General features: G+C 40.2%; 1 protein-coding gene across 1 annotated transcript; it reads left to right on the forward strand.

The window, feature by feature from the left end:
* The first annotated feature begins 6,656 nt into the window (after window positions 1-6,656).
* On the forward strand, window positions 6,657-93,030 carry ephb3a (eph receptor B3a). Its single transcript, XM_088334968.1, has 15 exons — window positions 6,657-7,260; window positions 27,588-27,652; window positions 32,168-32,840; window positions 42,850-43,005; window positions 47,861-48,196; window positions 55,610-55,734; window positions 56,673-56,829; window positions 56,981-57,089; window positions 60,448-60,500; window positions 63,141-63,263; window positions 65,317-65,564; window positions 70,795-71,010; window positions 72,554-72,703; window positions 80,760-80,953; window positions 89,906-93,030. Exons 1-15 carry the CDS (start codon window positions 7,203-7,205, stop codon window positions 90,015-90,017), a joined length of 2,775 nt encoding a protein of 924 aa, XP_088191094.1. The 5' UTR covers window positions 6,657-7,202; the 3' UTR covers window positions 90,018-93,030.
* The last annotated feature ends 51,149 nt before the right edge of the window (window positions 93,031-144,179 follow it).

Genomic DNA, 144,179 nt, shown 5'->3' on the forward strand with positions numbered 1-144,179 from the left:
TAGACCTGTGTCAAACCTACCTTTCCTCTCCAAAGTACTTGAAAAAGTAGTGGCACAGCAGCTGAATGTTTTCATATCCGAGAATAACCTTTTTGAATCCATGCAATCAGGATTCAGGGCTAACCACTCTACTGAGACAGCTCTGATCAAGGTAACAAATGATCTCCTACTGGCAATGGATTCTGACGCTTCATCACTTCTGCTGCTGCTGGATCTTAGTGCTGCTTTTGACACAGTGCACCACAATTTCCTACTAGAACGGTTGGAAAAATGGATTGGTCTCTCAGGAACCGTCCTCTCGTGGTTCAGATCCTACCTCTCAGATAGGACGCACTGTGTTAAATATGGTGAAATGACATCTGAGCCCTTTAATGTTACCTGCGGTGTTCCGCAGGGTTCAGTGCTTGGCCCCCTTCTTTTCAGCATTTAAATGCTTCCATTAGGTGATATTATTCGCAAGTACAATATCAGCTTCCACTGCTACGCAGACGACACTCAACTATGTCTTCCGTTGGAGGAATCTACCACACTAAACTGTGGAAATTTGGAGGCCTGCCTCATTGAGATAAAAGAGTGGATGTCACTCAATTTCTTGCGTCTTAACTCTGAAAAGACCGAAATGTTAGTCATTGGTCCATCTAAATGCCGTGACTTATTCACAAAAACTGCTGTGAACATTGACAAATGTCACATCACACAGAGTGACTCAGTTAAAAATTTAGGTGTCATATTTGACCCTGATCTATCCTTTGAAATGCATGTAAAGAAAATGACTAGAACCGCTTCCTTCCATCTTCGTAAAATTGCTAAAATCCGTTCAATACTGTCTCAGTCTGATGCGGAAATTATAATAAATGCATTTGTTACCTCCCGTCTCGATTACTGTAATGCACTACTCTCTGGTCTCCCGAAGTCTAGAATCAAGTCTCTTCAGCTGGTACAAAATGCCGCAGCGAGGCTTTTAATTAAAAAAAGTACGATCACATAACACCGATTTTGGCTAACCTGCATTGGCTCCCACTTAGCCATAGATGTGACTTCAAGGTTCTCTTAGTATTGTACAAAATCATACATGGACTTGCTCCCTCTTATCTTTCAGATCTGATTTGCCCCTATGTCCCGGTCTGAAGCCTACGATCTGAGAGTGCCGGTCTTCTGGTGATCCCAAGAGCAAAGAGTTCTGCTGGTTCGAGAGCGTTCTCCATCCGGGCACCGGTGCTGTGGAATGCTCTTCCCCCTGAGATCCGATCTGCAACCTCAGTGGAAATGTTTAAATCTAAACTTAAAACTCACTTCTACTCCATAGCATATGAATAACCTACTCTTCTCGTCGGCTGAAAAATAGTCTGTGTAACATAGTGTAATAATCTATGAAGCCCTTTGAGACTCTTCGTGATTTAGGGCTATACAAATAAAGATGACTTGACTTGACTTGACTTGACTTTGTAAGACCATGAAGCCTTGGAGGTCGACAGGAGGGCTACATAATAGTAGCACAGGACAACTTGTGCCTGGGCAGAGCTCCTCAATTTACTTGAATATTGTTTCTTTGTACAACTTTACATCTTATAGTGGCAAAGTACTAATTTAATGGAAACGTAGCTTCTCAAGTCAACCTTTTTTTCTTCCTTTGGCCTTATTCCTTAAGCAGCCCCCAACAACAGTAACACTCGCTGTAAAGGTCAAACACGACCAAATGATAATCTTGTTAACAAGAATCGGTCAGTTTCAACTCTGTGAAGCTAGACTTATTTTTCTAAACGAAATCGATTTTTTTATCATTTGCATTTGCAGCCAAATAATGTAGGCGGAAACACATGGGGTTTGTATCGCTGTGGTATCAGTCTCAAAGGCCACTCAATAATCCCCAGCAGGTGCCGTCTGTCCATTGTTATTCGGCTTACGTTGACACTCTGCAAAGTCCGTTTAATACCACAATTGATCGAGGGCTGCTGCCCACTGTTCCAATGGGCGAATGCTGCAAGGGATGTTAGAGGATCTCTGCCGTGAAACCTGCTCAACCTCATCTTCAGCACCAGCCCGTACTGCTGTCAAGACCCGTTCACACTCGTAGGGAACATATCCTCTTTGATTCCAAAGTAAAAGATGTGATATTCTAATACAGGGAGAAAAACAATACAACACAGTGTAAGCCCCACTCGACTACCAGAGTCCATCTCTAATGAGATGACGTGAGATATCTGTAAGAATGACATCACTGCCTGAAGTCATTTTTAACCAGCTGCTTCTTTCTATGCGACAGAGATTTTCTGATTGACCTTCCATTTCCCAGTCCAGAAACCGAATCTGATTAGATGTGTTTTACAACTACAAGTGAACTCAGGAATGTCAAACTCAGTTTGGCCCTGGGGCCTGATTAATACTTTTGTTCTGTCGGGCCAGAACACTAATAAAATGTCAACTTAATTTTTTTAGCTTACTATAGGTTTTGAGTATTATGCTTTATCATTCAGACTACTTTAGTAACTTACACTATTCATATAATAATCGGGGACATCAAGGGATCTTTTCTAAGCACTACACATTTGTTCACAAAGAATGAGAACGAAATAAAAGATTTTCCTGTTTCACATAAAATGCGTTAACTATTATTTTTAACCGTTGAGTGAATGCAGTTTTAGACTTGCACCAATACAAACTCAGGTGGAATCTATGAAAATATATTTTGCCTTAATTGTCGTACTGGTTCAAAATTAATAAAATGAAATACAAAATGAAACTTTTAGCAGTGCATGAGTAACACGATTAGACTACATCGGATCAAACTACTAGGCTGGGCTAGAGTATATCATTTACTGTCCTCTAGCGGACAGAGGGAGCATTTGGTTTGGATTTGTTTTAGAAATCATACATTTGGATAGAAATGACCCAGAGCAGGGGTCAGGAACCCTTTTGACCCAAAGAGCCATAAAAACGAAAACATTTTGATATTTTTTTTGGAGAGTGCCGCAGCATACTGTATATTTAGAGACAAAAAATAACAAAACTGCCATACCCACTCTCCAGACAAAAGCTCATTCTTCAGTGCATTTTATTTCACTGTGTGACGTTTGATGGTTTTGTAAAATATCTGAAATAATATTTGGCAGAGCCTGTGTCCCATATCAATATAGATTTACCACTTACATTTTGACTCCCTCCCGCAGTAACATAAAAGTGTTCAGACTCATTTTGTACATCATTTTTGTTCTAAATATTGGTTTCAAAACAAGGTGCAAGCAAAGTTCTTTTGCAAAAACTTTCATAAGATACTGCAAACAAGGATACCAACGTATGTACCTTCAGTGCAGACAGCGCCGGACAAAGGAGAAAGACCTGTGTGTAGCTCCGGCCATTCCTACCTCTCACATAATCAAATTGCTCTAGGTGCTTTGCTAGAGCTTTAGGGGGCGGTCACAGAGCCGTTTGCGGCTGAATCACGGCTAAAATTTCGCGTTTTTTTTTTGCCCGTGGTTGCCCGCCATGGAAAATGCGCAAAATTGGCCAACCCGCTGTTCATCGGTGGTATGCCCGCAAAACAGACGCCGGCGACTGTTCCGCTTCCTCATCGCGTCATTTCTGCGTCATTTTCTCGTGTGGACCACGGGTATAAAAGCTCCCGAGCCGGTGTTGTGCCCAAATCCGACTCCTACGCAACACCCCCACCCCCTCGCGTGAACGCGCATTCTGCTGCGATCGCTTTTGACTTTTTCATCCGCGTTAACAAACGCATTTTGTAGAATACGATAGCACTTTATTGTTTAAATAAACGCGTTATATAGACTAGGATCTCCCAATTGTTATAATTAGCTCGCTTTATTGTTTTAAAAAGCGTTTTATATAGAATACAATCGCTTTTGTTGGAAGCGCAGCAGAATGCGCGTTCACGCGAGGGGGGGAGGATTTACCGTTCGATTACGTTCACAACAAAAACAAAGACGGAATGGTTTAAGCTGTATTACATTCCCAACAAATGCAAGACGAAGTGGTTTTGGTTATATGTTCGCCATTACATTCCCTAAAAGTGAGATAAAACGAAGTAAAAGTGGTTGTAGTAGCGAGGGGATGCAAATCTCGGCAGGGATGCATTTCTCGGATAACACCGGGCTGTAGAAATCATAACCGCTCAAGACACAGTCCCGTGAAGATCAAGATTTCAAGCTATGGCATCATTTTTATTTTATTATCTTGAAAAGAAATGTCAAGAAATAAAAATGGATTAAGACGAGGTCACTACGCTGACGGGGATCCATGTTCACCCCCTTGACGTCTCGAGCACAACTGACGTGTGCTCGGCAAATCGCGCTGTATATACGCGGAGAAAGGCGTTTGACCGTCACACGCGTAACACACTAATTTCACGTAATAACACCGCGATACAGGCGCAGAACATGCTATTACCATGCTCCACCCACGATTACCCGCTGAAATTTCCCGTCCTACCCATGTGTAACCACGCCCTGGCCGCGGCCAGAGCACGTCGTACGCGTCATTTACGCGTCATTACCTCGTGTTGACCACGTGTGCGGCACGGGGTTTAACACGTGCTCAAACTTTTGAGCAGCTCAAAAGTTTTGCGCGCGGCCAACCGCGTGTGAATTTCCGACCGCGAGTAAAGCACTGCTGTATCTCGTCTATATGGCGGTCTCAAAACGTCCAACAGCGCCTAACAGCGTCTGCTTCACGGCCAGAAATTTCTGGCCGTGATTCAGCCTCGATACGCTCGTGAAAGGCTGTGTACCCGCGCTCTAAAGAATTGAGCAGCGCAAAACTTTTCCGCTGCCACCCGCGCGAATTTCCGACCGCGTGTTAATCACTGCTGTATCTCGTCTGTATGGCGATCTCAAAGCGTCCAATAGCGTCCGCCTCACAGGCAGAAATTTCTGGCCGTGATTCAGCCGCAAATGTCTGTGTGACCGGCCCCTTAGGGTAAAATGTTTATTTGTGTCAATTTTTTTCTGTGAGGTTTTTTTATCTTTAAGTGTCTCATCAGTGAACATAATTGTTTAGTGGGCTTCCGTGTCAAGGATTATTTAGCGATTTTACAGGGCCTGCTGGTGTGACATCCTGACTGCAAACTGTGTCCTACATATACTGGACCACTAGTGTTGTCTTGACTCCGCATGTTTGACAAGCAATATACCAAAAATTGCAATACTTCGGTTTTATCTCCAAGCCATATGTACTCATGAAGAGAATCATATATATCTCACGAGCCATAGGTTCACGACCCCACATTTGAGATGATGAAAAACACATCTGCAATAGTCCATCCCGTTTTTTGGTAGCACGCATTATAAAAACGTAACATAAGAGTACGAACAACTGTTGTTAAAAAATTGTTAGATTTGATATGATCACAAGTTTTGAAGTAGTTTATCTAGTAAGTCTTTCCTTTTTACATGTTTATCCGGGAGTGTCACATCTAATCTCATTGTGAACAATATATATACTACGTTGTTAGCAATGACAACAAAGACTATTCTATTCTATTCTATTACTGATAGAAAAAGCGTACAGAGTTTTTTTAAGATGATAAGCCTTGGCTAAAACTCATTATCCGTTTTAGGTGATTAGATCATTTTGTGATTAGACTTAATTGCAGCATGCCTGGAATGAAATAAAATAAATGAATGCAATCGAGTTTAGTTTAAAATTAACATTTCCAAATCAGATGAAAGTCACTGTTCTCACTTTTATGGAAAAAGGTTAGAAAAAAATGATTGGAAAAATGTCTCATCTCATCTCATAAGCTACACCGCTTATCCTCAGTAGGGTCGCGGGGGTGCTGGAGCCCATCCCAGCAATCATCGGACACCCTGAACTGGTTGCCAGCCAATCGCAGGGCACACGGGGACAGACAACTCACTCGCTCATTCACAACTAGGGACAATTTGGACCGGCCAATTCACCTGAAATGCATGTTCTTTTTGGAATGTGGGAGGAAACCCACGCAAGCACAGGGAGAACATACAAACTCCGCACAGGAAGTCTGGAAGTCTGGAGCTGGATTTGAACCCACCCGCACATGCGCTGACCACTGCGCCGTCGTGCTGCGATTGGAAAATGTGTCATGTTATATTTGAGATTTCTTACTTTAAAAAGAAAATTTCTCACTTTCATCTCAGAATTCTAAGTAAAGTCAAGTCATCTTTATTTGAATAGCCCTTAATTACAAGGAGTCTCAATGGGCTGCACAGACCATAGATTATTGCAAACCACAGACAATTATTACACCATCCCCTGATCTAAAACCTAGTTTAATGGCATATTAAAGTCAGGATTCTCAATCTAAAGTTCGGAATCTGACTTGAAATTTAGAATTCTTACAATGTAAGTCATACGTCTCACTTAATATTTTTAGTTTAAAAGTTATAATAGTGAGTTCTTTCTAAGATAGTCACTTCTGGCTTTTCCCCTAAAATGTCACACTTTAAAGCCAAAATACTGGGGTTGTTTTTCTTTATTTCTTTCCTTTCTTTCCTCGCTTTCCTTTCTTCCTCTCTTCATTCATTCCTTTCTTCAGTTCTTTCTTTTCTTTCATTTCTTTCCTTTCTCCCTCTCTTCCTTTTGTTCTCCTCAAGGGAAGACACAATTATTTTGAAGTATTCACCGGAAGTGGCTTATGCACGATCTGCGCATTTGATCCAGTGCAACCCCCGTGACGCTTTGCTCGCCTTCCTCGGAGCCCCCTCGGTCTGTCTGTCCCAGTCGTGTCATTCCGACGCACATTCCGCGACGAATGCGCAACAGCTAAGCGGAGTTGCCCAAAGTGGATTTCCAGCGTCTCTCAGGTCCGGTATGGACTTCGGACCCGGGATCCTCCCACCTCCCAATCCAATTTTGCCCGCGTGAGGTGGGAGGACAGCAAACTCGGGCAAGGACAGAGACTGGAAGAGAGCAACGCGCTGATGATTAAAAGCTACTAGAGTCAAAATAGGTGTCTGGGATGGTGCACACAATAACGGGACGTGATTGAGGAACCAGGGGGAAAAACAGCAACAAAAGGCAATCGGAGGATGCCGGAATGGGGCGGTAGGGACCCTCCGTGTTGTGAGTGAGCAACACAAAGCTCCACAGCGGTGGTCACTGTTGGAGCCCCAACATCCATCCTTGCATTCATCCGTCCAGCCAGGCAAGAAGCTCTGCCAGGAGCCATCCTGACGGTCTCTCTTCATTTTACAAAAGCCTGGCTCCTCACAATGGATTACTTGCTGTGGGTCTGCAGCCTCCTCGTGCCACTGGTATTGGCAGTTGAAGGTAGGCTACCTTTCCCCCCCGCCTCTCTTATTGCCAGTTTTTTTCTTCCACGCGAGAACAATGGATACGTCGGAATTTGTTAGCCCAAAAAGTAGATTGCGTGAAATGTACCCATTGATAATTATGATAATAAAAAAACAGAGGCTGCCAATGCTCAGTGTGGCCAATGCCATGCATTGCGGCTGCCCTGTTGCTATTGTCCCTGTTGTTGTCACACCCACTAGCACAACGGTTTACAAACTTGGGTGCGAGGATCCACAATGGCGGCAGCGAGTTGTGATTTGGAAATTCCAATCTTAGAATAGGTGTTGAACAGAAAGTCTAAATCTAAATCCATGATTTAGAGATGTGATTTTAGGACAATGCATACATAGCAATGGTTTTCAGCTGTCAGATATTTGCACACACTGACAAATATATGTAGAAATAAATAAATCATTAAAAAGGAATCCCAGAATTGTGTCGATTAATTATTTGGAGCAGTGATATACAGTGGTTATTTTCACAAAGCAACAGAAGGAGTTGGATGGTAAAGTGAGTTGGAGTAAAACTTTTCTTCTACTAAATAAAAGCTAGTGTTAGCTCATTATCGTTTATGTTTTATTAAGATTATCTTTTCAAGATCAAATTGGCGTCTCTTTAAAGCCTTTCCTCGATTAGGACTGCTAAAGCTTAGTAAGCTAACTGCTGTATTATTGTTTGTATTATTAATTTTATTACTATTGTATTTTTGGAATTGCATAAATGCAATTTGATTCATCAATTTTTTATTTCGATGTAAACCTTTCAATTATTTTCATGATTTGGTAGATGTTATCACTACATCTGGAGAATATTCTTGTTCATGGACCAAAGACATGACACAAACCTAATAATGGCTATTAATAGACTTTAAGCAATAGAAATGTTTAATATTATTATTATTTTAATTTTGGGTAAAAGGAATATGGTAGCTTTTTCTGAAACAAAACTTGAGTAAAGGCTCTTGTAAGAACTAAAACATTTTATTCTTGAAGCCCCAATGGGTAATATCTGACTGCTAGATGGCACTGTGTTGCCTGTAATGTGTGAAGGCCGACTTAAGTTGCAATTCCGCGGTGATAAAGAAACACACATTTCTCGACCGATGATTTATTTAATAAAAATTAACATTGGTATGATAGTTTAGGTATTTTAGATTAGTATTTAGATCAATTTTCTTGTGACAATGTTTTATGAACATGTATGTAAAATTACCTCATTGCAGTATTGAATATTGATAATGGCCATCTGGTAAGTTTATAGTTTAGTAGAAACTCAATATAAGGAGACAACACATCAATTGATTTTTCAACTTCCAAGAAACCCGGGGAACAGAGCCTAAACGTTGGATAAGAAAATTCCAACCTGTTGTAAAAGCCCTCCTCTAAGCTCTTTTGTTTGATTCAAGCTCCTATGCTACAAAAGCAGATCCGCTCCAAAGGGTGTGGAAATCAGAGAAAAGCAACGTGATTGGCCAATAGTCACAATGATCTTAACTTTTTCTAATATTCAAAACAACAAACTGGCATCCTATGCAACCTCCTTTTCAGGTGTTTAATATTAATAAGTGAATGAACTTATCACCATGCTGATTGTAACCCACCAGCCAATGGGTATGACCACCAGTCCTAAAACGTGATGGATTGAGAAATACATTTATTGTCTATAGTTGACCAAAAATGACATCGCAAAGTAATGGTTGCTATCCTCCCTATAGCATTGCTGGTATTAGCCAACATCTCAATTTGTGCACCAAGAGATTGAAAAGACAAGGGTTCCTGATACTCTATGACTTCCCTCCCTCCCCACCGGAGTGAGATTTCTAAGCATGCTGCGAAGCTTTTAACCCAGACCAAACTAGATCAACACCCCCACAACACCACCACACCATTCCTACCTCAAAGGCCGAGGGACATACATGTGAAACATGATAGGTTACAATAGTGAATTAAAGGTCAGTGGTTTAACAAGTGTACCGCAGCCCCTTGAGTCTTCTGCAGCAGACGGGCAGTGTTGTCCTGCTCCAGGGAAAGTTGGTTCCGCCCTCACTTTGGTCGCCAAACCCGCCCGAGCTCCTCTTTTGGGCTTTGCCTGGTGGCAGCTCTGCCTTGGCTGGAGCACAGCCAGCGTAATTCCTCATCAATCCTGGTGTCACCCAGGAAATCAATGAAGCAGGCTCGCCCGCCTTCCCTAGTCGGGAATAGCAAAATGATCGCCATTTTCTCCCAAACTAGGTGGGGATTTTTAGCTTAGGCTCAAGGGGTATCCGGCTTGTTTCCTATGGGATTAAACACAAAGGGCAGCTCATCAGAGGGGTTTGAAAAGTGAGAGAGGCCTTGTTTTGCTTTGTCATTATTTTGTGGTACCCTGCTAGATTTACCCGTTGGTTTGAAGACTTTAAGCTTAATTAGTTTATAAAATGCATCAAAATTCTTGTTTTCTTCAAGGTGCTTGTTTTCTTTATGTTTACCACGAGCCTACTTGGGTGGAAAATGAAGGTCTCGCGTCTAAAAGCTATCAATAGCAGTTAATGTGTTAAACATGAAGATTGATCTTTGAAGTCTGTAGTGATTATGATAGAGTATTTAATTAACAAAACATTGTGGAAACATTGCTTTTACTTAGCTGGTAGGTGTAGGAGGTTGTTGAAACGTTTGGTTGGGCGACAGGCTAATGGTTAGCTGAATTCATGTGTACAATCTTTAATTTATTACACTGAAAATTAACATTTATTTCCTTCCTTCCTACATAATTAACAACAAAATAAATAATCTGAATGTCTTTATTGTAATTTATATCAACGTTGTGAAACATCAGTAAACATGTAATAAAGACTTAGAGAGAAAACTAAGATAAAAGAATGCCAGAATATATAGGCAAAATATCAATGTTCATTCATTAATTTCATGCATAATACATAATTATTGGTAGTATATCTGAACAGCAATAACAATGTTTCTAAAGTTTGAATGTTTCTTTTTTTTAATAATACACAATGTCCCATTAAGATCACGGGTCACTTACCTTTTTAAAGCTGTTGTCCTCATTTTAAGGAACATGTACTTTTTCATACAGCTTACATTTAAATGTGAATAGGGGGTTTGATTGGGCGATGTGGGGGGCACGCCCCCAGACACGCCCAGGGCAAGCCACCAGAAACGCCCCCAGAAACGCCCCCAGGTACTCCTCCAGGTACGCCCCGGACCCCATACACTGTCCACACACCGGGGTCTCACAAAATTCTATGGGAAACATCGATATCCATTTAAGTCTTGCCCACCTTTTCTCCAACCCTTTTCAAGCTGAGAGCTATTTTTTGCTCCTAATTAGCGCAGAGGGCACCCAGTTGGTCATTTTCTAAAATGACCACTTTTCATGTTATTACTATGTTGTAACTACGTTATTACAATGTTAATTACTGTATTTTCCGCACTATAAGTCGCACCGGGTCATAGGGCGCACCCCCAAAAAATAGTTTTTGGTCCTATATTTTCCATACATAAGGCGCACCGGATTATAAGGCGCTGCAATGGGAACGTCGACAAAACAGTCAGATAGTTCAGTCCAACTTATTACCCCCTTAACATTCCGAAAGCTTGCAAAGAAGCAAATGCGTGTCTCAGACATGTACGGAAACAGTGTCTGTACGATGTCACCAATCACTCAAATGCTTCGTTCCAATTATCATTCGGAAGGTTAAAGTCTTGGGATTCAAGAAATGCCAAACATTTCTTAGTTTCCATTTTATTTTTTGCTGGCAACTATGTGGACAGCAAAGTAAGAATTTTTCTTGTGCAGGGAAACGGGGTTCTTTACTGTGCATATGACAATAAACACTTTGAATTGAATTTAGTTTAAAAATAGACTCATCACAGAAACATCAAGATCGTTCTAAACCAAGATACCGGGAAAATATAAAGCCGCATAGCTCACCTAAGTTCTCTTGCAGCCATCACATTCAATAATAATACGTAACCATGGTCTTCTTACAACCGTGAGTGTAGTAAATCCAGGAGAGTAAAATATTTACAAATACAGAATAGTAAAAAATGTTTTCTCTATGCCGCAGTGCAACCCATTCACATTCATCTTTTTCGGCCAATTGCAGGCTTTGCTTTGCCCCTTCAGCCTATGCGAGCCTGTAAATGATAAAAAAGGATCCGCCCCCTTTACCTCCGAATAACTTTAGCCAATAGTGACTGATTCAAATGATGATTGACACATTGGTTAGGAAATGAAACGCCGGTATATCAATCCCAGCATACACCGCGCATGGTCAGCTTTTGAAAAAAATAAAGGCTTTTAGGTGCGCCTTATAGTGCGTAAAATACGGTATTTAAGTATGGTTAAATAGACTCAATCAACCACTAAAAATCATTTTACTAGAAAATCAAAATGACCCAGCACTGGTGAGCTCCTCATTCGTCCTTAGGGGCCACCCATGTGCCTCCGGGCACCTTGTTGCAGACCTCTGGTGTAACAGATATTTAAGTTTGTCACAAATAAAGCACCTGGATGGATATATATATATATATATATATATATATATATATATATATATATATATATACATACATATGGTCTACACATATTTTGAAGTCATAAATGCAAGAAAAAAAAACGAAATGCCATCAATTGTATATATCTGTACATTTGCACACATTCTTTTTTTTTGCCAAGCTTTAAGTTGATGATCCTCATGTGTTCGTCTCTCTGCATTTCAAGGCAGCAACCCACGATAAAATTTGCCATTTTTATGTTGCATTACTCTCATTTTGCAATAAGCGTTTACTGCATAGATATTTTAAAAGCTCATAACGCGGAAGGATGAGCACTCCTGAGCTTTTCCACCAAATAATCATCACCCATTAAAGATGCAATTTAGGAGTGATAACCTTCGTAATTCGCTGACCTACAAATCAGATGAGTCGGCAAAAAAAATCAGGTCGTCTTCAATTGTGGGATCGCCTCCCATTGACTGTCAAACTGTCCCCGATGGAGAAATAAAGCAAAAACCGAGACATCAGATCCCCGCAGTACGTTGATTAAAAAAACAAAGAACGAATAAAAAATAAAAAAAATAAGCAGGCGTAGACCTTTTTTGACGGCCGATCATTCTCTTATCATGGATGCTAATATCTATCTGCTGGTTAATATTTCATTTGTTTGCTTGTTGGCGTTATAAGACGAAGCCTCCCTTTCATGATGCTCTCGCTTTTTCTCTAAGTGAATAAAACATGCGCTAGCTCCCAAAGTGCGCTTGGAACTCGTGGATGTGTGGCATTTTGGCTCCACTAATCGTAGCTTAGTAAAAAAAAGGACCGTAAATGCCACTAGTGGAGATGCTCCCAGGCTCTCACTGCAGCATTGTGTTTTCTTTTTTCCCCCTTTTCCCCTCGGCAACTCCTGGCTGCTCCTGTAATTTTATGGGCCCGGGCTGGTTTGAGGAAGTCAGGGGGTGGTATCAGAGATCGGCCTATGAGTAATAGAGGCGGTTGTCTCGAAGGTGTAGTAAATTTAACAAGTCGGGTTTGAGGCTTTTTGGGCCAAACGGGATCTTTTACGATCAAAACCAGTTATGGCAAAAAATGAAGGGAATATCTGAAAGCAGGGGTCTCCAACATGTCACTAGGTAGCCCCCTGAGACCACATGAGTAGCCCGCAACTGTTTCTGGAAATATATCATGGGCCATTGTGATTTTCTTGGTAATTTGATTTCTATGATGTTCAGTGTCAAGTCAAGTCATGTATAGCCCTTAATCACAGGAAGTCTCAAAGGGATGCACAGATCACAGACCACCGCAAACTACAGACTATTCTGATACCATCCCCTGATTTAAAACCTACATGAGGGTAAGAAAAAACTCAAAAAGTTAAGCACGAGGAAAATGAAGAAACCTTGAGAAGGGGCCACACATTCCCACGCCTTCTAGAATTTTCCACTTCTTTTTGTATATTTTTGTACCTTTCACTACTTTTCAATGCATCTTAACACTTTTTTGTGATTTTTTTTTTACATTGCAGTTCCTTTCTGTATTTTTTCACACTATTCAGTGTTCTTTCATACTTTTCCATACTTTTAATGTTGTAATACTTATAGAACTTTTTCATTACTTTCAAGTTCCATTTGCAATTTTTTTACATCCTACATGTTTTTGTACTTTATTCTACTTTTAATAGGTTTTACTACTTTTACATACTTTTCAGTAAATGTTCAGATTTCTATACTTCTGTTTTTAATATTTATTTCATTACTTTTTTTCATTTTTTTATCACCCCTTGATACTTTTCAGTACTTTTAATACTTCTAAATGCTTTTCAGTACACTTGAAACTGTATGACATTTCTGTTTTAGTAGTTTTTCATAATACATTTGACTTATTTGACATAATTTTCACCTTTCACCCTTCTCATGGTTTCTTTGAGTTTTTCCTTGCCCTCATGTAGGTTTTAGATCAGGGGATGGTGTAATAATATTCATTTTTTTGAAATAATCTGTGGTCTGACCAGGCCTTTGAGACTCCTTGTGATTAAGGGCTATATAAATAAACATGACTTGACAACACGAGGCTCATCTAGAGGGAACTGCCATGATTGTCCGCCATCTTGCTGCTACAGATACCACAAAAAAAAACCCACGAAAGTTAAGGAGAAAAATAGTGCGATCTAGTCAAGTCAAGTCAAGTCATGTTTATTTGTATGGCCCTTAATCACAAAGAGTCTCAAAGGGCTGCACAGACCACAGATTATTGCAAACCACAGACTATTATTACACCATCCCCTGATCTAAAACCTGCATGAGGGCAAGGAAAAACTTAAAAACGTCAACATGAGGAAAATGAAGAAACCTTGAGAAGGGACCACACATGAGGTAATCCCCCATCTCAGTAATCTGTATTTTTCCTTGTGCGCCAAATGACCGGTTTACAGCACCCTGTACTCCCAGGCAGTCTCCCATCTGAGCACTAAATTGGGCGTTCTCAGGGTGGTATGGTTGTAAACCGGAAAGGCTCCTGTTTTCTGTAGCACTACTAAGTACAGTGATAGCTAGTGGTAAAATATGATATTCTCCATTTAAGGTAGGATATTGGACTGGGTTATCAAACATTTTGTTGTATTTGACAACCGAAAGAAATTGCAATGCTTTTACATAGTGTTGGGCTGCATGTTTGATAGATCTTAACACGTGACTTTCAATCCGGTGTTTCTTGAATGTTTTAGAGCCAGAGTCCTATCTCAGGGAAACTTTTTTTATACAAAGGAACATCTCTTAATAATGCCAGCAGTTTAAACAATGGCACACAAAGGGAAAAAATGGCTCTTTATGAGGGAAAACATCTGGAATTCTGAGAAAAAGTATCATTGAATAGACCTACAAGAGAGTGGTGTAATTTAATTTGTTTTTTTTGGTGCCCGTATCTCCTAATGGAAGCACTTTTCCAAATCATGCATCGTATATACTTTCTTGCTCATTATTTTACGGACCCCAACTTTGGGCTCATGTGACATTGCTTCTGCTCGAGCTTTTTCTGAGCAGCCGGGCCAGGAGGGGGCGAATAGGATCAGACTCCCGAGAGGCTGAGCATGATCCAAAGCTCAGCCAGCTGTGTGTGCTGCCATAGGCCTGGGAGTAGTCAAACAAACACAGCTGTGGTAGGTCACTCTCCACAACCCCTATCCCCTTTTTTCTCTCAACATTAATGATAAAAACGAAGGTGTGCATATACCACGAGGACACATTTTTATCCTGGAATGCCATGTCTAATCTCATTGCATACAATGTTTCTCAACAATGATATAAATGACAATGAAGACTATTCTATTCTATTCTATTCTATTCTATTTAAGTGTAAAGCACATTGTAAAGCGCTTTGGGAAGTCTTCATTGACTTGAAAAGCGCTTTATAAATGCAGACCATTTACCTTCTATTCTATTCTATTCTGTTCTATTCTTTTCTATTCTATTCTATTCTATTCTATTCTATTCTATTCTATTCTATTCTATTCTATTCCTTTCCACTCCATTCCATTCCACTCTATTCTATTCTCTATTAAGTAATTTAGCTGAGGGAGAAGTAAACGTATCAGTTATTTGTTTTGTTTCTTCTTGACACACTCCTCTGAAGGGACATTTTGTAAGATTTGACCACTAGATGTCGCTGTATTGTAGGGTGCAACTGAAAACACCTGTTACAAAGCACAAGGAAGAATACAGACTACAGAGACACAAAGTGACAAAAGTGCACCTTTTTTCTTTTCATTTTTTGCCCAGCAAGGTTTCAGATTTTGGGGTACCCGTAGCAGTAAAATCGTGGACAATTATGTCAGCTGCTTCTATGTCATCCATATGATATGTAAAGTAAACACAAATGTCTCTACCTGTGAGTATTTAATCAATGCATGTTTGTATAATCGTATATTATTCAAGTCCATTTTTTAACAGAATTTTTTACCACTATAGATGCTCAATAATACACAATATCCCTTTAACTGTCTGTTCCAACTATACAATGATTCCTAATATCTAATCATTCATGTGCTGCACCATGAAAAAATAATGGCATTTACAGAAAATATTCACGGCAACATAAATCATCTATTAAGGTTTTCTGAAAAATGTATGTGGGAAATCCAAATCAAAGGGAATGTAATCATTAAAGAAGAAATCTTTTGAGACATCACTGTGCAGCTCATCATTGCTTTGTCTTCCCCTGAGATTTTACTTTACAACAGCCTTTACAATAGCGCAAGCACTACCTAACGTTCAAAGTCAGCATTATTAAAATCATTAAATGGATTTTCTTTCAGATGTTTCTTTTCTTTGAAAAATGTGTACCTTGTTCTTTACTGAACACTCCATGGTCTGTTTTTATTTAAGACAATGGAATGCATAATAGTCCCTAGCTTTTGCACACCATTTAGTGTCATATCGGTACTAGCAAGTGGAAATGAGTTCAAGAGGTTTATTTAAAAACAAATCTTTCTGTCTGTAATATTAGTTTGACTGGCTTTTCATGACCACCGAATATTTTCTCACCAAGATTACAGCAACATTTTGAGACTGTAATTTAAGTCAAGTAAGCTCATGTTTATTTGTACAGAGGTTTTATTCACCATTGAATTCAATTGTCCTTATTGTCATTGATAGTAACACTGTAAAACAATGTTTGCAACGAGAAAAGATAAGGTGCTTCAGGATAAACATGTAATGAAGACTTTAAGTTAAAAAAACAGGTAACTGTAAGGATTAATTAGCAACGTCGTGCTTAATTTCCTTCAGCTTAATAGCAAAAGGAAATTATTTCTGCCTTTGTGAACTCAAATTGAAAATAAAAACTGCAAAAATAATGCAACAATACAGCCTATGATATGTAAAAATTTACTTACTAAGATAAAAACTGGAAATACACTTCTATTAATGTCTACTTTTTTCACTATAATCTCTACATAGTGTTCTTCATTCATTTTATTGTCATTTTTTCAAAAGTATATCTATCATGAGCCACGTGGCCAGTAACACACTTTCTTCGTTGCTCAAGGCACACTTTAACATTTAACTTAACTCATAGGTTAAGCTGATTTTTAAACAAGAGATATCCTACGTCACCCACATTTTGTATTTAACTTGATTAGTGCCATAACGTATGAATGCGTTTTTAGAGGCATTGCCCCTGAGTGTCAAAACGCAAAAATACGGCTTTGGCCCTACTTCTCGGTTAGAATCAAGCCCCTGGGAAAAATTTCTGTATGATAAATCACCACCAGATGGCAGAGATGGCTTTGATCAGATGTTTGTACGTCAAGGAGCCCTCACTTCTTTGTCTTGCTTTACTTTCTCTATCCAGCTATTGAGATTTTGTGCGATCATATCACTGGAAACATCGAGCGCGCAAAAGTTCTTGCAAAGTTCATGCATACGTTCAGTGTTCTTGCAATGAAAGGTTGATTTGCAAGCAAAGTGCCCTTGTATTTATGGAATGCATTGTTAGGATATTGGAGATATCACAAATGCAAAAAAAAAGCACTGTGGTGAAAGTTCTGCTTGGAATGCCTCCTTGCACAAAAAGCCGTTTTCTTAGCTTTGTGGAACTTTTCAAGAAACTTAGCAATATTTAACTGTTGTTTGCTGAAAAATGGTAAGCGCTAGAAACATACTTTCCTTTGTAATGAAAGATGAGGGTTGAAGCTTTCTTTTGATATGTGCAATGCTTATATAGCTACAGAAATTAATTTTCTGTAGGCCTTCAAAAATGAGTCAAAATGTGAAAAATTGGCTGACACCTACCCTTCTCATTTGATAAAAACGTCTGGCACTGAATGAGTTATTGAAACAGTATAAATTAGTCAATTAGTCAAAAAAGAATCCAGCAAATCCTTGCTTTACCCTGAAACGCTAAAAAAGTGGATGTTTGCATCAGTTATCAAAAAACTTGTGGGGTGTTACACTTTCGAGGATATATAAAGCAATGCCCAAAACGCCTTATTACAGTGAATTTCTTATGAGTACAGGTTTTATGGATTCTGTGAATTACCTCGTTAGATCAAAATGAACTTGCGCGTTCCTGGTGTCTCTCGGGTAATGGATTTTAGACGAGTGAAGCAAGAGCGGCAATAATTCGTGCTGGATCCGCACTTATTCCAAATTGTGAAGGATTTAGTCGCTTCTCTGGGTTTTTACACACACAAAACGCAAAAACTCATTTGCATTGCAAATGTGATATTTTTTCCTGCTCTTTCTTCCTCTCCCAGTATGTAACTGTAGTATAAGCTAAAATGAGAAGACAAGCACGTTACCCATTGCTTTCTCTTTTCGTGGAAAGAGTCTGCTGTGAATCAGCAAGTCGTGAATTTGAAATTAAATGAGTTGAGTTGGCAAATTTACACTTTGGACCGGAAAGGGGGAACATTTTTTAATATAGCGTCTCTCTAGCAAGCCGAGATGATTTAAAGCTGGAGCACTTTATTTTAAACTAAAAAGGAAAACCATTCTTTACGTTGACTCATCAATCAGGAAACATTGAATCATGGTACATGCTTATATTTTTATTTAAAAAAATAAATAAATAGAGGCACTGTAAAGTGCTCTAAAACTTTGAAATTGATACCATGTTGTGTAAGTGCAGTCCTTACGCCAAAAATGAATTAAAACGTTTTGGGACAATCACAGTTTTTTTCATATTTGGGATTTGTTACAAAAATTCTGAATATGGATTTTAGTGCAGTCCTTTGATTTGATAAATTACAGTAGTTTACAGGACCATTGCAAATCGTAAAAAAAAGTTTTTTTTTAAATAACAAACAAAATGACTGTTTTCATAGGTCTAATCTTGTTTAGTAGCATCAAGGTTAACTGAGAAAAAAATAAAAAGTTGGTTTAGTCCAGCCATTTTTTAATGAACAATGGTAAACAACACCCCATTACCTTGGTGGGGATAAACTGTGCACATAATGGATGGATGTTAAACGACATTCAGTTTTACAATCATGGAGGTCCTGGTAGGTGAAACCTAAAGAAAAACATATTCACTTGAACCTTGATCCTGATATGCACAAAAAGAAAACCAACTAAACCAAGTTTGTATTCATCTTAAAGTTAAAGTCAACCCAAAGGACTCCTGAACAATGTTCAGTTGTATGGTCCCCACTACCAGTCTAAACATGCAGTTGTGTGTTTATAGAATATGAGGTAAGAAGCAATATCTAACTTTTTCGATCCGTCTCTGGGGACGGCCATTTTGTCAATGCTTTCTAGTCAGAATTACCTCACAGATGCTCAGGTTTCAGTTAATGTGAAATCATGGCTGTGCTTCAGAAAACAGGTGAACCATGAATGGTAGTTTGACAGGATCCATTTTATGATCCAAGTCTCGAAATGTCTGCCCTCGTATTTTACAAACACAATATGAATGAAAAAAGCCGTGGTGGACCATAAAGTACTGTTGTCAATCAATCCTTTGAAAACCCCTTTTAATATGAGAACAAAATGCAGCAGTCAAAATCGGCTCTTCAATACAGGGGTCGGGAATGTATGGCTCATGAGCCAGGTCTGGCTATTTTCAAGAGTATCTCTGGCTCGGCGCTACATCAAAAGCATGGCCATCGTCCCTGTAAATTTCCAACTATACTGTATGCAGAGCCGAAGCAACACAGCAGCTTTTTGGTTCGGTCCAGTATATATATACACACACATATATATATATATATATATATATATATATATATATATATATATATATATATATATATATATCGCGAAGTTTCAGCTACAATTTACTGTTGCAGTGTTACACCAACAGACCCCGTTTAGGTTGTACATCTCTTTATAATCCTGTAAATGGAAGTTCATTAAACAATGTATGTTGATTGATGAAACAATTTATGATGACAACCCACAGAACATAGTGTTAACACCTGAAAACACCAGGCAAGCACCCAGAGCAATCTGATTGGGTGAGTGGTAAGGGTGGGTGGATCCCTGCACACATAACTCAATCCCCTATAAATATATTTGTATCCCTCTCGTTTGCAGTATCTTGTGATTTTTGTTGTTAAAAAAACAAACAAAATGAACCTCAACTATAGGCCCGGTCACACAGCCGTTTGCGTCTGTATCGCGGGTAAAATTTTGCGGGTTTCTTTTGCCCGTGGTTGCCCGCGATGGAAAATGCGCAAAATTGGCCAACCCGCTGTTCATCGGTGGTATGCCCGCAAAACAGACGCCGGCGACTGTTCCGCTTCCTCATCGCGTCATTTCCGCGTAATTTTCTCGTGTGGACCACGGGTATAAAAGCTGCCGAGCCGGCGTTATGCCGATAAATGCATCCTTGCCGAGATTTGCATCCCCTCGCTACTACAACCACTTTTACCTCGTTTTATCTCGCTTTTATATCACTTTTAGGGAATTTAATGGCGAACATATAACCAAAACCACTTCGTCTTGCATTTGTTGGGAATGTAATACAACTTAAACCATTCCGTCTTTGTATTTGTTGTGAATGTAATCGAACGGTAATGCATGCCGTATACAAATCACTTTTGAGCAGGTAACATGTTTATTTTGCCTTTTTCTATTCAAATCGCTCGTATTGAAACTGTTATGCACTCTACCATAAAGCTTATTTCTGCATAATAAGCTTTACGGTAGAGTGCATAACAGTTCTCAAAAGTGATTTATATACGGTGTGCATTACCGTTCGATTACGTTCACAACAAAAACGGAATGGTTTATGTTGTATTACATTCCCAACAGGGGCAGCACGGCGGCGCAGTGGTTAGCGCTTGTGCGGCACAGTTCATGTCATGGGAACCTGTCGTGGGTTCAAATCCAGCTCCTGACTTCCTGTGCGGAGTTTGTATGTTCTCCCCGTCCTTGCGTGGGTTTCCTCCGGGCACTCCGGTTTCCTCCCACGTTCCAAAAACATGCATTTCAGGTGAATTGGCCGGTCCAAATTGTCCCTACGTGTGAATGAGCGAGCCAGTTGTCTGTCCCTGTGTGCCCTGCGATTGGCTGGCAACCGGTTCAGGGTGTCCCCTGCCCACTGCCCGGAGATGGCTGGGATGGGCTCCAGCCCCCCCGCGACCCTAACGAGGATAAACGGTACAGCTAATGAGATGAGATGAGACATTCCCAACAAATGCAAGACGAAGTGGATTTGGTTATATGTTCGCCATTACATTCCCTAAAAGTGAGATAAAAGTAAGATAAAACGAGGTAAAAGTTGTTGTAGTAGCGAGGGGATGCAAATTTCGGCAGGGATGCATTTCTCGGCATAACACCGGGCTGTAGAAATCATAACCGCTCAAGACACAGTCCCGTGAAGATCAAGATTTCAAGCTATGGCACGGAAGAAGCCAATATGTTATTATTGTAATAGTTTTTCATTTTTATTTTATTATCTTGTTATGATATGAAAAGAAATGTCAAGAAATAAAAATGGATTAAGACGAGGTCACTACGGTGACGGTGATCCATGTCCACCCCTTGACGTCTCGAGCACAACTGACGTGTGCTCGGCAAATCGCGCTGTATATACGCGGAGAAAGGTGTTTGACCGTCACACGCGTAACACGCTAATTTCACGTAATAACACCGCGATACAGGCGTAGAACATGCTATGACCGTGCTCCACCCCTGATTACCCGCTGAAATTTCGCGTCCTACCCATGTGTAACCACGCCCTGGCCGCGGCCAGAGCACGTCGTTCCGCGTCATATCCGCGTCATTACCTCGTGTGCCGCCCGCGGTTAACACGTGGTCTAAAGTTTTGAGCAGCGCAAAACTTTTTCGCGCGGCCAACCGCGTGTGAATTTCCGACCGCGTGTAAAGCACTGCTGTATCTCGTCTATATGGCGATCTCAAAGCGTCCAACATCGTCTGCTTCACGGGCAGAAATTTCTGGCCGTGATTCAGCCTCGATACGCCCGTGAAAGGCTTGATGACTGGGCCCTAAAGTTTTGAGCAGCGCAAAACTTTTTCGCGCTGCCAACCGCGTGTGAATTTCCGACAGCATGTAAAGCACTGCTGTATCTCGTCTGTATGGCGATCTCAAAGCGTCCAATAGCGTCTGCTTCACGGGAGAAATTTCTGGCCGTGATTCAGACGCAAACGGCTGTGTGACCGGGCCCTAAGATAAGTTACTGAGGGAAACAGACACATTTTAAGAGGTATATTTATTGATCAGGGATACTGGCATTAATTATCATTTCATTTATTTTATCAGATCATCAAACATCACACAGTGAAATCAAATGTGCTGAAGAATTTGCTTTTATCTGGAGAGCTGGTTTGGCGGTTTTGTTGACTTTTGCCTTAAAATATATTGTGTGGCTCTCCCCCAAATTGAAAAAAATAAATTATTTCATGGTTCTTTGAATCAAAAAGGTTCTCAGTGACTGCTCTAATGTGTTGATTTTTATCAATTGCTTGAGAATATTCAACATTCCTCCATGAGTTGGCAAAAAGAAGTCACAGACCGCAAATCGCAAATGTGTATTCTGGCCGCCATTGTGGGTTTATTAATGAAGGCGTTGCCCGGACTGTAAACGTTGCAGTCTTTAACTCTGCAGTTACAGATGGAGGGCAGATTTCTTATCATTCAAGTCAGAGACTCACATTGTGTTTCCACGACATTGCCTTCGTTCTTTGAAGCATGACCAGATCAGGAAAGTGTGTTTCCTGTTGTTTGTGTCCTACCCGAGCCGTTTTAGTATGCGTCAGTGTGTGTGTTAGCTTGCAGCATCTCACTCTCCTTGGGAAGCGCTATCAACAACTTGTGAGCAAATGGTGCACAGCAGGTGCCGTACCATTAAGTCACCCAGAAGAAAGTGTAATTGTTTCAGTAATTATGCGCTAACAACATCTTTTTGGGATGACTTTCCTCCAAAGCTGGAATTGGGAGAGGTAGCTGAGGGCTGATTGATAGCCAGACAATAGTGCCTATTGATTGGCTGTTTATTCTCACTAAATCGCTTCCGTTCTCACCTTTTTGCTAAATTGTGAATTGAGTGGGCGAATGATCAGCTGATAACTGTGTTTGACAAGTCTCAGTTGAGAAGAAAGACAGTGTTATTGACGAATGTAAAGCGGGAAAGGCAACGTTTATTGTTGAACAAATATCTTGTCGTCTTTGACCATTTTGGAGGTACAATGTTATATAATGGTGGTCTCCAGTAATCTCGTGGTTATCGCAGTTATTGGGGACCAAAACCTCCCACGAAGAGTGAAGTAGCGTCGCGTCCTTATAAAAACCCCTAAGGGTCAAACATACCTTGAGATGATGTCCTTACAGTATACTGTACAACTGTAAAAACACAGAACACAGGATTGCAGCTTAATAAATGGTCTTTATTATACAGTTACTAGCATTTTTGCATAGTGCCAAACCAGTCCCTATATATTATAATCATGTGATGAATTTCACCAAAAGCCATTTCAGTTTTTTATCTTATGTTTTAGAATACAAAACCAAATAATTGATTTTATCTGATCAACTCACAACCAGTTCGGGTGTTTCCTGCCCATTGTCTGAAGATGGCTGGGATAGGCTTCAGCACCCCCGCGACCCTACTGAGGATAAGCGGTGCAGATAATGGATGATCAAATCAATAATCGTATTAAGATTAAACAAACAATACTTATAATATATGTAAAAGGTGTCCCCAAAAATGAATTCACACTTTGACTTTACATAGCTAGTAGCCCATTTTTTCAGTTTATTTGTAAGAATGCTGGATAATGAGCTCACTTACTTACTTACTTATTGCTCCAGCGAAGGTCGGGGGGTCCCGTCCCTGTGCGTTGAGCCGACCAGATGAACCAGGTTTTTCCAATGCTGGCGGTCTTGTGCCAGCTGTTCTGCATCCTCTACGGCAACTCCGTGTTGTTGGAGGTCGCCCGCAACGACGTCGAGCCATCGAGTGCGGGGTTTCCCTCGTGGTCGTCTCCAGCCTGCGGCCTTTGGGTCAAACTGGAGAATGGCTCGTGTCGGATGGTCTGGTGGTAGACGAAGGACATGGCCAAACCAGCGGGTGCGGCGTTGTGCGACCAAGGAAGATGCTTGGGGCTGGCACGTGCGGGCTCTGAGCTCTTTATTGGAGACTCGCTGGGGCCACCTGATGTTCTCGATGGTTCTGAGAGCCCTGCTATCAAAACCATCGATTCTTGTGGCCAGGGTGTCGTTCAGGGGCCATGTTTCTGAGCCATAAAGCAGGATAGGGAGTACGGCGAGGTTGTAAATGCGGAGCTTCGTCTTGCGTGCGATGGTCTGGTGCCGCCAGAGTGGTTTCCAGAGAGACTGCAGAGCAGATGCTGCCAGGGCTCTTCTGCGGAGAATCTCTGGTTTTAGGTCCCCATTGTCTGTCACCATGGACCCCAGATATACAAAGCTCTTGACAGGCTCTACGATGTCGCTACCAATTTGGATGGGAGGTGGATCTGGTCCATCACCGACATACATGAACTTGGTTTTCGTCCAACTCACTTGCAGGCCAAGCCGCGCTGCCTCTTCGCTGTAAATGCCCAGAGCGTCTCTCAGCTGGCTGTAGGAAGTGCTGAGAATGATGGTGTCGTCAGCATACTCCAGGTCAGTCAGGTGGTAGTTGCCGAAAGACACTCCGGGGATGCGCTCACTAACCCTGAACATCAGATGGTCGATGATGCAATTAAAAAGGTCGGGAGCAGCCACACAGCCTTGGCGAACGCCGCTGGAGATAGCAAACCAGTCGGAGTCAATGCCGTTGATACGGACACAGCTCTCTGTGTTGCTGTAGAGCAGCTTGAACAGGGCTATGATCTTGGGTGGTGCTCTGAGAGCTTGGAGGATGTTCCACAGTGAAGAGTGGCAGACGGTGTCAAAGGCGGCCTTCAGATCAATGAATCCGATATATAGATGGCGATCTTTACGGAATTCACGGGTCTTTTCTATCAGCAAACGGACGGCAGAGATGTGGTCCGTTGTGGAGCGGTTGGGCATAAAGCCAGCCTGCTGGGGACGGCGGCAGCTTCTGATTGCTGGAAGGGCACGGCTGAGCAAGATCCTGGTAAAGACCTTGCCCGGGATGGAGAGTAAGGTTATGCCTCTGTGGTTTCCACAGACAAGCCTGTCGCCCTTGCATTTCCAGAAGGGCAAGATGACTCCTCTGGTCCAGTCGGTGGGCAGCTGCTCCGATTCCCACACCTGGTTGAATAGGCGGGTTAGCCACTCCACCATGCCATCACCGCCGGCCTTGAGCATCTCGCCGGTAATGGCACAGATGCCGGGGGCTTTCTTGGTGTTCAACTTCTTCAGAGCAGCTCTCACTTCCTCGGGTGTTACGGGGTCTGTGCAGCAGGTGTCGTTAGGAGGTGCTGTGCTCGCAGCCCGTAGGAGGGTGGGATCAGCCGGGATGGTGCTGTGCTGCAAGAGGAGGCTAAAGTGCTCCTTCCAGCGCTCGAGGCAGTTGGCTTCTGTCATGATGAGGTTGCCGTCTGAGTCCTTTACCAGGGCTGTCTTTATGTGTGGGCCGCTACGGGCTTGGCGTAGTAGACTGAATACGCGGCTCATGTTGTTGTTGTTGGCCGCGGACTCAAGCTGTTGGGCTTCTGCCTGCCAAAACCTCTCCCTATCTTCAGCAATGGCCACATTGCGCAGGCGATTCAGTCTCCGATACTCTGTGAGGTCGCCTCGGAGTCGGGCCTCACGCCGCTGGTCTATGATGTTTAGTGTCCTCTCTGATATCCAGGGCTTTCTCGGGGAGGATCGCGGGCGTCCGAGGACATTGTGAGCAGACTGGAGGACACTTTCCTTGAAGGCCGCCCAGTCTGTCAGCTTGTCAGGAGCCAGGGTATCAAGAGAGCGGCGGATGGAGCAACTGAAGTCTCTGGCGATGTTGGGGTCGCTGAGTCGGGAGGAGTCGGGGCGAGGCAGAGTCTTGTGCTGGTTGGCTCGGAGCTTTAGCTTGAGCTGGGCCACCAGCAGACGATGGTCTGTGTTGCCAAGCTGTGCTCCTCTGAACACCCGGCAGTTGGTTACAAACGACTTCCAGCGTCGTGATATCAGGATGTGGTCCAATCCCTTCCTGGTTCTGCCATCTGGGCTGTACCACGTCCAGTGATGGATGCATTTCCGGGGAAACCAGGTGTCAGCAACACAAAGGTTGTTTTGGTGGCAGAGGAGGAGGAGGCGGTTGCCATTGTCGTTTGTTGTGCTGTCAACGAAGGTGGTGCCGACAGGTGAGCCGGGGGACCGATCAATGCTGGATAGAGTGGCGTTGGCATCAGTGAGGATGATGGTGACGTCGTGTGGTGGGGCTTGGTTGACAGCCTGGTGGAGTTGGTCAAAGAACGCGTCCTTCGCATCCTCATCAGCGACATCGGTGGGGGCGTAGGCGACGATCACTGTCATCTTGCCGTGATGGTGGAGGAATCGAGCAGACAGTAGTCTGTCACTTATTGGTGTCCAGCTGATGAGGGACCTCCGGAGGGCTTTTGGAATGGCAAGAGCCACACCGTAAAGGCCGGTCCGACTCTCGGGGCCACTCCAGATGTAGCAATGGTTGCCAGCTGTTGTTTCACCATTGCCTTGCCATCGTACTTCACAGAGCCCTGCCATGGTGATGTTATAGCGACAGAGCTCTCGGGACAGCAGGGTGGCAGCTCCGGGGCGAAGGAGTGTCTGGACATTCCAGGTGGCGACACGGGTCTTATGACGAAGATCGATCCGTACTCGTTGGTCGGGGGCAGGCTGGGGTCCGTTACCGTGTTGGTCAGTCCGGCTTCTTTCTCTGGTCAGTTTCGTAACAAAGTGTGTTTCTCCTGGGTGAGTTGTTAGCCCTCCGCAGGATAGTCGGTTGGTGGGGCTGCCACCTCACAGCGTACCGACACGCTGGGGTCTTTGTTTGTCTGGAACCTACCCCGGAGACCGGCCCGCCATGGGTGACCCTACCAGGAGCAAGCTCCCGACGGTATCGCTCTCCAGGGTCACTGGAACACGCAAGCCCCCTCGCCGCATCAAGGCCAGACCCATCCGAGGGGGAATGAGCTCACGCTTAAGCAAAAAAATATATATATAAAAAGTTCTGAAAACATTCTGGAGATGTGAAATTAAGCAACGATGCGTTGGAACATCCTCGTATTATTTTTATGTTTCCATAACGTTTTCTGAACAAATTAAAGCCCAGTATCTGCCATTGTTACTTCAAAATCAAACCTGAAATTTGGAAAAACACGTTTGGCCGTCTTATGTCAATATGTGAATACATTTCTTTGGGATACCTAGTATTCTTTACTCAACACACAATAAACAAGATGTAAGTTTTCATTAATTAAAACATTATATTTGTGAGGCGATGCATTTATTTTGTATCAGTGATTATTTTGAAAAGATATGTCTTGAAAGGAGAATTACCTTTTTCCTAATAAATATCCCAAACTAATGCAAACTTAATTTTTAAGTTTCTGATTAAATATATCAATGTTTTGTTTTTCAGGCAAAACTATTTTATAGTGTTGTATCTTGCTCATGAATAATTAACTGGAAAAGCTGGAAAGAATTAAGAGCATTTCCTCTCACTGTTTACTAGTTTGAAAATCTAATTTCAGATGTGACCGTTTTGACAATAAATCAGACAATAAAAATTGCATCCTTAATTTTATTAGAAAATCTTTTTGTGCACAACACACAAATTCAACCAGCAAAAATGCTGTTTCAGATTCAACTTTTTTTTTTTTTTAGGATGAGGTAATTATTTTTTCCATCTGACCATTCCTTTTTGCAAACTGATAAGTGACATTAAAAAAAAAGTCACTTTTTTCTTTGCTGTCTTTGCAGAAACGCTCATGGACAGTCGGTGGGCGACAACAGAGCTGGCCTGGACAACATTCCCAGAAAGCGGGGTGAGCATATGTTCCCAATGTTTTGTGGCCCCTCCCGCTCTGTTTATCCCTCCTTTAACGGTATTTGTTCCATTTGCTTGTTAATAGAGCCCCGAGTGTCTTGCGCAGCACACCTCCTACTGTTTCATTGCTTTGTTTTTGCAGTGTGTGTTTGCTTTTTTGAGATGCTAAACACGCAAATCAAAAACACGCTGCGCGACACTGAGAGAAGTAACTGCGGATTGTTAGTGTTACAAAAAGAACACAACAAAAAAAACAGTAAAAGCTTGATGAGCCTCATGCAATCTTTGCATTCTGCTGTCTAAACCAAATTGCAAACACGAAACTGAAAGGAATCCTGGCAGCAGGACAGAACTAACAAAACTGGGTGAGAAGAGTTGTTTCCAAACAGCTTTCATCATCAAACAAAAGTATAATCATTACTCACAAATACCATGGGAATTCTCGCAGTTTTAAAGGTTAAAGGAATGCTCTTTAATTCTTAACCGCTAGATGTCGCTGTATTGCAACAGTGACTAAAATTTTCAGAAAGCGGGCCAGATTTCGTAAGATGAAACAGTGTGAGGGCCGACTATTTAGCTGGACATTCTTTGAACAGTTTTTAGTTAAGTCACCCTACTTGAAAGGTATGCATTTCTGATCGGCGTCGAGACCACATAGCTCGCCTTTGTAGCATTTTCATCAGACTCTCAGGATCTTGTGAAAAAGCCCTGAAATGCCGTAAAACAGCTTCCAGTTGCTGCACCTTTTCACAGCGTTCGTTTCCAGTTAGCTTTTTCTAGTCAGCATGTTTTGTTTGGCAGTGCCTCTTGATATTTTATTCTTGGCAAATTAGGCGGACACGATTGTTTTGGATTTCGGTTTCTGGGAGCAGCTCATGTTGTGTAAAATAAATGCAAATTTCTCGACATACGACTATTCAAAAAATAGCATGTTTATATGATAGTCCAGGTACTTTTGCTTATTAATCAAATCAATATTGTTTTTTTTAAATAAATGTGGTTGTTTTTTTTTACCACTAAGCGGCACTAAATAAAAAACACAATGTCACTTTAAAAAAATCGGCAAAATATTCCCACTTTCTCAACGATGACAATGTTATTTTCTTCTCAGAAAAAAACACATCAATTGTTCCATAGTGTTCATAATTTTACACCAAGACAAGCTTGGTTTTGAAACATACTTTTCATAAACATCAACAAAAAATAAAAAAGTAATTCAATGACATGGAGAAGTTTTAAAAGGCAACCCGTGGCAACATACAGTACACTGTCCAAAAGCTTTGTATACACAAGGGTGAAATCTTATAGGTGTGGTGTGTTTCTTAAAAAGTGAAAAGTTATTCGTCTTTTTATATTAAGCAAGCGTGATTAATGCAAAACTAACCTCAAAGATCCCTATGTTTCATTTTCCAAAGCGCCTGTGTGCTTTATCTTGCTTTTTTGCAAAGCATTTTGGGTGGAACACATTTGGTAGGAGATGTCGGGGAGTGGCGGGAGTGCTGTAGAGTGACGTCATGCCTGTCCTCGTGGTTATTTTTTTCCTTTTTTTCATTTGTTAGCGTACAATTAAAATGGTGTAGGTAGGAAACGTCTTGCTTAAAGGGGTCTAAACGCCATCCCAAAGCCAAGAAAGATAAAAAAGAAGACAATTCGAGAGGGTCTAAGAAATGCACTTACTTGCACACGCATCATGAACGGGCTTACTGAGGCTGCAATGATGACACAAGCAAGGAGTTGGCAGCAGCAAGTAAAAAAGTTACAAATTCCCTACAGCTCTTTTAAGGAAAGGCAAAGTCCTCTTATGGCAAACTTGGCTAGAAAACAAGATAGGTAAAACAAAAGTCTTTGGGATTCAAGGCCGAGACAAGCAGACTGCATATTTTTTAGATTACCGAGGTTCAGTCTACTTGTCATCTTGATTAGTCAGAAAAGCTTCCCTATTTCTTCCTTGCAGATTGCCAGTACACTTCCAAACATGAGCAAGCCTTGAGTGTTTTAGATGACACGCCACTGTCACTCTGTTCACCATGCATACCACTACCCACAGTCCTCAATCATGCAGTTTTTTTAAACGTTTTTGTTCACTAAACACACACTCCTTTTGATTGCCCTTTCAGCTATGTATTTCCTTCTCCAAACGACTGCAAGTGTGAATTATTGTTTTTCTGTACCCAACCCTCTCCAGGAAACATTTCCCCTGTAAGGCACACAATAGGGGTATGCATTAAACAACAATACAAGGGAATAATTTTCATATCAATTATTTTTGGGTCCCACAAGCTACAGCCAGGGTTCAAGTTCGAATTCATCTCACTGCTCGAAAACAAACCGAAGTGCAAGCATATAGATAAAGGCAAAGCAAATCTTCACAGTCCTCAAGAGCTAGTTAGACGCATGGAGTGCCTCATAATTGAAATCCAAGCGTGCGTTGAAGTCCGAAACGAAGTTGGCTTGTATGAGTGCTGGGAAAATGAAGCAACATGAATTTGACCCAAGGGCTAACAGCCCGACAGAGCTTCCTCCTCTCCCTCTGCCGACTCCTGGCCAATGTCATTTGTCTTTGCTATGTGAGCGCAAAGTCAGTCAATGGAAATGCTGGGTTTCCATGGAAACCATCCTGTGCAGCACAAGCTCCATCCTTTTTTGGGTGAAAAAGGGCAGAGTCTGCGCATACTGGTATCCATAAAGTTGAGTGTCAGTAACACCCAAGACATTCAATGCACCCCACCCTTGGCCTAAATGTTCAGGGACCTGAAATTATAATATTTGTCACATAGTTTATCAGTGTGTTGCTTTTGATTTATGACAGCAAATGACGATTCCCGGGCTCATCGCGTGGGAATGAATTGCACAGCGTCTTAAAGACGTGAGATGACTTATGCAGTATTTTCTTGCTGTGAAAATAATCAACTTCTGCAAGCTCATTTGTTATGGAAACGAACTATTTATTCCAACAGGGAATTGGGGGGCTGGGTAAAAAAATTGATAGACTGCCACAAGCTGGTTGCTTAATAGACTATGCATTTATTGACTAACCGGGCCATTAATCAGCCTGTGATGTTAGTTACCATACATTAATATGCAGAACACCAACATATGTATTAAGCTATTCATCAACTTTAGATGGTATTGACAGTCTGAATCATAGTAGTATTATACACCTTCAAATAGTTCACCTTGCAACACATGTATTCATAAATAATAGGCGATTGATTGATGGAAATATGTGTAACATGAGAAGGATGCAGTGCAGAAAATATATTCCAGAGAGGTCATACAGCATGAGAAGGATGTCTCACGGCCATCCAGGTGCCGTGTTGCATTTAAATGACCAGCTTAGCAAACGTAGATCACTTGACAGCTATTCAGCCCAGTCATCTTTGCAGGGGAACACTGCTACCTCGCTTCCTATGTGTGGTCTCTTCTCACATGTTTCCCTATAAAGGGCTTTCAAATATTTCCTTGCTCTCTGTTACCAGTCTATGTCTGTAATTTCTCTAGTATAAAACTCTTCAATTGAATTACTTGCTGGTCGAAATTTTCGAATACGACTATTTTTTTTTTTAATTTGGAAACATGAAAAAGGCAAATCAAAAGTGGATAATAAAAGCTAAAGTTACTGATATTTTTTTTTGAAATCAATTTGTTTTAAATCCAAACATAAGACCATCAGTTGCAATTTCGTTCTCTTTCTAGACCATTGCATCAGTGTTTCTCAACCATAGCGACAGAGACCGGTTCTTCCCTATCACCACCCTAAAAAAGCACTCAAAACTGTGAACAATGTGCACTATATCTTGCGACATATATGGACATTTTTGGTACTGTTAAATGTTATTGTCCCACCTTTTTATCGCATTTTTGTCGTAATGCACTGTTTTTCGTTGCACTATTATTACAACTTGGGCCAGTCGCCAAGCACTACATTGTAAATATTTTTGACTATTTATCCTGACATTCTTTTATCTTATTTTTATCTTTTATGTCCTCACTAAGTGTTTATTCTGGAGTGCCACGTCCAGTCTCGTTGCAAACAATGTTCACTACGTTGTTGTCAATGACAATCAAGAGAATTCAATTTAATATATAAGACTACAAATGTGTATCCCAGTCTTCATTTTTACAATCAATGAGGCATGCTCAGAAATCTATTTTAATGAGAAGATGTGTTTTCGATGAATAGTCTGGAAGTAATGAGTCTAATTTTCAGACTGATTCTTCCAATTCAGATTTTTTTTTCCGCTGCAAATTATTCCTCAGTTAGTCCCTGACACAATGTGGGATTCGTCTTTTATATCGGATGTCATTTCTCGCTCATGCTTGGCTGCTTTGTGTTCGGCAGTTCTTTGTTTAACACAACTCGGTATTAATTAAAACGTAACAGATAAGCGCCTTTCTGCTGTGGATGAGTTGTCGTTGTTGTTGTTCAAAAACTCTATTTAAAGCGCGTGTCATTATCAAAGGTCTAATGCTTTCCCTTGTCACACTTTTTGTTTTGTTTTTCATCCCACAGTGGGAGGAAGTAAGCGGCTATGATGACTCCATGAGTCCCATCAGGACCTACCAGGTGTGTAATGTCCGACAGCCCAACCAGAACAATTGGCTCAGGACGGACTATATCCCCCGCAGGGGTGTTCTTCGTGTCTATGTGGAACTCAAATTCTCAGTACGCGACTGTGCCAGTATCCCCAATATTCCCGGCTCCTGCAAAGAGACCTTTAATCTGTTTTACTACGAATCTGAAGGGGACACAGCTACGGACAGCAGCCCCCTGTGGCGGGAAAACCCTTATGTCAAAGTGGACACCATTGCCCCCGACGAGAGTTTTTCCCTCTTGGAAGCTGGAAGGATCAACACGAAAGTGCGCAGCTTTGGCCCGCTGTCCAAGTCGGGCTTCTTTTTGGCCTTCCAGGACCTTGGAGCCTGCATGTCGCTGATCTCAGTCCGAGTGTTCTTTAAAAAGTGCTCCACCACCATTGCCAATTTTGCCGTCTTCCCTGAGACAGCCACTGGCGCGGAAGCTACTTCCTTAGTCATTGCGCCGGGAGCTTGCGTGACAAACGCTATGGAGATGTCTGTCCCGCTGAAGCTTTACTGCAACGGAGACGGAGAGTGGATGGTTCCGGTGGGTGCGTGCACTTGCGTCGCTGGTTATGAGCCCTCCTCAGACCGCACCCAATGCCAAGGTATGTGCACCCAAATCTTACCCACGTTTGACTTGCTTTGACATTTGACAGCAATACAAATGCAGTAAATTAAATTTTTTGACATGCCAACAACTTTGATGACGAATGTTGTCCTAATTCGAACACTGTTTGACAAACAATCAATTGTCTGGAATTAAACTACATTTGCACAGGTTCCTGATAAAATATCTCTAATTTAATAGGGGGAAAAATAGTACAAACATTTGGGCAGGTAAAGTGGACGCGGCAACTAGCAATGTCTCAATCTAATACACAGTGTGATGAAGGCCCAAATAACTTGTGTTATAGAGTTAGAGTTGTTGAATAGAATAGAACAGAACAGAACAGCACAGACCAGAAAATAATTAGCTACTCTCTGCCTAGTCTAGAGGTTATTGCCAGCTTGTCATATTGCAGCAGAGCTTTCAATATTATAAAGGATTTTTCTCACCCTTGCTTCTTCCTCTTTGACCTGTTGCCCTCTGGTAGGCACTACAGGTACCTTAAAAAAGAAAAACATCCTCAGATACAGCTTCTTCCCTCTTGGTCATCACCAGCCTAAACAAGTGCACAAAACTGTGAAAGCATTTTTATTGGTGTGAAAGTGTCCCAGTTGTGTTTCCTAATAAAAATGATGTAGTTAATTATCATTAAAAATGTAGTGCTCTACTCACTTTTTGTGATCAATTGTAAGTAATGCAAGTTTTTAATGTTGAATCATACTTTCCTGTAAGAGGACAGTCATGGGGAATACGACTAAACCAGTTGGGAGTTTCAAGATACAATTACACACATTTAACTTAATTGCACAAAATCCATGGAGTCTTTAATGATGTACCTCCCTCGTATTTTATTTGACATTTCAACCATTATTGAACTGCAGCTGCTTAATATTTCACCCCGTGAGTCAACCCCAGTTTTTGCCCTCTCGGCATGTATCGCGTGGCTCCTGAATAGAGGTGAAGGAGGGTGGAGGCAAGCATGAATTAATGAGCTGCTGGCGAAAGGAGTTGCATACAAATACAGGAAGAGCAGGTCAGGATAGAGGCGACACAAAGATAGCTAGGCAGAAACCTGAGCCAATAGAGCTAATAGTAGAGAAATACAGATAGCAGCGGAAAAATGGCTTTTGAAGTCCACGGTCGAGAGGAAGGCACGTTAGCCTATGTGTAAAACCTGTGAATGATTAAAGGTGGGAAATAAGATGGTGTATGAGGGTGTTGTATGGACAAGCGTTACTGTTCGTCACATCTGAACTGAGAAGTGACGTAAAATGCACGGCAGCCATGTTTGTCGTTACCATTTGGCGGCTCAAGGTTAAAAGCTTGTCACCTGATAAAAAGCTCTTCAGGGACTCAGCCGGGGGATGCGGGTGAGGAAGTGTAATTTTCTTCTCGGCCTCCCATTAGTTAATCTGCATGCGGCCGCACTCATTAACATCGTTCACAGTGCGTGAGCCAAAATGGCTACGCTAAAATTAATCACTCAGACGCAGGTTGTTGTCTCAATGCAGATGAGACTCTCGAGACAAAGCGCTCTCAAAGGTCTTCACAAAACTTGCTCAGCCCGGAGAATCTATTAAGTGATGATGCTCATAACTCAAAATACTTTTACCAGCGACTATCTGTCCCTTTCAATTAATGAAAAAGCTATTGATTTCTGCATGGCCAAGGAAATAATGTCTTAAATCTCTAATAAACCTTTATGTAAAGTATGACAATATTTGCCGATTTTAGTCAATGGTTCTTTTTATGGTGTACATAACTTGGCCACTGAAGGGTTTGTAATCTATTCATGCAGACAATGACAGAGAAGTTTAACTAAACAGTTGTGTTTACAAAAACAGCGAGTGTTTTTGATAGAAGATAAAGAATACTTAAAGGGACATTGTGTATTATTCTTAAGCAAAAATACATGATCCATTATATGAATAAATAATTGTAGGTCGGAAATTCTTTATTTATTTTATATAACAATATTCGTCCTTTTGCTTTGTAGCACTCGTTTTTGGTTGCACTACAGACTACTTTGACATCCACTGTTTAGTGTTACACCGTGTTCCTTAAAACATTTTTTATTTCTGTCAACTTCTTTTCTAGGATTGGTTTCTAAAAGCACTTTTACACTTCCACAAGCAATATGTCCTTTAACACTCAACATATTGTACCTTCATACTTGTTTTAAATGTGCAATCTAATCTTGTATATAAATCCTGTTTTGTGTGAGTGTCTGTGTTTGCATGTGTCTTATTGGCTCTGAAAATGCTTTACTGATTTTTGTGAAAATTAACACAGTTGTACTTTAGGCCTCTGGGAGTGTTTTTGGGAGTCACGGCATCCCCAATAAGTTCAACAAAATCAATAAACATCTGCTTAGGTGCCCATGCGGCTTTTTGGCATTCCCTAGTGGGTTATTGACGCTTTTTCAACAAACTACAGCCCCAACAACCTCGCCTAAGTATAATGCCTGGCTGGGCTATTATGCTTGTGTGAAATAAATTTTCTTTGTTTTTGTTTTGTCTTGTTTAACTTTAAATAGTAGTGGCAATATTTGCTCATTTTGTCTGTTAGATTCTAGACGTTAGATTAGTTGCATTTTATTGCCTCTAGGATGCCATATTTTATGTTGAAGCAAAAAAACATTGTATCTTGAAAACTTGTGACTTCACTGAGTATTATCACACAGGGCCCTAATTCTTTAGACCACTGCGTGTGCCCCTGGCCTAAAAACCGTTTGGGAGATCGTGCTATGCTTCTACAAGCAATCTGGCATATTTTATTACAGGTGCCTGGTACATTTCTAACTTTTGGTTAACTAAAAGTTGACGAGAATTCTGACTTGTTAAAACCTGGTAATACGCAGACATTTGAAATGAAGTGGTCTAAAATAGGGCTGCAACTATCGATTATTTTCACAATCGATGAATAGGTCGATTATTTTTTTCGATTGATCAATAAATCTGATTTCTTAACGACATTTTAAATTTATTTCTTTATTCAAATATTGATGTTTTGGACAGCTAGAAAAGCAGTGCGCAAAACAACAGAATATTCTATGATATAAACAAAAATATATTCTAAACACCTGCAAATATGTGAGATACTTTTTTCCTACCAACGTATTCAAATAACATATTAAATTTGGACTTATCATACAAAACAACAAATAAAGAACAAAACATTTCATCTTATGTGTAGAAAATTCTAATAGAGAGAGAGAAAGAGAGAAAATCTGAGAGTTAAACATGTCACTATTATTATTTTTCTTTGTACTTTATTTATTTTATTTACTTTTTTCTGTTTTTTTGTACTTCTGTAGCACTTTCTGTTTCCTTGAAATAACATTAGCATTGTCTCATGATAAAACAGTCAAAGTTTAAACTTTTATGCCAATTTTGTTTGTAATGATGCAATGTTCGATTTAAAAAAAGGAAAAAAAATCCAAGATATTTTTTTATAAAAACGGTCTTGGCGCTTTCTGCTGGACCAAAGTTGCACTACAACTCACAGCATCACAACTGAATTGTGTGCACTCTTTGTATTGATTTAACGTACTTAGTGGCTCATAAACCACCGGATACGACAAATCAATGATCTAATTAGTTGGCAACACTTTTAATAATCAATTTTTTTGATTGGTTGTTGCACCTCCTGTCCAGACAGATTTGGGCAGATTTGAGTGGTATGCAGGAAGAGGTTCTGTCTCTCCTAGGTTGTCTAGATTTGTATGAAGTTGTAGTCTAATTCCACAGAGGAAATCTTGATTAATCTTGAATTGATCTACAACATGCAAAGAGAAACACTTGAGTAGGGGAAACAGTAGTGCATCATAATATGCTGAATCATTGTAACGCTGGTGAGGTTAATGGATCGAAACAGGACAGTGGGATGATTCAACAGAGGATGCAAAAAATGAAAACAAATAACCAAACATCATAAATCAGATAGCCTGGAACCTGAAAGCCTGTTGGAAGGCAAACATTCTGCACCGTCATGACATTGATTTATATATATATATTTATTGTGTCGTTTCTCAACCAAGACTTTAGGCTGTTGGAATTATTCTAAAAGCACCATTGTTAAGAATTAGCCTTCAACTTAAAAAGACTGAAAAAGCACTCAAGCCGACCAGTTAATCATTCGCTTGCTCACTGGTTGGGGTTTATGAGCCCTCATGCTGACAGGACAGATGTTTGCCAGAGACCCCACTTTTACACCACAGCTTTGGAATGTGGCAAATGGCTGCTGGGTCTCATTTGTCTTTTGCAGTTAATCTTTTTTGATCAGAATACTTCTTTAGTCTTGGCTTAGGATGGTTTACATTTAAATATTAGCAAGATTTAAGATCAAATTTACCCTTAGAGGCATTCTACCATTATGCCACATGTACTTCCAAATTGCAAAATTCGGAGCTTTTTTAGAAAAATAGAATAAAAGAAATTGAACACATTATTCCTTCTCATTTGTGGGCAGGAAAAGCAGGCTTAATACTTCTTCTGGTGTTTAGTCTAACAAATTGTGGGCATTAAATGTTGGTGAATCTTGATTTCATTTAATTCAGAGAAAAGAAAACAAGTAGAATTGTGCATGGCAAAATATCATCCTTACATTTCCAACTAAATGCAGGAGATTAATTATTGACGTAACAGAAGCATGTAGAAAATAACACGGTAAACTACCTTTGCTACAACTTGGATTTGTCACAAGCAGGTCTAAGCTTGATCGATTGACTGTAAATTGTTAGATATACCTTGGGCGGGTCAAGCAAAACTCACTTGTTCAGGTTGAATGACTCGCATAAAAAATTAAGATACAACGGTTTTCTTACCAGAGAAGTCATGTTCAGGCAACACCATTGAAACCCTAAATATCATTGTTAAGTTTTATGTTTTGGGAATGTAGAACCTTCAATAGGGTGCATTGTTTGAGATGACCTTAAAAACCTAAAAGTATAATATTTTCTCTCCTAAGTACCGTGTTTTCCGCACTATAAGGCGCACCGGGTTATAGGGCGCACCCCCGAAAAACAGTTTTTGGTCCTATATTTTCCATACATAAAGCGCACCAGATTATAAGGCTACAATTGGAACGTCGACAAAACAGTCAGATAATTCAGTCAAACTTATAACCCCTTAACATTCAGAAAGCATGCAAAGAAGCAAATACGTGTCTCAGACATGTACGGAAACAGTGTCTGTACGATGTCACCGATCACTCAAATGCATCGTTCCAAATATCATTCGGAAGGTTAAGGTCTTGGGATTCAAGAAATGCCAAACATTTCTTAGTTTCCATTTTATTTTTTGCTGGCAACTGTGTGGATAGCAAAGTAAGAATTTTATTGTGCAGGGAAACAGGGTTCTTTACTGTGCATATGACAATAAACACTTTGAATTGAATTTAGTTTAAAAATAGACTCATCACAGAAACATCAAGATTGTTCTAAAACAAGATACCGGGAAAATATAAAGCCGCATAGCTCACCAAAGTTCTCTTGCAGCCATCACGTTCAATAATGATACGTAACCATGGTCTTCTTACAATCGTGAGTGTAGTAAATCCAGGAGAGTAAAATATTTACTAATACAGAATAGTATAAAATGTTTTCTCTATGCCGTAGTGCAACCCAACGTGTGATTTACAGTCACATCTTTTTCGTCCAATTGCAGGCTTTGTTTCACCCCTTTAGCCTATGCGAGCCTGTAAATGATAAAAAGGATCCGCCCTCTTTACATCCGAATAACTTTAGCCAAAAGTGACTGATTCAAATGATGATTGAGACATTGGTTAGGAAATGAAACGCCGGTATATAAATCCCAGCATACACCGCGGACTACTTCGCCTTCGGGGGGAAATCTAGTCGGCGGCTGCTTGCCTCAGTTGCATGACTTTGCGACTTAATATTGATCCATATATAAGGCGCACTGTATTATAAGGCGCATGGTCAGCTTTTGAAAAAAGTAAAGGCTTTTAGGTGCGCCTTATGGTGCGGAAAATACGGTATGTGTTCACAATGCCCAACTGAGTTCAAAGCATTTTTATGATTTTTTTTTTCCACTGCGCCTATCTGTTTTTATCTTACTTCTTGTACAGCTGTTCCAGGACTCATAACACGTTAGGATTTAGGAAAGAGGGAAGGAGAGGTGGAGAGTGATTTCATTCTCATCCCCGGGGCGGTTTTGTTTGTGTAGCCTGCAAATGGTAAAAGCCAAAATCAGCCTGTTTCAAATACAGTCCAAACACTAACCAAAGTCTGCCAAATGATGAAAAAAAAAAGAGAGTTTATTAGTATTTGACCTCAACCCAGAAGATGGCGGCAGAGAGTTGCAAGTTTCCAAGTTGAGGACAACCACCTTTAAACAGTAAACCCTCCTGTCATAATATAGGGCTCATCGTCTGTCAATTTAGCTCAACTGCTTTTGGTTACTGTTTGCAAGTCCTACGTCCGTCCCAGTGTTGGCAAATGAGGAAGGTTTTTTTCTGCAGTATGCTCTGTAAAAGTCCTGAAACTCAACAAAACAACAACTTAGTAGAGTGCCCACAGTAAATATGTAACAATCAATCATGCCTTCTGTTTCTTATTGGTTGTTTTTCCTCGGGTGTTGCTTGTGGTTACTTTAAAGTCTAATTAGAACAATTAAATAAATGAGGACAAGATGTGGTCAGAGATGGGCAGGCATTGTTGCCTCCCACAGATCTTTTTGTCACGCCATCAATATTGTAAATTTGGACAAAACGTGTTTTCTTTTTTACTACAAACCCACCATTTATTTGTCATTTTTAAATTTATATGAACTTTTCCCTTGTAATTTAAATCCTGTTGACGTTCCTGAAAAACGGAAGTTGATTAATAGGCTAATTATGAGGGAGCTTTGTATGCATTTGGAGAATTAATGGTATCCTAAGTGCTGCAGGCTGATGGATGGTTCTAGGTAGTAGCCTTCTCCATTTCTGTTTTTCTGAAAATCTGTCAGCGGTCCGTCATCATTTGCTGTCATTCAAGCTTCGAGAGAATAATGTCACCTGAACTATGGGAAGGAAGAGGAGGGCAGATCGGATGCAAATATGATGATAATGTTCTGTCACATGCAGTCCATTTCTCACTCGTGTATTGATGTGTCCGTTAATACCGAACTTCATTAGTGCACCTTTTATTGTACTGTGACAGATCTCCTTTTTCTTTGTTATTCCCTTTTTTATTTCCTCTAGAGTTGGCAGAAGTACCTTAACATAAGTAGAAGTACAGATAATGTTTGGTATAAATGGAAATAAAGGTCTAACTAAGCATTAAAAAGTCACGTTCACTGCTGGTTACAGTGTATACCAGTGGTGGCCGTGCATTTCACAACTAGGCGTTCAGTGATGGCCTCTAACAATTTGTTGTTTTCAAACAAACTGACTTTACGAGCCGGCTCTTGGAAATGGAAAAAGGAGTCGCCTCCCCACCAATCAAGAGCCAGTTCTGTTCAAAGCGCTTTTTTTCTCTTGTGCTTGGTCAATAAGCATGTTATTTTTGGAGGGATTTTGTGTTGTTGACTTTTAATTTCTTGAGCATAATAAAAGGTCAAAATTGTTTTGTATTTGAGCTTTTTTGTACATCTGTGAATATTTTGATTTGTTTCCTGTGTTTTTTGGGATAATGCATTTTACATAAAAAAATGTATGTCTATCCATTCTTGTATTTCATAGTTTATCTGTTTTTGCACTAAAATGTTCATATTTGAATTAACATTTTGTTTTTTGTTTTTCTGAGATTCTCGGTTCCTTGACATTAAAATGATAAGTATGAAATGTTCAGTCTTTAAATGATGTACAAGTTCTCTGTAGTGTGGACAAAAATAAATGCTATTATAATTTAGTAAAATAATAGATTTTAGACTTTGGTGCATTACAGTCCCCTAGCGGACATTTCACTCACTTTGCCAACTTCAAATCTAAACTGACATCTTTATTGACACATATGTTATGGTACCGGGCTTTTAGAAATGTTTGTGATGACCTCCTGGCAAATTTCTGAGCATGGCAGCAAGTAATTGCTGACATGTGATTGGCTAATGAGGAATCGGGTACCTTTTTGACTCAAAGAGCCATGAAAGCAAAAATACTTTGGAAAAAAAAATTGAGAGAGCCACACCATATATTTTAAGACCAAATTCAACAAAACCGCAAAACCCGCTCTCCAGAAAAAAGCCAACTCTACAGCATGATTTATTTCACTGTGTGTCATTTAATGATTTGATCAAATCAATGAAATAATAATAATGCCAGAGGCTGTGTCCCATATCAATATAAATACATCACTTAATTTATGTCTCCCGCCCTCAGTTAATTAAGAGTGTTGGGCAGGGTTGGGTAGGGTTACTTTAAACTGATTACTTTCAATTACTTTTGGATTACCCCAATACCAAATATGCTAATAAAAGACAAAATAAACTAAATATGAATAAAATTACTAAATTTTGTGCAGGCTTGGGGTGTAACGGAATACATGGAATGGCACAAATGATGTTGGCAAGCTGTTTGGTTTTATTTTCATTTTGTTAGTTTTGCCGGAGATCAAAAAGATCAAAGCCAGGAGAGAAAGCTTACCACGTGTTGTGAGTCATAATTTTATTCATATTTAGTTTCTTTTGTCTTTTATTAGCATATTTGGCATTGGAGCAAAGTAATTGAAAGTAATCAAGTTAAAGTAACCCTACCTAACCCTGGTGTTTGGGCTCATTTTGGTCCTAAATAATGGTTTCAAAACAAGGTCAAAGCAACGTTATGTTTTAAAACTGTCAGAAATGACTGCAAATGATGATGTTACCTTTCGCCAGACTGTGCTGAGCAAGAGAGAGAAGGGGGAGCCTTTAACTGTGTTAAGAGATTCACCCACTTCTATCGATCACCAAATCAAATTGCTCCGAGTAGTTTGCTGGCGTTTTTTGTTGTTGTTGTGATTGCTTCAGCAAGGCACGACTACATTGCCAAGTGCTGTAAGCACAGGGCAATGTAGTCGTGTCCAGGGTGGCTTGAGGGGGCCCGACCCACATTACCTTTAACCATGGGTAAATGTTGAATTCCAAAGAGTGGATGCTAGCGAGAGGATGCTAACAGCTATGTGCGCCGCTAGCAAAGTGTTGGGCTGGCATAGCCAGCCCAAGTATTAGCGATGAGAGGTTGAAGCTATGCTTACTCATGCTAGCTGTAAAAACTGTTGGTGACGAGTTGGGCTGGTGAAGCCAGCCCAAGTATTAGCGCAAGCTAGCTGTAAACACTGTCGGCAATGCTAACTTCTTCATGGTAAAAATTTTTGGTAATGCCAATATTTTAACGACTTCATATTTATAAATTATGCTAATGGATACATGTTGATGAGTTATGCTAACAGATAAATGCTATAGAGTAATGCTAACGGCTAAATGCTAACTTCTTCATGCTAAAAAATGTTGGTAATGGCAACATTTTAACGACTTCATATTTACAAATTATGCTAATGGCCTCATGTTGATGAGTTATGGTAATGGGTACATGCTAAAAAGTGATACTAACAGCTAAATGCTAATTTCTTCATGCTAAAAAATGTTGGTAATGGCAATATTTTAACAACTTCATATTTACAAAGTATGCTAATGGGTACTTGTTGATGAGTCAACTATTTCTAAGTCTTATCTCTCCAACGTTCTCTCTAAATCACATGGTTCACAATCCAGGCCCCTGGGTCAGATGTGGCCCATTAGAAGGTTTTCTGTGGCCCCTGAGATAATCTTGATTCTATCGAACACCAGGAATCGTTGTGTATTTTTTTCTGTCACTGTGTTTTTCCTCCTTAAAAAAAGTGTTGTTTATGGTTAATAGATTTTTTCCTCTTTTATTTCATTCCAATCCAAGAATATTTCGAAAAATATTTAAGAATAATAGAAGATTGCAATTGTATTTTTTTCTTTAATTGAATTCAGCTTACTCTTGCTAAAATAGAAACTTTAGCATTCTGATTGTGCCTATAATTTTTCTCTCGTCTCCCCCAGCTTGCGTCCCTGGGACTTTCAAATCCAAATTTGGTGACGGTTCATGCGTTGCGTGCCCGACCAACAGTCGCACCGGTGCCGGAGGTGCCAGCGTTTGTCCCTGCCAAAGTGGCTTCTACCGGGCTGATATTGACTCACCTGACACTTCCTGCACTAGTAAGTCATTCTGTGTTGTCCTCGAAAAAATGTCTGACTTTGTTTCTTTCGAAACAAAAAACAGAAGAATGTTTGGGTGGTCGTTTATTAGAGTTGTCTTTGCGCTAGTCATCGTTTTAAATGTTAGAATAAAACAAAAATACAGTTTAACATTGTTTTTGCTTTCGGACAGGGATTACATAAACAATATTTAAAAGACCTATTTAATAACATTTATAAAAAAACGCAATACAATTTTGCTTTGAAGTTGGTAATTATGAGGAGTTTAGCATTTTCTGTTAGGGAAGATGGCCATCTTGTTTTTCAAAGCATTGCATGTTGTGAAACAGGTCTTTACTGCACACAATTTAAAGATTTTTTTTTTCTCAAGTAAATGCGATCTTTGTGTGATTTTTGTTAAAATTCGGTTTGAATTTTGTGGCAATAGCTTACAGTTTTTGTCAGCCAAAACATTATTGAAGAAAATAGAACTTCACCCTGTGAAACTACTGTCCTTCCTCAAGGCCTCACTAATAATTAATTATCCAAGACCAGCAGAAAAAAACAGCAAATTTAGAAGTTATTTTCATCCGCAATTAGCAAACCATCAAACTCTGAGACTTGAACCGTATTATTTTTCAGCATTAGACGGACAGACAGACAGACAGACAGACAGACAGGCAGGCAGACAGACAGACAGACAGACAGACAGACAGACAGACAGGTGATTAGATAGATGGATAGAAATAAGGCTCTGCCAATGCTGTATGAAATTGATTTGCAGTGTAGAAAACAAGAAGCAGCAACAATGTTTTTAATCCATTGAACCCTGTGTATGCAGGTAATTGTTTTTCTAAGCTGTTCATCATATGGTTATTGTTGAAAGTGTGTGCTTGCAGTAATTGTCAATTTTTTTTCCCTGAAAATAAGTTTTTTGTTGCCATATATAAACAAGACCCTATATTCAAAGTTGTGTATCCGACACTATGTAAACCATTGTGTGCTTCGACAGTAAACAACTGTAGGCTTGCTGACATTAATATGATGTGATATGCAGTCCATCTGAGTTGTGGACGGACAAAGCTCTCAGCGATGGTGCTGATAGACAGTGACATGAGCTGCCTCGAATATGTCAAATCACTCCCAGAGGGCTTTTCCACACGTTAAGTGACACACCCGGCCTTGCAACTGTCCTCCGCAGATCGCTGTCGCGGGAACACTGCGCTCTGACGCTGACCGGCACACAAACGCATACACATACTTAGGCGGCAGCACCTCAACTAAACATACAAACACACGGAACTGACACTTTTGTCCGTGTGGCCTGGCAGACCTCGTGCGCCAGCCTGTACTTTGTGTGGCGTTGCAACAAGCGAGAGCAGCTTGGGCTCCGCGTGTGTTTTCGTCAGGCTTCCAATTACGGTTGATAAGGCTTCACTCTGAACTGTCTCTTTCTAATTAGAAAAGACAAGGTGAAAGCAACGTGGCTCAGGGCAAATTTACTGGACAGGCAGTTCGATTTGCTCCCTTCACCTTGCAACTTGTTTTGGCCCTAACAGTGAATCTCACTTTATCCATATAATAGCAGATAACACAATGTTTTGGTACACCTTTTGTTTGTGGTCTTAAAACGTTAATTTACAAAAAAGTCATGCAAAGTTATTGCCACATTAATCACAAGTATGACATTATAGAAAATATTGCTTATTGCAAGTATATTTTTTCTAAAGTTATTTTGTTTTCTTGTAAAGAAAGCAAAGTTAACTTGTCTTGAGGAAGGTAAATTATTTTACCTGGCATGATAAAATAATTTTGTTTATTTTAAAAGGACATTAAGTATTTTTTAGCGTTTTCTAGTGGTAAACAAAATCATTAAATAAATAAAAACATATTAATTGAACTAATAAGCAAAAGTACATGAAGTGTCATCTAAGCATGCATTTTTTAAAATTGTCATGAGTCAAGAACATTTTAAAAATTCGATGAGAGGGAGCTGAAATGATTGTCCGCCATCTTGATGTTAAGGGTCACCTCAACCAGCTCAGTAGCCTAGATGGTAGTGTGCCCGCTTTGAGACTGGGAGGTCGCTGGTTCGCGCCTCGGCCGAGACATACCTAATTGGTATAATGGCGGCGCCCTCTGTCTGCTGCGGCTGCATCGACTCGCTACAACGGGTCAGGTGTATCGACATTTCGTTCTGTGTACATTGTTACAAAGAATGACAATACAAAGGAAATTATTATTATTATTATTAAAAAACATAAACCTTGTGAAAGGTAAGAAAAATTAAAAAAAAAAGATAAATAGTGCAGGTCACCTCATATTTATCACTTTATATTTTGTTTTTCGCTTTGTTGCACTCATTCTCTGTCCCTTTAAGTTTAAAACAAGTTAAAATATATCAAAATTGGGGAAAAGTACACATAAAATGAAAAAGATTTGTGGCAATGTGGAAATAAGGACTCTCCTCTTTGTTAGAATGTTGTTTAAATCTTTCAGTGCGTCGCTTCACAATATCAGCATATTGGCAGAAAATATGGCTCTTATTAAGCGTATGTTTTTATTTTACTATAGCTCTTACACTTCTTTTGTGATGAAAATGAAAAAAATAATCCTTGAAAAACATTATTATGTACACTAATGGATGGGGGATTATTTTGCTCATTCTAATTTATTTTAATAATTACTTTAAAATACTTATCAGATGAGAGCATTTTTGCACAATCTGCTGTATCAGGTTTTTTAAATTAGTTTTAAATCAAATGCAGTCATAATTACTTTATTTGTATATGCCTTAGTCATGAAAAGTCTCAAGGGGCTGCACAGGACCACAATTACAACATTGCCTTATCTGAAATCTTAACTTCAAATTTCTGAACATTTTAGTTTTAGATTAAGACAGAAACAGTTTAAACATATATTTAAAGATGAGTTGCGTAATTTGAGTTCTCCTTAAAACGTTATTATTTAAAATAATGCCCAACTGGGTTCAAAGAGCCTTTATATATTTTTTTTTCACCATCTACTGTGTGTTTTGCATATTTTTCAGATCCTCAAGCCAATTTTAATATCACAAAGACAACCCAAGGAAATACAAAATGCAGTTTTGAAATGTTTATTCCATTTATTAAAGGGACAGTGTTTAATATTAGGTGAGGCTAGTAGTACAAAAATACTTTCATTCATTAAAAACATTTGATTGACATTGATTTGAATACAAGGAAAAAAATACATGAACTATCTTACCAATGTTGATTTTTATAAAAAGTCATAAATCAAGAAGTATGTATTTCTTTTACACAGTTGAATCTAGGCTTAGGTTGCTGCTATGTTTTCGAGCATCCAGCCGCCAGACTGTTCTCTGTGGTATTGGCCCTCGCTCACACCAGACAACACAGTGCCATCTAATGATCAAATCTTACACATTGGCTCTTTGAGGGGGGTCTATTGTGAAAAGGTAATTGCCACTTAACCTAAAAGCAAGTTGTGCCACCTTTGGCAGCGATAATCAAAATATAAATCAAACGTTTACTATAGTTTGTAATGAGTCTTTCCCAATTCTGTGGAGGAAGTTTGGCCCACTCTTCTTTGCAAAATTGTTTCAAATATGCCATATCGAAGGGTTTTTCTATCATGAACTGCCCATTTAAGGTCACACCACAGTCTCTCAAATGCATTCAAATCCGGACTTTGACTTAGCCACTTTAGAACCTCTTTTTTTTCTTTGAGCCATTCAGGATAGGACTCATGTGTTTCTGATCGTTGTCCTGCTGCATCATCCAAGAGTGCTTGAGTTTGAACACGTTCTCCTTCAGGATCTCCTCGTAAACCCCAGAATTCATTACTCGGTCAAACACAGCAAGTTGTCCTGGTCCTGAGGAAGCAAAGCAGCTCCAGACCATAACACAGCCGACACAACTTTACTGTTGGCTTCATTTTCTTTTTGTCAAGTTATGTGCCATTTTTACGCCAGATGTTACAGGATGCCCACCTTCGAAAAAGTTAAATTTTTTGACTTATTTGTCCACTGAATATCTCTCTGGAGGTCTTGAAGATAATCAAGATGTTTTTTGGCAGATGTGAGACGACCTTTTGTGTTCTTTTGTGACAGCAGTCGTTGTCGCCTGGGCACTCTCCCACGAATGCCGTTTTCGACCAGTGTCATTATTATAGTGGAGTCATGAACACTGACCTTAACTTGGGCTGCTTTGATGCCTCAGGACCAGGACAACTTGCTGTGGATGAGGGAATAATGAATTCTGGTGTTTAGCAGAAAATCCAGAAGAAAAATATCTGGCCATTGATTGTGTCCTCAAACTTAAGTATTAGTGGATCATGCAGCAGGACAATGATTGAAAACACACTGGCAAGTCCACCACTGAACGGCTCAAAAAAACAAAAAACACCAAGATGAAGGTTCTAGAGTCGCTAAGGTTTAAATCCAATTGGGATGCTTTGGTTTGACCTTAAACAGGTAGTTCATGGTAGAAAAACCCTCTAATGCGGCGATTTGAAACAATTTACAAAGAAGAGTGGGCTGAAATTCCTCCACAGGATTGTGAAAGACTCATTACCAACTATTGTAAACATTGGATTTCTGTTATAGGTGCCAAAGGTGGCCCAACTCGCTAGGTTCAGGAGGCAATTACTTTTTCACATAAGGCCCAATAGGTTTTTATTTTTCCTGTGGTTTATAAAATGAAATAACATTTCAATCCTGTATTTTGTATTTTTCAGGTCGTCTCTATGTGATATTATAATTAGTTTAATGATCTGAAACCTTTGTGAGTGATAAATATGCAATAAAACAGAAATCGGGAAGGGGGCAAATACTTTTTCACGGACATGTATGAAATGATTGACATCTGGCTTGCAGCGATCCCATCTGCCCCCCGCAACGTAATCTCTAGTGTGAACGAGACGTCGCTCTCCCTGGAATGGGAGGAACCTCAAGACACCGGTGGCAGAAGCGACCTGGTGTACAACGTTGTGTGCAAGAAATGCCTTCGCGACCGCAGCCCATGCACACGCTGCGACGACAACGTGGACATCTCCCCTCGCCGACTGGGGCTCAGGCAGAGGAAGGTCGTGGTGAGGAATCTTCAGGCTCACACCCGCTACAGCTTCGAGGTGCAGGCAGTCAACGGCGTCTCCGGGAAAAATCCCAACACTCCGCGATACTCCACAGTCAACATCACCACCAACCAGGCCGGTTAGTAGATTCATAGGGCTTCCCTGGTCCATATATCACAACAGAAGAGGCAGTTTATTGCATCTTAAACTCAAATCAATGTCAATGAGTGACATAATGGTCTGTTAGCGAGTTATGGGACTTGTGTCGGGTCAGTTTCCAACCAAAAGACCTTGGGACTTGTTGAAAAATCAAAATTTAGAATTTGAGAGCTATGGCGAACAAACCTTTTCCCATCATCTCTATTTTGAGAACGACAGACCGAAGTTGCCAAACCATCAGGCCAGTAAATTAACTCTCCAGGAATGATCTAAATTCTCTCTATAGTGAAGTAATTAAAGTAAAAAATAGGGCTTTGTGATATTTCATATTATTAGTCACTCTGGATGAATATAATAATTAGAGAATAATTAGTCCCAGTTGATAAGCTTGTAATTAAGAAGACACTTAAAATAAAGAGAAATTCCACCAACAATTATTTTTAAACCTGCAGAGACAAAAAGGAGAGGACAGTGCAAAACACCCTAAAAATGCCAAAATCCATATCTGCCTTTCTTTATTATGAAATCTATTATGTTATTAAAAAGTACATCCTAAATAAAATGTGTGGTTATCAAAGAATAGCAACATAATTGGCCAATACTGTATTGACATAAACATTGCTTAATAGTCAAAATTTCAAATAACAGTGGAATATAACAGCCAAAATAACAAACTGACATCCTATGCAATTTTCCAACCACACACAATTGTTTGAAGATTTTTTTATTCATTAAGCTAAACAGAATAATGCAAAAAGACACTCGCACCTTGTGCAAAAAGATAGCTACTTACAGCTTAGGAATAACTTTCTTAAATATCAGAAATAGCTAGTTAGTAACAATTGTTTATTAATCAATAGCAGCTTCAAAGAGTATGGGTCAATTTCCACCATCGATTTTAGTCAAGTCAAGTCAAGTCATTTTTATTTGTATAGCCCTGTATCACGAAGAGTCTCAAAGGGCTTCACAGATTGTTACACTATATTACACAAACTATTTTCAACCGACAAGAGGAGTAGGTTATTCATATGCAATGGAGTAGAAGTGAGTTTTAAGTTTAGATTTAAACATTTCCACTGAGGTTGCAGATCGAATCTCAGGGGGAAGAGCATTCCACAGCACCGGTGCCCGGATGGAGAACGCTCTCGAACCAGCAGAAGACTTTTTTGCTCTCGGGATCATCAGAAGACCAGCACTCTCAGATCGTAGGCTTCGGACCGGGACATAGTGGCAGATCAGATCTGAAAGATAAGAGGGAGCAAGTCCATGTATGATTTTGTACAATACTAAGAGAACTTTGAAGTCACATCTTTGGCTAACTGGGAGCCAATGCAGGTTAGCCAAAATCGGTGTTATGTGATCGTACTTTTTTGTCCTGGTTAAGAGCCTCGCTGCGGCATTTTGTACTAGCTGAAGAGACTTGATTCTGGACTTCGGGAGACCGGAGAGTAGTGCATTGCAGTAATCGAGACGGGAGGTAACAAATGCATGAATTATTGTTTCCGCATCAGACTGAGACAGTATTGAACGGATTTTAGCAATGTTGCGAAGATGGAAGAAGGCAGTTCTAGTAATTTGCTTTACATGCATCTCAAAGGATAGATCAGGGTCAAATATGACACCTAAATTTTTAACTGAGTCACTCTGTGTGATGTGACATTTGTCAATGTTCACAGCAGTTTTTGAGAATAAGTCCCGGCATTTAGAAGGACCAATGACTAACATTTCAGTCTTTTCAGAGTTAAGACGCAAGAAATTGAGTGACATCCACTCTTTTATCTCAGTGAGACAGGCCTCCAAATTTCCACAGTTTAGTGTGGAAGATTCCTCCAACGGAAGATATAGTTGAGTGTCGTCTGCATAGCAATGGAAGCTGATATTGTACTTGCGAATAATATCACCTAATGGAAGCATGTAAATGTTGAAAAGTATGGGGCCGAGCACTGAACCCTGCGGAACACCGCAGGTAACATTAAAGGGCTCAGATGTCGTTTCACCATATTTAACACAGTGCGTCCTATCTGAGAGGTAGGATTTGAACCACGAGAGGACAGCTCCTGAGAGACCAATCCATTTTTCCAACCGTTCTAGTAGGATATTGTGGCGCACTGTGTCAAAAGCAGCACTAAGATCCAGCAGCAGCAAAAGTGATGAAGCGCCAGAATCCATTGACATTAGGAGATCATTTGTTACCTTGATCAGAGCTGTCTCAGTAGAGTGGTTAGCCCTGAATCCTGATTGCATGGATTCAAAAAGGTTATTCTCGGATATGAAAGCATTCAGCTGCTGTGCCACTACTCTTTCGAGTACTTTAGAGAGGAAAGGTAGGTTTGACACAGGTCTGTAATTACTTAATATTTCTGGATCAAGGTTGGGTCGTTTCAGTGTGGGTTTAATAACGGCGGACTTAAAAGCTGCTGGAACTACACCAGAGGAGAGTGATGTATTTATAATATTTAGAACTGAAGGCCCAAGGACGCTAAAAAGACTTTTAATAAGTGAACCTGGGAGCGGGTCGAACTGGCAAGTTGTCGGTTTGGCCGCATTCACCACTTGTTTGAGATCATCAAGTGACAGTTCACTAAAACCGGCCATTTTCCCAGGGCAGCCACCCTGTCGTGCATCTGTAAATTTCAGTCCTTTAATACGTGTGGTACTAACAATATCTTTTGCAATTTCTTCCTGTATGCATTGAATCTTCTTAGTGAAGAAGACCATTAACTCCTGAGCAGAGTGTGTCGAACTGTCTGCGATAGGCTGTTGCCTTGTAAGCGATGCTACAGTGTCAAAAAGGGCTTTGGGGTTGTTCTTTTGAGACGCAATCACCTTCGAAAGGTAGGCCGATTTTGCAGAGGCAAGGGCCGCTTTATACTTTAACAACCTGTCACACCAGGTTTGATGGAAAACCTCAAGCTTGGTAGCGCGCCATTTTCTCTCCCATTTCCTGCATTCTTTTTTAAGGGTTCTAGTTTCATCAGTAAACCAAGGTGTGCGTCTTTTAGGACGTGATTTTAGTTTTATGGGCGCTATTGAATCCAGCACACTAGTCAGGGTGGTATTGAACTCATTCATGAGTGAGTCAATCGAGCCATTGTATTTAGGAAAGGACGCAACTGCTCCAGGAAGGAGTTCAAAGAGCTCAGAAACTGTGCCAGTGCTTATATTGCGTCCGCTAAATCCCTCATCTTTATTAACTCTACATTTAGTTAGCACCTCAAATGTCACTAAATAATGATCAGAGATAACAGTAGTACACGGTAGCACCATAATGTTTGAGGTTAAAACTCCTCGAGTCAGAATCAAGTCTAGCGTGTTCCCATTTTTATGGGTTGGCAAGTCAACCAGTTGAGTAAAACCAAATGCATCAATTAGAGAACTAAACGCAATAGTAAGTGAACTGTGTGGGGAGTTCATATGAATGTTAAAGTCTCCCATAATTATAATTTTGTCTGCATAGGTTACTAGTTCAGACAAAAGTTCAGCAAATTCGTCTAAGAAAGTTGTGTATGGCCCAGGTGCACGATAGATAGTTATTACATCAATTGACAATTGAGGGGACCGCATCACAAGAGCCTCAAACGTTTTGTAATTATTAGAGGTACGTGTATTAAATTTGAGCGATTTTTCAGAGATTAGCGCAACACCACCACCTCTTTTCAGCGTGCGTGCTATATGACTACTCTCGTAGTCTGGGGGAGAGGCATAATTTAGCGCTAAGTGCTCATCCGGGCGTAACCACGTTTCACAAAGACCCATACAGTTAAGTTTATAATCACGAATAATGTTATCAACAAGTAAAGCTTTTGGAGCAAGCGATCTAATATTTAACAGACCAAATTTCAGTTTTGCTGAATCATTTGACTTAGCTGAACTCTTTGTAGTCTTTGTCGAGATCTTCAAAAGCTCCCGGCGTTGTGGCCGTTCGTGAGCGCTGAGTTTAAAGCGTCGGTTGTCCGGCGAGGAATGAATGGTGGAATTAGTTACATCCTCGCGTCCATCCTCGCGTCCATCTTGCTGCTTGGACTTCACACGCTTCACACATCTACCTGCACGGCAACCACGTTTCTGTTTTCTTTCTTTACGGGGCCGCCGCCGTCGTTTATTAAGAGGAATAGCTGTCCACAAGGATGCCGGGTCTCTTTGAAGTTCGCTCGGTATATAATAATAATAATAATAATAATAATTTCCTTGTATTGTCATTCTGTGTAACAATGTACACAGAACGAAATGTCGATTGCATCTGACCCGATGCAGCCGCAGCCAAGAGAGGGCGCCGCCGACCACTTTTTAAGTCTTAGGAATGACTCGGCCGGGGCGCGAACCCGAACCTCCCAGTCTCAAAGCGGGCGCCTTACCATCTAGGCTACTGAGCTGGTATATCATAGGCGTTATAAAAAGTGCCCGAAAAGTCGAAATTTAGACGCCCACCCAACCGAATAAGTTCGTCCCTAGTGTAAGTGTTTTTGGCCACACATGTGTCCAAAAGTGAAAGCAAAAAAGACAAGAGAACGGCAATAAATAGAAGATTAGCTGGACGAGCCGCAAGCATGTATCCATGCGCCGCCATGTTGGATTCTCTCATTTATAATAAGACAATTTTATAAACAATTTTCAAATGAAAACTCAAATGAATGAATTTTATATTTTTCCCAACCTTAATGTTTTCATTTTTCTTTATGCCGTCAGCTCATTAACAGGGCCCCAATCAGTATGGAACAGTGCACCGGTCCCAAATCCTCCTAGCCTTTCATATATGACTGAACTACGTTCTTTGTGTGGTCATTGCAATGGCCCACCACTTTTGTCCTTTCTGCTGTTAAGGTTTGGTTTTTGTTTATGGTTTGGACACTTTTCTAGTTTTAAGACCTGGTTTGAGTTTGTTTTTCTCATTTTTGTTAATAAATATCATCCCTTGTTGGGCACACCAGCCTCCGGCTTCCCTGCATTTGGGTCCACCTCCGACATCATTACAGAATGACCTGATGAAGAATGGAGTCCAAACAGTCATATATGAAGGGCGAGGAGGATTAGGGCCATGTGCATAAGGATCTGACACAACTGTGCCCAGTTCTAAACCTGATCGGGGCCCTCTAGCAGAAGATGGAGCACCAGTGCGTGACAGCCCAAAAATTGGGTCATTTGTCTAAAATTTCCATGAAAAAAGTTGAATTTGTTGAAAATTTACTATTCATACAAAGTATCCACAAAGCATTCCTCCCAGAAGTGATTTTATTTTAAAGTCAAGTCAAGTCATTTTTATTTGTATAGCCCTTAATCACAATTAGTCTCTAAGGGCTTCACAAGTTATTACATATAAGATTAGGTTACTCGTATGCTATAGAGTAGAAGTGAGTTTTAAGCCTAGATTTAAACATTTCCACCGAGGTTGCAGATCGGATCTCAGGGGGAAGAGCATTCCACAACACCGGTGCCCGGATGGAGAACGCTCTCGAACCAGCGGAACACTTCTTGGCTCTTGGGATCACCAGGAGACCGGCGCTCTCGGAACGAAGGCTTCGGGCCGGGACATAGGGGGAGATCAGATCTGAAAGATATGAGGGGGAAAGTCCATGTATGATTTTGTATAGTAGTAGGAGAACCTTAAAATCGCATCTTAGGCTAACAGGGAGCCAATGCAGGTTAGCCAAAATTGGGGTGATGTGATCGTACTTTTTTGTCCTTGTTAAAAGCCTCGCTGCAGCATTTTGTACCAGCTGAAGACTCTTGAGTCTGGTCATCGGAAGACCGGAAAGTAGTGCATTACAGTAGTCGAGACGGGAGGTAACAAACGCATGAATTATGATTTCCGCATCCGACTGAGAAAGTATAGGACGAAACAGCAAAAGATATGCAGTTGTTAAAAAAACAAATACATTTTATGGCTTTGTGAGTTTTAACCCACAAGGTATTTGAACAAAACAATCCAGGTAGTGGATCAGTCCCTTTCTGACTCAATTCGACCAATTTTTTACCAAGATGTTTCAAGAGCGTACTTGACCATATAAGATGAAAGTAGAAAAGTTTGTTGTATTTCGATGTCTCCTGGTTTTCTGGGGAATGCCTTTATAGTAAGCTCAGAGGAGTCTGATAAATTGGCAGGGGGGAAGGAAGTTCTGATAGATGGATGAAACACTATTCAGTCCTACTCTCGTTGACAGTAATAAAAGTAAACAACTATCTAGATATTCTAAAAATCATTTTACAGTGCATGGATTAAATGTAAAAAAGAAAAGAAATATCCCTTCAACCAATGCCACCATCGTAAGTCTTAGGTAAGCATACTTTTCAGCACCTTTTACATATTGCAATCACTTAAGTCAACCACACTTGATCCACTTTATTGCAGTTAATGGAACGCAGACAATGGCTTTGGGAAGAGTCACTTTTAGGATTCGCCCACCCGTGCAGCCAATGTCGAACATGCACCATTTCTCCGACCATTACGAGTGGGTGCTTGCGCCTGTTAAATCTAAACTTTGATTTAATTTGTCCGACATTCCTGCAACCCTCGTAAGGACAGGCCGTTAGTAGGATGAATGAATACAATGCAATTTGCAGGGTTTGTACCAGTGCTTGAAATCCTTGAAAATGCATATTTTTTATCGGGGGGTTTTTCAAGGATTGTTAAGTGCTTGAATTTTGGGCAAGTGCTTGTGAATGCTTGAAATTGTTTTCATTTTTCTCAACAAGCCTGCTTAAAAATGATGCCGACACTGTTCTAAGGTGGCTTTGCTTTGACATTGCTTTTCTTCTTTCCTCGTCAGCAACTGCCGTTAGTTTGTATGGCATTGCCCTATCAAGCGTCATCCCCCCTGTGGGTCTCTTTAAAAAGGACAGGTGCATGCTACATCTAAACAGGGCCCTATGAAATATATATTAGTGCAATGATTACGTATCAACGATGGATTTTTGTTATGGGTCATGAACAAAATTAAGGTAGTGTTTCCCAGTGGTTAATTGTAATGGGATTAACTTCTTGTAACTGAAAATGTCAAGTACATATTAATGTCCCTTTTACCCAACATTTGCATGGGGAGAGATTTGTCTCAAAAACAAATATACTTGCGGTTCACTCAAGATCTAAGAATCATGTATGTAAACGCAAGATTAAAAATCGCCTATGTAAATCACAAATATATTTGTTGCTCAGCAAAATACATGATTCACAACCGATTTCTTCTCAATTGTACTGGAGAAATTGGATATTTGGCTTTGAAAGTCCTTAAAAATGCTTGAATTTGGCTATGAAAAGGTGTACAAACCCTGAATTTGTTTCTGTAAAGTTAGCTGAAGCTGAACTACAGCAGGGATCAAACAGGTTTTTTGCCCTTCAACAAGATAATGAGGCAATTCTCCCCCTCTGAATGAAATATTTTGCTTGTTTTCCTTGCAGCTCCATCCGCGGTACCAACTGTCCATCTGATGCGTTCTACTGCAGACACCCTGAGTCTATCATGGCTACCCCCAGAGAAACCTAACGGGGTCATTTTGGACTACGAGATTAAATACCACGAAAGGGTAAATTGGAGTCTATCTTTCCATATGTTGGGAAATACAATATTAAAGTGTTGCGTGTGAGGGAGTCATATCTATTGATGGAGAGCCTCAGCAGCTCCCGCAATGCTGAATCGTTGGTATTGATCAAATTCCCGGCAAGGGTCTGTGAGATTTAATGTGTTTCTTTTATGACCCCCAAAAGTCAGACAACCTTCCTATCCCAGAAATATTTTCTGCATCCCTGTGCTATTTATAATATTTTGAAAATTTGAATTGAAAGAGCTGATTTGTCTTCAAGGGACATTGTGTATTATTTAGCACCTCACAGTGGTAAAAACTGAATTATAAGCAAACATACATCAACTATCGTATACACATGCATTTTTTAGCTACTCCAAGGTTGATATTTTACCCCTAAAGACCAAAAACATCGCTGGGCAAAACAAAGAAAAAGATGGTGTAGTTTGGTCCCTTGAGTCTCTGTAGTTTGTATTCTTCTTTGTGCTTTGTAGCACTTGTTTTTGGTTGCACTACACAATACAGCAATCTTTTGAGATCTTTTGGTCAAATATTGTCCCTTTAATATTTCAAGAAAAAAAATATTTCCCTTTCAAATTTTATCTTTTATTAAATTAGTTGAAAAAATAATACAAATAATGTAATAATTGTTCTACAAATAAAAGTCGATCAATGAATCAATATTTATGACTGAACACAAATGATTTGTTCTCACCTTGCGGTTGTGCTCCTATCTTTACTCACCCCAAAGCTATGTGAACTTACATGCACAACTTCATTTAAGCAGGCCTTAGCGTTGCTCTTCAGCCATTCAAAATATGACCTTTATCAAGTCAGTTGTATAGTACTGCTTGTAAAACACTGCTGAACAGAAAAAAACCCAAATCCTGATTTGCAAGGATGCAAAGCGAGCATTAAACGCAAACGGTCGTATTTTTCAGGGCCAGGCTATGTCCCACACTGTAACATCTCAGCACAGCTCAGCCAAGGTGGAGGGGCTAAGGGCCGCCACGCCCTACGTGGTGCAGGTTAGAGCCCGCACTGTAGCAGGATATGGTCGCTACAGCAACCCTATGGACATCAGCACCAGCCTGCACAGTAAGACCTTGGTTTATCTGCTATGCTTTACAGTTTTATAGCCTACCAGTTTTAACGACTTCTGCTATCCAGGTGCTCCATGACATTGCCAAATCCCTCCAGCCATGCTTTACTTGATACTCATTTGTGCCTTTTTTGTGTTTCGGTCTAGGTGATCCTCAGAAGTCTGTGCAGGACCATCTGCCTCTCATCATAGGTTCCGCCTCTGCAGGCTTGGTGGTCATTGTTGCCATGGTAGTAATTGCCGTTGTCTGCCTCAAGTAAGTGCAAAGCACTGAAAATGTGAGCTAGGTGTTTGATTCTGCTCATTAGAGTCTGAACAAAATGGTTAATTAAATATTTACATGGCCTCTGAAGTGGAAATATTAGCACACTGCATTGTTGTAAAATCAGCAGTGTCAAGGAAAAGCCTCGGTCAAAACAAGGACTTGTTCCACTCTTGAGATTTTAAGATGAGGCGGTTCTATTTTAATGCTAGCTATATCTCTAAGGGCCCGGTCACACAGCCGTTTGCGTCTGTATCGTGGCTGAATCACAACCAGAAATTTCTGCCCGTGAAGCAGACGCTGTTGGACGCTTTGAGATCGCGATACAGACGAGATACAGCCGTGCTTTACACGCGGCAAGAAATTCACACGCGGTTGGCCGCGCGAAAAAGTTTTGCGCTGCTCAAAACTTTAGACCACGGGTAACCGCGGGTGGCACACACGCGGATATGACGCGGTACAGACGGCCAGGGCGTGGTTACACGCGGGTAGGAGGCGGAATTTTTGCGGGTAATCGCGAGTGGAGCACGGTCATAGCACGTTTGTTCTGCGCCTGTATCGCGGTGTTATCACGTGAATTAGCGTGTGTAACGCGTGTGACGGTCAAACGCCTTTCTCCGCGTATATTCAGCGCAATTTGCCGAGCACACGTCAGTTGTGCTCGAGACGTCAAGGGGTGAACATGGATCCCCGTCACCGTAGTGACCTCGTCTTAATCCATTTTTATTTCTTGACATTTCTTTTCATTTCATAACAAGATAATAAAATAAAAATGAAAAACTATTACAATAATAACATATTGGCTTCTTCTTCGGTGCCATAGTTTGAAATCTTGATCTTCACGGGACTGTGTCTTGAGCGGTTATGATTTCTACAGCCCGGCTCGGCAGCTTTTATACCCGTGGTCCACACGCGGAAAGGACGTGGAACTGACGCGATGAGGAAGCAGAACATCCGCCGGCGTCTGTTACGCGGGCATACCACGGATGAACAGCGGGTTGGCCAATTTTGCGCACTTTCCACCACGGGCAAAAAAAACATCGCAAAATTTTACCCGCGATACAGACGCAAACGGCTGTGTGACCGAGCCCTAACTGCAGCTCATGGGATAATTCTGTGAAATCCGGTTTGAATCAATTCAGTTAGTTTCACAGACAAGAGTATCCATCCATTCATCCATCCATCCATTATCTGCCCCGCTTATCCTCAGTAGGGTCGCAGGGGCACTTGTGCCTATCCCAGCTATTTTCAGGCAGTGGGCACCCTGAATTGGTTGCCAGCCAGTCGTAGGGCACACAGAGACACACAACTCATTTGCTCATTCACACCTAGGAACAATTTGGACCGGCCAATTAACCAGACATGCATGTTTTTGGAGACTAGAGCATATTAATTGGTTTTCATCCGGGAGGGTTGCGCTGTTGCGAAGTTAAAGTATAATCAATCAAAGTCAATTAAGCCCTAGCCTTCTTATGGTCATTCACCAGATGCCCGCTGTAAAGTTCTGCATAATTTTCTCACTGTTCTCATGATGGTTTCGACTCCATCGGATCATTGCCTCTGTTTAATCGTTGATTACCACAATTGATCCCCCCTCCAAAAAAACACTATAATACAGCAATCCTCATTTTTTCACGGGAGTTAGGTTCCTAAACGAAATAATGACATGTGATAACCATGAATAAGTAACTTTTATGTTTTACAATTATTGTAAAATTAATTCCTCTATTATACACTATAGGCCCAATCATTCCTTTTAAAAATAAAATTACTGTATACTGTACCTGTAAGCATGTATTTATTTTCCCCACTATCTAAGCGACTGTTTAGCCCAGGGGTGTCAAACTCATTTTACCTCGGGGGCCACACGATAGAACAAACATTCTGTCGGGGGCCGGACTAGTAGATTAAAGAGAAAGAAAAAGAGAGGTAAAGAAATAAGAGAAAGAGGGAGGGAAAAGGAGAGAGGGCGGGACAAAGAAAGAAAAAGAGAGAGAGGGAGAGAGCGTGAGAAACAAAAGATGAAAAGTCGTGAGAGAGAGGGAAAAGAAAGAGCGAGGAAGAAAGAAATCCAAAGAGAAATAGAAAGACAGAAGTAGGGAAAAGAGAAAAGAAAGTACGAAGGGTATGAAGAGGGAAAGAGAAAAGAGAGAAAAGGAAAAAAGGAAGTGAGAACAAAAGAGGTTAAAAGACACAGAGAGCGAAAGAGACAAAGAGCAACAAAAAAAGAGAAAAAGAGGGACACAGAGAGTGAAAGAGACAGAGAGTGGGAGAAAAGGGGTGAGAGAGAGAGAGAGAGAGAAAGAGAGAGAGAGAGAGAGAGAGAGAGAGAGAGAGAGAGAGAGAGAGAGAGAGAGAGAGAGAGAGAGAGAGAGAGAGAGAGAGAGAGAGAGAGAGAAATACAAGTAGTGTCCTTGTTCAAGGCACCTGGCTTTGGCAACATCAAGTTGACATATTTCAACCTGCAGCTTGTTTTTCTCTTGCGCTTCTCTGAGTGTTGTCTCGCGGGCCGGATTCAATTCTTTAGCGGGCCTGATCTGGCCCGCGGGCCGCCTGTTTGACACCTGTGGTTTAGCCAATCAGAATGCAGACCACAATGCATGTTCGAAATCTGTGAAGCAGCAAGAATATGAAAAGTGAAACACATTTTAGCGAGGAATTACTGTATTTACAAATAATAAATAATAAAAATACAAGTAAGGAAAACAATACTTAAAACAGCTCCTTTTTAGTATTACTCTACTAGTCCCCGTATAAAAGATACTTTAAGATAAGAAAATATCAACAAAATCTTCTAGGTCAAATCATTATGCTAATTTGAAGGAATTCTTTCCAACGTAATGTGATTTTTTTTGCACAGGAAAAAAAATTACTTAAAATATCCAGAACATTTTGCAGATGAGTATAAATGATGATATTTTTTGTCTTTTTTGTTTCCTTGTGTGCTTTTATGTTCCGTCTCTCACAGTTAGCTGCCACATAAGTCTGTTTTTTGTAACACTGTTAATTTTATTTTTGAAATCTAAGAATTGGTATTGTTGGGATGGTATCAGCCCACAACATTGTTTTTATAAATATTCCAAAATAGTCCTCTATTTGTCCTCTTAACTGAGGCCAGATAGGGTAAAAAGTCCTCGTTGTTCAATGGATAACATGTGCAAGAACCACCCCAAAAGAAATCATCAAATCCAGTGCATGCCTTAATTCAACCATTTTCCACCTCACTTTCCAATTGGAGCCAAACTTTAAGCAGACAAACAAGTTGTCCATTGGACTTATCTGATGGCCATCAAAGGCATTCCTGGAAAACCAAAATCAAGGTCGGTCAATGTTGCTGTGACTTTGTTAACAGGAAGCAGCGCAGTGGCTCTGAGCTGGAGTACACAGAAAAGCTACAGCAATACAGTAAGTTGATGTACTTTGCGGCTAATTCTTCCTGGGTCATGCCGACAACATTACCATTTGATTTAATAAAGCCTTCAAACAAAAACAGCAAACAAGTTTGCCTTTGCACAATCACCCTTATTCAGGCTGGTCAAGGTTTTGCTGTGTATCAATTCTATCCCTCCGTTCACTGAACTAAATTTGCGGTTAGGTTTCCCTTTAATCATTTATCCAGAGGACAGCAAATTAATTGTGACAACAGCACAAGTCTCCTTTAACCACGGGATTAGGTTATTAGTCGGTGACATTTTGGAGGTGTTTTAAATTTTGAATTTATTTTTAATTATGTCATGTTTTCTGTGAAGTGAATCAATTAAATGTTTAGTCTGGACTTTTAAATACGAGACCAATTTTATTGCGCTAAATGTTATTGAACTTCTTCCAGTGTTCTATTGTTACAATGCACTATTCTTCTTCCTTGCGCTATTATTATGACTTGAGCCAGACTTTAAGCTCAACGTTGTAAATACTTTTGTGGATTCATCTTGACAACCGTTTATTCTATTTTTCTCTTTCGAATCCATTACATGTTTTGTAATGCCATGTCTAATATAATTGCAGATAATCTTTCACAACGTTGATATCAATGGCAATAAAGACAATTTAATTCAATTTTTTAAATGTTTTAAATTAGTATAATATGTAGAAGAAGGGTGCTATGTAACATTTCTGCATTAATTCAAGGACAATGTGTCAGAATTGGTGATTTTTTGAGAAATATGGTAAAAAGGTTTTTAAAATGACTCCATTCAAATGAGTGTATTATCATGAAAAATATGAAAATATGAAACTTATTGAGTGGCGGGCCGCATTGGGTAAAAATAATTGGCTGGCGGGCCAGACTATAAGGAAAATAATATTGATTTGTCTTAGCTGCCAATAAAATCTAGAATACATCGGCAGGAAAACAGATACTGTAGGCCTATTCAAATTTTCTTACACCGTATCTCACATTTTCTTATTCATGCAAAAAATAGAAATGACAGAAAATTGAGATACATCTTTTCAGAATAGCAGCAACAATATATATTTATGATTGGATAAACATGCAGACATGTACATGCACACGTTATACTTCGTTATTTATTTCTCAATTAATACACAATTCGATTGAAACACTCTGAATCCAATCAATACATTTGATAATATGTATTGGAAATCCAAATTTTTCTTTTACATTGAATTTGATTTGCATCTTAATACAATAAATATGTGATAAGAAGGAGAAAAAAAAGTAGAGAAAGATGTAGCGCTTCATGAAAATATATATTTTATTGGGAAAGGCACACGAAGGGACACTGGGGACAAGACTGTCCCCAATTTTTCACATTTTAATCAGAATTACTTATTTTTCAAACCATTTTCTATATGTTATTATTATACATTTAACCTTCTCGTTTGGTAAACCAAATAAAAAAAGCCTGATGGGGTGTATGTGGCTCGCGGGCTGTAGTTTGCTGACCCCTGCTGCAAGTGCTCATAAAGAATTTCTGCATCCATTTCGGAGTACAGTACTGTATTGTAAAGAGACAAACAGAGATATAAATGGTTTTACAAATAGTTATTCATATAGTTGAAAATCGAAAACAAATTCATAATATGTCAGAAGTTGATAAATCATTAATTGAAATATGTATTTCTAATATTCATTGTGTAAAATGTGGAGAAGTCTTGTGAATTGAAAATGTAACTGCTATAAAAGGATTGAGAAATGTAAATATAGTATTTTAAAAATATTAAAAGATAATGTTGGTTTTGTTTGTGCTGCTATTTTGGCCAACATTACCTCTAATGATACAGCTTAAATACCGTCAGTGGTTTGATTGTTACCAGTTATCCAGTCAGAAAGACTGTTTACAGTGTTGTTGTTTTGGCTAGCAACAGGGCTAGCCGTGACTTCCACTTTCACCTCTTTAACATCCTTTTAATGCGAGCGGCAAACCAAACAAAATTTTAGGTTTAGTGTTTAAAACAGGTGAAGATTTTGGAAGCATTAAAATAAAACAGTGGCAATACTGATACATTTGAAACTGTCCCTGACAGACACCTAAGCAGTTCTATAACGATTATATGAAATTAAATGAAATTAAATGTTTATTGAAGGTATTATTGGATACATTAATCAAAACATTACACAAAAAAACTAATGCTGAGAGTGAGCATGGCCAAATATGGTCACCTTACGCCCCCTCCCCTAAGAAAATTTGACAGATCTATTTCTGCCAATTTTTGCTTAAAGTTTGCACCGTATTTGCACTAATAACTACTAACTATACGCTCTAAGAATGGGCTCGTCATTCATTGTAATCACCTGCTGTGACTAGATAAGGAAAATATGGAACGTTAGACACAACTAAAGCGATGATAATGAACATTTCTTCATATTCTTGCCATTCTCCCCAGTCATTTGATTTATTTGATTGACAGATGAGCACCACGTTTTTCCTGTGGATTTATCGGATTCAGTCAGTCATATTTGGAAGGAAGTTCGACATTAATCTCCACGACTTTCAATTCTAGAAAACTCAAACCTGTGTTTTACAAGAGCGTAGGCATTTACATTACAGGTTGTCATTTGTTGTTTTCTGTTCCCAATTTCAGTTTCTCCAGGTGTAAAAGTGTACATCGACCCTTTCACCTATGAGGACCCCAATGACGCCATCCACGAGTTTGCCAAGGAAATTGACATCTCCTGCATAAAGATCGAAGAAGTCATCGGCGCAGGTGAAAATCCCCCGCTGACATTTTCCGGCCGAATGAGTTGCGTTCATTAATGATTCATCCGAACAGCAGTGTGCCTCAAAGGCCTTCGGTTTGTTCAGTGCGGAGGCCTTAAAGGCGCTTTTAAGAAAGACCTTTAAACTCTATGCATGCATGCCTGGAAAGGGACTGATGTGCAAATGTTTTCCTCCATCTCAATCTGTTTTGGTTGCTCTTCAGAAGCATGTCTTCTGTGTGTTATTCCTTCCCATAATTGACTTGTTTCTCCTTGTCTGTGCTTTTCCTAAATGTTTGGTCTCAGGCACCAATTGCACAACACCCAAGTTCCTTACCTGTCCACATCGTCCTTACACTACTCCCAGATGGCACACTCAATCACAGCCAGTTTCCCATTTGCTCCCCAACACTTTTACCCTTTGACCACCTGCCAAAAGCCTCTCCCGTTTGGCAGTGGTTGTCCGTATATCCTTAGCCGTGCCTTAAGTTGAAGTTTACTTCTATGATGACCTGTTTATTGATACCTGTCATGTAATCTACATCCGGGCAACCTGATGAAGGAAGCCATAGTGGATGGGTGTAAGTGTACTTTAACAATATGGTGATCAAAAGATCTAGTTTTGCTGTCGCTAAATGTTCCAGGTTATGTAACGACAACAAATGTTCACTAATGTATAAAACAAGACCCATACGCGCTAGTGAAAAGCGTTTGGTGTAGGGGTTAGGGTTTAAATAAGGCGATTTCTGAGTTTTAGGGAGCCGGGGCCATCCCCGGGGGTTGCACTGCATTAATTCTCTGCCCTCCATTCACGGTATAAGAGTGCACTCTTTCCGGTCAAGCTTTCAGGGACACTCGGGGCTTTCTTTGGAGCTCATTTAGGCAAGGAAACAGTGCTATATTTTCATCTAGGGTTTATGTTGCGCGCCTACTATCTCTGAAGGGCGCATTGCAAATGAGGTTCTTGGTTTGGCCTCCACTCACCAGTTGACAGTACTTAGAAATAAACAATAAAGTTACATAAACAACACCTTAAACATTCTTCTTCCTTTTGAACAGCCAATAAAATTAGTGTAAACCTGTGACAACAATAAACTGCGTCTGATGGACCCATCCAATATGGCCGTCTGTTTACATTTAGGGATGCCCGTGATGTCACTTGAAAACTATCAATACCACTACTATTGTGTCTTTATAATTAAACTGCTCATTACTACACAAAACAACAATTTAGCAGCTATGTAAATCTCCAGTGGAGGATCTGCATAGATCTAATAACATGACACAGACATGAAAATCTCTTACCTTTAGGAAAAGTTCACCGTTTAAAGGCACAAAGTGTGACCCATGATATTGTACATAGAGCCAAGGAGAAAATGCTTTGAGCCGGGGGGAGGGGAATTGTGAGATTTCTCAGAGTGAATCAGGCGTTTGAGGTGGTGCATTCAAATTGAAATCTGTGTAATTCAAGCGGGCAGGTGAATTGCATGTATTTGTGTGTAATGCGCATTACATTTGATCTCATTATCACACTTGAATTTCTATTCAAGGTACCAAAGACAAATAGAGAAAACAGAAAGTCGACCTGAAATATATAAATGAAGGGAATCAACTCTTTGGTGTATCTGATAAGGAAATGATGACAAAATTTATAGTGATTTTGACCAAAAATTAGGGGTGCGCGTTATACACAATTAAATATAGTGTTTCCTCCTCGCCTTACTCCTCACCTTTTTAAGCCCTGAGCCATTTTATGCCTAGTGACAAAATAAATGTAAACAGTAAATAAAGTTCACCACCAGTTTTATTTTCCCATCGCCCTTTTGACCTTCTTCCATGGCAGAAAACGTTAGATTCCAATTGACGGACCACTACCACAATTTTTCAACCCCCACCCCAAAAGTACACCTCACTCGGATAGCCAAAAGTTCTCTCTCTCCACCCACACACTTTCCAGCTCGCCCTCCTCTTTGTTCCTCAACTCAAGTGACCCCTCATCACCCTCACCTCCTCTTCCCATCCCCCACTCCCCTTTTTGGGCACCCCTTTGTATCACGTCAGGTGAGTTTGGCGAGGTGTGCCGCGGGCGCCTGAAGCAGGCAGGCCGCAGGGAAATGGTGGTGGCCATAAAGACCCTGAAAGCGGGATACACGGAGCGCCAGAGGCGGGACTTCCTGGCTGAGGCCTCCATCATGGGCCAGTTCGACCACCCCAACGTCATCCGGCTGGAAGGCGTGCTGACACGGAGCTGCCCTGTCCTTATCATCACAGAATTCATGGAGAACGGAGCGCTTGATTCCTTTCTGCGGGTAAGCTTAGTCGCAAATGCTTCCGACGCCACATTCATGCACAAAGAATGTTTTATTTTTATGTGAATGGAATTGGAGAGAAAACTATTAGTTGCTTGATAGGTGAAAAAAAATGTCCTCCTACACTACATGTTTCAAACTCATGGTCCGGAGGCCAAATGTGGCCCGCCACATCATTTTAGAGTTTACAATTTCTGAGCGTTTGAAAATTAGCCGGGGTAAAGAGTGCTTTGACCAAAAACTACGTTTCCCACGATGCCTGTCGATTACAATATTGGCAAAGTGATGGCTTAACTTTAATAGATGTCAGTATTTCATATTGATGCCAATGAGTGAAAATGAGTAACAAATAATCCTAAAAATATCCAAAATATATATTTTTTAATTTTGTTGTATAGTGATACCTCTACATATGAGATTAATTTCTTCGTGGATCAAGTTCATATCTAAAAAAGCTTGTTTCTTCCCTAAAAAACCTTCCTGATCACTAAAAACACATTCAAATAGCAATTGAACGTAAAAACAGACTATTAAGCTTTAAACGACACTATTGAAGTGACCTTCAAGCCCCGGTCTCTAGTGGTAATGTTTGCTCATAAGATATCTTGTATCTTGAATTCCTCATAGCTCGAGTAGCTTGTATGTAGAGGGATCACTGTATTTAATTTATAACATATTATGTGTATTGTCGTTTATTTCAATGCAACTGGGCTTAAATAATAAATAATTTCAGAGTTACCTTACACAAAGGAGTAGTTACATTTATTTTACATACCAACTACAGGTACATTCATAAGTTACAGCGGACCTTTTGATGACTGTCATTACGCTATTGTGGCCTTCAGCCAAAGTGTGACAACCCTGTCCTACCCAAAGAAAAGAATACTGCCCTTAAAAATTATAAAACATATTAGAGAAGCATATTTGTGTGTGCTTGGGCATTGGGGGTGTTTTGGCGTGTGCACAAATGGTGGATAAGGTTTATACAGTGTTACAGATTATGTGTGGTTAATGTATCTTTTGGTGCCCAATGTTTATGTGACTAAGAGTTTTGGGGGTAACACGTAACTTGTTATGAGTTTGTTACATTTTTTAGTGATCTAATAAGAGTACATGAGTTTTTTTGTGACCATAAAGCTTTCTGTAAAATGTGAGAGTGTACTATGAGAGGTTTTATGGTGTGTGAGTTTTTGTGTAAGAAGGTTTTGGAGTGAATGTCAGAGGTTTTTTGATTGTAATTATGGAAAGGGTTATGTGGTGCGACAGTTTTCCTTTGTGTTTTTCTTTTGTAAAAGAAATAATAGAATTGTTTTGTTTTCAATAAAACACAATTTTAGCTTTTTAAAAAGGATGTATCTAAGGTGTAAATGTTCACCTAAAAGCATGACAATTTTTTCTTGGTAGTGATTTTTTTATTAAGAAGTTTCTAGTTAAATGTAGAATCCGATGTGATATTAATATGGGTTATAGTTTAGGTTTTCTGTGAAGGTATTTGGTGTATGTTTTCAGGGGCAAGCGTTGGAGGGTTTTTTGTGGGGGGGGGTGTATTTTTTGTTGTAAGAAAATGTATCTGGTAAAATTAAGGAACTCTGTGTATCTGATACAAGACCATTTTTCATTGCATCATTTCTCCTTTTTGTGCGTGTATTTGTGCTTTTCTGTGTAAAATGTCTTAAGACTTTGCCCAATCTCACATATTTTTGATTCCTAGCTGACTCAAATAGTCAGTGAACCAGGTGAAGGGAAAAGTAGATGTAGCCGGGTGATTCCATCCTCATCAGTATAAACTCAGTATTTTTTTATTTTTGAAGCTTGGATTGTTTTCATTCATATATGATTTATAAGACGATGTAACTATTGATTATTGTTCAAAGTCTGTTAACTTTTCCAGTTAACAAGGATTGTTTTTTGGTAATACTGAGTTTTCATCTTGGATGTATAGTAACCTGCCGATAGATAGCAGTAAACAGAATTTGGTACAAAAAGGGATCCTGTAATTGGGATTTTTTTATGGTTACTCTATCAGTAATTTGGTGGTCATAGCAATATCTCCTACTTTACAATTAACAATATCTCATGGTTTACAATATCGGGTTATTTATACGAAAATGATTGATTGATTGATTGATTAATTCTTTAATCAATTGATTTATTGTTTTTGTGTCAGAGGATTAATAAACATTCGCTTATCAGAGTTTTGCTGTTTTAGTGTGTGTAGTTCTTAGAGTTTGTGTAAATGACAACTATATATGACTTCACTTTTCAAGGAACGCTCACTCACGAACTGGCAAATTCGCATAGTCAGGTGCTGACGACACCCTCGGGTTATGGCAATGTTTTACAGTCCATAAAACAGCCCGAGGCGTTGACTGGCTGAGTGATGGAGATTAAATGTGCAATCTAACGTTTGTCGGCAGGCGCCTTGTCTCCGCTTGACGCCTTTAACTGATGCTGACACTCTTTTCCAACGCACAAACTCCAGGTGGAAAACTGTTGCCTTTGAATGCGTCATAGAGCGTATTCCCGGAGTCTTTGTGCTGATACGGAATACATTAACGATCAGAGTTTTTTTTTTTTTTTTGCTTTACACCGCCCAACCCATGCAGAGCGCCAAACAAAGACAAGAGGAGAAACAAGGTGGCGTATCATACATTTCTAATTGCGTAGGTGTGCGTTCCCATCTCGTTTACATCTTCAAATAAAACTCAATATCGAGTGAAGAAATGATTTTTATCACTAAAGGGGTTTCTCTGCTTTTTGGCAAATTAGAATAAACCCAAACCCTTACAAAACCCTTTCACACCATGTTTTTTTACATCTTTCCTTCTCTTTTCCTAAAATTCATCTTTTTCACTGTCAGAGTTCCTGATTTAAATTATCAATCAGCTGTATTACGTAATATTTTTAGGTCCCGATACCTCAAACCCATTATGTCTGATGTTGACACTGCTAATGAATATTATTTTTCTAAGTCATGATCCTTTGACACAGATTTAAAAAAAATATTCAAGAATACATAATGAGTTGCTCTATCTCTGCAGAAGCAGACTCTCACTTACAATGGTTTATGACTTTTAAATTCCTGTTTTGGTCTCTCTGATCGAGCCACCCGGCATTTATTACAGCCACATGAACCTCCATCAATTGGCTAGCTGTATAATTAATCAGCCGCAGCACACTAAACGGCATGTAAACATAGCTGCAAATGTGTTTTTAAATGTGGCTGTGGTCATTACTCAATAAAATTCCTGATAGAATGACTCTGATTAATGTTTTTTTGGAGGGGTATCTGCACAAAATGGCATTTATTTTTCACTTTTGTTGTAAGCTAAAGAAATAGCCCGGAGACGTAACACTATTGTTAAAACAGGCCATTATTCTATAGAAATTGTTCTTTATGTATAAGAATAAATGTCCACGCCTTCCTTTGGCAATCGTTCTATTTAAATTACTGTAACATAGAATAAAGGAAAACATGTAAAGCATTTTTTGGTTACACCATCAAACTAACTAAAGTTGCATTTAAACTGGAAACAAAGAACAATGAAACGATTGTGATGTTTTATGATAAGCATTCCAAACCAGCAGTGTCGCAAGGACCCATCGATAAAATCTTAGACTGTAGCCGGCGCTAATTGAAATCTTCTATTTCAACCCTGAAGGATACTATCGTAATTATTTATTGACGTTTCTCTGTGATAAATTTCATTTACAAGACTCAAGCTCCACTGGATGGCACAGCTATTGCAAATTTGGAGATTTCCCACAACTCGTTTTAAATACGTAAATGAATAGACAGACAGACAGACAGACAGATGGACGGATGTGTTTTGTTCGGCTTATCCAAAGTAAAGACAAAAAAATGTTACAAATGGCAAGATGACCCCACAACATATCACATCCCTAAGAAGCATTAAAGAACTTCACATGTTGGGATGTTTTGGTCTATGATAGAAATGACAAACTGTCTTGTGGATGTACAATCCACCAAGGAAGGGCCAGATTCAAACCAAAAAGCTCATCATTATCATCTAAATATACATTTCTTCCTGCATTAACATTATCCCAAGTAGTTTTCAAGTAAGAAGCAAGCAGTTTATACTTCTAGCGCGTTCAAAAAAGATTAAAAATATATATTATACATTATAATATAATTTGCAAAAAAAAGTATGCTCGTTTAATGCTAACATAACATACCAAAGCAAAATGGTGCAGGGAAGCTAACAAGGATTAGAGTTATTTTCAGTGTAATTTTGATCTAAAAACTTGTGCTTTCACCCAAAATAGAGCATACATTCACTGTGTAATCACAAGTAATGTAGATGACATAGGAAAAGGTATACTTTTTTAGTCACACTACTGTCCTGGAAGATATAAATAAACGCATATGAATCTAACTTTGAAGGACATCAAAAAATACTTTGTAAATGTCATTTCGGTATCCTGTTCATGGTTTGTATTGTCAATAAATTATTTCAATCATAGCCCCACATATTCAACAAAATTGTATCGTGAGTAAAACATAGTGTATTGTTGAGATAAAATCTAAAGCCTTTTGCTATGTCAATCACATTCCTAGTGGTTTAATTGTTTTAATGTCCAAATGTTTGCGCTCTTGCCGTGTTCAATCCCTGATGCATTTAATGCTGTGCATATGTTGTCAGTGATATTTTTTGACTGATAAAGCTTTGCTCAAATATGGTCATGTACTGCCCTTTGTGTATAACTTGGTGTTGTCTTTTGGATAAAATGCATGTTGTACATGAATCAATAAGGTACTTTATAAGGAACAAATAAGGCAACTTTCTGTGAACTGGACCACCGCTCTATAGTGTTGTTAGGAAATGACTGTTATGGCTGTTTTTTAGTTGGGGAGCTTATCTGCCTCACTCTCTGCTTTTCTTTATTACACCTCAGTGCAAACATGTCATTACACGACGTGGCATGGGTGCAACTCTTAATTGGATTTGCCTGTAAATAGTTATATCCCTTTTCAAAAAATGAAGACCTACATTGAATTGATGAAATAGCAGGAGAATGTATTTTTTAGAGTTGGTTGTCCTGAAGCACTCTGACGGCTGTTTTGTTTATGCAGCCTCAGTGACAGGCGCCTTGCCTCGGATCCATTCCTCAACTATTTTTTTGTACTATCGGATCATATCTTGCACTTCTTTTTTCCCCTTTTAATTTCACCCCCCACTAATCACGCCCTATACTCTTGCACCCTCAGCTGAACGACGGGCGTTTCACGGTGACCCAACTGGTGGGGATGTTGCGCGGGATCGCCGCAGGAATGAAGTACTTGTCGGACATGAACTACGTCCACAGGGACCTCGCAGCCCGCAATATCCTGGTCAACAGCAACTTGGTGTGCAAAGTCTCTGACTTCGGTCTCTCACGCTTCCTGGACGACACTTCTGCTGACCCAACATATACGAGCTCACTGGTGAGTATTTGCGGTTTTACATGGAGAAATTTTACAGAAATGTAACCACAAATACTGTATTTTCTGCACTAAAAAGTTCCCCGGTGTATAAGGCTGTAGGGAAATTGCTTTAAATAATATTTAGTCGGTTTTTGATTTAATTAGATGGGCCACCTTCAGAAATAATCAAAAATTAGCCTCATTTTGCCTCTGTAGTATCAAGAACGGAACAATTCTCACAACATATTGTATTTTAACTTTGAATTATCAATTTTGTTCATTGATATTGGTTGATCAAGCCAAAAGGAAAATGATAGGCACACAAATAAATAATCTAAGCATGGTTTGATTCTAAAAAAAAACTACGATTTATTTACCTGACATGAAAATCATACCAAAAGCAAGAACAAAGGATATTGTTAACACAAAAAACTCACATTTCTAATTAACAAAAGAAAAAGGGACCGTGTGGGGAAAGAAGGGACAAGAAATTCTGTAACAGTTGAAAGTACTGATCAATAAGTTCGATTTTAAGGTTATCAATTCATGGAAAGGATCGGAAATTATTTCATAGCGTGTCAGAAAAAAATATTCATGCCTAGAAGGGTTTATTTGTTATCTTTTGTTGCGTTATCTTTTGGTCAGTCAAAACATTACGTGGGGGCAGGGAAGGACAGATATGGTCCCTGAAGAAAGCAGGATCTATCTCCCCTTTTGGAGACTTATCTTGCGGACTTATCACCTGATGGACTAAAGGGGACCGATCCACGGGCCGTCCCGTGGGGCCAAAGTCCTAATTCTCTGCCTTCTTTGTCCCCATGGTCAAAGGGGGCAAGGGCCAAACAGGCTTCCTTCCTTCAAGCTTCTGTCCTGGGAGCCACCGTGAAGAAGATAGGAAGCTCAGCTGTTGCAAATCATTAATCTTTTAAATACAAATGACCACTTTGCGGTTTCAAATTGTTATTCCACTGCGGGCGAGCCCGGTCACTTCCTATCGAGGAGGGAGCCCTGGTGTGGCCTGCGCTTATGTGCACTTTGGAAAAAAAGAAAGGTCTTTTGAACTAATTGTAGGTCTTTTGTTGTGTTGTCAGAGTTGGTGGTTGGAAAAGGTTAAGTAGGGAGTTCTTAATTAAGATGAAAAATGTTTTGGCTCAAGAGCACAGCGTAGTAGCAAATATGCCAACCACGGGGAGGCACTAAATATTACACGCCGTCCCTTTAAATATATTAAAATCAAAATGCTACAAACAGAAAAATACCCTTTTTTAAAGAAACAAATACTTATAGAGGTTTTTAAATTTGACTTTCATTAAGGTAATTTATTGTCATTGCATCCTTCATTTAAATAAACTCAAAAATCAACAAGTAAAAATAAACTCGGGTCTTACATTATCCATAAAGAAAGGTTCTCTATCTGTACATTCATACAGCACACTATATGACAATCTTTCCATTATTATTCCTGAACATTGTACGTTTACTGCATGTTGCTACGCTACTTCAGTATATTTCAGACTGTGACTCCTCACCCTCTATTTGTTTGTGTACGCTTGTGTGTGAGCAGGGAGGCAAAATTCCTATCCGGTGGACGGCGCCAGAGGCCATCGCCTTCAGGAAGTTCACCTCTGCGAGTGACGTGTGGAGTTACGGCATCGTCATGTGGGAGGTGGTGTCTTATGGCGAGAGGCCATATTGGGACATGAGCAACCAGGATGTGAGTCAGCACCACACATGTGACAACAAACGCGTTGCAAACAATGCAACTACCGTATTTTCTGTACCTCAAAAAGATAATTTGGCCTGAATTTTAAAGGTGTGCCTTATATATTGCGGTATACAAGTGGGTACGAAGGAAATGTATACATAGATTTCTAGGTGTGCGTTACTACTGTTTTTGAAACAATGATAAATAAATCGATAATCATGGTAAAGAATATATTGTTTGCAAAGAGATTTGAACCTGAGTCCTTGCAGTGAACGTGCTGACCCTTTACCACGAAGCCAAAGGTGTCGCATGAAAAAGCATTAGAGCTTATTTCATTATTTACACTATATTTTACGGTGCCATAAACTGATGTTAGAGAACGGAAAAAGCAGAAAGTCTTTCAACAACATACTATACTAGGTCTTATATGTATTATTATTGATGCACAGATGACGAAATGAAGAGACTTTTTAACCTAATAGAATGCAGAAAAAAAAGCACTATGCAAATTTAGTGTTTCTGGCACCGTAAAAATAGATTTATGATTCAAGATTGTCTTTATCGGAATTAACTTGAAATGCTGTGATAGTGTAGGAATAAGATGGAATATAATCCCTTTTCATATGTCATCTGTTTTAGTGATGGTCTAGTGCTTAGGTGTACGCAATGAGCACCGCAACCCAGATTTGATTCCTGGTGCATGCAATTTTTTGTGATTTTGGTTAGCGACCCTTATTAACTGATCAATCATTGCACTGATACAGGGACCGGTAATCTATGGCTCGTAAGCCATATACCTGTATGTCTCTTTTCATGAGTACATATAGCTCGGTGATAAAATGCTAAAAAGGCAACTCCAATCATGTGTAAAGTACATTTCAGACTGGCACATTTTTACCTACAGATTACAGTAAAGATGTCACATCAACAGACCCCGTTTTGGCTGTACATTGCTAAAGAATCCTTTATACGGAAGCTCATTTAATAATGAATGTCACTGTAGAGACACCATGATAAAATCCCACTCAACAAATTGTAATTACCAACATACACTAGCCAAGAACACAGAACAATTCGTTTGGGTAAGCGGTGGGGGTGGGTGGAACTATGCAACGCAACACGCTCCTCATTACGCTAAAGAGATATACATCTATAAACTGAACGTTTGTTACATATTTACAAAAGAACTCTGCTTGCACCTTGTTTTAAATCCATCATTTATGAAAGTTCAAAATGAGCACCAACGTTCATAAATTACTGCGGGAGGGAGACAAACCTCAAGAGGTATATTTATATTGATATTATTATTTAAGTGATTTGATCAAATCATCAAATGACACACAGTGAAATTAGATGCACTAGAAAATTAGCTTTTGTCTGGAGAGCAGGTTTGGATACACAGACAGACAGACACACAGACAGACACACAGATACACAGACAGACACACAGAAGGACACACAGACAGACAGACACACAGACAGACACACAGACGGACACACAGACAGTCTGTCTGTCAATTATGGCTTTTTGGTCAAAAAGTTCCTGATCCCTTCACTAAAATATAGATCAAGTGTGTGAAGAGTGACCATACACAAATAAATACGGTAGCTCTTACGTTAGTCTGAATTTTGTGTGCCTTATTGTCTAGTACGACTTATGTATATATTAATAGAGAAATACTACAGAAATACTACAAAACGTGGCACAGAGATGCTATACAAATCCTACAACAGTAATACTGAAGAAATGCTACAAAATACTACTACAGAAAGATTCCAATAACACTTCAAAACTATTACCACCGAAACTCTAAAAATATGATATAGGTTCTACTTCAAAAATACAACTACATAAATGCTACAAAAGCACTTAAACATACAAATACAAAACTATTAATAAAATATCACAGAGATACTACTACAGAACTAAAAAAAATATGACTGCAAAAATGTTAAAAAAATACAACTACAGAAGTGTTAAGAAAATACTACAAAGATACTACGAATATGTGACTATGTAAATGTTACTAAAGTACTACTACTGCAATACTACAGAAATATTACAAAACACTACAGAAATAGTACATAATTAAATATCAAAATAAGCGCCGAAAACAGGCACCTAATATATGATATTTTTCCAAGTTTCCACACACTACTTTATTATAGTGTCCATAAATCATCCAGGCAATTGGACACAAACTGCTAATCACCGTGGCAAACGACTTTGATTTGTTGTTGCTTATGGTTCTGGCAACGTGTGTCAGTGAGAGAGAAATGCAAACAATAAAGTGCCGAGATGGCTCGCTGATGCTACCGTTGATTTAAAGCCTCTTACATATTCACAGACGTGTGCATCACAGTCCCAGTTGTTGCACGTAGAACATGTCTGGCGGTAGAATCGCACACACAACAGGGACCAAAAGCATGTCTATTTATGTAAAACCTTGCAATCATTCTACAAAAAAATTACAAAATTGACTTACACTAATACTTGTTTTTCAAAAGCTAATAAATGCAAACAGAAAAAAAATTGTGGAATGACATAATTATTTAAGTGTGTTTGTGAAAGGGTAAGTGTGAAGCACATTGTAAAGCGCTTTGGGATGTCTTCAGTGACTTGAAAAAAACTATATAAATGCAGACATTTTACCATTTAATCTTATATTATGTGGAGTAATTTGGGATTTTGTTATTTTTCAATGATCTAAACAAAACTTGTATAGTGTAAAATGACTTTGGTAGAAATGCGTTCCCTTAAATACATTAAAATATACTTTTTAAGCAATCTTTGGTGCCTGTTCTTACCCTTACGCTTACCATTTCCAAAAAAGGTCAAGGATTATTCCTTCTAGCTTTTCCTGAATCTAGTCCCCTGGTAAAAAATTGTCTTTGTGTAAAAGGTACGCTATAATAATTTCATGCAAGAATGTCAAACACCATTTGGGTAGGGGGCCGGATCCAGATTTTCTGTTCTCAGTCAGGCTGGATCAGTAAGACAATGTCAACTCCAAAGGGGTATCTTTGTTTTTCGCTATTAGTCTTTATCGTTCAGCCTACATTAGTAAATCTCAGATGGCAAGGGATCTTTTCTCAACACACATTTAATTTACAAACAATGGGCAATTTTCATGTTTAGCATTGAATGTGTAAACTGGTTTATTTTAACTGTTAAGTGAATGCAATTTGACACCTGAACCAACTCAACTCACTGTACAATTTCAACACTGTCCTCTAGCGGCTGCAGAGAGCATTTATTGACATTTGTTTAAAAAATAATCATAACTTTTCATATAAATGACCTAGATACTCTCTTCTATTTTTTTTAAACAAAATAAGTCATTTTAGGCTGGGCGGATTGAATCATCCCAAGGGCCAGATCCAGCCTCCCGTTTTACATGCCTGATTTAATGCCAATAGTTTTTTTTTGCAAAAGAGCTTCAAAGGACGGGACACCGACACAAAAACAGAAGAGATACAACCATGGCATATTCAAAGGCATTTTGTGTATACGTATTATTTAGTGCCCCCCAGCTGTTATAAAATGTCAATCATTAAACAAACAATTTTGATTTAAATACTAAGCAAAAATACATTAATTTTCATATAATCTTGCATTTTTTTAAATTAATCGTAAAACAAGAAATCGGATTTTTTTTTCCAATAATATGAATAACACTTAAAGGGAGTTTACATAATTGTCCGCCATCTAACTGCTACAAAATAATCAAAATGGTGGGGCCCAAAAAAAATTGAAGAAAAATGTTGTGGTTTGTTCATTTCGAGGCTTCGTTGTGTGCCAGTGTTTTGTAGCAAACCTAACCCAACCAATACCTACGCACTAGACCATCAGTACAGATGATATATTAAAAGGTATATAGCTTATCTCATCAACACACAATTTTACTTATGGTGCCAGAAAACACTGATCTGTATAGTGCATGCTGATAGGTTAAAGAGTCTCTACACTTCTTCGCCTGCGTGTCAACAATGTTGGGAAAGACAAAAACAGATAACAGAAAGTCCTTCAACAAAAGACTAAACACTCCCTTTTACAAATGTATACATCTTAACCTCTTAAAATTCCTGTAAAATTCGCCCACAATCCAAGACGTACCCAAAGTAAAATGAATGCTGTTCTTGAACCATTTGGATAATATGGACGGTTTTTGTCTCTTTTGAAATGTAGGACTCTGAAGTTCTGATCCAAACGGAAAGAATCCCTGCAAGTGCTACTAACATTGAGTAATCTGAGTTGGAACACACATAAATAGATGTGTGTGTTTTTATTCAAAAATTTTTTGCAATCAAGTGCCTGGAGGTGAGTGTAGCAGGGGCATCTTAGCTGAAAACCAGGTGGGACAAATAGCTTGAAGCCTTACCTGCTACCCTGTCAAATGTGATCATAATATGCAATACTAAACATTTTACACATTTATCTAAGGGTAGGTTGAGGTGTTTCCAAAAGTGGCCATTTGGAAAAGAGCAGTTTGTCAAGAACCAGAAAAAAATCTGAACCCAATCGCGTGAAATTCTCACACAAGCTTTTTTTTTACGGGAAATGGGTAGTCATGCACGTTAGGCAGCCGGTCTGTCGTGGAAAGACGGAAAGCCAGAGACCGACGAGATCAATAACGAATCAGGATAACGAAAATAAACAGGAGAAACTAGACGAGAACAAAAACTAGAGAAACTAACAAACAGGACGAAAACATACAGAAACAAAACTGGAACCCGAAATTGAACAGGACAAAAATAAACGGGAACAATACCGAACTTGAAATACCAACAGCAAAAGAGGACCGAGTCAGAACCCACGTCTTGTGGGGAAAGTTCGTTTGACGGGCAGACAAAAAAGCAAGAGAGCGCTGAGCTTAATATAGAAAGAAAGCCAATCTCTCAACGAGCCGCAGCTGGCGCCACACGGGCGGGGCCAATTTGGCACCATGGCAACAGTGACACACACGGACGCGGCCAATTGGGCGCCATGGCAACCATGACACAGTTAACAACACTAAAACCTTTGCAAATGTATATTTTACTTTGGCCACTTTTTAGACATTGTTAGAGAGTTGTAAATGTTTGACTTTTCAGAAGTCAAATCAATAATTGTGAACACTTGCGTGTGATAATGGTGCGTAAAAAAGTAATCACGGAATGCCTTGCGCGCAGTATTTTCGGCTTTGTTTGAATACACCACCGGAAAATAGCATCAAATCATGTTTTGATTTTCATTAGATAACCAAATGTGTCAACAATCATTTCATTTGGTTACTGCTGATTTAAGATATTCGAAAATTACAGGAGGCGATCTTCCTTTCATCAAACAAGCCCGTAAATGCTATTGCGAGCTGTGGACCATGTAAAATGCCTGCTATTGGCCGAGAGTGGTTTCAATCAAAAGTTCGGAGGCTAACGGATGTAGGGGAAGTCATCTGACAAATCTGTTTATTTTTAAATGGGAGTCTTGGACCAAAATCAACAAATTACAAGAGAAAACATTGAACAAGGCAGGCATGCTTTTAGGCGGATTTTTCTAATCAATCTGCATTATCGTGTGTTTTGGAGTAAATATATTACACGGTTGGATTCACTAGACTCTCGCAGATGTATGGAGGCCATGTTTGCGTACCATCATCGAATATCTTGACAGCTGGGGGGTGTAATGTGAGTTACCCAGGCTTTATAGTTTTCAGGTATCTTGTTTCACACTGACAGTAAAATTTCTGTGAAGCGTATATTTTGAAATGATTGTCATATCTTGAATCCCAAGACTCCCCATTGATAGGTGATGTGATGTATTTCAGTGACTTGTGACATCATACTGACACGTCTTTGTTTACCAATCACCGGTGGGTCGTCAGAAAGTTAATGGGTTAAACCAAGAGCTTATTTGTACACAGATGAAGAAGTGGAATGTATGTTTATCAGAATGCACTATGCAAATCAGTGCTTCTGGCAAAAAACAGTAGTGTGATAATGAGATAAGCTCTAATGCCTTTTAATATGTCATCAGTAACACTAGTAATTTAGTGGTAAAGTCTTTGCTCTCACCACACCGATCCTGCTTCAATTCCCTTGGCAAAAGTCCGGTGTGCCTTTTGTATGAAAAAGTATACGGCAAAATATTATTTTTGGGTGGTGCGCCTAGTAGTCCAGAAACCCGGTCATTTGCAATTAAAATACTTTTACTTTTTACTTTTAATTTAGTGCATTTCTTCCAATACGGTTTCAAACTCAACGTGATACTACATTGCAAACACCCGATTCTAAATTCACATTTCTCGATAACGTAACACGATCAGTGGACACAAACAAAAAATGGAACCGAACTTTCGAAAATCGCTGAAGATTATATAGTACAAAAGCACATGTAAGTTGACGTTTTTTCACTGTCTGTCCGGGATTCACTCTTTATCTCCTCACTGCAGCTGTGTGTCCGCGTTCTGCTTTATTTCACCCTATTTACAACTTTGGTCTGCTTGCCCTCCAACCCTCCCAAATATGCAGACTGCAAAACTCCCCCATGACACAGACACACACACGAGCTGTTGTTGCCCCGAGGCTATCTGCAACACACAGACGTCGCAACTTCTTGCAGCCGGCTAAGAGAGAAGCGCGTCCCTCCATCGCATTACCCGGAGCCGCGCGACAATTCTCGGTGGAGCATCTTCCCGCCGCCGCGACTCAAAGCCAGACGTTACCACGTCGATAAGAAGAAAAGAGAAGAGAAACAGACGCGCTGAAAATTGCCATCGACAAAGGCGGCGTGAAGTAATGAAAGTATCAAAGTCAAGGGCCTCCATTGTTCCCGCACGCCTTCGTGTCGCACTCTTTGCTCAATAAGCAACAGTCAACAAGACCAAAATGAAAATGAAAATCCACGTGGTAGGAAAAGAGAGTCCCAGATGGGAAATTTTCATTGTTGTGGAGTTTTAGCAGCGTATGTAGAGAAAGACACGTCTTACCGTGCGAAATCCACCAAGTCGACGTTTGCAGTTGCCGGTTATTGTCTCAGCCATCCTTTGTTGGGCACTTCTAATTGTGTCATTTCCGAAGGATTCGAAGCTGGCAATATGCGATAGTGAAGTTTATTGGTGCACATACAAAATACGTACGTATAGATTTTTTCACACGACGCGGAAGAATCATCCCTAAGGCTTAGTGAGTGAGCAAGTAGAATTTCAATTTGGTAAAAAAAAAAAAAAAAGTTTAATTTGGCTCCTAAATTTCTCCTGAGTCCAAGGGAATGAAATGGGGAAAACATCCTTTCATAAACACACACATTGCAAACTTATCCAACCACATGAAGTTTCTGAACATCTCTGTTAGATTTGAATACTTCCCAAACATCTTGATAATAATTAGTTTGACATTATAGTTTCTGTCTTTCCTGGCATATACACTGGGGAAATTAAGGAAAACATCGGTAAAATAATTATAAGGGATGACCCGATTAGCAACACTGATATTCAACATTTTCAAAAATCCATCCATCCATATTCTGCGCCCCTTATTCTCACCCACCCCAACTATCTTTGGGCAGGGGGCAGGGGGCAGGGGACTGGTTGCCAGCCAATCACAGGGCACAGAGAGACATACAAACATTTTCACACTCCTTCATGCCTAAGTACAATTTGGATCTGCAAATTGACCTGCCTTGTATGTCTATGTAATGGTGGCAGAAATCAGAATGATCGGTGGAAACCCATGCAGGGGCACGGGGAGAACATGCAAATTCTGCCCAAGTAGGCCGGTAGCTGGATTTGACCCCTCGACCTCTGAACAGTGGGAATCATCCTTTGTGTTGTACTGATTTATGCTCTTTGCTCTTTGTTTCAAAGTGAAATTTTCAAGGCAAAATCGAACTACATTACATTTAGCCCCCCTCAATGTAAGTATTAAAGATAATCGTGAAGATTTTAAGATAAAAGTATAGTAAGATTAAAAAAAATACTAAAATTGAAGAAATGAACCTGCCAATGAGTAGTTTTTTTTATAAATTGACTTATGTAAACAACTTCTTGAAACCTCTGTTTATAATGTGTTCTGTCCCACCCTCAAGGTGATGACTGCAGTGGAGCAGGACTACCGACTTCCCCCGCCTATGGACTGCCCCATGGTGCTGCACCAGCTCATGCTGGAGTGCTGGATGAAAGAGCGCAACCTGAGGCCAAAGTTCTCACGTATTGTCAATACGTTGGACAAGCTGCTGCGCAACGCAGGCTGCCTCAAGGTGGTGACCAGCACCTACTCAGGGTAAGCAAAGAAGAACAGTTATTTTTTCTTTAATGCTGACAATGGCCTCGTGCCATTTGAAACATGACACCAAAACTTAACTCTCCTATTCTAAAATACAGACCAATCAGAGTGTTGAGAAAGATTGCTCTAAGTCAGGGTGGGCAAACTGTTTGAGTGGCAGAGCACTGTGGGTTGAAAATCATTCACAAAAGAAAAACTGCAGGTCATTGTTTGAAATGATGCAGCTCATTTTCCTCTCGTGGTTCTCCAAGCATGGTTTCGTGGGTAGGATTAAATACATTGGCTGGCCGTAGTTTGCCCTTCCTTGGTCTAAATACTTCAAATGGAATTGGATAGAGATTTGAAATGGTTCAAATAAAGGCTATAATTGACTATACCGTCTACAAATTAGCCAATCATTATCCAGCCTCATTTCAACCTCGGCAGCAGGCAGGTCTCAGGCACAGGTTATAGATTTATTGATCCCCATGTGTTGTAGGTTGATATTTTTAAATGTAAACATAAAGGTGTGTTTAGTCTTGTTGGATGAATATACTCATGGTTTTCCAAACTTAATTTAACCAAAGGACATATTAAATGATTTGTCATTATTGTTAGTGAGGTACTGTAAACAGATTTTCAACTTCTCCATTGGACATAATATCAATGTGTACTCAATGGTGCAGGAATACGGAGAACAAATCCTGCCATATGAAAAAATAAATGCATACATAAATAAATACATGAAAATATATTCCATATAAATAAACAAACTCAAATAAATCAAATAATAACTAAATATATGACATAAATGCATTTTTAATGATAAATGGCTTTATTGTCATTATACAATGACATAATGAAATTACAGGGTATAACAAATTGGAAAGACAAACATGTGTAAAAGGATAAAAATGTAAAAAACCCAAGAACTATAGATTCAAATATGTATGCATATTGTAGCCGCACAGCGGCGCAGTGGTTAGCGCGTGTGCGGCACAATTCTAAGGTCATATGATCGAACCTTCCTGTGTGGAGTTTGCATATTCTACCCGTGCTTGCGTGGGTTTGCTCCGGGCACTCCGGTTTCCAAAAACACATTCCAAAAACATGCATGTTAGGTTCATTGGCCGGTCCAAATTGTCCCTGGGTGTGAATGAGCGAGTGAGTTGTGTGTCTCTGTGTGCCCTGCGACTGGCTGGCAACCAGTTCAGAGTGTCTCCTTCCCACTGCCCGATGATCGCTGAGATGGGCCCTACCACCCCCGCGACCCTACTGATGATAAGCAGTGCAGACAATGGATGGATGGATGGTATGCATACTGTCATTTATTTTGTGTAATTTGGTATTTTGTTGTCATTTGTTTGGTCATGCATTTTGGCGTGTATTTTGTAACAACACAATGTTTTTCAAATGACTGTTTGAGATTTTCATCTATTGGCGATTCTCTCATCACTGATCAACCACTACATGAAAGTTTGACCTGCCCCCTCATTTGAATAACATTTTGTTGTGCCAAAATATACAAAAATACATGACAAAATAATTTACAAAAGACACAACAAATACCAAAGTAAAAGCCAAAATCAATGACAACACGCATAAATTAATAAATTGCATATATGTCATATATTTAGGTACTGCGTGATTTATATATATTTTTCTGTTTATATAGCATATATTTGTAGATATCTATCTATATATTATACATTCATTTCTATACATGGCAGGATTAGTCTTCCATACAGGGGTTGATTAGAGTTCCCCTAGGCAATGATCTTGAGGCAAAAGTTCAAAATTATTAAATCAGAGTTGAAATTAACTTGGTGAATTTGGGATTTGGCATGACAACTTCTCGTAAAAGACTCCAAGCCAGCCGGCAGATCATTCCGAAGTGCCAAAAGGATTTTTAATTTTGGCATTTTATAAACCGCGCTGGAAATGCGAAAAAGCCACTTTTTTTTTTTTGCAACTGGTTCTCAAAACAAGTCAAACGAACTCCAAACTTGACATGTTGGCAAGGCGGGATGGCGGATGCTCTCAATTAGCACATCATCTTCCACATCTGTTACCATGAGCAGTCAAGTGTGCGCGCCTTTTTCCGCCTTGGCAAACTTTCCGTAAATAAGATTTCAACAAAGTTTGTGAGTTCAATTGGGAAAACTCAAATTTATTTCCATAACTAAGCTCAGGTGCGTTACAGAAAAAAGGGAATTAGTTATCGTTAATACTGTAATTACATTTCAAAAGTAATTCTGTTACCCTGGACTATTGATACCCAAAAGTAGCATGTTACTCTGAAATTAACTACTTAGTTACAAATTACCGTATGTATGGGGCTGAGTGGTTAGTGCGTCTGCGATACAGTACTGAGGCTCTAATCCATCTTTCCTGTACGGAGTTTGCATGTTCTTCCCGTGCTTGCGTGGGTTTTCTCCGGGCACTCCAGCTTCCACCCACATTCCAAAAAATATGCATGTCAGGTGAATTGGCCGGTCCAAATTGTCCCTATGAGTGAATGAGCACGTGGGCTGTCTGTCTCTGTGTACCCTGAGACTGGCTGGCAACCAGTTCAAAGTGTCCCCTGATCACTGCCTGAAGATAGCTGGGATGGGCTCCAGCACCCCCGCAACCCTGCTGAGGGAAAGCGGTGCAGATAATGGATGGATGGATACTGACATTGAAGCAGACCGCCTACAACTGCTTAAAAATAGCCACATCATAAAAGAAATAGAGAAAACGTGTACAACAACCTGTGCAAGTGGTGAACCCTCTTTATTTATTTTCTCGCGTAATCTTGAGAGCAAACACCAAGACACTCCATATCCATTTTGTCTCTGGGCTTTAAACTACTCAAACTACTCAAAGATTGCCTCTTCCTTTGTTGAGTACTGCCCACGACCTATTTTTTTCCAAAACAAATTTACAAATAAATAGCCGAAAATTCAGCTCTCTTCTACTGAAATTCTGTACTTTTGCCTCATTGATTTAGTTGTTACTGTATAAGCCAGGTCTCCTCACCATGCACTGTCTATCATTTGCTACTGCTAACAAGCAACCAAAGTTGTGCATTTAAATTCACCCCCTGATATCTGTATTTTATTTTATAGTTGAAAATACGGCTTGAGTGCGAGTATTTACGATAAGGAAAATATCACTCGAGAGAAATTCTTGATTGAGACGATGCTACCATAACTCCAATGTGATGTTTTGATAAGCAGTGTGATGCTGGCGAACTAAAGGATAATCGGTACGTCCTGAGCAAGGGGGGAACAACTATCGAACAATTGATGGTGAGATTTGTAAACTATTTTTAATAAGTAGCAGAGTACCACACCATGTTGTAATGTTGTTTGAATTACAATGTTTTATCAATAATAGTAAATGGTAAATGGACTGTCTTTGTATATTGCTTTACCAGACACTGGGCTCTCCCTAAGTGCTTTACACTTTCCCATTTTACCCATTCACACACGCACTCACACACTAATAACAAATACAGCAGATAATCATAATTATTGCATTCCCCGACTCGTTACCTAGATATGTATTTGCATTACTCCGTAACGCCTTACTTTCAACACTGCCTGAGCTTTCCATTATGAGACTTTTTTGCTTTAAAATTGGATTTGTGAAAAAGTGAAACGATTTTGCAAACACACAGCTTCAAGCCGGCTGCCTGTTGTGCACCGACCCAGCAGGGGTGACAGTGTGGAGTAAAGGCAGCCTTTTTCTACTCTCAGGTGGATGTGAAATCCCACTGTGCGTTTTTGTTGCACAAGTCAAGAAATTCACTTTAATACCAATCAGGTTTGATTTCTTTTAAATCTCCCCAAATAAATGATAAATCATGCGAAATATACTGAAACGTGATATATTCGGAAACCGAACAGTTGAAATGAGAAGCGAGTTCGCTTTTAAAAATCCTTCTTTGTTATAATAGCAACAAAAACTGAAACAAAGTGAGCGTGCTTTACTTGCCGGCTCTGATAATAAGCATGTAACACTTTCGATTGTTCCCCTTTTCTACACAGAAGCTGAGCTCTGCGCAGAAAAACAAAAGGATAATACAAAGAGTGCTCCTTCACCCCTTGTGAAATTGTGCCCTCCATTGTGTCTGAAAGCTGTTAGGCGGAGGATGAAGTCGCTGCCCTCAGGCTTGTTGAAATAAGACGTCTTGCTGAAGACAAATACGGCGGACTCGGGAAGAGGCAAATGAGATTCATTCTTGTAGGGTTTGTCCGCTTTCCGCTTGTTTTTAGAGGAGCCCTTGCTGTCTTCAAGCCAGGAGGCGTTTGAAGCCTCTGCCTCAGCCACAGATACATCCCCATGAAGCTAACTTATTCATAGGCATTGGTGCGCCCAGCGATTATTTGTTTGCCGAGAATGCGGCGGTTCCAGTGAGTCTGAGAATTTATACAGAAATTAGCGGGCTGGCATATTTTTTCACTCATCCTTACACTATTCATCCATTCAGCCTTACACGATTTTTAGTCCCTATATTACATGTTTTACACTAGAGTACCATGTCTAATCTTGTTGCACAAAATATTTCACAAAAATGATATCAATGACAATAAAGACCATTCTAATTCTAATTCATCAATCCATCCATTTATCCTTGTACCACTAATCCATCCTTGTACTATCCATCCATCCATCTATCCATAAATCCACATAATGGCCCTTAGACCACCCAGCCATCCCGCCCATCAACTCACCTGTTGATTTCTTATGGCATTAGGCAAACCCTTAACTTTTTGCCATCTAATAGCTGTGTGTTTTGATAAGTGAAAACCCTTTCTTGTCAGGAACGCTTGCCGTCACGTTCAAATGTGGTATTTTTATTTGCTGGTATGGGAGGCACCCTGAGTTACTTTGTGTTTGTTATAGATCAGTGTTGGGCCTTCAGAGCCTTCAAGCCTTCTCTGCTGGCCTAAAATGTTTGGGAATCATTGGATAGTTGTGCATTTTGTCCATGATTCCAAATTGTATGAGGTTCCTTTCGTTGCTTTCACTCTGGTCACCCCGCTTCCATGTATGTGGTTCCATAAAGTATCACAGAAAGGAGTTGAAGCTTATTTAAACTTCTAAAAAAATACAAAGGATTTATTAATCCATGTGAGTGCAATCGTATTGCCTCAAGCAACACATCCGTGACTTCTATTTTGAATCAGATAACATTGGGATGGTTTGTTTCCTAAAATGTTCTCTGGTTGATAAATGGTAGTCAGCAAATGGAACTACAGGGGGTTTGCTTTGCAAGTGGCGCCATCTAAAGGAAACTTTTAAAACTGCAGGTGTTTGACGTAATGCCCCCATTTTGTTCTTTTGGTTCTCTAAAGCATTTTCTCGCAGGCTGGATTAACTCCGTTGGCGGGCCTGATCTGGCCCATGTTGTTAAATACTACAGTGGGAAATGAAAAGGACATCTACATTATTCAATTACTGGATATAATTGACTTAAGCAGCCACAAATTAGCCAATCATTATCTAGCCTCATTTCAACATCATCAGCAGGCAGGTCCCTGGCACAGGTTATTAACTGATTGATCCTTATGTGTTGTAAGTTGAAATTTTTAAATGAAAGCAAAAGAACACTTTTAGTCTTGTCGGATGGATATACTCAGGGTTTTCCAACCTTAATTTAATCAAGGAACAAATTTAGTGATTTGTCATCATTGTTACATATTTTCAAGCTCTTCATTGGACATTATATTGATGTGTACACAATAGCATAGGAGTATAGAGGACCAATCCTCCCACATGTTAAGTTAAATGTATGCATAAATAAATACTGATGAATATATGCCATATAAATAAATGAACACATTAAAAAAACAAATCATACCTAAATATTTGATGAACCAAATTTTTTAAATGAATTAATGCTTTATTCTTGTTATTCAATACAGGGGTCAGGAACCTATATGGCTTTTTTTAATAAGTACATAAAGTTTGGAGATAAAATAGAGCTTGCACGATTATTTTATGTATGTTTAAATGCTGAGCCAATTGTCCCACGTTCGAAGCCAAGACGATTATTAATGTTCTAAGATTTGGTCCAGAATATATAGGATACAATTTTAACTACAGTTAACATTCAAGGAGCAGTAACTGGTGACATCATACAGACATATTAGGAGGCGACTCGCAAGTGGGTTAAAGCATGTCAATAGTAATAACCCTCGGATGCATGTGTGGGATCAAAAATAACCCCATGGGTTGTTATTCTTTAAAATCTTTGAAAATAAAGAAAAGTTGTAATATTGTCATATTCCAGGTATTCCTCATAAAACATGTGTATGACATGATGCTGTTAGTATTTTTATTTTTTTTCCCCACTAATTATCAAACCCACTCACGGAAGAGTGTATTTACTGGTAGGTCATGTACTAAGGGTTGAGAGCTTACAAAAAAAAGCTAGCACAGAAAATGCACTTTCCTTTTTAAAATCGAAAATCGTATCAAAATTGCAACACCGGTCTAAAAAAATCGCAAATAGGTATTTTTCCCAAAATCATGCAGCTCAAGTTAAAATTTTGATGAGAGAAAGGATGATCAATTTTATGTACAAATAAAAATTCTTTTTGGTGAATAAAATGTGGCTGTATTCTTAAATGAGGATAATCATTATTGATGCTTTTTATATGTGTTGCAGTAAATGTTTTATAGCCACAGGATAGTTAGTGTTGGATTGATTCAGTCTGCTGAAGGCCTGGGTGTAAAATGCACGGCCCGGATCTGGTCTAAATAAAGCTGCCGTGGCTATCACAGCACCTGGTGTCTGATATGTATTACTCTGTAATGAATTAAGCAGACACCATTTCTCTTGCTCTGTAACACCATCCTGTTTAAGACTGGCACAAAAGCTAAAAATGACACGTCACGTATGCAGGTGGCGGCCAGCTCCTTGGCTCGTCACTTCTCTCCAGCACTGGTGGACCCGCGGCAAGCAACACGCCAGAAATTGGGCTCAGTGAAGCTAATGGTGCGTAGAAATCTAACGACTGACCTCGGTTTAATTCCTCCAATGGTGGGGCGAGATGCCAGAATTTTAGCAATAGGACCGACAGCAGCTAGTGCTGCTGATGTGGAAAAGCAGGCGGTGATGAAGTGTGAGTAATAAGGGAGATTGAGGAGAATCTAAAAAAGAGAAATGTGTTTAATTAGCTTGCTAATGAGCTTTTTAATGCATGAGGGATAGTGCGCGCCCAGTGCCGTCTCGGGGTAACAGGAGAGAAGTGTGTGTCTGTGTGTGCGTGTTTGTGCCAGGCGAGCTTGTACGCATATTATGGTACGTGTCACTGTGTGCTGATGACATGCCAATGATTAATTTATGGCCTCATCTGTATGCAACAGCTAGAGATAGTGGCAGGAAGAGGAGGAGGAGGCATTGCGTTGTCAGAGCGTGATTGTAACGATGGTCGGCTTGATGGCGTCCCGAGGGAGTGGATATGCGAGGCATGCAAAACTATCTGGAAGCTGTCTTATAGCCCACCGGTTCTCAAATGGGGATTCACAGGCTGGTTGGCAGATTGCATTTTGGAATGAGCTATGTTGATTTAAATGCATACCCTTAGACTATCAATGGCTTATTTACATGCGGGGAATGTCTGACTGGGATCTGGAATCTGATTTTTGGAGCAATCCCATGTATCGTTTACATGACTAGTGATAAACAAGCAACATGCTGCTTGCAAGTAATCCAGTCGGAGTGGCGAAGCCCAATTAATGTCATTATGCAAATAGACGCAGTTTCCACATGTTGTGATGGTTTGGTGCCTACAGTCTCTCTTTTCCCCAATAGATGGCAGCTTTTCCCCATTTTCCAGTACTCCTCACTTTTCTTCTCCCCAGGTGTTTTCAATCAGACAATCAGCCACCTTGCCATAATTACCCTGGGATCCCACCTCACTTTGCTTAACCATTTTAATTCCTGAAAACTTTTAGTCCCTAAAACGACAAGCTTCGTCCACCCAAGCCATCTTCCTTAAAGGTAGTCCCAAATCTTCCGTTTGAGATTTTTCTTCAACTAAAGACCCCCTCTCTAGTTTCCCTCGCAAACCTCCCTCTCAAGAGCTCCTCTTCAATCCCGGTCCCACGACCACTTCTTGCCAGTAAAGTATTTTGTTATTGCTGTTTGAATAAATTTCCCCCCTAGTGGGGTTTGACCACATTCCTTGTGTCCTGCGTTTGGGTCTGACACCTCATGACACATTTCACTAAAGACAATGTCAAAGTCCACAGATGATAGAGGCACCTACAAAGAAAACAAATATCCCAGATAAATAGATAAACTGCATGTGCACATGAATGCGCACAAGCAATGCATTGATTTGGGGGTACATTTATGATCCCACAACCAAAATATAAACATGTTACTGTTCCTGTACTAAAATCTGTAAATGTCTTGTCACTAAGGCCACAGAGCCAATGACAGACAATTGACACTTTTTTGCATCACTGACTTCATATTGTAAATATGGTGCAATGGAAGGTATTTTAGTTCTCTAGATGAGGTTTATACAGTATTTGTATTTTCATCACATTGCTGTTTTTCTGCGTTGTCTCTTTTGGCTTTGGTTCTGACACAGTTGTAATATAAACATTTCAATTTATATTCTTAAGGTTTGGTATGCAGTTATTCCATGAAAAATACACATTTTTTTGCCTAAATCTGTGTTGTGTTTATAGTACTATTAACTAACGCCAGGAGGGAGGGTTCTATTTTTGGATGATCATTGACGTTTCCAAGCAAAAGGTTTCTGATCTGTATTGATCTATTCTATCCGTATTTACTTCAATTAAATAGAAAATTGACAGTATCCCCTACCCCAAGTGCTAATTTTAATTAATTTGAGATAATAATAGTACAAATGCAAGTAAGAAAAAAACCTGTGTGTGTGTGTGTTTGTACAGTGACTCGTGATTTGACCGGCCGCTAACTCTGTTGAATTCCCCCGACAGGGACTTGCTGAGGCTCGGAGGAACACTGCCTGGACACAACAGGAAGAGTCCCGACAGCAGCGAGGAAATCGTGCGGCAACAAATGAGTCAAACGCTCCCCATCCGAGTGTGAGCAATCTCAAAGAGAAGCAGAGCCCTAAATAAACTACCTAGAAGACTCTGACGCAAAGAGCCCAATGTAAAATAAAGAAGATAAAAAGAGGAGAGCTTCCGCCAAGCAGAATGGATGGCCCGGACGACGACGTTCCTGCGAGCGCTCGGGAAATTGTGTTTAAAGAGAACGCTTCATTGCCGGGTTGTGTGTTACACTACGTGTGTGTGTGTTCTTCATTTGTGGTTTTGTGACTGTTGACATAAAGCCAAACTTCTTTTGGGCCCTCTCAGGTTGTGATTGCATGTCTGCATGTGTTCTCTGTTGGTTGGGAGCCAATTAGGCTTCTCTTCCAGAGGAGAAGCGCATAAAAACTGGAATGAGGGTCTCCAAGGATCAGCCAGTGCCAAAATTGAAAGAGTGGGGGTAGAGGTTTTCTGTTTAATTTCTTCTTTCCACTATCAATTGGCAATTGGGTTGACTCGAGTTTTTCCCCCCCTCCAAACACTGAAAATGATGTAAAATTGTATTGCGGGGTCAAATGTTGAAAGCTTTTTCCTCCTTCCACTGCAATGTTCATGTTAGATAGCTAACTTCGTACCGTGACCTTCCCTAAATGTCATTCCTTTGAGATAAAGGTAAGATATCATGCCCAACCCCATAAAGCCCGGCCCAAATTTTCATGCCTAGAATCTCAATCCTTACGTTTGGGTTCGGGCCAGGCTTCTTTCTCGCTGACTTTTCTTTTTTTACTTATCCACCCGTCGTTGTACTTTGTCCGAGCGACACAAAGAAAGAGAAAAAAAAAGAACAATGAGAGAGAAGCCCGGCCTGGCCCTCACAAATAAGATATGAAAATTAGGGTTCTCTTCAGGCTCTGTCCCACAAATCAAGTTTATTGGTCAGGCTGAAGCCAGGTCTGGCTTTTATACCCTTGGGCTCGGGCCAGGGCAGGCTGGATTTTTTTTGGGCCGGATCTTACCTCTACTTTCAGGACGATTCTGTTCTTTCTCTAAGTCCCATGTGGATACATTGACAATGCTAAGTGGAGCCCAAAGAGCCTACCGTATGAGCTAGTTAGCAGCCAGCACTTGTGCAGCTGTCTATAGCAGTGTTTCTATTGTTAGTGTTTCTATTACAGTCACCCGACTAACTCTTTTGCTGCTCAAATGTGTTGGGATTCAAAGGTATATAGACAATGAAAAACAATATATAAGGCTTGATTTTTACGTTTTTTTTAGACTTTTTCGTTGCGTGACAAGTTTCTTCTCATGATGTGCCAAAATTTCAATAACATTTATTTTTGACTCTATTTTTTGGGCTTGGTTTGTGGTCATTTTATTTAGCTTGTTAGTCGCAATCAGAAAGTACAGGACACCATGGGACAAAAGTTACATTTTAAAAACAAACTATAAATGATTCTCTTCAAAGTAATGTCTCTAAAACCTGGGAAACATTATCTTCCTTCATGCCCTCTTCGGGTATTTTTTCCAGATTTTCCACATCGCCGTTGTCATGGCCAGCTTGATATCGCCTGTGCCTCTAAAATGGAACCTCTTGATCACTCCCTTTAACTTGGGAAGGAGGAAAAAGATGCTTTAATTGTATTTGTAGAAAACGTTTGAATTAAGAATTCGGGTTTGGAATCTGCTAATGTTTGTGATATCCTGGAGCTTTTGTAACAGATCATGTACTTTGTACATTTACGTTATTTAGGGTTAAGAAAAACAAAGCACAAATAAGTTGAACAACACATTTCTTAATTTGTCTGAAATTGGCGGCTAACAAGCTACCTTATCTTTCAAAATGGTGTTTACTTTCTCTTTTATGCTTTAAATAATCTCAACCTAGGTTTGAATCATTAAAAATCGCAGATTTTTTGTGTAAACAAGTAATAAGGTGCATTTGGATTTATTTTGTATTCATTTGCCACTTGAAAACAAAGAACAAATAATTACATTTTTTTTATAATTACCTTGCCAACTGATCCCTTTCATGTTTTTATTTGAAGGGGGACACTTTCCAATTCAATCCGCTTCCTCCAATACTGTCTTCCACACACACACACACACGCACACTGGGAGAATTCCGTGTTGTAATTGTGTACAAAGCATCCAAGTCTTCGCACGGTGTCTCCTGACAAAAGGAAGGCCGCCATCGACACTGTGCTGGACACGTCCGTTACGTGCATGCCAAAGTGGAACCTTCCACATTGTATGTTGCTTTGGTGGCAATGGCTATGGACTTTAACGTCCACGTTTTCTTATTTGAAACATTTACACATTGTTTTGAATGCTAACTTATGACTGATGAAGGTGTATTTGTGCTTTTTTTACTGGGGGTTTGATGATTTTTATTACGACGCTTGTGCGCATTTATGTGTGTGTGTTGTTCTTCTGGTGATCTTGTCAGAATGGATGAGCGCACCCTTCTAAAAGGACAAAAACAGATATCCCTGCTCTGTATATTTTATTTTTTTGCATTTGAATGAGCGACGCCTGTGAATTGTAAACCCTACTTTGGCAGACACGTTACTGTTGAAAGCGTTGTAACATTATTGGACTGACCTACAAACGTGCATTGAACGTTCACTTCCATTGGTAGTTTACCAATGGTGGCCGTGTTTTTTTTTTAGATATATGACAGCCTGTATGTGTGTGTGTGTATGTATATATATATATATATATATATATATATATATATATATATACACAGTAACTCTTTAGCTCAATCACCGTTTTACTGCTTTCTGACCTGACTTTGGACTCTGTGTGACCTTTGTTTACATGCTTGTTTGTTGGTGAGAAGCAAACGATGGCAAAATTAAAGTATAATGGTCATTACATATCTAAAACCACATGTCACAAAGGAAGAAAAAATGTGCGTCCATGAGAGCAGACTTTTTCCTGTGCGATTCAAGGTGTAGTAGATACTGTATATCGAGAAAAGAAAAGGCCAGAAAACTAAAAGAAAAATCTGCATTTCTCCTTCAATATTTTTACGATAATCATATGCAAATAAATTATTAAACAGATCTTTGGTATTCTCTTTGATTTCACAACATGTTTGCCAGGCTGGATTTGCAGGTCTCATCTGGCCAAGGGATGAAAAGAAGGAATAGCAAATATGTTTTACCTCCACAGTCGGAATATCACAGCAGCTCGGGAAGGGTTCATTAGGTCTTAAGGATGAATTTAAACGACAGTAGCAATCTGCGCAGCTCACCAAAAAATGACATCATGACTAGAATAGAAGATTTCCTTTGCTTGAGTGTTACTGGCGAGTGGTTAGCGCATCAGCCCCACAATGCGGAGGTCCAGGGTTTATATTCAGGGTGCCAGCGTGGGTTTCTTCCAAACACTCCGTTTTCCTGCAACTTTAAAAAAAACATACATGGCAGGTTGATTGGTGACTCCAAATTGTCCCCAGGACTGAATGAGCAAGTAAATTGTCTGTCTGTGTGTGCCCTGAGACTGGCTGGCTGGTTCAGGGTGTGCCCTGTCCACTGCTCAAAGATGGCTGGGATGGGTATCCGCACCCTGCAACCCTAGTGAAGATAAGCGGTGCAGGAAATGGATGGATTTGTTACTGGGGAACCTTCAAGGAGACCAATTTAATGTGGCTGTCGCTGTTCTTCTGCTTTCATCCATCAACCAGGACGCAAAGCCCAGAACAGGTGAGCTAAGCTATCACCTCCGTTTTTTATCGGCAGCAAAGAGGCTGATTTGTCCGTGCCGCTATGTCAATTTCCACTGTGGTTGGGAAGGTCTTGACTAATTGTCTCTGACAGCTCATACATAAGTCTCATTTTAATCACCGGATGAATAGAGAACAGCGAGAATTGTGTCTTCTGCGAGCTTAAAAGTACATGAGAGCTTAGTTGCTTTAATATTTAAATCGATTATCTTAGACTTCGTACAGAATATATTAGGCATGGCTACCCAAACTACGGCCTGAGAGAAATTTGCGGCCCTCCGGCACAAACAGATGATTTCAACAATTTTTAAAAAGGTTATTTCATGATACAAGATTATTTTTATGCTTAACCCTCTTGGCATATGTTTTTTGGTGACACAAGGCATGTCACTGTACACTATTTGGACGTGAACTTCAAGTGTGATAACTGAGCCATTTCTGAAAATGTTTTTTAACTTACAACCACTCAGAATGTACATTGGAATCAGACCTAGCCATACCAATAGTTTTTCATTTTTTTTTACAATACAACATACATACAATAGACTCCACGGCACTGAAGTGGAATATACCAAAATCCCAGGAAATACATTGCAATACATCAGGTTTATTATATATGAAAGATGATGAATTATCAAGGGCTACCAATGGGCCAAAAATGTACATAGCATGTTTTGAATAAAGTATGTGGTTGGGGTCCCATCGGATTAGCTGAATGTGTCACGACCGGTACAAGCAGGGGACCCAAATGTGTAACGTTTCACACAATGCTTTATTAAAGGATTGGGGAAGTCGGGGCAAGAGGAAAAAGACAGCGATCTGGTGCTCGCTGGTCAGTAGGAGCGGGAAGCCCTCGCGAACGAAGCGTGGTAAGAGATCGGAACAAGTCGGGCAGCCTGAATGGGAGAACGGAGCATGGTCGGAGGTCGGAACAAGTCGGAAAGCCGGGACAAGGGACGGAGCGTGATCGGAGATCGGAACAAGTTGGGTAGCCAGGACGAGCGTGAAGTCAGGGATCGATACAGGAAACAGAATCAGCATTCAGATAGCCGGGACAGCACAACGGAGCTTGGATCGGGGATCGATACAGGAAACAGAATAAAAATACGGGTGGCTGGGACAGGAGAACGGAGCTTGGATCGGGGATCGATACAGGAAACAGAATGAGGATACGGGTAGCCAGGACAGGAGAACGGAGGTTGGATCGGGGATCGATACAGGAAACAGGTCGGGATCAAAACGGGAGCCAGAGTCAAAAGTGCTTGCCTTGGATGTGCTGAGGTTTGCAGACAGACTGACCAGGAGTAGACGAGAATGGCGTGTTTAAATAGGAAGAGGACTAAGTAGGGAACGAGTGGCAGCTGGGGCTGAGCGAGTGAGCGCAGGGAAGGGCATTTGGCAAATCATTACAGCATGAAGTGGCTGGGGATAGGGAGGTCCGGGCTTTCCTGCTGAGGTTGCTGCCCCGTGACCAGACCTTGGATAAGCGGAAGAAAATGGATGGACAGATGGATAGAAGTGTTTACTTTTCAGTGAGCTCTTTGATTGAAAACACATAAAACATGAACATGTACATAATATGTACCTGCATTTTCTTTTACAAGGGTTAATCAACCAAATATTTGCCAGCCAAGATATGTAAATATAATCTTTTATACCAATATTGATTTATTTGGGTGTATATCTGAATGTGTTTTTTGAAGGATATTTTCTCAGCAATTTGCTTAAATATATCACTCTTACATGTTTTTTTAAACATCCTGAGATCCTATAAGACAATAGACTATTATTACTATTATTTTCGAAAATACTACTCAACATGTCGAGCATGTAACAAGCACAATTCATGTAACCAAATTTATCTTGGGGCGGCAGTAGCTCAGGAGGTAGAGCGATCGTTTTAGGATTAAGGGATCCCCGTTCGAATCCCGGCTTGTCCGTGTTACATGCCGAAGTGTCCTTGGGTAAGACACTGAACCCCCAATACCCCAATAAGCAGGTTAGCGCCTTACATGGCTGCACAGATCACGGCCACTATTGGGAAATGTGAAGCACAATGTAAAGCACTTTGGGAAGTCATTGACTTGAAAAGCGCTATATAAATGCAGATCATTTCATTTCATTTCATCTTGATATTAATACTCACCAATACCACAGTTTTATGCATTAGACTACCATTTTTCCCCCTTAAACTATTTTTTTTCTATCAATCTACCCTGGTCATATCCCTCGAGAGGGGTGACCGACAGCAAGACAAACACATTCAAAAACAAAGAAAATTTAAAAAAGGGGAAAAAGTAGCAAAAAACACACACAAAACTTTTTGGACCAGGGCCAACCCAAATGCCCAAATACCCAAACTAGTTAAGCACCTCGGCACCCAAGTTGATCATGCTTTCGTCCCTCCAGATGAAACAGGACACAAGAAGGCGGTCATGTCACTCACGTCAAGGTGAGACAACACACTCTTATGTTCAAGAGAAGGGCCTGACAGCTTTCACTGGTTTACCCCTGCCGCATCATACAGGTGCCCTGCCCATCCCTTAGAACACGTCAAAACATCTGACTATCTGTTCACAACATCTCTCCACTCATTCCTATCACCAACAAGAGCTCTAGCTTCCACTATATTTAGACCTCTTTCCTGCAGTGCACTCATAACACCATCCATCCACGTCAATCGCGGCCTTCCACTTGCTCTCCTTCCATTTACTTCTGCACTGTAGATCCTCTTCAACATTCACTCCTCATCCGTCCTCTCTATGTGTCCAAACCAACCAAGTACTCTCTTATCCACACGCTTGCTCAGTTCCACTCTACTCCAGTTCTGGCTTTCACAATTTTCATTTCTCACTTTTTTTTTTCAATATTCAGTAGATTAGGTTCACAATAACATCTACCACTTTTTAAGGTCAAAAGGTTATTTGATTATTTTTTTAAAGGACAATAACAAAAATGAAACAAATCGAAATTTACATTATTCGACAAATTGACAAATATTTGAAAAAATATTCAACCATTAAAACAACCAAATATGTACTGATTTACACAGTTTAGGGTATGACCTGATCTAACACAGAAGGTGTAATATATCATATTATAAACACATTCAAAAGTACATGTTAAGACATTAGTATAGTAATTAAGATTAGATCATTAAAATATTTCAAATGCTTTTCGTTCTCTACTATTGCAAATGATGCTCACTGTGCTTCTATCATCTTAGCCTTTCTACTGGGTTTAATTCATGATTGCCAGGTTTAGGGTGCTCATGCCTGCATATTTTGATGTAATTGAATCGGTTTAGAAGTTTGAACATGATCGGAATGTCCTCAGAACAAAAGCAAATACCAAGCCTGGCTAGAGAACCGTAAGTGTTTAAAAGCTTTAGCAACATTCCAACTCCTGACAAAATCTAAAGTGAATCAATGTTTGCAAGCTCTTTGTTGGCACACAGATTTTCTCTGACCATTAGTACATCCTAGATGATTTCCTGCTTTTATATATTAGAATGCGAGATTTATTCCTAGATGTTCAACAAAGGGGTTGCTAAACGGACACAATGCGAGCATAACTTTTCTGAAAGCACATTTCTCGTGTATTCGGCACTGTGGCTGCGGGGAGAATAGGATTATGATGTGTGCATTGACTTGTTTTGAGACATTGAAATTGTTCCAGCTATATGTTATTGCACTTCTTTTCATTGCATTATTGTGATGATCCATTTCATTCACAAATATTTATCTATTATTAGAACAGACCAGTCTCTAAGCACTATGTTGTAAATAGTTTTTCTGCCTTTTATCCTGATCATGATGTCTGTGTATTGTGTGTTGATGCCCTTGCATCATCCTTTGCAGCCTGGTCATCCTGGAAGGGGATAACCTCATGCTCAGCACTTGTCATGACTTGACATAATCTATTTTCTTTTTGTTCTCTTTAAAGTCTGTATCAAATTACCCTGGGGATGCCATGTCTAATCTCATTGCATACAACGTTTACCACAATCTTGTTAATGACAATAAAGACAATTCAAATTTTATCCAAATGTCCATCAAAGATGGCATCCAGAATTACTGACACAAAAAAACACAAGCACTGTTTATGAAATGGACTAGCTATTACATGTATCATTATAAGTAAGTACTGTGTGTGTATATATGATTTATTTTACGAAATTAATGTCACCAAGAAATATTAAAGTATTTAAACTCACTTAAATGTCCGATCCTTGTGAATTCTTACTTAGAACTGAAATTGAAGAAAAAAACATGCTGTATTTCTTAATGTTTTTTTACTCTTTCCTTTCCATTGTTTCTGAGATCTGAAACTACAATTAAACAGTATGTGCTCTGTCTCCCAATAAACATTTGGAATGTCTGGCTCAGTGCTCAGCAGGGAAAACATTTCATCTGTCTCAGCAAAAACAGCTTTGGAATATTCCTCGGCGCTGAATCCGACAGATGATGCAATACAGCTGCAAAAAGGAAATGTCTCATTAAGCCAGCGCCGACCACGCAAATTTTAATGAGCATGACGGGAGGACGTAAGACTCAAGAGGATGACGGAACGGATGCCCCCGGTCACTTTGGGTCCGTTCTAGATTTGATGGCACAAGGCCGATTACATGTTGCCATCAGAGATTACCTCTGCATTTAATTTTTTTTTAGATAGGGGCACAGCTTGAGAGTGCACTGCAATTCACACATTTGTGTTGCCAAGACTAACTCGCCCAATTCTGGTGGTCGCATTGACTTTAAGATTGTGGTACGGGTCTGAAGAATGCAGTGACATTGATATAGCATCTTTGAGGTTTCCAATTACGAGAGGGTCTGCAAACAGACAGGTTGGAAACAAGAGGGGGGGATGCTTGGCACAAGCTCTTGTCTCTCATCAGGGTCTTTTACACAAGCGGTGATTTGCTGTTGCGTTTGCTAAATCTGCCCGTGCCGCCTTTAAGCGCCAAATGTGAGCAGCGCTAAGCTCAAAAACTGAGAAGGGAGACAAAAATATCAAGCTTTGAAGCATGCGCTACGCTAGCGCTCTTTGTGGAGGAATTTCTGCATCTGGAAACTGAAAGAACAAACGCAAATCAAAGTCTTTTCAGCAACAATTTATATGTAAAACTGCTAGGAAGATAGCAAATGGAGCAAATAGGCCGCACATAGAGAAAGCCACCGAATTATGAGACGGAACATGTGAGGGTGATGAAAAACATGAAAGACATTTCTCGTTCGTCTTTATCTGAATCTTCCATACTTTGACCTTGAATGCCGTGCAATTTCCAATGGTTTCTTTTTAAGTGCTTAAGATTGACTTCTTTTTTTTTAAGTTAAATTTCTGATTTTGTATGAACTACTTTTCATGCAATAGTTCTTTTAATGACTTTCCTCTTCAAAATCTTAGGTGTTCTTGCAGCTTGCTAGGATGTTTTGTTTTGGCAAAAATCGGTTCGTAAATTTTAGATCGTTGTCCACTAAGAGTAGAAGTGTGTGATCTTTTTTCTTTTTATCCGACATCAGCCTGCTTTCATTAAAGAATAAAGAAATTAAAGAAAAGTAAATAATGAGTCAGACGTTGGAAGATTCCAGACATGGGGACTTGAGACTTAGTGACTTGGACTCGAGTCGACTCGAGTCGCTGTTTTTATGACTTGTGACTTGACTTGGACTTGGCAATCTAAGACTCGGGACTTGACTTGACTTGAGCCACGATGACTTGAATGACTTGCGTGTTCATATATATATATATATTTCATTATTTAAATAATGTTGACAATTACAGTACGGGATGCGGGCTGAGAAACGCTCTCATGTCACGCCCACTCTGCCCATGCGCCACACACCTCCACGGCAACCACCTGAAGTCAGCATGTCTGCTCCGAGGGTAGTAACTTTTGGCTTCAAAAACTTCTGTGAAGAAGGTAAACGGCGAACAGCGCAGTGCAAATTTTGCAACGGGAAAATTTCGGACAGCCAGACCACCACCTCAAATTTCATCCGACATTTGAAGAGCCATTCTGCCCAGTAAGTGTTTGTCAGTGTTAATATCTGTTTGTCAATGTGTTAATATCTGGTGAGTTGGATGTTGGCTAATGTCTGTGAATATTGTCATTCACCCAGGTCATTTTATCCATACAGTTTAGTTGTAGGCAACTGGACTTCTAATTTGAGCTTGAGGAACTTCCATGAGGAACATCTACAGCTCAATCTCTAAAAAGTCCAGTTGCTTACTCTTTGGTTGTTAGCTAAGAGTGAGCGGCAGGGCGATTTAGCCGCTGCACAGGGGGGTTTCAGTTTATCATTGTGACATTCTTATGCAGAGACGAGAGGTTATCGTAACCTGCGTCAATGATGCTTCATTCATTTACTTTTATAAACATTGCAGTATGTTTGAGTAAAACGAATGCATTTGTGCTCATAGTGCCTCGTCTATCCTACAACGGGTAACGCAAAAGACAAGCCAGGCATATTGAGCTAGGAGCTACGGATAAACGGGCTGTCTAATTGAGAAAATAGGGTAGGCTAAGCGGTGAAGTTGAGAAGGACACGTGCACTGTACATGATCAAAAATCAGGGATGTGATTTGACCAAAGTGAAATTATCTGAAAATTAGGCGGGGGTCTGGGGGCCGCGGGCACCCAGCTAGGTCCAGGGCAGTGCCCTGGTGGGGGGAGAAGTGGGGCGAAGCCCCCCGGAGGTCATGGGTTTTCCGTGTTTTTAAGTACTTTCAATGCACTCAGATGACAAAGAAATAGACAAAACAACAGCATACATTTTCAATGTATTTTGAACTATCCCATATAAAATTACAGTTTAAGTCAACTCAAAATCAGTCACATTAAAAAACATTGGACTGCCTTTGCTATTAAAAACTATCACTGAGAATATCATCATATCTAACTCATGTGATTACTAAGTTAACACATAAATCATGTTGAAGAGTTCAAATTTCATGAACAAATAATTGTATCATGACCAAATGAAAAGTAACTCATATTAGAACATACCATAAATGTCTTTGTTATAGAAGAAGATGTTATCTATAAATGAAAGTACTGTAGTGGGTTGTACATAATTCACCCACGGAACCATTGTTTAGTTAGCGAGTTCCTAGGGGGACTCTTAATTCGGCCGGTTCTAGCCACTCTCGTGTTTGTTTTGTTATCGCCAGTTTAAATGTCATTAAAGCAGCTTTCGTTGGCACCTTTGTTTGACACTCCGCTTACGACTCCCGTCTCTGCTCGCTACATTGGATCACGTCGGGGTCACCAACATTTGTAGATAATTCCTTCTCTAACCAGTCCGATCGAAACTTGTTTTTTTACGATCTTAGCAATTTCTTTAACTCGCGGAGCATCTTTGCGTTCGATCTCGGACATCTTTCTTTAAACACTCGGCAAAAACGTGTGAGAAATGAACAATGGCATACTCCTACGCCTTTATAAGGAGCGCGTTTATTGGTCAACACGGAGACTTCAACCAATCGCAAGTACGTTTCATTTCAGTTACGGAAACACTAAAATGGAACGCTGTCGAGACGAAATCGTTTTTTTTACCATTTAAAAGAATCGGAAATTTTAAAATTTTATTTTTGGAGCGAAAGCGGAATTCCGCGAATTAGCGGAAAAATCACATCCCTGAAAAATGTGTCTTTGCCTTAATGTTATAGTCTCAATCTGCATATAATTTGGAAGTGTTGGCAAAAGGGCACCTTCCACGATTGGGGAGAGTGTGGGGTTGGCGGCAGCTGCAGGGGGATCCGCTCTTTTTCACAGGCATGCTGATCGTACATAGTCAAGTCAAAGTCAGTTTTATTTGCCAGTTCCTTCAAATGTACTTGACATAAAACGGAATCGAAATTACGTTCCACACTGTCCTATGCGTAGACATTGACAACAATAAAGTGCAATAAAAGTGCAACAATAAAGCCTGGCTATCGCGACTATTAATAAACTGTGATAAACGTGTGATAAACTCATCACACGAGTTTAGTCTGGCCAACCATCCGAGAGGCTGCGTTGATCAAATGCCTCTGTGTACTACTGGACTATGCTACAACCAATCAGACTACAACGTCATCACGCTAAAACCGCCTCAATCGTGCAGGCTAGATCAAAAGTTATGCCAGTAGTCTCCAAATCAAATAGTGACAATAATGTTAATCCAATCTTATAATTAAGACCACTAAGTCGACAATTATGGAAGTTTTTTTTGTAGTTTTTTTTAGTAACTTTTTAGTATAAAAATAAATATTAGCTCATTATTTTCTTTAAAAATTTTGATTTCATGGTTGGAAATGTTAAATAAATTGTTTTATTTATTAACTATCACATGGTTAAGATATACCAGCTTTATGAGCATAAAAAAGTAAAAAAATGTGGTAAAAGCTTCAGTTACAGTTGATTTGATATTAAGTAATATCATCCAGAAGATAGATAAAAAAAAATACAGAAAGTTTCAAACAACTGTTTTTTTAACCATATGTCATGATTTCATGTCTGCCCAACCATACAGGACATCTCATTCTTGTTTTTGCATCTGCTTCACAGATATGCAGAGTATGAAAGGACAAGAAACGCCTGCACTGATACTACACAGCCTGCAATATCACAGTTCATCCAGTCTCGTCCTCTGGAAGCATATTCAGCAAATCATCCCAAACAGAAGTCCATAACCAATGCTATTGTTACAGATCTTGTGATTGGATGTAGCATGCCCCTTTCAATGACGGAAAATAAACATTTCAGGCACTTCATGTCTGTGGTCGACTCCAAATACCAGCCTATCTGCCGCAGAACAATAACTTCAACAATAGAATCACTTGTTGCAGACATGCAAGAAAAGATCAAAGTGATTCTTGCTGGTGTAGACCATGTGTCGGTTACCATAGACATTTGGTCAGATAGGAGGATGCGCGGCTTTTTGGGAGTCACTGGCCATGTCTTAACAACCTCAGAAGGAGTCATGCTGAAGTCATACCTGCTGGCATGCAGCAGATTCAAGGGATCTCACACAGGAGAGCGCATTGCTGAAGCCTTTGATTCCCTGTGTGAGGATTATGGCATTCGGAAAAAACTCGACTTCATAATCTGTGATAATGCTGCGAATATGAAGCGAGCATTTTCAGTCTGTTTTCCGAAGGATCAAGATGACGAAGTAACCGATGATGACAATCTGGATGATGAAGAATTGTGGGAAGACCTCTCCAGAGGTGACTGGGAGACTGTGGACCGCACAATCAACAGAGGAAGCCCTAAACGTCAGCAATGCTTTGCGCATACTCTGCAGTTAGCTGTTGGTGATGGTCTCAAGGATGCACGGATCATGAACAGTTCCTTTGCAAAATGCTCCAAGCTTAGCTCTCTCTTGCATACATCCAGCACCTTTAAAGATGCGTTTGAGGAGAAGTTTGATCAGCGAGGGATACCCGCTGCTGTAAACACACGGTGGAATTCAACTTTCCGACAAGTCAAGGCAGTGCTCTCATTCAGTCACCAGGACTTGTGCAGTGTTGTTCAGAACACGGGACACAGTGAGCTGGTCTTCTCAATTAGGGAGTGGAACTTGATGAAGGAACTTTGTGATGTGCTACAGCCATTTGCAGAGGCCACTGATCTTACTCAGGGAGAGAAGATTGTGACGATTAGCTCTGTCCTCCCCTGTGTATTGTCTCTTAACCACCACTTGGAAAGACTCAAGCCGCAAGTGCGCTTCCTGGGAAGCATGATCCATAGCCTGCAATTCTCTTTGAAGAAACGGTTCCGGGGAATCTTCGTTAATGTGAAGATGTTGTCAGCTGCATCAGGGGAAGAGCTGCCATTTGCAGACCCAGTCTACATCAGGTCAGCTGTCCTGGACCCGGCTTTCTCCATGATGTGGCTTCAGCATGATGTGCTTGTCACCGATGATGTCAAGAATAACATTGTTGACATGGTAAAAGGTCAGTGGATTTTTTTTTTTTAACGTGATGTACACTTAGGCGTGTCACCATTATCAAATTATGGAAATGTAATTCAAAACAGTTATATGAGTATTATAATCCATTTTAGAGATGATTTTGCAAGCGTATCAAACTGTGGATGTTCAATTTTGAATAATGCTCATGAGATCTTACGCTTGCCCTTTTTTTTCTTTGTTTTAATTAGATCTGATTCTACGTGAGGTGCAACCTCACACAACATCCCAGAGTCCTGAATTCCTAGAGGAGGAAAGCGAAAGCCAGCAAGAAGACAGCACTGGCCTATTCTCAGGCTACAAAAAACGCCGCAAGCAGGACCCAACCACCAACCCAGAGACACAACTAAATAACTATTTTTCTCTTTGTTGTGGGCAGCCTTGTCTGTCCTTCTGGGACGCAAACAGGGCTGTCCTCCCTGCCCTTTTTCCTGTTGCAATGAAAGCTTTGTCAGTGCCAGCCTCAAGTTCCCCAGTGGAAAGAGTCTTCAGCCATGGTGGAATCATTATGAGACCCCATCGAGCTCGGCTTGCAGATAAGACCCTGTCTAATCTTCTATTTTGCAAATGCATTACCTTGTAAAAAGGGAATGACTGATGGATATACAGTGACTGAGTGAGTGAGTTAATTTGTGTCATTGTGAGTGAGTGAGTGAGTGAGTGAGTGAGTGAGTGAGTGAGTGAGTGAGTGAGTGAGTGAGTGAGAGTGTGTGAGTGTGTGTGAGTGTGTGAGTGAGAGAGAGAGGAGAAATGTAACAAAGTTTAATAATAATAAGCTATTTGTTTTAGCTGTTATTTGTTTCCTCATAAAAAGGGATTGACTTATGGATATACTGTTTGAGTGAGTGACAGAAAGCGTGTGAGAGAGAAATCTGCAAAGAAAAGAGCAAGAGAAATGTGACAGTTTAATCCTCTGTAAGTTAGTATTTGTTTTAGCTGTTATTGTTACTTTGTAAAAGTAAAAAAAAAGTAAAAGTTTGGGTTTCGATCTACAGATCACTTTTTCTGTCAATAAATACCAAATACTGACGATATCACTGTTTGTTTGAGTCTATGATGTATTTTACTGAACATGAGTATTTAGGATACAAATATTTTATTACAGGTTAGGCACATTAGCCAAGGATGATTACTTGATTTCTTATATATTGCCTTTCACTTTATTAAGATCAGATTCTGAAGCTAAAATTACAACAGTACGCCAAAGGTGACTTGACTTGGACTTGACTTGACCTATTACAGGACTTGACTTGACTTGACTTGACACAGCCTGTGACTTGACTTGACTTGACTTGCCCAAGAAAAAAATACTTGGGACTTACTTGAGACTTGCACATGTGTGACTTGGTCCCATGTCTGGAAGATTCTGACAATTAGTGAAAGCAGGTTTCGGGGTCTCTGGCAATTTTTTTCATGAGTATTTGTTGATTTAAGATCTATTTGAGCAAAAACCTGTTGAAATAAAGTTGAAAACCAGCCATGGATTCATCCTTAAGGCCTCTCTATTTGGTTAAAAAAGAAATGTCTTTTTGAAGGCTTATACTACACTTTTACATACTAACATTCAAAATCTCAATAATGTGTGGTGATTAAGTAATGTATTAATTGTTGAGCCACTGAATATTTACCGGGCCGCTTTTGCATTCACCGTAATTGAAAAGCGACCACTGCTACAAACATCTGGAATAAACAACCCAAGGTACACAGCAAAACAGGCGCTCACCTCAGGTTAGTTCATCTAAAAAGAAGAGGTGAGCAGCCAGGCTAACTGGGAAACAGCGACAAAAAGCTGCACCCGCTGTGGCGATAATTGCAAAACCGACTAACCCGGCTCGGTAGCCTAGATGGTAGGGCGCCCGCTCCGAGACTGGGAGGTCGCTGGTTCAAGCCTCGGCCGAGTCATACTTACATACTTACAACATTGGTACTCATTGCCTCCCTACTTGGCGCTCAGCATTAAGGGTTGGAATTGGGGGGTTTGGTCACTTAATGACTCCCAACACAGCAGTTGGGTGTAAAAAAAAAAAACTGGCGCCGATCGAAGGCGACGAGTCACGTCGATAGCTTCGCGTGACAAAATGATTTCCGGTAGATATTATGTTGATGGTTGATACTGGCTGAATAATAATAAAATACAAATACAACCGCCCAAACACACACGATGGGCAGCCGACGAGCGGCACTATGGAGCAAGCAAAACAGGAAAGCCCTCGGCAGCCCCAAAGATGAGCTAGCCATTCAAAATTATACCAACCGTGACGCACATGGCCAAAAGCACAAACGAAAAGCCACAATAGCCTACCTAAAAGAAAGCGAAGGCAAAAAAGGAACGTGTACCGTACCAGCGGCAGGTGGAGGGCAAGCACCCAACTCTGACAAATTAAGCAAAGTTCTAATTTCTCAAAGCAGAAATGAGTGGTATACAATCACTTTTCAATGTCATCCCTTTCTGTTTCAGAGCTCGGCTCACATATTGTGTTACAGGGATTCACCATTTTGAAACAGTTGTGTTCCTTGAATGACATCGCACATCTCTACAGCAAACGAGTTGGATGGGTCAACTTTGAGATAAAATTTCTCGAATCCCCAGGCACACTATTTTGCAACACATTCACATAAATGTGGGGGAAAACACTACTGGTTCTTTGCCTAATTGGAAAATAAAATCTGTTGACTTCCTCAAGAATTACATTTTATTAATGAATTCATCTTTGAACCCACATAAGTGTACTACACTTGCTATTTCTTCAAACCATAATCATGTTTAAAAAAATCCAGCTTTGGTCTCCCAAGTATGTTTTTCTTCAAGCTTACTGGCTTGTTTTAATTAGATGATCCCAGAAAGGAAAAAACGCTTTTACCTTCGTGTCTCCCAATTTGTTCTTTCCCCCTCGAGAGCCTTTAGTGTCTCGGTGGCTGCTGATTAGCATGACAGTGTGCTTTTGTGCTCGCCAGCCTTTGCATGTCGTGGCTTATGATGAGGGCCATGACGCGCTGCAACTTCGCCTGATGAATTTCAAAGGCTTGGAGGTTGTGGCCGCCCCTTCACGGGTGTTTCTTACCTTGTGGGGATGAAGGGCACCAAAGCTAGCTTAACTTGCTGCCAAAGTTGCTGAGCTCAGGGTCACATTCTCATGTCCTAGTGCACATAAACATAAACATAGCAGTAATGGCAAATAAATTAGAGATTGCTCAAGATGAAAATGTGTTTGTTTACCCATTCTGAGATCTTGGCCTTTTTTTGTTTTTATATGTTTTACAGCCATGTTTTTTCACTCTTATGACTTTTGTATAAAATAGTAATATCGAGAACTTGAGCCCCCTATCAAGCAACATTCATTAAAAAAATTCATAATGCCTAAGACCGCAAAATAACTTGCCTTTATCTCCTTCCAAAATGTGCAAAATGTCAAAATTAACCCTGATTAATTCTCTCATACAGTTTTACTAATAATATTGCATATTTATTCATTATATTTAGTTTATTTTCCTGTTTTGAAAATGATTGTTAACTATAGCATGCTACATATGTTCATCAACAGTCCGAAATAACAATCTGTATGAAAAAAATGGTAGGTTACATTTTCCAAAGAGGTCAGAGTTGGTGTTTGTAGATTATTTATCTGTTATAAAAATAGAAGAGGGATATCTGAGTGTATCCAAATTTAATTTCCTCATATTCCAAAAGTGTTATATTTTTTTTTGAGTGACAGACAATAAAACTAAGAAAAAAAATCTTAATTTTAAAGGCCACTTTTTTCTAATTCATGGTTCGTAATTTGATGGTGGAATTACAGTACTCATTCTCTCAAAAACAAAAACTTGTGATACACTAAAACGTCTGCATCAAATTACAACACTTGAATATAAGAATAGGTAAGCTTCTATTCTAAAAGTTGCATATAAAAATGAAAAGTATGGGTGGATATTAGAAGAAAGAAAAACTAGAGAGGAAAATCATAATTATTTTGATGGGATTGTTTTTTTACATAGAGTAACTTTCAAAAGAGGATAATTCTGGAAACTACAGAGATATGAAATTGCCTCACAGTCCGGGTTCCTGCAAGGGAGGAAAAGTTTGTTGTTCTTTTTTGCTCCACTATCTTCTGCAGTCCATAGGTGCCCAGTACATCGATCGCAATCTACCAGATCGCAACCTCAGTGTAGGTAAATCACATAGCATTAACAAAATAAACGTCAGCCTATCATCTCCTCACTATAATGTTTATAGTGAGGAGATGATTGGCTGACACATTTTTTACTGAGTGTTGTCGGGAATTAAACTATTAAAAATGTATCGTTTAACAAATTATTCGAATTAGTTATTTGACTCCATTAACCAAACATAACCTTCATTCACCCAACAATGTATGCTCTTTTCTTTTCGGGAAAATATGGGCAGGAGACCGGCATTTCCACACGGGGGCAGATTTACTTTCTTAAAGTATTTCTTAAGTTTCTTAAAGTGAATTCCATCGAATTAGCCTAATTATTGTCGAATTAGTCGAATTAGTCTTCGTCGAGCCTCCCGCTCGATTGTCCCTCTCGATCGTTCTCCTATCTTCCATCTTCTGAAGTTCTTTTCACAAGCTGGGGAGTCAGCACGTCCCATGGGGCGGGCCAGAGACTCCCCACGTGGCCTCAAGCTCGTCTCCACCTCGTCTGGACCGGTGCGTCACGAAGGCCCCTCTTGCACCAGAAAGTGCTGATTATGTAAATGCTGATTATCAAATTTAGGGCCTGGCCTTCTCCGTCAGCGTCCTGTTATCAACAGAACTAAACAAAATGTTCACATTCGGAATGGCGCGACCTGTCATTAACCTTATGCCTTCTCTGTGAAAAATTTTCATTGCATTCAATAAATGTAACTTGTATAACATTGCAGTAAATCCCTTATAGTCAAATAAATAATATGTAAAATCCTTCAGTATAAATATTCTACATACAGTGGAACCTCGGTTTTCGAACGCCTCTCAGTTCGAACAAATCGGTGTCCAACCAAAAATTTCGAGAAATTCTTGCTTCGCTGTTCGGTCCAAAAATCGGAGTTCGAACGCCGGTAATGCGTGAGTGCGTACGCTAGGGTGCGATGCTGAGCGGCGTACGGGTGTTTTAGCCCCTTATTATACCTCCGAAGAAAGTCAGTGCAAGCAGCAAAGTTGCTACAGGTGAAAAAAAAAAAAGTAGTGCGTACAACTATTGCATTTAAGAAAGAAATAATAGCCAAATATGAAGGAGGTGTGCGAGCGCCTTCTGCTGACCACCACAAAGGTAAGAAATCCTATTCATAAGATTACGATAACGCAAATGTACGATTAGCCTGGGTTAGCTTTAAGTTTACGTTAAACATTCAGGGTGTTGGAACGGAGCCCAACATTGAGGGTGTTGGAACGGAGCCCCCTTTCCAATGAACCGCTCACCACTTGTTCTGGAGACCCGGGTGCTAAATTACTTGTAAACGACCTGATTTTTTTATTTTTACACGTTCATGTTAGGGGAATTTTTCGTACAGAAGATTACGATAACGCGAACGTACGATTAGCCTGGGTTAGCTTTATGTGTATGTTAAACATTCAAGGTAAACATTCAGGGTGTTGGAACGGATTAAAACAATTAAGATTATTTTTAATTGGAAAAATGATTTCGGTGATAGAACAAATCGGTTTTCGAACAGGGTTCTGGAACGGATTATGGTCGAGAATCGAGGTTCCACTGTACTCAGAATAAAATATGCCACTTGATTGACGTACAGAGCAGCCAGTCTGTCATCTGACCATTTCTGAAATATGGGTCACCACGCATGCGCATACAGCCCAACTAAAAATGTTTGAGTTACTGAGCAGTCTATGCCACGGAATGGTCCAGTTAGCCTCCCATGTATTCCATCTCAATTCAAGAAAGGATATGAAATTAAGTAGGGGAGCATGACCAAATAAGAAGCCAAAAACCTACCATTTCTATACGGAGTGGAAGAGGACTTTTTCCCACGATGTCATATTCAAAATTTGTTTGCCTAATCTGCCAGTCTAGCATTGCTATTCCATAGAAGGGAAATGTGGTGCGTCATTTTAGGACTGTTCATTAAAAAAAAAAAACATTTTCCCACATGAAGATTATAAAGTCCAAATACCGTTCCACCATTACTGATGGTCATTTGGAAGTGTTATCAGCAGCTACTGGTGAGACTACGCATCCCTGTCTAATTGCATGCAATGCAAGTCGTCGGAGTAAAGTATTAACAAAAAAGATTGCTGGGTTATATTGCAAAATATGGGCTCATGCAGTAATGCAAGCTACATCAATTTATAGAGTACAAATAACAATACTCAATAGGCTATATTTATAAATGAATATGTTTTGCATTTTTATAGTAGTAAAGGTGTGGGCACCCCTATGCTACACAATACGTCTCCTACCCAGGTCCAGTTCCACGGAAAAGGGAGAGCCTCCGGAAGTAGATTTTAAACAGACCTCTCGTAAAAAGTGGATTTTTTTTCCTTTATCTAATTTTAATGATGATAAAAATGTGCCCCATCAAAGACCAGACATTGAAATTGCTGTTTTCGTGTCATTGTAATTTTTATGTCTTAGTTTATGTGAAATGCTTATTGAAAATCAAAGTCAATGGATCATTCGAGATGGTACCATCCCATCGCCATTAAGACTTGATAAAAAAGCTTTGTTTTTTTCGGTGCCAAAAACAGAAGCCTGTGACATAACCTAACAAGTCAATAAACTGAAACGCATCCGGAACAGGTGACAGTCTGAATACTTATCAAACCAGCAGTGCGAAAGGGTCGGAGAAAAAAGACAGAGAGTGTTTGCATGCATTTGAATGCATTGCTCATAAAAATAAAAAAAAGAAACGAAGATTATGCATTAGTATGTTTGCAGATGAGATTGAAGGGTTTAGACCTCCTTCATCACAGTTTGAATTACAAATTCTTACTCAGTAGGGTGAAAGGCTGCAGACTGAGGAGAGAGGGGGTGGTGGGATACAAGAAGACAGAGACTTTAGGCCTTTCAGTAAACACAGTATGTGTGGGGGTTTGTAGAGGCGCAACGGTTTTCCGGACAGATGTCCCAGATCAGCAAAGAAAAGAACTGAGACCAAAGAGGGCAATGTGTCCCAGCCTTGTTAAATGTCCAAAGTATCAGCAAGACGTGTTAATTTTATCATATGTTTCCAAATTTTCACTGAAATATTGAAGTACAATAATATTTCATTCAATACATTACTTTTGCCTACATTAAGTGAAGTTTTTTTATGATTCCAGTAAACTTAATTTTCTTTGGGCATGACTTCAAAAATGTGTGCATGAGCATTGGTTCAATTCCATGATTACTGTTGTTGAATTTGGACATGGGTTAGAATTAAAAAGAAGATAACTTTGCAAAACCAGAATGTACCAATTAACACAGCAATTAACACAGAGGCATAATCAAGTCATTGAAAGTAGACGTGGGAGATACTGATAATTTGGTAATGATCCTATCTGAGAAAATACAAGGGTAGTATTGATTGATATTGATCTGATACTAACAAATTTTGCCTGGAAATGTCGTTATCATGGAATAATTGACCCCCTTGCATTAGTTTGTAATTAGGATAAACACAGCACAAGGATTTTAGGCATTAAAATCTTTTAACCTTTAATAAATGACTAGAACACAAACTTTAGGAGTATAAAAAGAATATGAATATTTCTATTACTACAATTTCAAAACTAATGTCAAGACAATCGAACCAAAAACAAACTGCATTGTAACTAAAATACAAAAATACCAACATCAACATGACAAACTGTAATACTTTCCGTTCCACAATAGTTTGAAAATAAAGTGAGAAAGTGCCAACAGTGTTAACAATTGAATGTAAACAAACTTTGACACTATAAAAATATTTTTTTTTGTAATCCACTTATTATAAACAAAAGTCAAAAGAGTCAAACAAAAAAGCAGCAATGTAACAAAAATACAAATACTGTATGACAATGTTAACCAGCAAAATTAAAGTACACAGTGCAAATAAAGTGTATACACAATTGAATCCCTGCAAGAGTACTACCCCCCAAGAACTTTTACTAACTTTCGCCAGGCACTATGTAATCTTACAAACCGCTAGCAAGATTATGATAGTGCATGTTAAAATGGGAAAACAGTATTGATTCCAGACATTGCTCAGTATTGTAAGTATCAATATTTGTATCGATCCACCACCCTTGATTAATAGTAGTAATTGACAAGTAACATTGTCAATTACATTTTACAGTCCTGGTAAGAATATTTGATATAAATAATGAAACCAAAACCAGGATTCTCAACATGTGAAATGACGGGATATGTCTTTTAACACCCTCAGTGCTTTGCTATTGGATTGTTTATTTCTCTAAATATACTATGTTTTTTGGGGGGGGGGAATACAATGTTTAGCTTGACCTGTACGTTTTTTAGTCACTCAGGTTAACAGGTATGGATCTGCCACTTTAACGTGAGAAGGCGGCTCACTTCTCTTTTCTGACTGCTTTATATTACAGTCAGAAACTGATGAAGAGCTACAAAAAACGACAACGCTCTCTTGATGTCTCTTGGCCGCTATAACGTACACCACGGCAGTCACTTCATAATTAAATAGGAAGACTAAGTTGACTGAGATCCATCATGCTGCTTTTGTCTGCAAAAAGCAAACAAACACACCCAGACAGGCAGATTGCATTCGCTTGAAAGTACCTGTGTATTTGAAATAAATGGCCTGCCAAGTGTTTGATGGCTTTCTAGAAATCTCCAATGCTTCTAATGCCTCAGCTGCTTCCAAGTAATCATCCCCATGGTAACACCTGACACCGGCTATTCATCATGCGCAGCATATAAACACCAGCATATTCCCAACGACAAGTCTCATACTCAACCTTTAGGCCCAACCGTTGACAAATTTGCCTGCAGCACGTACGTGTGTGAGGAGATTTCGAAATCATGGTGCTGTGTCATTGTGCAGGTTCCGTGCGATAATTGTCGGTCGTTATCGTAAATGGCTCTGCGGAGGGGGTACGTTAAGTGACGGCATGGATGCTGATGAGGGTCTGTTGTTCCTATCAGGTGAGAGAGGAAACTGTGCCAAGGAAGAGTATAGACTGATCTGTGAAATGTTGGTGACTGTCTTGGATATGTTTGGAAACCTGGGCAGCCGGTTGAAAGGCAAGTATAAACTGCTTTGAAATACTGTGGCGTATTAGACATATTAAAGTTGTGCTAAGAAATGTTCTAACATACTTTTAATTAAACTGTAAAAATGAGTGAAATCTGATCTTAGATACTCTAACCTAATTTGGAACTGTGTCTTCCTGAATTAAGGACATTTTGCTACCCCGGGGGTCAGCAACAAGCGGCTCTGGAGCCTCATGCCTCTCTTTGGCACTCCCTAGTGACTTCCTTGGCGCTTCTTTAAAAAATGTTTGATAATGGAAACTTATATGGTTTAAGTATGTGTTGTCTTCCTTTCATAAAGTTTTGAATTGTTTGTGGCTTCAAACATATGTTTTTGTCTTGTTTTGTTTTTTGTTCCAATATCGCTCTTTCAACATGGCTCGGCCAGGCTTGTCCGGACAGGCATGGTAGATGACCAAGAGGAGATACTTGTCGAGGATGAAGTTGGCAGGACTAGTTTCTTGGGACATAATCATCCCAGATTACAAGATAAAGGAGTTGAGCCTATTGGCCCCCCAGATGAATGTTTTTAGGGTCTGTCCTAACCAGAAGTGTGATTCCGTTCCTGGGGGGGGGCAAAACAATGCCCAAGAACTCAGAATTGCCAACATCATGGATTACCCACAGATGTTGGCTAAACGAGGCAGATGAGTGCAGTTTACTGTCTTTGGCGCTTTGCCGGGACAGTGTGCGCCTACTCCCATGGCCAATGCGTCTACCTTCAACCAATAATGTCTGGTAGAGCCCGAGTGAAAGAGGATGGGTGGGTCGGTGAACAGCATATTTAGGCACCTCTGCTTCCACTGTTCCACTGAATAATCGGATAGAAGAGGTAGGCCTTGTATGTGACTCTGCCATCTTGCTGTAATCCTGTACTAACCAACGGTAAAATTTTAGGGAGGCCAGGAACTGCTCCCGTTGCCTTCGGGAGATGGGCATCGACCATGACTTGAATCCTGAAAGGGTCAGCAAAGAAACCCAGATACACAAACCTGGAAACATAGGAATCGCTTTTCCTACTTTTAACAAAAAGAAGGTTTTTCAAGGAGTCGTATCAGTACCAGCCAAACATGTTGGATTTGTTCCTCTTCTGTTGATATTAGAATATCACGAGGTAGACAAATAAAAGCCTTCAGCATATCATTGAGAATACCAATCAACTGGCGCCTGGAACCCCGCTAGGGCATTGGTGAGACTGAACAGCATTACCTTGTATTTGAAGTCTCTGATCAAGGTCTTGAAGGCAGATTTCCACTTGTCTCCAATGTGGACCCGGACCATATAGTCAGCATTCTGGAGGCCCACTTTGCTAAATACATTTCCATTTATGATTTTGTTTTTTGCTTTAACTGTTGCAATTTTACATGTTGACAAAAATCTTGCTGACTTAATGGAAAATTACAGTTTACAAGAAGGTTGGATATTAACTGTCCTCTCAAAAGAGTACAACTGGTTGGAAAATAGCTCGGGCTTCTTCCTGTGTACATTTGTCAAAGGACCAAACTTTTATTTTCCTTGTAAGCTGTCATCTCTTCTTCCTTTTCATCGCTTGGTGACCCCAAAACCCCAAGCCAAACCTGTTTCCGCTAGTTTGAGAACTTTCTCAAGAATTCATTCCCCACTTGAACAGGACATCCAAACTTCTTTCAGTCTGCAAAATTTCCAAATGTGATCAGCACGCTTATTACTGTGCTCTCGAGTGGACATATTTTCTTTTCCTTTTTGTTTCTTTTTTCTTTCTCTGGGTTCTTGCAGAGCCCTCAGCAACACGGCACTCTAGCTTGTAGCCAATGACAGAGCACTGTTTACACTCCAGCTCACCCCCCCTTAGCGCAGATTTAAGTGGCTTTAACGTTGGGTCCGAGCAATTTGGACGTCCCGCTCTGGTGCGTTCTTGAGTTTGAAGGGGCTTATGTCACCGTGATCATTTTAGCGCAGCCGTCTTACAAAGGCGCTGCTTTTAAGTAGAGCACTGAAATTCGTCATTTCATTGTCGTAGTTGAAGCTTTAAAGAAAGCCTGAGCTTTGACGCTAACGGAGTGTCGTAGATAATGAAGCCGGATCTGCAGCCCAGACGAGCCGGCCGATGGGAGTTGACCGGTAGGACGGCGGCGTGGATTCTTCCACACCCCACACGTCTGAAAGAAGATGAAAAGGGAGGGATTAGTGCAACACAACAGAGGTAAGAGTGTAGGGGAGGCTTCGCTTAACTCCAGAGCGTTTCTGATACCGCTCATCCCCAATGCCTGCCAAGCCGTCGCCATGGCAACAGAGGCGAGCATACTGTGGAGCCGTGATAAGAGAGCGACAGGGGATAAAGGAGTTGACAGATCATTTTGGAGAAGGCCGACCCTTCCGCAGGAGGACCGTCGCGGCGCCCGCGAAATGAAGGCCGCGCGCAGATGGCGCGTGGAGATTGACACGTCCGATCGGATTTCTCTCCGTGGGGGCAATTTAACACGTATCCTACTACAAAGTGTTAACTTCAGACACGAGCCGGGTGTATTTCACACTGTAAATTTCCGTGACTGTAGCTCTCTTCTTCATGGAGCCTTTAGGGGTTTATCAGCTGGGCCAAGCTTTATTCGCACCATACTTCGGACTTTGTTTAACTTGGGCCTTTGCCAGCCCCTGCAAATTCACACATTCAAACATTGAACTAAAGAGCAACAGAGGTATTCGGTGCCACAATAAAGCAATGGAGCTCATTTACATCCGTGATCCCTGCGGCAGGTGAGAAATAAAATGAAAAAAGGGAACATAGAGTTTCAAGGGATCAGAAGCGCTGCATACAATTTATTAGACACACGAATAGTGTTTAGCTGCTATTATAAGCTATTTCTTACGAATGTGCTCTTGAGTCTTAAAAGATGCTTAGAAAATAGATGGAGTCAATTCAATAAAATAAAATCACGTTGTATGTGCTGTCCAAACACGACATTCTGTTAAATATTGCATTTGGGAATACAAACAAAGGAAAAAGATGCACCTTTGACAAGAGGGTGGCCATCTAGGCGCTTGCCGCTTGCTCAAATTCAACACAACCAATCAACTATGTTTCAGATTACAGTGGCATAACGATTGTTTTTTAGCAACTGCAATATAATTTTTACTCAACAAGGCAAAAAAAAAAGAAGAAAATAATGCGGTTTGGTCACGTCAAGTCTCCTTAGTTTGAATTCTTCCTTGTGCTTTTTAGCACTCGTTTTCGGTTGCAATATACAGTACAGTGATGTCTAGTGGTCAAATAGTACACACTGTACCTTTAAGGTCAATTATTATAGAATAGAGCGATAATAAAAAAGTTACATTTTTATTTATCATGGTTTTCAATTAAACTCATAGAAAGTTTACAGAGTCAGTTCTGTCCGTGTCGTTATCTTAAAGGACCAAAATTCAGAATATGTTTACCAAAAATTCTGTGCTTACGTTTGCTCCATTGATTTCTCACAACCATCTCTTTTTGTATTTAAGCCGATGCCCTGATTACAGAATTTTATTGTGTAGTTGTACATGTAGCTTGGATGAGAGTATATATGGTAGGGAGAACATCAATAGGGAAAAATTCTTGCACCGTGGTTGAAATGGTGCCACTATAACTGTATTAAGTTGTTTGTAGTGCAATATAAACATGCCAGATTGGCTTAGATAACATGATGCTGGTGGACTAAGGGTTAATGAATCTGTTCTGGGCAAAGAGGGAATAGGTACTGATTGAATGGTGTTTAAATCCCTGTACTGTTTTTAATAAGTAGCGGTGTCACCCACCATGTTTTAACAACGTTTGAGTATCATTTTTTTTCATGCATAACGCGTTGCAGTACTCGTTGCTCCCAACACTGGTTAAGTCATATCAAAATTCAATGAACATTTTGAAGTGGATTGTCAAAACCACCCAAAAATCTCTTGATTACTCACCCTCTAAAGTTTTTATTAATGCTGATCCCTTGTCAATCATTGTTTTTCGTTCCTCTGCAAAACGTGTGCTTCGTTAGTAAAAATTGACATTAATTGAGACCTGGCTGTGTGTGGGTGGGTAAAAAAAAAAAAAAAAAAAACAGACCGACCCAAAAGCCTGAAGTCTCTGATCCTCGCCTCTCCCCCACCCCCGAACTCCATCCGCACACCCCGTCGTGGCTTGTTAGCACACAGGGGATGCTGCAAGGATAATAAGGAGTCAGGAGAGGATGCAAGATCCAACAAGAAGAAAGGCAACTGCCTTAGGGCTCATTCTGGGCTGGACATAACAGAAAAAGGCTTCCGAATTTCCTCCCTTTTCCGTGCAATACAAGATTGCGCCTTTTTTGGTCCATTGAAATCAACCATAGCTTAGGATTTTTTCTTTTACCAAACATAACACAGAATGCCAGACCAAAGCTAAATAATGAAGTTGAAAGAGAAAAAAATACTACAATTCTCTGAGCGTAGGGCAGAGCTAATATTACACGGGGTCCCTTTAATTACTCAATCTTTTGTAATATTTGACATGTTAACACTTTGATCACCGGTAGGCAGTATTAATAGCTAAGCAGACTCAAAGACGAAAATGATTATTCTTCCACTAATAACATGACAACGAGATCTTAAAAAAAAACATTCTGGTAGTATTATAACATTTTCTGTATACAAGTGTTGCACCACCATTTGCAACAAAGATGAATTGCACCAATTAATGCAAACAATTACCTAACAAATTTATATTCAGCAAGTATTTTAAAGCACATACCTCAGGATGTAAAGTAGAAGCATCAGCTGCTTCGCCTGCTCCTACTAAACAACCCCAAACACCCAAAGAGTAATGAGGATAGCAGCTGTGTGGTAAATTAATTCATTATTATGAAAATAACTTTTTTTTTAAGTGTGGGAAAAAAATCATATACACTAATCCCTTGTCTGTCCTGCAATAGCCAAAACTAGCCAAGTAACATTATTTTATTTATTGATTAGAAATCACTAACACAAAATTCCCAGTTGAATGAATGAATGGTCTTTATTGTCATTATACAATAGTACAACAAAATTGGAGGGCTTCTCCTTTCAGTGTAAGAAAGCGATGTAGGGAGCAGCAGGCTCGCTGCACGCTAGCACCAAGGATCCTCAGATAGAGCCAGATCTCCGCGATGATTCAAATACAAGAGTCACAAATGTAGCGGCTTCCCACAAATTGTAGCCTCTGTTTCATGGGTAAGGGATCTAGCGTCGGTGAGATACAGGCTCGACAGGGGTGCCTTAAGAGAGTTGTTATTTAGCCTAGCCGTAGTAGTAGACCGGACCTGCATCCTCGCTATTGCTGTCTTACCCGACGCTGCCTCAGTCTCTTCCTGGACCCGATAACAATCCACAGAGCATGCAGTGGTGATCAGAATTTCTTTGTGCTCCTCTATTTTTTCATATTGGATTTAATTGATGAAGTCATTTTCAATGTAACAAGATGTTAATATACTAGCTGTTTACAGTTTTTTGGGGTGAACACTTTGACTTGTATGCCTGCACCGCTGTTTGACTGACAGTATATACCAGCCTATCACAGTTGTGCACACAGTCACACCCACCCAACAAACACACACACAAAGCCCTCCCCAACCTGCCCCTGTGATACAATTTACTGTGGGCTGTCTGCTGCAGAACGCAATATACAATACGCTTACATCAACGACAATGAGGACAACTCAATCAACATCCGCAAAGTATCGAAACCGCGAAAAATAGATCGCAAATAAATAAAGCAAAGGATTACTGTATTTTTTACTTATTAAGGAAAGCTTGAAACAAAAATACTTGTAGAATATTTGAAGTGCGTAGCCCTAGTATTTTTTCCCCTCGATTGTCAAAAATTACAGCATAAAACACTATCGCAAGGGCGTCCTTTTGGCATAACCGCAGGGGATTTGTCCCCACCAACATCGAGCAATCATTGTTTTGTCCCCACCAATATTAAGTGATCAATTAATCAAAGACCAAATTTATTAGGAATAATGATGGTAAGATTGTATTGATAAATATGTTAATCATTCCCATATAGTGGCAAGGACAAAAACTTTGAAATTTTTTTTTTTGAATGAATGAAAATTTTATTTCGAACATAAAAATAAAAACAGGACAAAAACAATGAGTCAACAACGAAATAATGTCCCACAAAATGTTCGAAAAGGGGTAGTCAGAAGCAGATGCTTAAGTTAAGAAATTGGTTAGTTGGTTAGGTTAGTTCTGGTCAACTAATCAGAAGGGGGAATGATTGTGACCTCTGGGACAGAACTTTGATTAATTGGTTGTTTGGTCAAATGATTTGAGCTGGTCAGATTGATTTTGGACACAAAGTCAAACTTACATGTACGTGAAAGCATGCAACCCATCGAAACACAGTAAAAAGAGGAAAGTAGACTGAATATAAAGATGTATATTTTATGGATATTGGTGTAGCAGGTCCAGAAATGACATTTTCCGCAAAATCAGTGTGAGTGTTGGGATCCACAATTAGAAATGTTAACGCGTAGCGTTCGACCTTATTATTTTGCATGTAAATGAGAATGCAAAACAGCTCATTGATACGGGTCAACACATTCATAAAGTGCCCTTTGATAATGATTTTAACATGCTGCATCTCACACTTGTGCAATTTCATGTACAAGCTCCGGTTTGTTCTCTGCCGAGGGAGCCGAGAGTGCAAATAACAAAAGATTTTTGGCAATTAGCCTTTCTGAGACTGTATGAAAAGACAAGCAAGGGAATCTATTTGCCGCCAGGCATCCCCGACAGTTGTTATCTATAATTCATCTTTAAAAATGAAAATAAAAGATATGAGTGTCAGTTTCATCAAGCATGTCTTTTTAAATTATCCAAACACAACCAGGACGCATAGAAATCTTACTGTTCAGAGTTTCTAATGGGTCGTGGGCCTTTGCCTTGGCAAAATATAGCTAGGAGAAGAAAAAAATAATTGTGGGTTAATCACACCCCTTAACAGTAGAGGGTGATAATGTCCTGCAACTGTGAGGTTACACCAGCCATTTCACACCCCAGAAAAAGACCAATATAGTTTGTTTACACCTGTTAAAAATGGCCAAACACTGATACAGCGGAGAATATATCAGATATGATTTTTATTGTAATGAAGACAAAGCTACTGTGCTGAAGAATTTGGGATTTCAAAGCAACAGTGTGTATTATTTGAGCATTATATGTTGCTGTTTTGTGAGGGGCAACAGGGGTAACACGTGGTAAAAAGGTCAAGGTAGAATAAAACAACAGAGACTCAAAGTAACCAACAGCTCGATTTTTCCTGTATTTCTTTTTTACCAAGCCTCTAAGCTTTTTTTTCTTTTCAGTAAGATGGCTAACAATTATAGGAAGGTATAGGTTATGTAAATTAATTGATTGTTTTTTTCAACCTATGTGTATTTTAGAAAAGCATGCTTATATGTGTATTTAAATCTCAATCATTCTCAATCATTTTCTGTCACCACAACTTAATTCATCTGGCTTTGTGCTGTCCGCTGCAAACATTTTTAACATAGCAAGCACACCAGTCTTGCTAATCTCCCGCCAAAGTCGCAGCGAAGTGCTGCAGGAAGAGACTTTTGTTTGTCTCCTTACCATGTCTTTCTTTGACTGTGCCTGCATTCGTGTAAAATATTTTCTCATGGGGTCCCTTGAGGGTCTGCAACACTTTGTGTGTACACTTCATAGTCAATGCTTATGCTCTGTGCTCAAGGCAATGCACAGGGCCTAAATGTAAAGAAAACACTCTGCCACTGAGAATTCCACTGACACGTAGTTTGGTGAAGGTGCGATTACACTTTATTCTTGGAAAGTTAAAAAAAAAGTTCCCAGAATTCAAACCTGCAGCGCTCCCCCCTTGACGGAGCCCCACTATTTGAGAACATCTGATTCAAATCAACAAAAATATGGCCCCGCTTTTCCGGGCCAAAAGGAGATTGGATTCGGCTGCTTGGAATGGTCTGTGGTCGGGAGTTGCAGTATAAAATGTGGCCACCAGAAGGCCTCAGAGACTTAATAAAAGCAGACCACGCTAAAACAGATGTTTTTTGTCGGTATTTATTGGGGAAATCTTGACACATAACATAGCATAAGACAGGCCTAAAGTACAACTGCGCATGGAACTGGTTAAGCTGTTTTGGAGCCCATAAGTCTTAACACACGTACAAATCGGGATTTATAAAGTAGTCTGGATTAGATTTTTTTTTTAATGAATGAAGATTTTTTTTTTACCCCTAGAAGTCGCTAAATAATAAACACTATTCCTTTAAAGAGATTATTACTTAAAGTTTTTTAGATTTCGATGGAGTTTTTTTAGTGTGAATATATTCTTCTTTTGCTCGTTCAAACTGCACACTTTTTTCATTCAATAAATTTGAATGGTGAGAATGTGTTCATTATTTTGGTTGTGCCCTTTAATTATGGCTTGATGGTGGTTCCTGAAGTCAGACCAGTTGAGAACCACTGGTCCAGATTGTATCAGAGGTCTCCATAAAAACCGTGAAAAACATTCCTTATCACAATCTACTGTCCCATCAACGTAATGTTTAACATGTTTATAAGTAGTCAATCATTTTCTATTAAAAAACTCCATTATAATGCTCTTTGGTGGTGATTTTATGTCACAGAACCCTGTAAAGTCACTTCCATCTAACGCCTTCATAGATAAGAACAAATTTATGAGTTTGCTTTAAAGCCTTCCAAATTTCAAACATCTTCCAAAAAGGAAACTGTAAAGGAAATTGCAGCTGCCCAACTTAACCAGCAAATCGCCTTCCTTAAAAGACACCGTCTATATTAGCAATAATCAAAAAACACGGAGGTGTACACAGCCGATTCATAATCCTGAGCGTCACTATTGGGCGTCTTTGCTGATTGCGATACACGACGGTGGCCCCCATCGCTCATTTTAATGCATCAACAGTCTGCTGCCGCAAATTAGATGAGCTGCTGATGACAAGTGACTTGATTTAAAAATGGCGCATGCGTGCGAAACACTGCTTCAAATAGCGTCACTAATGTATTGGAAAAACCTTCTGATTGCACAACTCGTTCCAAATATCTTCAATGGCGGAGCTTAATAAATAATTCAGCAGGGTTGGGTTTGTTCACTAAAGGGTGCACCTGTCAACTAATAAATGTATAAAATACATAAAAGACATCAGTTGCGGGGCATGAATTTCACACCTAGGCCTTCAGTAGGATGCATCAATCTAACCCTGAATAACTACTTTATGGCTATGGAACATTTACCACCGCCATAGCTGTGACACATGACACTCATACGGATTCCATGTGTTTCAGTTCCATTAAGAAGTTCTTTTCTATCACCATCGTAGCAAATGCTGAAAGTCGAGCCTGTCCTGTCGTAATTCTGGCCTAAATTTATAATCAATTTAATTCAGCAGGGTTGGGTTTGTTCACTAAAGGGTGCACCTGTCAACTAATAAATGTGACGGATGAAGTCACAGTATATAAAAAAATCAAAAACTACCCAAACCAAAAACCCTGGATGTCCAGCGAGGTGCGCACCCTCCTTAAACACCGCAACACCGCCTTCAGGTCTGGAGACAAGGCTCTTTACGGGGTGGCCAGGGCTGACCTGAAGAGAGGCATCAAGGAAGCAAAAGCAGCCTACACAAGGAGGATCGAGCACCTCTTCGCTGGAAAAGACCCGAGGAGGATGTGGCAGGGCCTCCAACACATCACCAACTTCAGAGGCCACAACCTGGCAACTGTTGAGGCTGAGGCTTCACTAGCTGAGGACCTTAATCAGTTCTTCGCTCGCTTTGAAGCTGGTAGGCCACAAACAGCCACATCACACCCACCAACAACCAGCAGCAACTCCCTCACATTTCAGGAGCACGAAGTTAGGCGTGCGCTGAATACCATAAACCCCAGGAAGGCAACTGGTCCGGATGGAGTACCAGGGAGGGTACTCAGGGACTGTTCCAATCCGCTGGCTGGGGTCTTCACCACCATCTTCAACCGGTCCCTGTCACAGGCGACCGTCCCACCCTGCCTCAAAACTTCCACCATCATTCCCATCCCCAAAAAGTCATCAGTGGAAAGCCTCAACGACTACAGGCCTATAGCTCTCACGCCTGTGGTCATGAAGTGCTTCGAGAGGTTAGTGTCCCGGCACATCAAAAACTCCCTGCCACTCACACTGGACCCCCACCAGTTTGCCTACAGGGCAAACCGCTCCACTGACGACGCCATAAACACAGCACTTCACACCGTGCTGAAACACCTGGATCACCAGGGGAGCTACGCCAGAATGCTCTTCCTGGACTTCAGCTCAGCCTTCAACACCATTATCCCGGAGATCCTGGTGGAGAAACTTGCACTCCTAGGACTCTCTCCCTCCATCTGCCACTGGATAATGGACTTCCTCTCCAACCGCCCACAGTCGGTGAAACTCGGTACCCACGTCTCTCCCACCCTAACACTGAACACTGGCTCCCCCCAAGGTTGTGCACTGAGCCCCCTGCTTTTCACCCTCTACAGCTCCGACTGCTCACCGACCCACCCCACAAACACTATCATTAAATTCGCTGACGATACCACCTTGATCGGCCTCATCTCTGAAGGGGACGAGGCGGCGTACAGGGATGAGGTTGAGTCACTTTCAACGTGGTGTTCGGAAAACCACCTCATATTGAACACCACAAAAACAAAAGAACTGATTCTGGATTTCAGAAGGAATGGCAGGAATCCAGCACCACTCATCATAAAGGGAGACTGTGTAGAGAGAGTCCACTCTTTCAAATTCCTGGGCGTGCACATCTCCGACGACCTCTCCTGGTCTGCAAACACCAGAGCGGTGGTAGGGAAGGCCCAGCAGCGACTGCACTTCCTGAGATTGCTCAGGAAAAATAACCTAAAACAGCAGCTGCAGGTGTCCTTCTACAAAGCCACAGTGGAGAGCATCCTAACATACTGCATCACGGTGTGGTATGCTGGGTGCACAGCAGCAGACAGGAAAAAGCTCCAGAGGATCATCAAAACAGCCCAGAGAATCGTCGGCTGCTCTCTGCCCAGTCTGGAGGACATTGCCTGCTCTCGCTACCTCAGCAGAGCAGAAAACATCATCAAGGACTTTTCTCACCCCGGCCACCATCTCTTCGACCTGCTGCCTTCCGGCAAGCGCTACAGGTCACACAAAGCAAAAACGAACAGACTCAGAGACAGTTTCTTCCCCACAGCCATTACCACCCTAAACAGACACCGCACAAAAAACTGAAAACTGTTGCAAAAAACTACCTCACACGTATGTAAAATGGTACTCACGTACATGCTGTCTGCACTATGTTTGTTCACTGCTCAAACAGACACCGCACAAAAAACTGAAAACTCGTGCCAACACTACCTCATACGAATATAATGTTACTCATGTCTTGTTCTTGCACATGTCGACTGCACTACGTTTAATGCTCAAATTGCACAATGTCTGACCATTTCCTGTTTCATGCTGACTATTTTTGCACTATGATGACTTTGCACCAAATGCAATATTGCACAACCGTTACGATACCGACGTTATCACGACAACCCTGTATGTAACATCCCACATGCCGACATTTCTTGTGTAAATACCATGTAAATTATAACTATAGCCTTATCCCCCTTGTCTTATAACATTATCTTCTCTGTTCCTTTATCTTCTTGCTCATACCTCACTATGAATGTGTAAAACTGGAGTGTCATGCCCAATTTCGTTGTCACAATATGTTAGCCCATTTGTAACAATGACAATAAAGGTATATTCTTTTCTGTATATTCTAATTTAGGGCTGAAAATGTCAATTCGACAGTAGCAGTGGACACAGTGATTTTACCGACCCCTAGCCTATCGTGGTTAGTGAAACTACTCTCGTTACCCAAGGCCTGCTACCAGGCGCTGCCTTGCCAATTTCAAATCAAATTGGCGAATTCATCAGCTTTATAGTCACTTATTAGTTATGCCTACAAAATTGGTGTGTATATTTTTGACCCTTGCATCAAGTAACGGCTGAAATGTGATTGGTTATTTACTTAAATATGAAAGCACACAGCGGCATGGCGCATGAAAAGTTAGCGGGACAGTTATGAGGTCATGGGTTCAAATCCAGCTACCAGTGGATTTGCAAGTTCTGCCCGTGCTTGCGTGAGCTTCCTCCCGGCACTTCAGTTTCCTCCCACATTCCAAAAAACATGCACATCAGGTTAATTGGCCTGTCCAAAATGTCCCAAGGTGTGAATGTCTCTGTGTGCCCTGCAACTTGCTAGGAGCCAGTTCAGCACCCTGGTGACCCTAATGAGGATCAGCGGTTCAAATAATGGATGGATGGATGGAAGGAAGCACACATCTGGAAGCAGCAAAACCAGGGACAAAGCAATGAAAGTAAGCTGACTTGAATTATTTATTTATGAAGTATTGATGGACAAAATATAATTAACATTTTAACTTTTTTTTTTTTAACATTTTTTAGGCCAGCAGAGAAGGCCTTGCAGGCCCTGACGGCCACCCTCTGAAAGACATCAATGCAATGTTATTTCCAATGCATTAACCTTTTAAGATATGATAAGGAAAACTTAAACTTTGTCCAGACAGTTCTCACATGGAAGTTATAATTGAGAAAGAACATCATGTAATATAGTTCAAGCCCAAAAAGGTAAATGTCAGAAAGTAAAATGAGTCAAATTCCTCGCGACATTTAACCGTAACTGGATTTTGTGGGTTGTACTTTTCCATTTTTTCAAAGGTTTTATCGTACTGATGGACTTGAAAGGGTCCAGTAACGTCAGGGTATGAGCCGAGCCGTGAGCGAATGTCATTAGAGCAATACCTGATTATGGGGCCTGGCAACTTGAAATGAGCGTTTCTTCAGAGTGCAGCAGATTTTATATTATCAGTCAGCTCTCCTAATTATAGAAGCAATTAGCTTCTGATATGTGTGTCCAAATGGGGCCTTTCGTCTAATTAAGAAAGCATTCATTTAGTCAGTTGGGCACTATTCACTTGAGCAAATGTTATTTACCATGGATTAAATATCACATTATGCTTTATAAGTATTTTGAAGTTGAAAATTTCAGCAATTAATTTGTGTGTCTGGACCAACACAAAATTATCAAATTTTCACCTCAGTTGTTCAAAATTGTTTGATTTACCTCAAATTGTGTACAGATTAGTTCTTCTACCTCACCTGTGTTTAATGATAAGCGTAACATGAAAGCTGGTGTTCAAAAGATATTTAAAATATCAAATACGAGTTGATGAAATTTAAAAAAAGAAAGGATAAAATGTATTCTTGAAGCCAACATAAGCAACCTTTCTATGGTCAAACACAACATGAAACCAGGACTGTGCTGGTTGGGTTAAATTGCAAGTGGTAAATGGTCTGCATTTATATAGCGCTTTTGAAGTCAATGAAGACCTCCCAAGGCGCTTTACAACGTGCTTCACACTTACCCATTCACACACACACACTCACACACCAATAGCGGCCATGCAGCCATGCAAGGAGCCGACCTGCTTATTGGGGGCATTAGGGATTCAGTGTCTTGCCCAAGGACACTTCGACATATAACACGGAGGAGCCGGGATTTTTCTTCTGGGGCTGAGGTTATGGCTTGATTCCTAACCATTTCTCCATTTTTCTTTTGTTTCCTGTGCGGCTACTTTGGAAACCAGGGGTTGCTAACCCAAAATGTTGAAAAAGCCATGTTGGATTATAAAAAAAGCATAATTTTTAAGCCACAGAAAATTATACCCTGCCTTATAAAAACCTTAAAAGGAAGGCAACAAATACTGTATTCATATAGTGTAGACAGGGATATCTATATTACAGCAGAACCTCGGTTTTCGAACACCTCTCAGTTCGAACAAATCGGAGTCCGACCAAAAATTTCGAGAAATTCTTGCTTCGCTGTTCGGTCAAAAAATCGGAGTTCGAACGCCGGTAATGTGTGAGTGCGTACGCTAGGGTGCGATACTGAGTGGCGTACGGGTGTAGATCGCTCTGTTCGTGACCAACTGTTATCGCGTGCGGACGTGCTTCGTTTTGCTTTCGCTTTTAATATAGGTGTACGAAGTGTTTTAGCCCCTAATTATGCCTCCGAAGTAAGTCAGTGCAAGCAGCAAAGTTGCTACGGGTGAAAAAAGAAAAGTAGTGCGATAAATATTGCATTTAAGAAAGAAATAATAGCAAAATGTGAAGGAGGTGTGCGAGTGTCTGATCTTGCTAGGAAATACCCCACTGTGCACCTGCGCCTTCTGCTGACCACCACAAAGGTCCTATTCATACTTCTTTTCTTCTTTCTTTCTTTCCTTTTTATTTATTTTTACACATTCATGTTAGCGTAATCTTTCGTACGGAAGATTACGATAACGCGAACGTACGATTAGCCTGGGTTAGCTTTATGATTACGTTAAACATTCAAGGTAAACATTCAGGGTGTTGGAACTGAGCCCAAAATTCAGGGTGTTGGAACGGAGCCCCCTTTCCAATGAACCGCTCACCTCTTGTTGTGGAGACCCGGGTGCTAAATGACTTGTAAACGACCTGATTTTTTTGTTTTCACACGTTCATGTTAGCGTAATCTTTCGTACGGAAGATTACGATAACGCGAACGTACGATTAGCCTGGGTTAGCTTTATGATTACGTTAAACATTCAAGGTAAACATTCAGGGTGTTGGAACTGAGCCCAAAATTCAGGGTGTTGGAACGGAGCCCCCTTTCCAATGAACCGCTCACCTCTTGTTGTGGAGACCCGGGTGCTAAATGACTTGTAAACGACCTGATTTTTTTGTTTTCACACGTTCATGTTAGCGTAATCTTTCGTACGGAAGATTATGATAACGCGAACGTACGATTAGCCTGGGTTAGCTTTATGATTATGTTAAACATTCAAGGTAAACATTCAGGGTGTTGGAACTGAGCCCAAAATTCAGGGTGTTGGAACGGAGACCCCTTTCCAATGAACCGCTCACCTCTTGTTGTGGAGACCCGGGTGCTAAATGACTTGTAAACGACCTGATTTTTTTGTTTTCACACGTTCATGTTAGCGTAATCTTTCGTACGGAAGATTACGATAACGCGAACGTACGATTAGCCTGGGTTAGCTTTATGATTACGTTAAACATTCAAGGTAAACATTCAGGGTGTTGGAACGGATTAAAACGATTTACATTATTTTCAATGGGAAAAATGATTTCGGTGATCGAACAAATCGGTTTTCGAACAGGGTTCTGGAACGGATTATGGTCGAGAACCGAGGTTCCACTGTAATTGGGAAACGTGAAATGTTTGTGTCATGTTTATCCTCTTACAGAAACCATATAATTTTCCATCGTCAAACATGATCTGGGGAGTGCCAAAGAGCCACATGCAGCTCCAGAACCGCTTGTTGCTTGACCCCTTGGTTAAAAAATGGTAGTAAACAACATAGATTTTAAGCCACCTAGATGCCTGAATGCTTGGGGACTGTTGATAGAAATTTGCATGCTTTCAAGCAACAGTTCAACTTGTATGTTCAATAACCAGTAGCTCCAAGGTTGGGTCCACAACTTGAATTTTTTTCTACTCTCTGCCGCCATCTCCAGGCTTGAACTCATGATTGCAGCCTCAGTCAGCTCATACTACAAGTACTATTTTTTTTCATCTTTTGGGGGGGTATGGGTTGGCATGTATCTGAAACAGGCCTTTCCTTGTTTTTACTATCTTCAGGCTACACTAACAAAAAAAAGGGGAACAAGCATGAAATACCTCTCTACCCCTCTTTTCCTACCCCCTTTCTTGCTTCCCGATGTATTGCAAGTTACGGAACAGAGATGCTATAAGCAAGATAAAAGCAGAAAGGTGTGCAAAAAAACAATTATAAACGCTCTTTGAATTCAGTTGGGCATTGTGAACACAATGGAGGAAATATTCTACTTTTAACTTTTTTTAAAACCCTATTTTTACCCTATTTTGATACAGAACCTAGCCTTAAAGGTATTCCTAAATTCTAAAATATGCAAAATGTGATAAGATGGTACATGGTTTTAGAACAATATCTATATTATGTTTCATCAGTATATTCCAGGGGTGGCAAACACGTGGCTCTAGAGCCGCATGCGGCTCTTGGCCAATAAGAATGCGGCTCTTGCCTCATCATACTTTCTATATACTGTGGCTCTTTGCCTTGTTTCATGTTTAGGTTTTTTTTTTGTTTAATGAGGGAGGACACTTTCGTTGAAATCAACACAAGAACAATACTTGTTGTATTGTAAGGAGAGGAGTGTGTTATGGGAAATAATATGTTTTTCATTGTGTGTGTTTGTGTGTGTCTGTCTGTCATGGCAGGTCAGTGCGTGGTGTGGCTCTTTGACTCTCACAGCTAAAAATTTCGGCTCTTTGTGTCAAACTTGTTCGACACCCCTGGTATATTCCAATTATTTTCCAAGAGAATGCCTTTTCATGACAGCCTGTCTTGTCTTTGACTTCCTGAGCTGTGACCTCATGAAAAGAACACTAGTTCTCTAGCAAGCCAGTCACCATATTGGTTTATGTGTTAATTAGTCAAAGAGGTACGAGTGTTTTAAGCCAAGTTTTGTTCGTTTTTGTGGAGAATGCCTTGGTATTGCCTCGCAGGTGAATGCCATAGTGGTACAACAAAGGGCAGACAGCCAAAAAGGGGCTCACTAGCAAAAAGATACATGTAAAGCTAACGGAGCCTAACCAGAACCAACAAAAGGCAGATGCAGCCTCGGAGAAAAATGTGCGGCTGTATGACCAAAAAACACACAGTGAGCAGCCATGCTAACCGGGAACCAACAATAAAAAGTGGCTAAACAATGGACACGACAGGCTTGCTGGCTTCTAACAGGAGCTAACCAGGACAATGAACAAAAGGCGACTGCAGCCTCAGTGGACACAGGCGAGCCCAGCCAACCAAAAACACACAGTAAGCAGCTAGGCTTACTGGGAACCAACGAAAAGCCTCAGCAGCTACAAACGCGACACAGCTGGGAATGAACCGATGGACACGACAGGCTAGCCGGTTGCTAACAGGGACTAATCGGGAAAAATCAAAACAGGAAGGGCCTCGGCTGCCCCGACACTAATGGGTAACTTGCGGGACCATATTATACCGACCGTAACACACGTGGCGAAAAACACAAAGGCAAAGTAGAATGGCCTACCTAAAAGAGTACAAAGGCAAAGTAGTAACGCTCGCTATAACTGCGGCAGGTAAACTGACCCCACGCAGCTTTGGGGGGCAAAGCACACAACTCGTACAAAAGAGTCACAAGCACCCCAGCGCCACCGTAGGCAAAGTTCTAATTTACCCAAGCAGAAATGAGCGCTATGCAATCGCTGTTTACTACAATTGCAGACTGTTTCGGACCTGCCTCTCTTGTTAAAGAGAATGGGCCTTTTTAGAATGTGTTCTTTCAATGGAATGAGCCAAATACTCAACTTCGAGACCACCGTCTTGGAGTCGCTCGGCTCATAAAATATTTTACAATTTATCTGCATAGTTGTGGAGAGAAACATTACACGTTCGGTGGTCCTTTTGAATATCTTTAAGGATTGACAAAGTTCATCCGTGGTTGTGGTAACAGGCATGCTTCTGTATGCTTTTCCAACAACAGGATGTGTTTCACGAAGCTTGAGTTAGACAGTATAAATAGGTCTCAGAGGAAGTATGACAGCTCCAAAGCTTGTCACTCTGCAGTTAGAGATTCAAAAACTTTTTGTCAGGTGTCCATTATGCAACTCTGGTCCAATGTCTGTTGGGGGGCCAAGGACAGAGGATCTGAACATTTTAGAAACCCCCAAAGTCTGACGTTCATCCATCAAAATGATACCATGAATGAGCTTGTTTAAAGTGCTTTGTGGCTTTTAGCTTGGCTGATGACGAATAAATATCTCCTTTCAAACTTTTCTAGACTTTAACACCTGCATTTCTTTAATGGTTTCCTTGGATACTGACGCTCTTCATTTAACATAATGATAGTATTCAAGCTAGTAAAATGAGGGGGGAAAATGATGTGCATGACATGATACAAGAGGCTGAAGAGGCTGAAAATGAGCTATGCCTCCAGGCCCATTTCAAACAAGAATAAATTTGTTGCTCAGGAAGCAATCCGTGGCTCGAAACCAGACATCTGTTTTTAGGTCCTCGCCGGGCCGAAGAAGGAAGCTAGCCAGCAGCTTCTTTAAGTCTCACCGCCAACTTATTTGCATGTGCCGATTCGCTGACCAGTGCAGCAGCCGTCCACTCAGACTAATGGCATGACCAACTGTCAGCTTAGCTCAACATTGGCGGTCTGAGCTTCTGAAAGGAGCGCGGGGAGAAAAGTAAATGACCAAGCTGGATCAGCGCTCTACAGTCAAGATTTATTTCCTGCACATTTGGCGGCAGAAAGAACATTCACACTGCATTAAGTACAAACAGTGTTGAGAAAGAATACAGAAATTAAAAAGGGCATTTGCCACAAATCTAAGCTATGAAGACAGATGTGCGTTTTTTGGAAACTCGTGTTATTTTCACTCAATGGGAAGTGGGAAAATGACCGTCCCTCCGGAGTAATTAAAATGGCTGTTTTTTAATGCTTAGTTTAAGTTTCACATGTGTGATTTAAGTATGTGTCGTTTGCAAACACATCGGCTCTATCCCCTTACGGTTTCGACAACCCGCCGGCGGGCCGCTGGATTTTTGGTAAACAAATACGTGTCTGCACAATCTCACCAGACACTGAAATACGTCATGCCACATATCGTTGGAATTCTTAAACTCCTGGGATTCAATTAGGATTACCATTAGAATAGCATTTCAAAATATACTCGTCACAGAAACATCACGATCAGTCTGAAACAAGATACCTGAAAACTATAGAGTCGGTCTAACTCACCGATTACATCCTTTGGCTGTCATGATATTTGTTGAATGTACGCCACAATGGCTTTGTTACATCCCTGATAATCCGGTGAATCCAACCGTGTAAACTATTTACTCCAAAACACACGATAATGCTAACGGAAAAATAGAAATCCGCCTAAAAGCATGTCTGCGTCCTTCGCCGTTCCTTCTTCTAACTCATTTGTTTCGTTCCAAAACTTTGAAAATAAACCCACTCGTAAAATGATTCCCGATATGGTAGTTAGCCTCTGACTGACATCTTTCTCTGCCAATGACAGGCTTTTTTCACGGTCCACAGGCCGCATTAGCCTGTTTGATGAAAGGGATATCACCTCCAGTATCTTCAGCCAGTAGTGACGGACTTGAATGATTATTGACACATTGGCTAAATGTATACATTTTTTTGATGTGTATTCAAATCAGTGCCAATATTAACGTCCGCAAAGCAATTCGTGATTCGTTTTCATGCACAATGTGTGCACAATCATTGTTTTGACACCTGGAAATGTCTAAAATAATTGGCCAAAGTAAAATACCATAATTCCCCTTGATAGGATCAATGATTCCCTCAGTCGCTGATTAGGTCTCGTTGCCAATTTAATAAAAAAAATAAGAAGCGGTATAAACAATCACACAAGAGCTACTTTTGGTCAAAACTCACATTGTACTTGGCACACACAGGCTGACTTCAAAGTACAAAAATCACACATCTCTCGCCTCCCTCATCCCTCGTGTCTCGTCCTATCTTAAAGGGTTAATGCGTGAAAAAAACAACTGCAACAGACATTACAATACAAATTTGCAAATATTTTTGTGTTGTAAAGTGGTCATCTCCAAAAGGCCCCTTTTGGAAACACCTAAACCTACCCTTAGAAAAATGTGTCAAATACAATGTTTAGTTTTTTAGATTGTGTTTGAATTTGACAAGGTAACAGACCCAGCAGGTTTGAAAAAAAAAACAGTATTTTGAAACAGTGAAAGAGTCAAATAAGCCGAAATAAAAACAAAAATCGTAAATACTCACCACTTTCAAGTGAATGTATCATCACTTTCAAAGGCATATATGAGGGGTAGGACGAAACCTTTCCCGGATACACGCTGGACATTGGTAGGAGGTTTCGATTGGTAGGGAGGAATTCAGAACACCGACTTTATGAAGTGAATGATGGGCTTAATGGGGAGTCGACTCCAGTCGATTTTTTTGTTCCCTTGATTGCGGTTGTGATAGTCAATATGCATGTTTTAATATGGATTCTGTGTTGATATTTGACTTGAATATTTTTGTGTATATAAAAAGTTTAAGACTGTTTTGTAGCTAATCATTTATTTTTAGTACAACTGAAAACACTTGAATTTACATATACTGTCTTCTTCAGAAATACTGTGTTCCTTTCTGAGCTTTTTTAAGTCATGATTCACAGTTGTGGGACTCCTTAACCACCTGGGCAGTAGACGAACTACTTCCTGTGGTGTGTCTTGGGCAAATACAGCCTGGCGGAACCCATCCCTCTCCAAGACGTTTTGGGGATTTGGGTTTGTTGCCCCACATTAAACAGATAGTATTGGTTACCATGGTTTGTAGTAGCAGGAGAAGCCTGAGGAGCTGACTCAGATACTGCACTAGCCTCATTTGGTCACTGTTGGTGTCACATAACAAATGTTAAACTTTATTTTTGTATTTTATAGGACAAGGTCAATATTTTCGATGGCATGTTGTTGTAATCAAAAAGTATACAAGTTACGCCATGCTAGAGGTACAGATTACAGCAACAAGATGTGAAGAGTTGTCAGGGAGGCAAAAAAAAATTGACTCTTTTTAATGAGTGGCTCTAAAAATAGCAGGAATTCCCATCACTAATGAGAATACAAATTTTCAGGATGATGAGTGAACATGAAATATATAATTGTAAAAATATAATGGAATTGTAAAAATTTGCTCCTAGTTATAGCTTCTCACCTTGTTAACTTCGTTACTTAGTTTTTTTGCAATTTGCATTTATACTGCCACACAAGTCTTTTTTTTGTCTTTTTGTGGTTTGCTGTTTGGAGATTTTGTTTGTAGTTTAGTGCCCACTCTTCTGTTTGTTACTTTCTTCATTGTATTATTGTTTCTGGTTTTGCTATTTGTTTCATTTTGATGTTTTGTGATCACTTGTTTGTTTGCTACTTTGTGCCTCCTTTGTTATTAAATACCATCCTGCTTCCTCCCATATGAGTCCACCTGAAAATGTTTTTACATAATTTTTTCACCAAAGACTATCCTACCAAATTAGAGTCCTGTACATTCGATAAGGGCAGTGGGCAGAGGTTTATGGAAGTTATTTCATATTGGTGGGACATTTGTACTGCTGTAATGCGGAATTCCACAGAACATACTCATCAAATAATATGTTTTCCTTGCATTTTATTTTATTTTTTTGGATCATTTCTAAATTGTCTATGACATATTTTATATGTTGTGGAAAATAGACTCGCATTTGTAGAATACAGTTGCATACATTAGAAATGTAGAAAAACCTGCTTACGTTGCTTACAGTAGTGAGGGAATGTTGACATCATTCGAGAAGATCCTTGACAAGATAGTCGAGTTTACCAAAATGGGCATGAGACCTACAAGGCCTTTCTGCAAGGACTCTCTGAGCAAACTGAGGCAACAACATGTCCTAATAAGGGTACGAACAACATGTCCGGGTTGATTACTGAGGACTAGGGCCGCCTTTTGGGCTGAAGCTATAAAAGCATTGTTATTTTTGGAGTTCTCTGAGTTCTTTTGGGATGACGAAATAAAAGGCTCCCCCTCATGGCTGGTTCCCGATGTACTTAATTCAATCACGAAAGAAGACTTAAAAGATTATCGAACCTACAATTTCTCCTACAAATGGCGCCCAGACGTGTTTTTTTTTGGCTCAAATTGACTTCTCGTCGTGAACGCTGCCCCGAGAAGCGGTTGAGGTAAGGACAAGGTTTTTCTTTCCTTATTTCGGTTGGCTTGTCGGGGTAAGTGAAGTACATTGGGGCATGTGACGTGAGGGCTAAATTATGAAAATGCGTGCACGTGGGTAATCCGTCTGTAGTCCGGCAACAAGTTGGACGGATTGTATGAGTTGATATGAGATTTATGTCCGGAGACAACCTGTGCTCAGGGACTGTTGTGATGTTTTTTGGTCGGGCTCCGGGGAGTCTAGATGAAGTAACAGTGAACTAAGTGTCGGTGTTTGTGCATTTGGTGACGGTTCGGTTCTCCGTGGTGATGTTAGGGGAGGTCAGTCTAGAAGGCGATGATAACGGGTCATCAGTTGCTGATGTTTTCAGTGACGGAAAGTAGACGATCTATTAATGGTCCTACGGGGATGTGTTTTTTATGTGAAGAGTTATACCGGCAGAGGTTAATGAGCAGATATTTAGATGTTGTATTATTGAGATGACTTCGCGTATAGACAGCGTTGGAGGGGCTGTGTGTGTACTGACGTTTTTTTTTTTCGCTCTGAGCGTTATCTCGCTCGGGAATGTTGGCTGTTGATGTGTGCGTGAGTTGTTTGGTGTGCGTCTTTGCCTTTTGCGGTCTTGTGTGTATCTTTCGCGCGTCTGAATGCGTGTTAGGGATGGGAGTGTGTTTGAGACAGTTGTAATCGAACTTTGTGTGTGGGGGTGTGTGCCAGCTGGCGTTAATTGTGCGTGTGTCTCTCTGTATGTGGATGTGTGTTCTGTTCGGTTCGGTTTCTCCCCCGCCCGCCTGAGTGAGTGTGCGCGGGTGATTTATACTTAACTGTTTAAGGGCTAGGAGAGCCTGTGTTTCTTTTTGTCTTTTTTGTTTTTTTGTGTTGTTTGGCGTTGGGAGAGGAGTTAAGGACGCATGGATGAATGATGGAGTGACTGCTTATTCTACATTTTACGGTCTTGTATGTGCGTTAAAGTGTCTTGCTTTTTGTGGGTTGTTCTCGCACCCAAAGCTCACCGCCACCCCACCCCCGTCTTTCCCCCGTCTTTCGCTCTGTGTGAGTTGAGCTCAACCGTGTGTATTCCCGCCCCACCCCCGTCTTTCCCCCGTCTTTCGCTCCTTTGCTGTATGGAAAAAAAAAAAAAAAAAAAGTGGAGGGATTAATTAATTCGTCAAGTGCTCCGTTTGCGTGTGGCCTTTTGATTTGTGAGATCTTGTTCCGATAAACGTGATAAGTAGAGTTTGGGTAAATTGAGGAAACAATTTGGCAAGCATTTTCAAAAGACAATGAGGAGCAGATTACTCGATCTTGAGGAAGACCGTGAAAAATTTAAGAATTTAATTCCTAAGGTGATGTCTTCATGGTCATTTAACCTAGACTAAACATCCGAGTTTGTAAACATAACCGATTTAACAGGATTCAGAAGTCAGACGGACTGTTGAAAAGGGCTGAAGATGGCAAAAAACAAACAAAGACGTTCACTCATCCGTTGTCTGCGCCGCTTGTCTACAGCAGGGTCGTGGGGACACTGGAGCACATCCAGGCTGTCCTCAAACAGTGAGCAGGGGGCAATCTGAACTGATTGCAGCCAGTTTCGAGGAGAAAGAGGTAGACAACTGGGCACCAAGGTCAGTGTGGCACTGATAAAGCTCATGGTCACATTCCAGCGGCGGATTACGAGTGGAACGTCACGATGGACTGAGCCAGACGGCCAAGGCCGTCGACGAGGCGGTGATAACGAACAACACGAGTCTGCATTGAATCACGCTAGAATCTTGTTGATTGACGTAGTGTTTACAAATCTGAGGAATATTGATACGTTTGGATTGTGAATTATTTTATTTTTAACACAGAAATACTGCTAAAATTGTATTTTGAATCTGCTTTCCAGGAAATCGGTGATGTGTCTCCAGATGCAGGAGCATCAGGAGGATTATTAAGGAGAATAGGTAACAGGGGAATACCTTTGACTTTATATCAGATACAAGTGCACAATTTAAAGATATTATGCAAGGGGGGGTGAAATAGCTGGAGAAGTAGGGGGGAAGTCTCCGTATTTACAGGCCACGGCAGACGGAGAGAATAATAATGGAAAAGAGTAAATGGAATATTAAAATCAACGATGAACAAGATCTTTGTGAGTACTAGGCTCAACTGAGGGGATGCGCTACAGTTAGCGCTGATGAGTTATCGCATGCAAACTCATTGGATCACGTATTTAACACCGCATGAAATGCTAACAGGCAGACCAGCGCCGCATCTGGGAGGTCCCTATAAGGGGCCGCCACTTGAGCAACTACAAACTGAACTGAGAGACTGTATGAGACAATTGACGGCTGTCATCTACCGGCTGGTTAAGAGACAAGGGTCCAGGGTCGAACAACCATTTGAGAAGACGTCCCAGGGGATCTCGTCTACAACAAGGTTTCAACGAAAGAGGAACCATCCGAGGCGTGAGGGACCGTACACCGTCGTGAGGGCAACGCTGGCCGCAGTCCAGGTCGAGGGCAGCTCAAAAGGGTACCATCTGAACCGCGGTACCACGGCTCACGCTGCCACCGTCAACGAGACCAAGCAAGATCAACAGGGCAGTAACGTTAAATTAGGAAAACAAGATGTGTGCGACAAAGCTGTGTGTGATGATAAATTGTCTGATATGATTGTTACTAGGAGCAGAGCTCGAGAAATTGCAGCGGCGAATGGAAATTGCGGGTCCGAAAGTGCAACCGGAGATCCAAAGAGCGACGCTGCAGTTGCAGACCATGACGCATCCTAGAGACAGCGGCCCGGTTAAGTGTGACACTACTGTATAACATGCCAAAACGGTTGAGGATTTGGGAAGTACAAGTACATTTTACCTCATGAAGGGCTCACTGGCCCTGAGGTATGGAAGCTCGAAAGTACCAAAATTGAAAATATTACAGGAAAAAAGAAAAAATGTGAGATATGACGAAAACGTGTAAAATATAATTTGTAAAATATGGTGTCATGGGAAACATGCACTCAAAACCTTTTAAAGGGACAGTGTGTATAAATTGACCCCAAGATGTCTCTGCATTGTGTAGTGCAACCGAAATAAAAGTGCTTAACAGGATAAAAGAGGAGAGTCACAGTGCCCAAAGAAGCACTATTTTCTTCTAATTATTGTGTCATATCCACTGCCTCTAGGTGATGCTCATGTTATGGAAACTCTAGTAACTCCAGTTTACAGTCACGTTGTCACACCAGCAGTCACTGTTTTGGATGTAAATTACTAATAATACTTTATAAGAAAGCTGATTAAACGACTTAGGTTCACTATCGAGACATTTTTGATAGAAACTCACAGGAAAAAACTTTAACCCAAAACTCAAACAATTTTGATTGGGTGGGTGTTAGGAACTATAAACAGGACATGCGCATTTTACTCCATTGCCCAGCGCATGTGCTAAAAGTAAATACTAAGTATCTTCAGTTTTAGGAATTTTTGGCATTTTCACAAAATTAACTTTGAGACAAAACGACAGACAAAATGAGCCTCAGCACTCATAAGTGACGGCGGGAGGGAGTCGAATTTTAAGTCCTACACCTCTATTGATATGGAACACTCAAACGTCACACAGTGAAATTAAATTCGCTGAAAGAAAAACACCGTAGAAGTACTACGACAGTAATACGGTAATGCAGAAATGCCACTAGTGATATACTACATAGTTACTGAACGGGTTAACATATTGTAACTGACAATTAAATTGGACATGACACTCCATCATCAAAGTGAGGTAAAGGAACGGAAAAGATAAGGTTTAATACAGTATTTACAAAAAAAAAAAAAAAAAAATACATACCACACAATACATAAAAATTGTATTATAAAAAGAAATGTGCTGAGCACGGGGGTAAACAAGTTAATCGAACACATTTTTCTACAATTGGGTCAGAATTAAACCTCTAGGGTTTAATCCAGCTATTCGTTTGCAGTTAACCAAAATGGAACAAGAAATGAGATGGCAAAGTATTACAATAATATAAATGGAATTACTAGGAAAAGAAATATGGAGCTTACAAACAGGGACATAGTATATGGTGTTGCTATAATTCTAAAAAGACCAACTACAGAAGTTCTGCAGGAATACTGCTACAAAACTAAGACAGCATTAATACTAGCACTACTAAAGAAATCCTTCAAACATAAAGCCTCAGGTGTACTACAACCTACTTCGAAAATATTACAGAATCTTATTTTGTAAATATTATAAGATTACACTGCAGGAATGGTTGAGTTAAGTGCAGACCGGACCAGAATTCAATCGCGTAACGACCAGTTACTTTATTTAGCAAAATTGTCCAACACCCAGGGACAAAACAAAACAAAAACAGGCTTACAGGCAAACAGGAACTCAGACTAGGAATTCTCACAAAACTGGCTTTTACTCAGAACGGGCAAGCCCTTAAGAAGGACACACGCAAATTAGATGGTCGCCACGGCGACCATGCTGGACATGACAGGGATACTACATACGTGCACAACTACAACAATACAGTTGTACCTCTACTTATACGTTTAATTGGTTCTGGCAGTTAATATGGAATAATGAAACTGTTGTAAATCAAAACACATTATCAATTTGAAATTGATTGAAACGGGATTAGTCCGTTCCGAAAGCAAACGAACCTTGTTGAATCAACTGCAATTGCCCTGAAGGTATGCTGGTGTTCAGTAAGGGTTCATACATATACACAAAATAAATAAACATGAATTAATATAATGAAATATAACATCATAATTGTAAATGAGGAAAACTGGATGTGTCCCCAGGCCGTGACGACAAAAGTTTGCCCACCCGTGACCTAGAACCATTGTTTTTGGGACGATGGACTGGTGGTTAATTGCACTTTTAATGACAGATTTTTTTTTAGGTTCTTTCTAAAAAGCAGAATGGAAGCAAAGTTTTGAAATGTTTATAGGTGATGATGAAATAAGTCAATATATTCTCTGTAGAGCGTGCCGTCTCGTTTGGTCTCATGTTATAGTCGTCATAGTTCCATTCCACTCCATTTAGTTATTAATATCGATACGACGAAACACACACACGCACACTGCTGTCGTCTTAATAAAACTGAATCGTCTCCGAGTCTCTGCACCACACAACACAGTCGACACGATCCCACTCTCAGTCCACTCTTGGCGTCCATACTCATTCTCTTGTTGTTCATCACTCTCCTCAGAGCACCCAAAGCCTTGCTTCCTTGATTGAATAGAAGGACGTGTATAAATAGTGCAATTCGCAATAGAAGACAAATTTGAATTACTGAAATTCCGAGTATTATGGGATGAGTCAGACGAAAGAGAGACGTGCAACCAGTCGGAGTGCCGACTGACTACCAGAAACCAAATATGTTAACGACAGTACGGACTAAAGTGACGGATAATAGGCCAAACCTTAACGGCTGGTGGACCACTCCAGCACCTAAAGAGACGATACAGACGAGGGTGGTAATGACACACCAAAGATCAGAGAAACCTACACCCACGGCGACAACCCTGAAGAGTGAGGTTACAACGCCGACGGCCAAAAATGAGTGCACTGCCAGTACGTAAAATTCAGGAAAATTGTGTAGAAAAGGAAAACCATAACCAAAACTCGGTAGTTGTGTAGGCGCATGGCTTCAATGTGCACTGACTTAATTAAACTAATTAAATTAAATTTTGTGGGCCATCTGTCTTGTCTTATGTTTTATGTTTGTTCAATGTTGTAAGTGTTTGTATTCTTTCCTGTATTCTTATCTTTCTTGTCTTATATGGTTGTCCAGCGCTGGCGTGTAATCGGCCCACGTAACTGAAAGAAAAAACAGAAAACTATCGAAGGAAAAAGAAAAAGGAAGAAATACAGTGCTCATTGAAACGAGAAAAACGTTTTTTAAAGAGTATGACGATTTGAAATGTGTTGTTTTGGATGGAAACGATAGCACATCTCGTTAGGCCACACCATGAAGGGATGGAATAGTGACAGAAAACGAATAAAAATGTTTCGTTTTACAGTTAAAAATTGGAGAATTAAGGAAGTAAAGACGAGGAAAAAATCCAATTGAGTGAATTGGGATAGATTAATGTGAGTTGAAGGCATGGTTATAAGATCAATGCACGTCAATTTCACATTAAGTAGGCGAAGCTAAAATGGTAGATTTAGTTGGTTTGGTAAAGAAATAAAATGAGAATAAGGTAAAATTAATTGGGATGGTTATATGTCAATTTCCCATTTGGACTAGTGGGCTAAAAAGCAAGTGCTAATATTCAATATTCAATATTTATCTGGATAACTCCGGATGAGACCGCAGACTGGATTAATTACATTTATTAATTTATTACAACCAACGACGTTTTATTTATTACACTAACAAGGCCTTTAGTAAAATAGGAGAACGTCATGATTTTTATCTGGTGGCATTAACAGTCGGGAAAACCTACACTAGATGATGGAGCATCTGAGGGAATGGACACATACAATGATCTGGACTAAATGAAATATCTAATAGTAATTTCGGTTGACACACAACACACAAAAGCGCTAGGAATAAAAGCTACAAATATGTTGTTTTCTAATTGTGATTCTCTTGTTGGTATGTCACACTGCCGGGGAGTATGCTGCTGTCTAGGATGGTCAGGATGCATCGTCGCTTCCGGGTTTTGGGCTGCATGGAAACTGCGCGTGATGCCTGCTGGGATGAACACTCACTCCAACATCTGACTTCACGACACCCGTTGACGAATACGACAATGCATGGTCTTCAAATTGTTCACGGGGGTCAGGCCAAAGGCCAATGTGTATACTGTATCATTATCCAGTCATGCACTCATCTTGAAATGTATCAACGACTGTTACCAAAATTTGTTATCACTTATCAGTTCAATTATTCATTTACCTTTATCACGTACCGATCAACCGTCGACGGTCTACGTGTATAATCCAGTATGTACGGATAAAGATAAATGAAGGGGGGGTTAGTGCATGGGTCAGATGTTTGGAGTGTTGGGGTTTTTATCGAAACATGAATAACAAGAGTTGGGATAATCGCAGCAGGCTGACCGCCAGGATCTTATTTTCATTTTTATTTTTTCCGATAATTCTGTGTAGCTATGATTTAAGATACTTTACCAATACCCTGTATTGATTTTTCAATTTTAATTTCCATTCAAAATGGGAGTATAAACTCCCAAAGGGGGGATATGTTGTGGAAAATAGACTCGCATTTGTAGAATACAGTTGCATACATTAGAAATGTAGAAAAACCTGCTTACGTTGCTTACAGTAGTGAGGGAATGTTGACATCATTCGAGAAGATCCTTGACAAGATAGTCGAGTTTACCAAAATGGGCATGAGACCTACAAGGCCTTTCTGCAAGGACTCTCTGAGCAAACTGAGGCAACAACATGTCCTAATAAGGGTACGAACAACATGTCCGGGTTGATTACTGAGGACTAGGGCCGCCTTTTGGGCTGAAGCTATAAAAGCATTGTTATTTTTGGAGTTCTCTGAGTTCTTTTGGGATGACGAAATAAAAGGCTCCCCCTCATGGCTGGTTCCCGATGTACTTAATTCAATCACGAAAGAAGACTTAAAAGATTATCGAACCTACAATTTCTCCTACAGTATGGAAAATGAAAATAAGATATACTGCTACGTACAATAAGCAACACTACATTTACTGCAAGTCGGGAATGAACCAATAAAGAGGTCCAAATAATTGATAGTGTTGTTTATTTGGTAGATTAAAATAATTGTTTTACATAAATGATATTTGTTTTACTGTAAATTCCGGACTACAGAGCACACCTGATTATAAGCCGCACCCATCACATTTTAAGAGGAAAACCAATTTTGTACTTACACAAGCCGCACCTGTATATAAACCGCATGCGCCCACATAACACCAACACAAAATTAACCCAGACAAAAATATACAGTTGCAAATACATATTATACATGGTTACACATATTTACAAAGAAAGACCGTACACCGAGAAAGTTTTCAAAGCTTAAATAATAATGATATAATAATCTTTCATCCGGGCAGTTAATGGTAGCAACACGCTAGCAACACCTGCTTGCAACACAGTAAACGGGTCTGTTAAAAAAACATACCGTACTTGTAAAAATCACGGTAAACCGTCCTCATCTTCCTCCTTAGAACTGAAGCCATCAAAGTCGTCTTCCTCAGTGTCGGAAAGAAACAGTGTCATATAGACGTCGTCCCACGCTCCCGCAGCCTCACTAGCAGCAGACCGGCTTTTCGGAACCCGTTGGTGATGGTGGATTTTTTTATGCTGCCCCACGCTGTCAGGATCCACTGGCAGACTTGCGAAAAAGTTGCCTTTCGCATGCGGCCAGTTTTAGTGAAAGATTTCTCGCCGCTAGTCAAACCAAGAAGTCTTCCTCGGCGCATATATTCCACCGGTCTAAATCTGACCTTTTGTACTCGAGCGCCGCTGGCGGCCGTTAGAAAAATTACATAAATTGTCCGCATCACTGAATAAGCCGCAGGGTTGAAAGTTTGGGGAAAAAGTACCGGCTTACAGTCCGGAATTTACGGTAATTATTATCACTTAGCAGGAGAATTGCAATTAATAATCAAAGCAATTGGCTGAGGTTGACAGGTATGAGAGATGCGAAAAAAGGTTACAAATTCCAATGCTGGAATTTGCATTTCCTTACTTCCCGCTGGTGCCATTCCCTGTTAACGTGCCCACAAGGTTTATATCGTGACCATATGCGAGCAATCCAAAGAACGCCTTTTCTCCCGAGGACGCTTTAGAAAGCTCTTAAGAGGCTGACCTTCCTGTGGTTTCACCGCCAAGGGAGCAATCGGCCATGTTTTTGTTTCAGCAAGATTCAAAGCGTCGATAGTCGGCTGGAAATCAGGAGCAGAGCGCAAGCTGTTATCTGCCTGAGCCATCTCGGCCACGGCGCTCAACCCTCTACGGCTTAGAAGTCGCTCCAGCGTGGCTAAATCTTCAATCTTGGCAATTAAACCATTACCTTGAAATCCAAGGTCTCCGTGATTATGATATTAACAAAGCAGGCAATGACATCAGAGCGGGAATCAACAATACACGCTCTGAAACGGGGTTGCGGGGTTCAAAAGCTCTTCTACTTGCTTACATCCTCTGTCATAGAGCCCCAGTTTATCTTTTAATAAGCATCAGAACAAACACACCATCAATAATGCAACAGTTGCGTTCTACAATATTAATGGCACATGAAGTGCTTTAATTAGACAGGAGGAAATATTTTGAGTTTCTGTGAGAAGAAAGAAATATATATGATGAAGAATTCATTCATTCATCATATAGGAAGCAATAATGTGTTTTTAGCTTTAAATCACCCATTATACCGTTCATTGATATCAGTCCAGAAGGAAAATAATATCGACACACATAAATAATGCACGTGGGTTGATTCTAACAAACTCCGCTTATTTACATGACAAGGAAAGTTGAATCAAACGAAAGAATAAAGCA

This window comes from Urocampus carinirostris, chromosome 1, assembly GCF_059441175.1.
Source record: "Urocampus carinirostris isolate Australia breed hairy pipefish chromosome 1, RoL_Ucar_1.0, whole genome shotgun sequence".
Lineage (NCBI taxonomy): Eukaryota > Metazoa > Chordata > Actinopteri > Syngnathiformes > Syngnathidae > Urocampus > Urocampus carinirostris.

Excerpts from the sequence above, each read along its gene's own strand:
- ephb3a (XM_088334968.1), top strand. The coding sequence starts at position 7,203 with ATGGATTACTTGCTGTGGGTCTGCAGCCTCCTCGTGCCACTGGTATTG. Across the intron at positions 27,653-32,167 it reads CAACATTCCCAGAAAGCGGG|TGGGAGGAAGTAAGCGGCTA; the intron begins GTGAGCATATGT and ends TTCATCCCACAG. Across the intron at positions 80,954-89,905 it reads GTGACCAGCACCTACTCAGG|GGACTTGCTGAGGCTCGGAG; the intron begins GTAAGCAAAGAA and ends TTCCCCCGACAG.